The 144,179-nt window shown below is 46.0% G+C and overlaps 1 protein-coding gene across 2 annotated transcripts; it reads right to left on the bottom strand.

Moving 5' to 3' along the window:
* Positions 1–3,736: 3,736 nt before the first annotated feature.
* On the bottom strand, positions 3,737–86,818 carry NR2C1 (nuclear receptor subfamily 2 group C member 1). 2 transcript variants are annotated; one of them, XM_075344809.1, is made up of 15 exons: positions 86,648–86,818; positions 76,361–76,484; positions 60,097–60,207; positions 52,321–52,551; positions 50,574–50,658; positions 49,676–49,855; positions 46,770–46,917; positions 46,470–46,554; positions 46,124–46,305; positions 43,362–43,515; positions 33,294–33,415; positions 19,253–19,389; positions 13,638–13,775; positions 8,066–8,171; positions 3,737–6,635 (listed from the first exon to the last, which is right to left on the bottom strand). In XM_075344809.1, the coding sequence occupies exons 2-15, from the start codon at positions 76,415–76,417 to the stop codon at positions 6,461–6,463; spliced, it is 1,911 nt and encodes a 636-aa protein (XP_075200924.1). In that variant the 5' UTR covers positions 76,418–76,484; positions 86,648–86,818; the 3' UTR covers positions 3,737–6,460. The 2 variants fall into 2 exon arrangements, with proteins under 2 accessions (XP_075200924.1, XP_075200925.1); XM_075344810.1 differs by lacking the exons at positions 3,737–6,635; positions 8,066–8,171 and having other exon boundaries at positions 13,668–13,798.
* Positions 86,819–144,179: the final 57,361 nt, after the last annotated feature.

Raw genomic sequence — 144,179 nt, forward strand, 5'->3', positions numbered from 1 at the left:
ACTCGCATGTGATGGTTCCCGAGACTGTCCTGACTGGCCTGGATGGCTTCCCAGATGGCTCCCAATTCTCACAAATTCGAAGATCTGGCTTGCACGTCCAGTGGCCATCTTCCTTGGAAGTAATAGTCTTCTATACATGCGTCCCAGCCTCTGTGGCTCGCATCCGTGGTTAGGGTGATACAGGGGTAGGGAACCCAAGGGACTCCCACCTGAAGATTCCTGAGGACTGTCCACCAGTGTAGGGATCTCCTGACCAGGGGTGATAGGCTGAACTTCTTCTCCAGCGGTGCTTGACCATGTCAGGATCAGTGACTGCAAAGGTCGGGAATGCAGCTAGGTCCAGCTCATGCAGGGTATACAGGATGTCATTAGACCCAGGATACTCATTGCCTCTCTGATGGTACATTTCAGTCTTTTTGAGAAGGTAAATAAATTCTTCCTTACAGCCAACGTTGTCTCTTCTGGTAGGAAGGAGCTTGTTCTCCTGGAATCTAGCTGATTGCCTAGGAAGACTTTGCTCCTGGCTGGACAGAGGTCTGACTTCTCCTTGTTGACGATCCACCCCAAGGCATGTAGAGTTGACAGGGTGGTGTCTAGATTGTGCGACAGGTCCTCTTCCGAGTCCCTATAAGGAGGAAGTCGTCCAAATACGGTATCACAGTCACTCCCCCCTGCCATACGTATGCCACAATTTCTGCTATCAGCTTGGTGATTAGTCAGGGTGCTGATGCAAGTCCAAATGGGAGGCATCAGAACTGGAATATTTGCCCCCGCTTTCCAATGCAAATCTTACAAACCTGTGTTGGGATTGATGGATGACCAGGTGATAATATGATAATATGCATCTTCTAAAGGCCACTTTACACACAGAGATAAATCTGCGGCAGATCTGTGGTTGCAGTAAAATTGTGGACTATCAGTGCCAGGTTTGTGGCTGTGTACAAATGGAATAATATGTCCATGATTTCACTGCAACCACAGATCTGCCAAAGATTTATCTCTGTGTGTAAAGTTGCCTTAAGTCTATGTTGCACATGAACGCATTTCTGCGTATCAGAGGGGTAGTGGAGTATATGGATTCCATGCACAATTTTCTGTATTTTACGTATTGGTTCAGGGGTTTTAGGTATATGATTGTTCAAGTATTTTCCTGAGGTTTGGGGTTTTTTTGAAAAAAGTGTGGAGGAGTGACCCTGGAATTGTTCGGCCGTCAGGACTGGGATTATCTCACCTGACCCTAGCAGGTTCTCTACAGTGCAACACAACTGGGAAAGGGGACTGAAGTATTGAGACGTGAAACCGTTCTGGAGATGGATGGGAGAACTATGAGATAGCACTCTGCTACTGTTGCCAAAACCCATTTGTTCGCTAAGACCTTCCGCAAATTTTCGATGAAGTGGTGTAGCCTCCCGCCTATGTTCCCGATGTCAGGACCTGTGTGTGGACCCGTAAAAGGGCTTCTTGGTATTCTTTTTTGATTGGCCCAGTTCCCAGACCTCCCTTTACCTCCATAATCCTGCTTCCTATAAATGCGGAATTATTTACTGGGTTGGATTTTTGGAACCTATCCTCGGGAAACTCCTTTTTGTCAGCCGCCTTTTCTAGAATGTCAGCTAGAACTGGGCAGAATACCCGCAACCCCGAGAACGGTATAGAGCATAGCTCGTTTTTGGACAAGCTATCCCCGTCCCAGGTTTTCAGCCAGAGTGCTCTACAGGCCGAATTTGAGAGCATGTTACTCTTGGCTGCGAAACGGACTGATTCTGCAGATGCGTCAGCCATGAATGACGTTGCCATCTTTAGTAGTGGTATGAATTCAAAGACTGTTTCCCTGGATGTTTTGCACCTATTGTGCTTCTCCAGGTCCTCAATACAGAGACACATGAACCTGGCTACGAATCATTGCAGCTGAGGCTTCCCAGGCTCTTTTGAGAAGTCCATCTGTCTTCCTGTCTATGGGATCCTTCAATTCAGAGGAATCCTCGAGAGGAATCTGCGTCTTCCTAGCAACTTTGGCAATAGGCACGTCAATCTTTGGCACCTCTTCTTAGGCCTTAATTTCTTCCGGCTCGAACGGGAGACGCCTTCCTTCAGAATTGCCAGTCTCTTCTCTGCATTTTCCTATTCTTCCAGAATCATAGCCTTCACGTGATTATTGATGGGGAACACACTATTACGTGGGGCTCTCAGTCTGCAAACATTTCATCCTGAATTGTATGAGTCTTCACTGTCTCTTCCACCTTCATTGTGTTTCTAACTGCATGAAGTAGCTCGTCCGTATCTTCTGAGGAAAACAGGTATTTTTTGCTGTCCTCCGGAGGAATGTCTGGCTCTTCTTCCCTGAAGTCGGAATCCGGATCCAGGGGTGAATCCTCCTCGTCTGAAGACCGCTCAAACTCTCATCTTGGTGTCTTACAATGGGGCCCCGGCTTGGGAACCAGCTCGGGGTCATGGTTGCTATGTACGCCTGCACCTCCTCCCTTATCATATATCTCATGTCGGCCAGAAACGAAGGATGCTCCTCACTGACAATCAGAGATATGCAGGGCCGTAGAGCTTTTTCAGGTATGAATCTGGCAACTTGGCATCACAAACGGCACATCTCCTGAACTTGCTCGTCGCCTTCCTACCCGATTCTTTCCCAGCAACCGTACTGGACCCTGCTGAAGAACCCCTGGCCTGGAATATATAAGGTACCTCTAAGCTTATAACCCCGGGATAAGATATAGGGTGGAAAGCTGAGTGGCACCTACTTTAACCGGGGGCCGAACGGGGGGGGGTGTCCCTCTAAATGGGCAGGTACTTCCAACAGGTCCATACTTAGACACAATGTGGTAGCGGGATGATACATCCTCACTAACAGTCTCTATGCAATCTGCCTCCCCTGCCCCCAGGTTTTATATCTACCTGTCTTCAGGGAACACCCTCCGGTCTTCCTGCTATCTGCGTTCCAGCGTGAAATGTACGCCGCTGGGTCTGGCAAGTGGTTCATCTCCTGACCCGGAAGTGTGTTCCAGAGTGGAGCACATGAACTGCGCATGTCAAGAAGCGCATTAGCGGCTCGCAGCAGGACACCAAGAACCCCAAATGCACAGCCACTTCCCACTCAATTGGTGCAGGCTGAGGGACCTCCCTGGGAGGTGTCGGCCTCTGACCACTTGACAGGAGGAAGAGGAGAGGTGAATCCCTGCGATCCTCCTGAATCCGTTCATGGTGAGTTCTTCTGCACAGCGTGCTATACAGGAGCCACTTCCCGCTCAACTGTTCCTCCTGCGCCTGTTCTGTAAAGGGACAGGAAAAACACTGGAGGAGGGAGGGGTTTTTAACCTTATTTCTTTCCTGTCCCTATAGAGAGAGGATATGAGGAGCAACCTCCAGTGGTGCCATCATGGGGATGACCTGGAAACTACTGTTTGCATGAATGGCAGGGCTCAAAAGGGAAGGAGAGCCAAGTTGAAATGCAGATTTTGCTAGGAAGACCTTGTCACAATGGCAGAGCCCCTAATGTGCCAGAACATCAGAACCCTGTAAGTGACAACATTTGACACACTACACCCTCAGGAAATACATCTAGTGATGCAGTGAGGATATTGACACCACAAGTGTGTCAAAGATTTGTATATCATTCTGTGGTGAAGAGCTAATATTTGCATTTTTTAAAATCACTAAAATACTGTTTTAGCACCAGATTTTTTATTTTCAGAAGAGGAAATGGCTAAAAAAAAAAAAAGGCCGCATAAATTTGTTACACAATTTCTGCTGAACGTGGCAATACCCCACATGAGGCTACACAGTATTGTTTGGCAACATAGCAGGGTTCAAGAGGAAAAGACCTCTATTTGACTTTTGTGGAGCAGATGTTTCTAGAATACTTTGCAGACTCCATTTGCAGAGCCCCTGATGTGCCTAAACAGTGAAAATCCCCCTCAAGTGACCCTTTGTTGGAATTTACACCCCTCTGGAAATTCATCTTTGGGTGTAGTGACTATTTTTATGCTATGGGCATTTTCCAGAAACAAACACGCAGTGGAAGTTGCAGAGTAGTGCCCAATACATGGTGCCCAGCTTGAGCTTCTGGAACCCCACACCCGTAAAATAAGTGGGCTCTACTCACTACATTAATGTCAAACATGTACATGCTAACTGCAGTTTAGGCACATTGTGAAGCTTAGAAGAGAGGGGGCATTGGAATTTAGGATCTCAGATTTCGCTAGATTTTCTTGGGTGGGAGCCATGTCACTTTTCCAGACCCTTTGTGCTACCAATAACTGGGACACCCCCTATAATTCTGTTAACAGAAAACAGACTTGTTTTTCTGTGGGTCGAGTTGAAACTTTTATTGGTGGAATTGTGGTGTACAGATCATTTTGGATCAGTTCACATATCTGGTGCTCTCTTACATTGAGGTTTCCAACTAAAAATCTGAAACATTTGACTCAAATGAAACCCAACGGATCCATTCACTAATAAGGCAGGCGGAGTTACGCCGGATTCTGTAAGGTCTGTTATGTGGTCTCCGGCTTTTCAGAGGTGCACAAATCTGTGTCTGACAGCGCTGTTGTACATGCCTAAAGAGACTCCTAGAAAGAGGGACAGCACTGGATCATAGGTCAGGGCTTCCAGAGTGTTTCCATCTGCCTCATTATAGGGAATCTTCCGCTGGGGGTCCTGTCAATCACGTATTTCCGAGATTTACACGGAACCCCTGATATAAGCACTCAGCCTAGAGCGCAAGATAAATGTGAGCCGAGCCTTAGGGGTTCTTTGCACGCTGCGACATCGCAAGCCGATGCTGCGATGCCGAGCGCGATAGTCCCCGCCCCCGTCGCAGCTGCGATATCCTTGTGATAGCTGCCGTAGCGAACATTATCGCTACGGCAGCTTCACATGGACTCACCTGTCCTGGGACGTCTCTCTGGCTGGCGACCCGCCTCCTTATTAAGGGGGTGTGTCATACGACGTCACTGCGACATCACACGGCAGGCGGCCAATAGGAGCGGAGGGGCGGAGATGAGCTGGATGTAAACATCCCGCCCACCTTCTCCCTTCCGCATATCCTACGGGAGCCGCGGTGACGCCGGTAGGAGATGTTCCTCGCTCCTGCGGCTTCACACACAGCGATGTGTGCTGCTGCTGGAACGAGGAACAACATCGGACCATCGCGTCAGCATAATTATGGATTACGCCGACACTACACCGATGATACAATTACGACGCTTTTGCGCTCGTTAATCGTATCCTCTAGGCTTTACACACTATGATGTCGCCTGCGATGCCGGATGTGCGTCACTTTCAATTTGACCCCACCGACATCGCACCTGCGATGTCGTAGTGTGCAAAGTACCCCTTACGGCGGTCTTTGGGAATTCCAATAGAGGGATAATGGGATAAAACCGCACTGCCATAGATGAAAAGTCAAACCAAGATGCGGAAAAGGTGATTTTTATTCATCGACGCATTTCTGAGAACAATTTCTCCTCCTTTAGGACAAAAAAAAAAAAAAAAAATCACGATATGTGATTGTTTAGTCCTGAAGAAGGAGAAATTGTTGTCTGAATTGCGTGGAAGAATCACCATAAGGCTGGGAGAATCCAAGACTCCCAGTCTTTCTCTAAGTTCTTGGAAATATGGTATGAAAGCATAGCATCATACAAACAGATCCTTGAGCTCAGTATCTCCACCCCTACTTTAACATAGAAAAGGAGACATCTGCAGGACCTCAGTCTATGGAAAAAAAACCCCATTAAAATTGAATACAACACAGCTTTTTCAGACATCTGCTGCTTACATTCACAGAACAACTCATTTGCCAATACTCAAATGAATATAATCTTTAAAAACATTAGTGTGAAGCTTTACCTTGTGTACAACTAATGTCACAGACAATAAGGAAATGCATTTTTATTCCATGCAGGAACAAGGAGAAATTCTTTGAAATTAAAAATTTTCTTTTAAGTTAGTACTCTGATTCTTATTGAATATGTACAGGTTTTTCAATTAAGTTAAAAAGCTTCTAGTCGAAAATATCCAAAGAGTCTAAAGGTATAAAATAAGCTCATGTCTCTTGCAAACCTGCTGCGACAGCTCATTAAGCACCCAGTCAAGGCACGCCACGCTAAACCACAAAAAACATGATTTCATTTTAACAAATTACATTGCGGTGTACCAAGACATGATACTCTGGGGGAGGGTAAAAGCACTGCTTTCAGTATATCTGACTAAGTAGCCATAGGCCATTCACAACAATATAAACATGTCTATACATTTATATATATATACACATATATCTGTTAATATTTACACAATGCCAAAAAGGCACAATTAACCCTTTTGACATAAAAGATACTTGCAGATATTTAAAGCAAGGTTTTACATATGCTTCTATATCATGTGCATCTTCTTTCTCAAAGGTATTCAATAAACTGATCTGTTGAGTCCATGTTCATATCTCAAACATATGCTATACAGTGACTCCAATAATCTGGCTGTTGTAGTCAGTGTTTTCCATACGCAGAATGTATGGTATAATACTATCAATTTGCACATTTCCAATTAGGCCTGCAAAAAACAGCTCCTCCATAACTGCTGCACTCATTAGTCTCAGGGCTGGCAACCGCAGTAAGAGCCGAGAAAGCCTAGGGATAGAAAAAAAATTTAGTTGTGTGTCCAAAGACTTACAAAAAAATAAAAAACACAACAAAAGTTTATACACAAGATGATCAGCCATAACATTAAATGATCTGTTTGTATGAAAGGGGATACTCCCTTTATTATTAATGTTCTGCACTGGCTGCAGTTTGGTAAATAATTGCAAACCGCACTCTACTCACCTTCGCTTCACCCACCAGCGAGTCTCTGCCACTGCTCCCGGTGTTGGCTGCGGCCATAACGTTATGCTTATAATACGGCAGCCAACTAGTGCACTCAGCGCCTCAGAAGTTGGCGTTCCGGCTACATGGCAGAGCCAATGAGCTCTTAAAAATTGTCTGCCGTAACATCTGTGCCAAGGGCAATGCCAGATACTGGGAGCAGAGTCAGAGACTCACCAGTGGAACTGGGAAAGATAAGTACAGTACAGACTGGTATTTTTTTTTCACAAACTGTAGCTGAGGCAGAACATTGAAAGGAGCCAACTCCTATAGGTCTTCCTTGTACCGCCAAAACACCTCTAATCCACATGACCTCTGGCCTGTTATATCTGGCACCAAGACAGTCACAACAGTCTTGTAATTTTCAGGGCGAGACACTTATAGATTAGATTCGAATATCCCACAGATGGTCTAATAAATTGAGGCCTGTGAAATTTCGAGGCCAAGTATATGGCATGATTTTCCACAAGAATACCAGGACTAAAGGCTTCACAGCAGAGCATGTTGACTGTACCTTTGTGCATCCACTGGCGAGCCTGCTTATCACAGTGCATCCTGGCGCCCTCTATACCCCTCCCTAGGTAAGTGATGCAAACAAACTTTGCCATCCATATCATTTAAAGGAAAAAATGATTCATTAGCCCAAATCTATTTCTTCCATTGCTTCTTGTTGCAGTTTGGGGCTCAGCATGGGCACTATGACCAGTCTGCAGCTCGCCAGCAAGAAGAGCTCAGTGTATTCTGCTACCATTCTATCATAGTGCACAGCAATTTTTTTCAGCAATCTGTGCTACAGTAGCAATTCTGCGAGACTAGGCAAGGTGGCCTAGCTTTTTTCTCTAAACGCATCAATGAACCTGGGGCCCCACGACCCTGTCTTCAATTTGCAAGTGGTCTTTTCTCGGATAATATTTGGTAAGTACTAACCCCCACATAATATCCCACAATACTGTTTGGAGATGCTCCAACCCAGTTCTCTCTACTCAATACTTTTTGGGCCTGGTTAAAATCATTTAGATCCTTTCACTTGGTCATTCCTTCTTCCAAGATAACCTGAAAAACTGACTATTCACTTGCTGTCTAATATATATCTCACCCCTTAACAGCTACCATCTTAATTAAAGTGATCAATGTTAGCAATTGTCACTAGTTTTACTGTTATGGCTGGTCTATATAGATAGATAAAAAGATCTCACCGGTAAGTATCATCTGGGTAGGTTTTCGTCACATAGTCTTGGAATTCCATATAGGCTTTTTCTTGGAGTTTTACAATGTTAGAAGCATTTTCCAATCCAGGGTGATCTGTAAATAGATGTAATGTATAATTTAAGATAAATTGCAGTAAAATGTAGCAGACTGTTAAGTCTGTACAGGAAGCTGCGATATAAGAACTGGTTTAGATTTGCATACAGTAGACCTGGTGGTAACTAGTAAATAGACATGTCCTGCAGATCTATGAGGGCCATGGCTCTGAAATCCCTAATAATTAATCAAAAAAAGATTTTAAGATGTGTTGCTCAGCAGGCAAAAAATGTGTGGCTCCTGCCTGAGCAAATTCAGAGTGGTGTGTGGGTTTAAGGCTGGGGCCACACAGGGCACTAGTGCGATACTCGCATGACACTCTGTTCACGCTGGCAGCACAGCAGGAGCAGAGTGTCATGTGAGTGTCCCTGCGACTGAGGTCCGACTGTGCGATCGGACCTCAGCTGCGGAGGGGAGGGCTGGCACGGAGGAGGAGAGGGAGGGATTTATCAGAGGGAGGGATTTATCTCCCTCTCTCCTCCGTAGCCGGTTATTGTGATTCTCGCTCTGCACGTGCGGTACACCGGTGTACCGCGAGTGCAGTGCGATTTTACTCTCGCCCCATTTACTTGAATGGGTGTGAGAGAAAGAGTCTCGCATTACACCCGCAGCATGCTGCGATTGTTTTCTCGGTCCGATTGGGGCTGGGAAAATAATCGCTCATGTGCGCTGACACACAGGCCAATATTGGTTCAAATGGAATGCGATGTTTTATCGCACTCCACTCGCACCGATTTTCTCGCCCTGTGACTTAGGCCTATCAAAGTCTACAAGCCTGTACACTGAGCTCCTGCATGAGTGCACTTACAGAACAGTATACAGGCTCATAGACTTGCTATTGAGCCATTGTCCCCCTCTGAGCTCCTGTACGAGTGCACTTACAGATCAGAGTGATGCATAGGCTCAATAGAAAAATCAACCAATCTGTACACTGCTCTGGAAGTGCACTCATGCAGGAGCATAGGGCAATGCACAGGCTCAATAGAAAGTCTACAGGCCTGTATACTGCACTTAATTATGCTGAGCACTGTACTTTACAACTTTTTTTTAATTAGACAATTGGTGGGAGTTTTCAGTTCCAGGATCCCAACTGAGCTGCAGGACATCTAAGGCTATGTGCGCACTTACCGGATTTTTCGCGGATTTTGTCGCGGATTTGCTGCATGTTTCGCTGCAGAAAATGTTCATAACATCTCTGCAGTGAATCACCAGCAAATCCTATGAAGAAAAAAAATCCTGTGCGCACTGGGCGGAATTTGACAGCTGCGTGTTTTGCTGCGGAAATCCCGCAGCAAAAACAAGTGCATGTCACTTCTTTTCCGCACATCGCTGCGGGATTTCACTCCATTGACTCAATGTTAATCATGAAATCCCGCAGGGAATAACGCAGGCAGCAAATTCTGTGCGGTTCACTGCGTTTTGCTGCGTTATTCCCTGCGGTATTTCGCGGTTTACCTCCGGTAATGTACATCACTTGCTTGCGGTTTTGCAGGGAAGTGATGTCATTACAGGAACAGGAAGTCGTGCAGAGAGTAAACACACACACATCACAGACATAGAACACATCACAGACATAGAACACATAGACACAGACACATAGAACACACATAGAAAGAAAACGGAAATATAGAAAAAAAAGAACGTGGGCTCCGCTGCATATTTACTGTCCAGCCGAGGTAAGCACACAGCGGCGGCTGGTATCCTCAGGCTGGGGAGGGAGAGGGGCAGGGGTAATGTCCCCCGCCTCACTCCCCCTCCCGCAGCCGAGAATATCAGCCGCAGCTGCCCCGGCACTGTCGCATGCAATATGCGGCACTGCCGGCGTGTCCTCGGCTCTTCTTGCCACCGTGTAGCAGTGGTGGCAAGGTAATACAAGGGTTAATGATGATGGGGGACCACCGCCATTAACCCCAGGCTTGATCATGGCAGCGTCTATGTGACAGCTGACATGATCAACCCGTAAGTAAAGTGAAGAAAACACAGACACCAAAAATTCTTTATTTTAAATAAAACAAACAAGCCTCGTTCACCAGTTTATTAACCCCTCCCGCACCAAAGCTCCGGCGTAATCCACACAGCTCCGACTCCGGCGTCCTGCACTGCTGACATCCAGCCGCGATGTGTCACAGACACAGGCTGAATGCAGCAGACAGCAGAGGTAATTACCGGTCATTTCCCACGGCCGGTAATGTGAACTCACTGCCGACCGTGGGAAATGCAGCGATCTGTCTATCCCTCTATCTATCTATCCCTCTGTCTGTCAGTTTATCTATCCCTCTATCTATTCTTCTGTCTATCTATCTACTCAGAATTAAATGACTTTTTTTTTTTTTTTTTTTTTTTTTTTTTCTTCAATGTGCTTTATTGCAGTGAATGCAATAAAGCACATCCCAACCCGCACGCGGCAAAACCGCGGCAATACCGCGAACAATACCGCGGTAAAACCGCGGCAAACCGCGGCAAACCGCATGCGGTTTTCGGGTGCGGTTTCCCGCGGTTTTTTACCGCGAGTGCGGTAATCTTTGAGAGGATGCGGAATTTTCTCAAGAAAAGTCCATTTCCCAGTGCGCACAGAGCCTAAGAGGAGATATTAAAAATAAAATATTTATACACAGTTACATTTTCATGATTTCACCTGAGTTAAGGCAGAAACTGCAGGATTTCTACAGTAATGTATACAAATGCTTAATCCAAATATAAAAAGGTAATGGGTCTAAATGTGTCAGAGTTATTGTTTAAATCAGGCTTTATGCAAAGTTTTTTTTTTGGTTTTTTTTTTAATTGATCATTTATTTATTTTTATTTTTTTACTATATAAATAAATCTTGTAATTTTCACACTGGCCATTAAGCCAAATAGTAGACTACTTCTTGTATTCAATAGTCACAAGCATAGGCAGCAATGATCAGCTCTGACTCAGTGACTGTAAGGGCATGTGCGCACTAGGCGTTTTTTTCACGCTGCGTTTTTATGTGCGTTTTTGTCTCAAAAAACGCACCCGCGGCTAAAAAACGCGACAAAAACGCACGCGTTTTTGCCGCGATTTGGTGCGTTTTTTTGCTGCGTTTTTGCTCACTGCGTTTTTAATCAGTGCACAATGCCATTAAAGATTGTTGATGAAAAAAAAAAAAAAAGGTCTGATGTAATTTCCTTCTTCAAAATGTTCATTGTATGCAGTAGAGCAGACAGCTGCAGAACTAGTGTATGCAGGAGAGCAGACAGCAGCTGCAGAACTACAAGGCTCAGCATCCTCCATTCACTAGTGTATGCAGGAGAGCAGACAGCAGCTGCAGAACTACAAGGCTCAGCATCCTCCATCCAGGACTGTATGCAGTTTTTTGCCCAAAAAGAAAAAAAAAATGACGTGGGCTTCGCCATATTTTTGTATGCTAGCCGGGTACAGCAGGCAGGTACGGGCTGCCCCCAACCCCCAGCTGCCTATTTGTACCCGGCTGGGAACCAAAAATATAGAGAAGCCCTTTTTTTTTTTTAATTATTTCATGAATTTCATGAAATAATTAAAAAAAAAAAAATGACGTGAGCTTCGCCAAATTTTTGAGTCCAGCCGGGTACAACTAGGCAGCTGGGGATTGGAATCCACAGTGCAGGGTGCCCAAGCTTTCTGGGCACCCCCACTGCGAATTGCAGTCCGCAGCCACCCCAGAAAATGGCGCTTTCATAGAAGCGCCATCTTCTGGCGCTGTATCCAACTCTTCCAGCTGCCCTGATGCCGGGTGGCTAGCTGGGTAATAATGGAGTTAGGGCTAGCTGTATATTATCAGCTAGCCCTAAGCCCGAAATTTATGGTGTCACGCCAATATTAGACATGGCCACCATGAATTTCTAGTAATGATAAAAAAAAAAAACAACACACAGAAAAATATTTTTATTAGAAATAAAACACAACACAATTAGTGACTCCATCTTTATTGAAATAAAGAACCCCCCTCCGCAGTAATCCTGGGTCAAGGGTCCCGCGCCGTCCAATTCGGATCCAATATCATCTGATCGGTGTGCTGTGCTGATTACCGGCAGCTCCTGCAGCGGAGTCTGATCCCGTCCCATCGCTGCAGGAGCTGCCGGTAATAAGCTGATGAAGTCCCCTGACGGCAGGATCAGCTGATAGCCGGCCGGGCGCGAAAAAGCCGGCGAGACTACGATCAGCTGATGCGTCAGGTGACTGCATCAGGTGATCCACCGCCAGGTCCTGCAAGCAAGGTCCTGCCCCGGGGAGACTGCACACAGCCAGAGCGGCGGTACCGAGACAGGGGCTGGGAGCGGGCATGGCACCGGGACCCTGCAGACAGGTGAGTATATATGACATTTTTTTTTTTCTACTGTTCACTTTGGTTTTCGCCGCTGCCTCCACCTCCCGCCCAGACATGGCGCCGCACGGCAGCATACATGCCCAGGACGGGAGGTGGAAGCAGCGGTGACGGTACCGGGAGGATTCATGCTTCTGTATTTACCAACAGAAGGAATCCTTTTCCTGTACACGTCACTGTAGTACCCACCCCTTTTGTTTATAGCTGCGTTTTTAGTCATAGAAACACGGCTATATGCGTTTTTCATTGCGTTGTTGAACATCTCATTGAACTCAATGGGTGAAAAACGCAGAAATAATTGACATTCTGCATTTTTGTGGTCACCACAAAAACACAGCTACAAAAAAACGCTGTGTGCGAACAGCACTTCTGAAAACCCATAGACATTGCTGGGGAAGCAATGTCACTGCGTTTTCAGCACAAAAACGCGGTAAAAAACGCCGCTAAAAACGCGGCAAAAACGCCTAGTGCGCACAAGGCCTAAGGCTATGTGCGTACTCAACGTTTTTTGCCACGTCTCTGCTCGTTTTTGAGTGCAGTTTTGGTCTCAAAACTGCATGAATTTCCTTCCCCAGCAAAGTCTATGAGATTTTATTTTGGCTGTCCGCACAGTGCAGGTTTTTTTGGCTGCGTCTTTGTGGTGACCACAAAGATGCAGCAAGTCAATTCTATTTGCGTTTTTCACCCACTGAATGCATTGGACAAAAACGCATAAAAAAAATGCATAAAACGCATGCTTTTTTTTATGCGTTTTTCCAGTGGGTGTGTTTTTTGGGGCCAAAAACGCTGAATCTTTGTGGTCAGAAAAAAACGCAGCGTGCGCACATAGCCTTATAAAAGTATTTTCTGGCCATGCTCTGATTAGGCCTAAGATATGTATGTTATCTTCTGCATTTACCTTTCATAGTTCTACTGTCTGTGATAAATGAGACTGCTGAGCCATCATCTGAATAAAGCAGGAATTACGAGTCTAGTACAAGGCTTGGTGTGCAGAGTGAACATGTACAAGATCTGAGTTTTTTGTTGTTTGTATTGAAAAATCATTAAAACAAAAACATAAAATGAAACTTGATTTAAGCAGTAAGTCATTTTCTGATAATTCATTGCTTTAATTACAAAACTCAATTTCAAAGTCACATACCTGGACTAAATAGGACAATTGCTTTCAGGTAGGCATACTCGTAACCATCAAGTCCAAGTTTAACCATACTAGTGCAGAAGTCTTGAAGTTTAAAGATGTGGTCCATCACCAACTTTAATTTATCCCCAGAAAGCTTGTCTGTGAGAAGAGATCACACCATGCTGTTTATTGTAAACTCCTGTCACTAACAGAACAACTTGACAAGTGCTACCGTATGGAGTGAGAAAACAGCAGACGTGCCACTACAAAATGGTTCTGATGTACTGCATTGTCTCATCCAATATACTTGGTTTCACTTGGGACATCTTACGTCTATAGTGCCCAATATAAAACCTTGTGTATCTGTAGAATAGAAATGTTTAATTAAAGGAACCACTTTTCACTCACAAACCTATATATTATCACTGCTTTCTGGTAAATGGTTGATGGCATGGGCTTTTTCCATAGTTCTTTTTCATATTTATAAGAGTTATGGAAACACCAAAGCTCAGATGCTCTTGGCCAATTTCGTAATTTAACCATTTCTGGTCTTAGCCTGAATGGATGATTCCCTTCTCAGCCAAGACAGGTGGAGAGAGGAAAAACCCTTTTAGCTGGGCAGAATTTTCGAGGGCAAAAAGATTGAACATCTGCCTTGGGGTAAACTGGGACACCAGTACACACATTAGAATCTATAACGTGTATGGTCACCTGTGTATACTGCTTAGGTTCCAATAACGAAATAAAGCTAAAAGTTACACTCATTAAAAAGGTTTGAGCTTCCTGTATGCTCAAGTTGTCTCTTGAGCAGTATCCAGTCATGCAGTCTCTTTACAGTTCATTACTTCCTGGATATTGGAGGAGCAGGCTCTCCACCTTGAGTGACATTTCTGTTGAATTCTATAGGTAGACTGGAGTCACACTCGCTCATGACTCGCAGCACAGCCTGACGCTCTCCGGACAGAAGCGTCTCAGACGCATAGAAATACAAGCAGCTGACCTGCTCCTGTCAGGAGAGTTTGTGGCCATGCCGGTGATGCAATGCAAGTCACTCGCAACTGTGACTCCGGCTTTAGCAGAACTATAAAAGTTCAGCACAAGTTCTGCTATAACACATTTAGCTATCGGTGGTTTGTACTAAGGGGTGCTTCACACACAGCGAGCTCGCTGCCGAGATCGCTGCTGAGCCACGGTTTTTGTGACGCAGCAGTGACCTCATTAGCGATCTCGCTGTGTGTGACACTGAGCAGCGATCTGGCCCCTGCTGTGAGATTGCTGCTCGTTACACACAGCCCTGGTTCGTTTTTTTATTGTTGCTCTCCTGCTGTGACACACAGATAGCTGTGTGTGACAGCGAGAGAGCGATGAAATAAAGCGAGCAGAGAGCAGGAGCCGGCATCTGGCAGCTGCGGTAAGCTGTAACCAGGGTAAACATCGGGTAACCAAGGTGGTTACCCGATATTTACCTTCGTTACCAGCCTCCGCCGCTCTCACGCTGCCTGTGCTGCCGGCTCCTGCTCTCTGCACATGTAGCTGCAGTACACATCGGGTAATTAACCCGATGTGTACTGTAGCTAGGAGAGCAGGGAGCCAGCGCTAAGCAGTGTGCGCGGCTCCCTGCTCTCTGCACATGTAGCTGCAGTACACATCGGGTAATTAACCCGATGTGTACTGTAGCTAGGAGAGCAGGGAGCCAGCGCTAAGCAGTGTGCGCGGCTCCCTGCTCTCTGCACATGTAGCTGCAGTACACATCGGGTAATTAACCCGATGTGTACTGTAGCTAGGAGAGCAGGGAGCCAGCGCTAAGCAGTGTGCGCAGCTCCCTGCACATGTAGTGACGTTATGATCGCTGCTGCGTCGCTGTGTTTGACAGCTAAGCAGCGATCATAACAACGACATACAAGGTCGCTGTTGCGTCACAGAAAATGGTGACGTAACAGCGACGTCGCTGTCGCTATGCGTGAACCCAGCTTAAGTCTATACAGTTATCCCTGTACACAGAGATAACAGAGGACATTTGATCCATCACAAATGTCCAAACAGTGAGACCCTAAAGCCATGATTAGAAAATCTGCCTTGGCTGGTGATTTACAACTGCAGCTATTCAGAAGATTAAAGGGAGAGGAGGGAGATGAGAAGCTAACTATTGTATAGAAATCAATGGACTGGAGAAAGTTGACTGGGATTTTTAGATTTTAACCCTTCTCCTGGAATATAACTACTGCCCCAAGCTCCATGGAAACAAAATTATACACTATAAAAAGATTGAAGAATGACAGCAGATAGAAAAAAGTAAGTTAGTTACAGAATTGCTTACTTTCAGACTGTATCCAAATAAGCCACATTAAGAATTTGAGAAAACTTTAATGTTTGACTCCTTTAGAAGGGACAATTTCCTCAATCACAACAAATAATATATACACTATTAGATATTCTGCATGGGGGATATTATACCACCTACGAACTGGCTAGGTGGATGAGTACTCAATGTGCTAGAAAATCTCAGCACTTTCTTTCATCTAGTATGAACTTTCCCACAGATTCTAGGTCTATGGAAACAAGTGATAACCGTTTGAAATTGAAACAATATATTGGGACCTGTAGAGTATTTTTCAAGACTCAAAAAGAGCATACAGGTCAAAACGTTGCTGCTGTTATTATACGGAGGAATAAGGCTCTTCTATATGAAACTTCCTAAGAAGCGCAGTCTTCAATTGGATCTGTCTATAAATAAATATTGCTGGTTAATACAGTGATAACCTATAAAAGGTACTAGCATCGACACCACCAGGGAAATTTCCTAAAACCTGTAATAGATTGCTGAAAACCCTCAAAGTGGTTGCCTAGCCATACTTGCCACTCTGATGCTATTCATTCTAAAAGAAGCAAATTATATATTATGGTCCGCTGGAGCTTTGCATATATTATGTCAAATAACGCCATTAACATTTGAGTGGGTTTTATACATTTATACATAAATTACAGTTAACGTACTCTTGGTCTTTGCCATGCTAACCGGGTTAATAATATGAACTCAATTTATTCTGGGTGTTTTTTTCTTTCTACCATTATTCTTTATTATTAATTTTTGCTAGCCAACATGTTTAATTTTTTTGCAAAAATGCCTGACCCTTATTAGTGGTATTTCTTTATATCGATTGTGTGTGTGTAGTTTTAAATTATACATTGTCATATGCATTCTAAATAAAAGTTAGTTTGTTAAAAAAAATAAAATCGTAATAATAATAATAATAATAATAATAATACATTGTGGCTGGCAAGGGCATGTTAAAGACAATCAACATGAAAGCTCAATAGCAACAAGCTTAAAGTGGTTCTCCAGAATTAGAGAAACATGGTGATTGCCACCATCGCTTTACAGGTTGTATATGGTACTGCAGATATGCCCTATTCTGAAGAGCCTGAAAGTCATGCCTTCACACACAGCACTGCACATTTTGTAAGCTACTAATCAGAATGGGCAGATACTTGGCAAATGAGATTTAATGTTGATAAATGTAAAGTAATGCACCTAGATCGGAGTAATCCTATAACTGCGTATACATTAAATGTAAGTAAACTCGGGACTACAGAACAGGAGAAGGACTTGGGTATTCTCATTACAAATAAGCTGAGCAGCAGCACTCAATGTCAAGCAGCAGCTGCAAAAGCAAACAAGATTTTAGGGTGTATAAAAAGATTAGATCCCGTGATCCCAACGTATTGTTACCCCTCTATAAATCACTTGTAAGGCCACATCTGGAATATGGGATCCAGTTTTGGGCTCCACATTTTAAAGAGGACATTCAAAAGTTAGAGTCAGTTCAAAGGCGGCTAACTAGACTACTACAAGGCATGGAAGGCCTCCCATATGATGACAGGTTGAAAAAGTTAGATATGTTTAGCTTAGAAAAAAGACGTCTCCGAGGAGATCTCATTTATTTGTATAAATACATGTGTGGTCAATATAAAGGACTGGTACATGACTTTTTTCTTCCGAAGACAATACTAAGGACCAGAGGGCACTCACTGCGAGTGGAAGAAAAGCGATTCCGACAGCTAAATAGGAAAGGGTTCTTTACAGTTAGAGCAGTCAGACTGTGGAATGCCCTACCACAAGAGGTAGTAATGGCAGATACTATAACAGCTGTCAAAAAAGGGCTGGATGATTTCCTCAGTACACACAACATTGTTGGTTATAAATGACTTGGTGACCAGGTGTAGAACTGGTGGAGGAAGGTTGAACTAGATGGACCTAGGTCTTTTTTCAACCTTAGTAACTATGTAACTATGTAATCAGTGCACAATATATATTTAAAGAACTAAGGCAACATGAGCTAGAAATCATCAAATAAGAATGTAGCATGGCAAATACAATATCTAGTGCAGGAATACCTAAAATCTATGTCTATGCCGTCCTTCCATCTACAGTCATACAAGATCTAACATCAGGGACCAAACCATTATCCATTACATAAATACTAAATTTAATGTGCACCTCCTGTGGTCACAATGGAAATTCCTCACAAAACCTATGCTTCTATCGATGTGTCTAGAAAACATTTTATGACCTTACACATCAAGGTAGAAACAAGGACAGTCACAAATAGTAATATGCACAAAACTTAACTAGTTTTTAGCTTATTAATTATTATTATTATTATTATTATTATTATTATTATACGGGCTCCTACTGACAATCAGCTTTTCACAGATTGAACTCATGCCCATTATAGTCTATGGGGTTGATCACGTCCATGAATTTTGCGGATCCGGACAACAGTTCAAACACACCAAAGCAAGTCTATGGGTCTGTATAAAAACTAGGAAAGCACTCAGGTGTAATTCATGTGCTGTTCATTTTTCACGGACCGGCAGGAAAAACCTTTATCGATTTTTTTTTTTTTTTTTGGGTGTTGCATACACGATAAAACTGGTAAAAACTGACACTGCCTAAACTGATCGCGTTTCATCTATGTTCTTGATCACATTTTTATCTTTTTTACGCACAAGAAAAATTATTCATGTCTGAATTAGGACTAAAACCCAGCAATTATAGGTGTTTTCCCCTTTCCAAAAATGTTTTCACAAAAGTTACCTCTTAGATTTATTTTTTTGATTACTACTAATTGTTCTTTAATTACCCTGGCCAAGTTTGATGCCATGTCTTGGTGGCTACTACAGGTTTCTGTTGTTACATGGACACAACTAAGCGTATCCACTTTGCATGTGTAGATTCCACAAACCAGAGCTCACAAATTAGCTGCCTTGACGGGGCACCAAGTCAGCTCCGCGGTCCATGCCATTACAAGGCCAGAGCCGCTGAGCTCACTTATTGGTTGCAGCACTATTGATGTGGCATTGGCGCTGCAGACAGCCGATATAGGCACTCAGCCCTAGGGCCAGGGAGAGTAAGCAAAGCAAAAATTGTTGGGGTTTTTTTTTTTACATCTAAGGGAAATTATAGGAATTAAAAAGGAATGAGAGGAGAAATGTTTTATCTGACTGGCTAGTCAAAAATATGGGAGATTAGAGATGTGATGAGACATTCCATTCATGTCCTAGAGAAAATAATTTCAGGGGAAACAGCAAAAACTGGACTCTCACATTGTGAAGATGTAAGCAGAGGCTCTTACCATGCTGCAAGCCGTGCAGGTGATTAACAAACGCTGTTAGTATGGTCGACACATTCATCACTTGTGAGCACTGAGCAAGGCCAAGCGAAAACAGCTCATTCCAGCACGCTTTCACTAGAGAGATGCTGACCTCTTGCCTGATAAGAAACAAACATAAGTGAGCCGGATGTGCAGAATTCTCTTGTGTACAGCGTGCAGTATTTCAACAGTTACATTTAAAAAAAAAACAAAACATTTCTTTAATCCATTTCCCACAACAGAACATTTTTGCTTTCATTTCGTTTCTCCAGAACTTACAAAAGGAATAATTTAATTTGTTTTACTGTCAGTAAAGCCATTTCAAAGCAGGAATTTTAAAGTATAAAAACCAAAAAACTGAATTTGCTTACGTTTGGGTGTGATACAAAAGACATGTTAGTTACATTCTGCAAACTGCTACCGTTAGGCCTAAGCCACACGGCATGAAAATTGGAGCAAGTGGAATGCGATAAAACATCACATTCCACTCAGACCAATATTAGCCTGTGTGTCAGCGCACATGAGCGATTATTTTCTCAGCCCTAATCGGACCAAGGAAACAATCGCAACATGCTGCGACTGTAATGCGATTCTAATTTCTCTCGCACCCATTGAAGTCTATAGGCCGCTTTACAAGCAACGATATAGCTAATGACATGTCGTCGGGGTCACATCGTTAGTGACGCACATCCAGTCTCGTTAGAGATATCGTAGCGTGTAACACAAATGAGCGACTGTGAACGAGCAAAAATACGCACCTTATCGTTGCTCGTTGACACGTCGTTCATTTTCAAAAAAAAAAAAAAAAAAAAAATCGAACTTCCTTCTGTGCTCCGGTTGTTCATCATTCCCGAGGCAGCACACGTCGCTCCGTGTGACACCCTGGGAACGATGAACTGCAGCTTACTTGCGTCCCTCCGGCAATGCGGAAGGAAAGAGGTGGATGGGATGTTTACGTCCTTCTGATCTCCGCCCCTCCGCTTCTATTGGCCGGCCGCTGTGTGACGTCGCTGTGACGCCGAACGTCCCTCCCCCTTCAGGAAGAGGATGTTCGCCACCCACAGCGAGGTCGTTAGGGAGGCAAGTACGTGTGACGGGGGTAACAGAGTTTGTGCGACACGGGCAACAAATTGCCCTTATCGCACAAACGATGGGGGCGGGTGCGATCGTACATGCGAACGCACGATAAATTGATACGTGTAAAGCAGCCTTAAGGGGCAAGAGAAAAATCACACTACACTTGAAGTACACCGGTGTACCGCAAGTGAAGGGCAAGAATGGCAATAGCCGGCAACGGAAGAGCGAGGGAGATAAATCCCTCCCTCCCCTCCAACGTGCCGGTCCACCCCTTGCAGCTGTGGTCCGATCAGATTGGACCTCAGTCGCAGCAACACTCGGCTCCTGCTGTGCTTCCAGCGTGAGCCGAGTGTCATGCGAGGATTGCAGTAGTCCCCAGTGTGGCCCAGACGTACTGTAAGAAGGGAATTTTGTTTACTTACCGTAAATTCCTTTTCTTCTAGCTCCTATTGGGAGACCCAGACAATTGGGTGTATAGCTTCTGCCTCCGGAGGCCACACAAAGCACTACACTTTAAAAAGTGTAACCCAACCCCTCCCCTCTGCCTATACACCCTCCCGTGCATCACGGGCTCCTCAGTTTTGGTGCAAAAGCAGGAAGGAGGAAACTTATAAATTGGTCTAAGGTAAATTCAATCCGAAGGATGTTCGGAGAACTGAAACCATGAACCAAAAGAACAATTCAACATGAACAACATGTGTACACAAAAGAACAACAGCCCGAAGGGAACAGGGGCGGGTGCTGGGTCTCCCAATAGGAGCTAGAAGAAAAGGAATTTACGGTAAGTAAACAAAATTCCCTTCTTCTTTGTCGCTCCATTGGGAGACCCAGACAATTGGGACGTCCAAAAGCAGTCCCTGGGTGGGTAAAAGAATACCTCGATAAAAAGAGCCGAAAAACGGCCCCCTCTTACAGGTGGGCGACCGCCGCCTGAAGGACTCGCCTACCTAGGCTGGCATCTGCCGAAGCATAGGCATGCACCTGATAGTGTTTCGTGAAAGTGTGCAGACTCAACCAGGTAGCCGCCTGACACACCTGCTGAGCCGTAGCCTGGTGCCGCAATGCCCAGGATGCACCCACGGCTCTGGTAGAATGGGCCTTCAGCCCTGAAGGAATCGGAAGCCCAGAAGAACGGTAGGCTTCAAGAATCGGTTCCTTGATCCACCAAGCCAAGGTTGACTTGGAAGCCTGCGACCCCTTACGCTGGCCAGCGACAAGGACAAAGAGCGCATCCGAACGGCGCAGGGGCGCCGTGCGAGAAATGTAGAGCCGGAGTGCTCTCACGAGATCTAACAAGTGCAAATCCTTTTCACATTGGTGAACTGGATGAGGGCAAAAGGAAGGTAAGGAGATATCCTGATTGAGATGAAAAGGGGATACCACCTTAGGGAGAAATTCCGGGACCGGACGCAGAACCACCTTATCCTGGTGAAACACCAGGAAGGGGGCTTTGCATGACAGCGCTGCTAGCTCAGACACTCTCCGAAGTGATGTGACTGCCACTAGGAAGGCCACCTTCTGCGAAAGGCGTGATAGAGAGACATCCCGCATCGGCTCGAAAGGTGGTTTCTGAAGAGCCGTTAGCACCCTGTTAAGATCCCAGGGTTCCAGCGGACGCTTGTAAGGTGGGACTATGTGGCAAACTCCCTGCAGGAACGTGCGGACCTGCGGAAGCCTGGCTAGACGCTTTTGAAAAAACACGGAAAGCGCCGATACTTGTCCCTTGAGAGAGCCGAGAGACAAACCCTTGTCCATTCCGGATTGAAGGAAAGAAAGAAAAGTGGGTAAGGCAAACGGCCAGGGGGTAAAACCCCGATCAGAGCACCAGGATAAGAAAATCCTCCAAGCCCTGTGATAGATCTTGGCGGACGTTGGTTTCCTGGCTTGTCTCATAGTGGCAATGACATCTTGAGATAACCCTGAGGACGCTAGGAGCCAGGACTCAATGGCCACACAGTCAGGTTGAGGGCCGCAGAATTCAGATGGAAAAATGGCCCTTGAGACAGCAAGTCTGGTCGGTCTGGGAGTGCCCACGGTTGACCCACCGTGAGGTGCCACAGATCCGGGTACCACGACCTCCTCGGCCAGTCTGGAGCGACGAGGATGGCGCGGCGGCAGTCGGACCTGATCTTGCGCAACACTCTGGGCAGCAGTGCCAGAGGAGGAAATACATAAGGCAGTCGAAACTGCGACCAATCCTGAACTAATGCGTCCGCCGCCAGAGCTCTGTGATCTTGAGACCGTGCCATGAATGCCGGGACTTTGTTGTTGTGCCGAGACGCCATGAGGTCGACGTCCGGCGTTCCCCAGCGGCAACAGATCTCTTGAAACACGTCCGGGTGAAGAGACCATTCTCCTGCGTCCATGCCCTGGCGACTGAGAAAGTCTGCTTCCCAGTTTTCTACGCCCGGGATGTGAACTGCGGAGATGGTGGAGGCTGTGGCTTCCGCCCACAGCAGAATCCGCCGAACTTCTTGGAAGGCCTGACGACTGCGTGTGCCGCCCTGGTGGTTGATGTACGCGACCGCCGTGGCGTTGTCCGACTGTATGCGGATCTGTCTGCCCTCCAGCCACCGATGGAACGCCTTTAGGGCTAGGTACACTGCCCTTATCTCCAGAACATTGATCTGAAGGGAGGACTCTGTCGGAGTCCAGGTTCCCTGAGCCCTGTGGTGGAGGAAGACCGCTCCCCACCCTGACAGACTCGCGTCCGTCGCGACCAAAGCCCAGGATGGGGGCAGGAATGATTTTCCCTTCGACAAAGAAGTGGGAAGAAGCCACCACTGAAGAGAGGTTTTGGCTGCCAGTGAAAGAGAGACGTTCCTGTCTAGGGACGTCGACCTCCTGTCCCATTTGCGGAGAATGTCCCATTGAAGTGGACGCAGATGAAACTGCGCAAAGGGAACTGCCTCCATTGCTGCCACCATCTTCCCTAGGAAGTGCATGAGGCGCCTCAAGGGGTGTGACTGGGTCCGAAGGAGAGAGTGCACCCCTGTCTGCAGCGAACGCTGTTTGTCCAGCGGAAGCTTCACTATCGCTGAGAGAGTATGAAACTCCATCCCGAGGTAAGTCAGTGATTGGGTCGGTGTCAATTTTGACTTTGGGAAATTGATGATCCACCCGAACCTCTGGAGAGTCTCCAGAGCAATGGTCAGGCTGTGTTGACATGCCACCCGGGAGGGTGCCTTGACTAGGAGATCGTCTAAGTAAGGGATCACCGAGTGGCCCTGAGAGTGTAGGACCGCCACCACGGATGCCATGACCTTGGTGAAGACCCGTGGGGCTGTCGCCAGGCCGAAAGGCAGTGCCACAAACTGAAGGTGTTCGTCCCCGATGGCGAAACGCAGGAAGCGTTGATGCTCTGGTGCAATCGGCACATGGAGATAAGCATCCCTGATGTCGATTGAAGCTAGGAAGTCTCCTTGGGACATCGAGGCGATGACAGAACGGAGAGATTCCATCCGGAACCGTCTGGTTCTCACGTGTCTGTTGAGCAGTTTGAGGTCCAGAACGGGGCGGAATGATCCGTCCTTTTTTGGCACCACGAACAAGTTGGAGTAAAAACCGCGACCACGTTCTTGAATAGGAACGGGAATCACAACTCCTTCTGCCTTCAGAGTGTTCACCGCCTGAAAAAGTGCATCGGCTCGCTCGGGGGGCGGAGATGTTCTGAAGAAACGAGTCGGAGGACGAGTGCTGAGCTCTATCCTGTAACCGTGCGACAGAATGTCTCTCACCCATCGGTCTTGGACATGTGGCCACCAGGCGTCGCAAAAGCGGGAGAGCCTGCCACCGACCGAGGATGCGGTTTGGGGAGGCCGAAAGTCATGAGGAGGCCGCCTTGGAGGCGGTTCCTCCGGCGGTCTTTGGAGGACGTGACTTAGACCGCCATGCAGAAGAGTTCCTCTGGCCCTTCTCTGACCTGTTGGACGTGGAGGATTTGGACCTGGCTGAGGGCCGAAAGGACCGAAACCTCGATTGAATTTGTCGTTGCTGAGGTCTGTTTGGTTTGGACTGGGGTAAGGACGAGTCCTTTCCCTTGGATTGTTTAATAATTTCATCCAATTGCTCGCCAAACAAACGGTCGCCAGAAAATGGCAAACCGGTTAAGAACTTCTTGGAAGCAGAGTCTGCCTTCCATTCGCGTAGCCACATGGCCCTGCGGACTGCCACCGAATTGGCGGACGCTACCGCTGTACGGCTCGCTGAGTCCAGGACGGCGTTCATGGCGTAGGACGAAAAGGCCGATGCCTGAGAAGTCAAAGACACAACTTGCGGAGCAGAGGTACGTGTGACTGCATTAATCTCAGACAGACAAGCTGAGATAGCTTGGAGTGCCCACACGGCTGCAAAGGCCGGAGCAAAAGACGCGCCTATGGCTTCATAGATGGATTTCATCAGGAGCTCTATTTGCCTGTCAGTGGCATCCTTGAGCGATGAACACTGATGCCACTGATACTACGGATCTAGCCGCCAGTCTAGAGACTGGAGGATCCACCTTGGGACACTGAGCCCAACCCTTAACTACGTCAGGGGGGAAGGGGTAACGTGTGTCATTAAGGCGCTTAGTAAAGCGCTTGTCCGGAAATGCTCTGTGCTTCTGGACAGCATCTCTGAAGTTAGAGTGATCGAAAAACGCACTCCGTGTACGTTTGGGAAACCTAAACTGGTGTTTCTCCTGCTGTGAAGCCGACTCCTCTATAGGTGGAGTTGGGGGAGAAAGATCTAGCACCTGGTTGATGGACACTATAAGGTCATTTACTATGGCGTCCCCTTCAGGTGTATCAAGATTGAGAGCAACGTCAGGATCAGAGCCCTGAGCTGCGACCTCCGCCTCATTAGCTTGAGTGAATGTGTGCCTCCTTCAACACAAAGCATAAAACTGAGGAGCCCGTGATGCACGGGAGGGTGTATAGGCAGAGGGGAGGGGTTACACTTTTTAAAGTGTAGTGCTTTGTGTGGCCTCCGGAGGCAGAAGCTATACACCCAATTGTCTGGGTCTCCCAATGGAGCGACAAAGAAAGCTACATTTATAGATCATATTTTGGACTATAAAAAAAAAACACCTTTTTACCAAGAAAACCTCTTACTAAAAAAAAAGTGTGTGTGTCTTACAGTCCACAGGCAGCAACCTGTGATGGAGAACACAAACACTGCATCTTCCCCAATCACAGAGAGCTGCTCTCTCTCCTCCAGCCCCACACTGATCTATGTTATGGGTGCAGAGCAGATGAGGAAGCTGACAGGACCTGAACGGAGGTTGCACCAACTCAGCAGCTGAAGGGCTTTCCAGCTGATTAACTCAAAGACCTTTCAGGTCATGTGACTGCAGAGAGATACTAACAATAGATTTATCATCTCCCTAGTACATTAAAATGAGTAGTAATGACCAACCTACACAACACCAGGGAAGTTTTAATAGACAAGAAGAAAAAAAAAGTTCCTATTTTATGACTAAACCTGGAGTGTGCCTTATAGTCCAAAAACATGGGTGTATTTTTATTTTAATTTTTTAAAAAAAAAAAAAAAAAAAAGGCTTATACCTTTTTTAAAAAAAAAAAAAAAAAAAAAAAAAAGGTTAAAAAAAAAGATTTTGGTATGTTTCACGATTTTCTGAAACCCATAACTTTTTTTTTTTTTTTTAGTATAGTTATTATTTAAAGGGAATCTGTCACCAGGATTTTGCAATGAAAGCTGAGGACATCACACTTCAAGGGTTAACCCCCATTACCCACTGGCGATTTTACGTTTGTTTTGTTTTTTTTTCTTTTCTGCTCCCCTTCTTCCGAGAGCAGTAACTTTTTATTTTTCAGTCAATATTGCCATATGGGGCTTATTTTCAGCAGGACGAAATGTACTTTTGAATAAAACCATTACTTCAATATTGTGTAATGGAAAACAGGAAAAAGAATTCCACATGCGGTAAAATTACAAAAAAAAGTGCAATTGCACAATGGTTTTTGGGATATCTTATTCACAGTGTTCACTATATGGTAAAACTGATGTGTCAGTATCATGCCTCAGGTCAGTACGAGTTTGGTGGATACCAAATATGTATACCTTTAGTTTTATCTAAGGGGTTAAAAAAAATCTGAAGTATGTCCAAAAAGAGAATTGCGCTTTTGGCGCCATTTTCTGAGACTCGTAGCTTTCTCATTTTTCAGGATATGGGGCTCAGTGACAACTTATTTTTTGCATCTTGAGATGATGTTTTTAATTACAATTTTTATGTAGATGCTAAGTTTTGATCGCCTGTTACCGCATTTTTTAAAAAAAATTGTGGAGACCAAAAAACGTCATTTTGGCCTTTGGAAATTTTTTTACTCGACACACCGTGTACTGATCAGATTATTTGATCTTATATTTTGATAAATCGGGCATTTCTAAACGCAGCGATACCAAATGTGTGTATATTTTTAACGGTTTTATTTTCAATGGGGCGAATGGGGGGGGGGGGGGGAATGTGAACTTTTACGTTTTTTATAATTCTAAAAACTTTTTTTTTTATTTATTTATATATTTTACTAGTCCCCCTAGGTGACTTTATGGATCTGCAATCTGATCACCTGTGCATTTCTATTGATCAGAGATGCACAGCTATGATAAGCAAAGCAGAAATGCTGCGTTCCTGTGAGAGTCGGCGCTCTGTCGGCTCTAAGAGGAAAGAAGTCATGATAGCGTCAGGAGACATAATATGACCCGTCACTACCATGGCAACCATCGGCTCCATGTGATCACGTCACGGAGCCTCTGATGATGGCGGGGAACGATGCGTTCCCGCCACGGCAATTTAAATCGAATTAACAGGAGCAGATGTATTGCGGATCCAACAGCTCCCAGCTCTGCTACACTCAATTATGAGATAAAGTCAGAACAGCTACACACTGATCTAAGAGAAACATGGTTAGTTTCAGAATCTCTTTACCTACATTATGCTGCTCTCATATAAAGTAGCAAAAACTTGGTGACAGATTCACTTTAATTTCTTTGTTGCTCCATTGGGAGACCCAGACAATTGGGTGTATAGCTTCTGCCTCCGGAGGCCACACAAAGTATTACACTTTAAAAAGTGTAACCCCTCCCCTCTGCCTATACACCCTCCCGTGCATCACGGGCTCCTCAGTTTTATGCTTTGTGTGGAAGGAGGCACACATCCACTCATCATCCCCATTTTAGTCAGCAGCAGCTGCTGATTTTATCGGTTGGAAGAAAAGAGGGCCCCCACAGGGCCCCCGGCATGCTCCCTTCTCACCCCACTAAGTCGGCGGTGCTGTTAAGGTTGAGGTACCCATTGCGGGTACAGAGGCTGGAGCCACATGCCGTTTTCCTTCACCATCCCTTAGAGGCTCTGGGAGAAGTGGGATCCTAACCGGTCATCCATTCACTGGGACCGGGCTCCCTCCGCAGCCCCTGTGGGAATCTGCCGGACAGGAGTCTATGTATCCTCAGGGACAGGGCCCTGCATCTAAAGGTACTCTGGGTCCCCATGGGGACGGTGCATGGAGCGCTTGTTTCACAGACGCTGCAGCAGCGGCTGGTTTGTGAAGACCGGGACTTCCGCGCCGACCGCGCCTGTTTGTCGGCCGCGGTATTAAATTTAGTCCCCGGCTTCATTGCGGCCTAGTACCATAACTCCCGCCCCCGGCCTGCCAATCAGGGGTAAGGGCGGGACGGTCGACCTGACGTCGGCAGTGAGGGCTCGAGCTTACTTTAGGTTTCCTCCCCCCCCCCTCACTGATCACTGTGGGGCCCCAGATTCCCGCACTTTACTAGTCGCTGCCCACGGCTCCCTCCTCCCCTGAGAGCTCCGGCAGCCATTTTTACACACATTCTGCCGGTGGAGGATTTCAGGAACGAGCCCTGCAGCTCTGGGAGACCTAAGGCAGGGAATCTGGTGGACACACACACCGCTTTGGGCGGTCGGTAAGCCACACCGGTCACCCGGTGCTGGTCCCCCTAGGGTGCCGGAGTATATATATTATATATATATATATATATATATATATACACATACACATATTATATATATATATATATATATATATATATATATATATATATATATATATATATATATATATATATATATATATATATATATATATATATATATATATATATATATATATATATATATATATATATATATATATATATATATATATATATATATATATATATATATATATATATATATATATATTTTCTCTGTTCGGCCGGGTCGTTTTGCTTTTGGCTATATACCCTCAGTGATCACTCTCCTAGGAGACAACAGCATGTCGTCCACAAGGAGCAAGGGCGCTAAGGCAAAGGGTTTTTTTGCAACCTGTACCTCTTGTGGGGCTATGTTACCTGCGGGTTCCACCTACCCTCACTGTGAGCAATGCTCGACCCCTGTTGCACTTGCTCAGCCGGAGCCTAGGTCACTAGTGGGCGCCTCGGCTCAGGCAGACCCTCCAGGCGGCAGGGACAGAGTTTGCAGTTTTTGCTGAGAAACTCTGAGTCGCTCTCACAATCCATGGCTCAGTCTATGGACAAATGGTCTGCCAAGCTACTAGAAGCTTTGCAGTCCAGACCGGTCCTTACACAGGCCCCGGGCACTGTTGGATCATCGCCTCCAGGCCCCTCTCGGTCTGCGCCGCAGCGTGCTCCCGGGGTGGCCCCTAGGTCTCACGTGGAGGACTCCGGCACGGACCACAGTCCCAGACCGGCTAAGCGGGCTCGCTGGGAATCTTCCCCGACTTCCTCACGCTGCTCAGGGTCTCAGCTTGAGGACTCTATGGAGGATGAGGCGGACGTCGCAGCTCAGGGCTCTGACCCTGACGTTGCTCTCAATCTTGATACACCTGAAGGGGACGCCATAGTAAATGACCTTATAGCGTCCATCAACCAGGTGCTAGATCTTTCTCCCCCAACTCCACCTATAGAGGAGTCGGCTTCGCAGCAGGAGAAACACCAGTTTAGGTTTCCCAAACGTACACGGAGTGCGTTTTTCGATCACTCTAACTTCAGAGATGCTGTCCAGAAGCACAGAGCATTTCCGGACAAGCGCTTTACTAAGCGTCTTAATGACACACGTTACCCCTTCCCCTCTGACGTAGTTAAGGGTTGGGCTCAATGTCCCAAGGTGGATCCTCCAGTCTCTAGACTGGCGGCTAGATCTGTAGTATCAGTTGCAGATGGCTCATCGCTCAAGGATGCCACTGACAGGCAGATAGAGCTCCTGGTGAAATCCATCTATGAAGCCACAGGCGCGTCTTTTGCCCCGGCCTTTGCAGCCGTGTGGGCACTCCAAGCTATCTCAGCTTGTCTGTCTGAGATTAATGCGGTCACACGTACCTCTGCTCCGCAAGTTGCGTCTTTGACTTCTCAGGCGTCGGCTTTTTCGTCCTACGCCATGAACGCCGTCCTGGACTCTGCTAGCCGTACAGCGGTAGCATCCGCTAATTCGGTGGCAGTCCGCAGGGCCATATGGCTACGCGAATGGAAGGCAGACTCTGCTTCCAAGAAGTTCTTAACCGGTTTGCCGTTTTCTGGCGACCGATTGTTTGGCGAACGATTGGATGAAATTATTAAGGAATCCAAGGGAAAGGACTCGTCCTTACCCCAGTCCAAACCGAAGAGACCTCAGCAACGGAAAATACAACCGAGGTTTCGGTCCTTTCGGCCCTCAGCCAAGTCCCAACCTTCCTCGTCCAACAGGCCAGAGAAGGGCCAGAGGAACGCTTATGCGTGGCGGTCTAAGTCACGCCCCCAAAAGACCGCCGGAGGCACTGCCTCCAAGGCGGCCTCCTCATGACTTTCGGCCTCCCCGAACCGCATCCTCGGTCGGTGGCAGGCTCTCCCGCTTTTGCGACGCCTGGTGGCCACATGTCCAAGACCGATGGGTGAGAGACATTCTGTCTCACGGTTACAGGATAGAGTTCAGCTCTCGTCCTCCGACTCGTTTCTTCAGAACATCTCCGCCCCCATCTCGGGCCGGCGCACTTTTTCAGGCTGTGGGCGTTCTGAAGTCAGAAGGAGTGGTGATTCCCGTTCCCCCTCAGGAACATGGTCACGGCTTCTTCTCCAACTTGTTCGTGGTGCCAAAGAAGGACGGATCATTCCGTCCCGTTCTGGACCTCAAACTGCTCAACAGGCATGTGAGCACCAGAAGATTTCGGATGGAATCTCTCCGCTCGGTCATCGCTTCGATGTCACAAGGAGACTTCCTAGCATCAATCGACATCAAGGATGCTTATCTCCATGTGCCGATCGCACCCGAGCATCAACGCTTCCTGCGTATCGCCATCGGGGACAAACACCTTCAGTTCGTGGCACTGCCTTTCGGCCTGGCGACAGCCCCACGGGTCTTCACCAAGGTCATGGCATCCGTTGTGGCGGTCCTACACTCTCAGGGCCACTCGGTGATCCCTTACTTAGACGATCTCCTAGTCAGGGCACCCTCCCGGGTGGCGTGTCAACACAGCCTGACCGTCGCTCTGGAGACTCTCCAGCAGTTCGGGTGGATCATCAACTTCCCAAAGTCCAAGTTGACACCGACCCAATCACTGACTTACCTCGGGATGGAGTTTCATACTCACTCAGCGGTAGTCAAGCTACCGCTGGACAAACAGCTTTCGCTGCAGACAGGGGTGCAATCTCTTCTTCGGGGTCAGTCACACCCCTTGAGGCGCCTCATGCACTTCCTGGGGAAGATGGTGGCAGCAATGGAGGCAGTGCCCTTCGCGCAGTTCCATCTGCGCCCACTCCAATGGGACATTCTCCGCAAATGGGACAGGAGGTCGACGTCCCTCGACAGGAACGTCTCTCTTTCCCTTGCAGCCAAAACCTCTCTTCAGTGGTGGCTTCTTCCCACTTCTCTATCGCAGGGAAAATCCTTCCTGCCCCCATCCTGGGCTGTGGTCACGACGGACGCGAGCCTGTCAGGGTGGGGAGCGGTTTTTCTCCACCACAGGGCTCAGGGAACCTGGACTCCGATAGAGTCTTCCCTTCAGATCAATGTTCTGGAGATAAGGGCAGTGTATCTAGCCCTAAAGGCGTTCCATCGGTGGCTGGAGGGCAGGCAGATCCGCATACAGTCGGACAACGCCACGGCGGTCGCGTACATCAACCACCAGGGCGGCACGCGCAGCCGTCAAGCCTTCCAGGAAGTCCGGCGGATTCTGCTGTGGGCGGAGGCCACAGCCTCCACCATCTCCGCAGTTCACATCCCGGGCGTAGAAAACTGGGAAGCAGACTTTCTCAGTCGTCAGGGCATGGATGCGGGGGAATGGTCTCTTCACCCAGACGTGTTTCGAGAGATCTGTCGCCGCTGGGGAACGCCGGACGTCGATCTCATGGAGTCACGGCACAACAACAAGGTCCCGGCCTTCATGGCACGGTCTCAAGATCACAGACCGCTGGAACCCTGGGACCTTAACAGGGTGTTAATGGCTCTTCAAAAACCACCTTTCGAGCCGCTGAGGGATGTCTCTTTATCACGTCTTTCGCAGAAGGTGGCATTTCTGGTGGCAATTACCTCACTCCGAAGAGTGTCGGAGCTTGCAGCGCTGTCATGCAAATCCCCTTTCCTGGTTTTTCACCAGGATAAGGTGGTTCTGCGTCCTATCCCGGAGTTTCTCCCTAAGGTGGTATCTCCTTTTCATCTTAATCAGGATATCTCCTTACCGTCATTGTGCCCTCATCCAGTTCACCAGTGTGAAAAGGATTTGCATTCATTAGATCTGGTGAGAGCACTCCGGCTCTACGTGTCTCGCACGGCGCCCCTGCGCCGTTCAGATGCGCTCTTTGTCCTGGTCGCTGGCCAGCGTAAGGGTTCGCAGGCTTCCAAGTCAACTTTGGCTCGGTGGATCAAGGAACCGATTCTTGAAGCCTACCGTTCTTCGGGGCTTCCTCTTCCTTCGGGGCTGAAAGCCCATTCTACCAGAGCCGTGGGTGCGTCCTGGGCATTGCGACACCGGGCTACGGCTCAGCAGGTGTGTCAAGCAGCTACCTGGTCTAGTCTGCACACCTTCACAAAACACTATCAAGTGCATACCTATGCTTCGGCAGATGCCAGTCTAGGTAGGCGAGTCCTTCAGGCGGCGGTTGCCCACCTGTAGGAAGGGGTCGTTTTTCGGCTCTCTGTTATTGAGGTATTCTTTTACCCACCCAGGGACTGCTTTTGGACGTCCCAATTGTCTGGGTCTCCCAATGGAGCGACAAAGAAGAAGGGAATTTTGTTTACTTACCGTAAATTCCTTTTCTTCTAGCTCCTATTGGGAGACCCAGCACCCGCCCCTGTTTCCTTCGGGCTGTTTGTTCTTTTGTGTACACATGTTGTTCATGTTGAATTGTTCTTTTGGTTCATGGTTTTCAGTTCTCCGAACATCCTTCGGATTGAATTTACCTTAGACCAATTTATAAGTTTCCTCCTTCCTGCTTTTGCACCAAAACTGAGGAGCCCGTGATGCACGGGAGGGTGTATAGGCAGAGGGGAGGGGTTACACTTTTTAAAGTGTAATACTTTGTGTGGCCTCCGGAGGCAGAAGCTATACACCCAATTGTCTGGGTCTCCCAATAGGAGCTAGAAGAAAAGGAATTTACGGTAAGTAAACAAAATTCCCTTCTTTGTTGATACAGATGTATGAATGTATGTTTTAGTAGACACTGTACACTGTATTAGCAGCTTTTATCATTTTGGGAGAGATATCACTTTCCCATTTACTCCATTTTTGTGGTGACCGTGAGATGACCAAAAATTAGCTATATCATCTTTAGATTTAATTAAATTGGGTTTAACACGCAATATTTTTTAGTTTCGAAAATTGGAAAAAGAGGATTCAAAGGTTTTTTTTTCTTTTGTTAAAGGATGCCTATATAAAGAATTCTCATTATGGAAAATATAAAATTCATCTTTCTAGAGATAAACTACATTATGTTTCAAATGAAATGTCATACTTACCCAAGAGCATGAAAGGACGGAATGGAGCGGGCCCAGTGTATGGAGAGAAATAACAGTCGCGATGCTGATTCACAAATATAGTGCACATTCAAGTATTCAGGCATTGGAGAAGGCATTGTAAGCTGTGAAGAATGGAAAGAGATTCTAAGCATTAAGAAGCAATGCATTTATATAGAACAATATATAGAGAAGGGAAATGAATGGCAAATATGAATAAATATGAATAAATGGAATAAAAAAAGGTCTCCATTTTTTGTGCTTTCTTCCATAAATATATTTAACTACTTCTGGGGAGGAAATAGTTAGTTTTTGCAGTTTCATTTTTTCCCCCACAGTAGGTACAATGTTCTTTTCTTTATATTCTTCATTTTTGCATCTTTAAACATAAAGCTGATGTGACTCGCCAAAAAGCTCAGATTTTGTCTCATCTGTCCAAGGAACATTCTCCTAAAAACATTTTTGCTTGTCAATATGAATTTTGGAAAATTCCAGCCTTGCTTTTTTATTATTTGCTTTCTACAGTGGTTTCTTCCTTGGTCATCTTCCATAAAGTGAACTTTGGCGCAGACAGCGACAGATCTATCTTACACTAAAGTACCTTGACCTTGGAGTTCACCTTTAATCAAACTTGTTCTGGGCTCTTTGGTGATCATTCATATTATTCATTGCTTCAATTTGTGGTCAGTGGTTCTCTTGCAGACATGCACCGGAGGCTGACTACAATCCATAAATCTTAAAGTCCTGAATAAAATGTACAAATGTAGTAACAGAAACATCAAGCTGTTTGGAGATGATCTTATAGCCTTTAAAATGTTTGTCTAAAATTTTCTTTCCAAGTTCCTGAGACAACTGTCTCTTTAGCTTTCTTTAGTCACTTTTCAGTGTGGTATACACCATGATACCAAACAGCACAGAGACTACTTTTCAACCTCTAAATAAGCAGACAGACCGATTACAAGTTTATAGACCCATTTGATGCCAATTACAGGACACTCCTTAGTTTAACACTTACCTATAGTCCAGTATTTCCCAAGTCCAGTCGTCAAGAGCCAAAAATATATGCATATTTTCAATACTATGGAAAACCTAAAAATGTGCACGGTTGATGGCTCTTGAGGACTGGCGATGGGGAACACTGCTATAGTGAAATTATTTTCAAACTTTCTAGGGGTACCATGATTTTTTTTTTCCAGGCTATTTTCATTAGACATTTATTTTTCATGTTTCCGTTTAACCACAACTCAAAATCAATGTCTGCTTTTCCTTAGTTAATTTCAGTAAATTTAAAATTGAAAATTGCTTTTGTTAGATTCAGGATATTTCTTTTTTTTTCAACTTTTTATTTTTGAAAAATGTTTAAACATGTTTTACAACAAAAAAGAAAACCGTTACACAAGTAAAGGGAACATTTCCCAAGTATGCATACAAATACAGTGTGTAATAATCATACTAGAAATTAAATGAAGGGTGGGCAGGTTCACATCACACATCTGGCCCGGAGAAGAGAGAGATCAATGCCGCACTGAAGGGATCCAATGGTACAAATCACACAATCCCCTCCACCCTGTATACAACAAAAGTACTAAATGCAAAAAATACATTCCTGGCCTTCAGATCTGGTAGGTGTCTCCAAGAACATCCCAGAGAGACCATGTCGTTATAAACCCATCCATTGTGTTATGGAGCTGAGCTGTCAACCTTTCCATATTTCTAGCATCCTTTATCCGAGCATACAGATCTGAGACAGACGGTGGGGCCACCCTCTTCCAGAACAGTGATATTAGATATTTGGCAGCTGTGAGGATGTGTAGTAGAAACTTTATTTCCGATTTGCTTAAGGACGACAGGAGGGCATTTAGTAAGTACGCCACAGAGTCCCTACTCACTCTTCTACCTACTAATCTACCCATCAGGGACTCCACCTCCTCCCTGAAACCACTGATAGCCGCGCATGTCCAGAATATGTGGTATAAGGATGTCCCACCATGCCCACATCTCCAACAGACATCGGGGTAGGTACGGTTGAACTTATGTAGGAGCTCTGGGGTGTGGTACCATGTCATAAGAACCTTGACTTGGTTCTCCTTATAAAGAGTGCTAATTGAGGACCGAAATGTCCTAGCCCACACCACTGACCAGAGTGCATCCGATGAAGGTTAACCGATCCAACCCTCCCATCTCTTCATATATGTGTGCTTCACTGTGTCTAAAGGGTTCCCAATTGCCAGTATGTTATAGATGGCTGAGATTAGGCCCCTGGTCGAGGTCCAATCAGAGCAGAGGGTCTCAAATGTCGAGGGGCGACGTACCCCCGCCTGTCCCATAATGTCTGAAAAAAAATGTGTTATCTGCTGGTAGGAAAAGTATAGATGGAAAGGTAATTTGTATTGGTATCGTAGATCAGAAAATGGTTTTAAATGTTAGCGTGACTGGGTTAACTATATCACGGAAACAATAAAGGCCCGTCTTTGCCCACTGCCCAATACCCCCGAGCTCATGCCCTCCGTCAAGTGTGGAGTATACAGGAAAGGGGTCAACAGAGATTACTGCGTCGCCAACTGGAACTTTATCCTACATTGCCGCCACAGTTCTCTTGTAAATGCCATTGGGCCCAGGAGGTCTCTAGAAGGAGTTTCGCTAGGGTGACCCCAGATTAGGGAGATTGGATGTAAAGGTGCCATCCAGAGCTTCTCAATCTCCGTCCATTTGTTGTAGGCCGGCAAGGTCGTCCATGAGGCCAAGCTACGTAAATGTGAAGCATAATAATAGAGTAAGATTCGGGCATGACAAACCCCCCCTTGAGTGTGATGCACATAGGACTGAATCTGGTATGCGGTGCCTTTCCGAGTGCCAGATGAATTGCATAAGTGCTGACTGGACTTTTTTTTAGCACCACCATGGGAACCCGCAGCGGGAGTGTTTCAAACAAATACAGAAATTTAGGGATAACTGAGATTCTGATTGTGGCAATTTTACCTAGAAACGGGATCTGCAGGGATGACCATTTTTTTACGCTATTTTCAACGTCTCGTATCAGGGGTGGGAAGTTTGACTGATATATGGTTTTATAGTTGGGGGTTATTTTAACTCCTAAATATCGCAGGGAATCCGAACGCCAAGAATACTTAAAGTGTTGTTTAAGAGACTGTAATTTAGCTTCTGGGATGTTGAGAAGTAATGCCTCTGTTTTGTCTGAATTAAGTTTATATCCCGAAAACTTAGCATAGTGGGCTAGGACCGCATGCAGGTTAGGTAGGGAGATGACAGGATTAGTCAGGGACAGCAAGACATCGTCCGCAAATAAGGCCACCTAAAAGGATTTCTCCCGGACCTTGACCCCCATTATATCCGGATTGAGTTGGATATGTGCTGCCAGTGGCTCAATGCTAAGGACATATTGCAGAGGGGACAGTGGGAATCCCTGTCTGGTTCCATTTCGGATAGGGAGGGATTCTGAGTGTGCGTGAGGGAGACGAATTGTCGCTGCAGGGAAAGAATACAAACCCCTTAGTGCAGAGACAAATGGCCCCGACAGGCCAAAATGGCCCAACAGAGAAAACATGAAGGACCAGTCCAGCCTGTCAAAGGCCTCCGCGTCTAATCCCAGAAGTGCCTCTACTCCCTCCCTGTTCACCACTTCCACCAGATCCAAGATCCTGCGGGTGTTTTCTCCCGCCTGACGGTAGCGAACAAATCCTACCTGGTCTTTATGGACAAGATGCGGGAGCCAATTATTTAGGCGTTCAGCCAACAATTTAGTGAATATTTTAAGATCGGAGTTCAAGAGGCTAATAGGGCGGTAACTTGCGCATTCCATGGGGTCCCTACCTGCTTTGGGAATAATAGTTATATAAGAGTGTAGGAATGTATTTGGGATGTCTTCGCCTTCCATAAAAAGATTGAAGAGACATGTCAAATGAGAAGACAGCTCTTCCACAAAGGTCTTATAATATAGGTAAGTAAACCCAGCAGGGCCCGGGGCTTTATGGCTTGGCAGGTCTTTAATGACTTGGTGGATCTCATTCGGCAATATTTTCCGATTAAGATCCTCCAATGCCTCCCGGGACAATTTTGGGAGATGACAGGTAGTCAAGTATTCATTCAATATTTTTGTTCTATCTGGCTGGGATATTGGTAATGGCGGAGGGATAGAGTACAAAGATGTGTAATATGCATGAAAAGTTGGGCTATTTTTGTGGGGTCGTAACGAGGAGTACCTGAAGTATCCTTTATAGCACAAGAGGCAGAAGTTATCGTTTGGTCTCTAAGCTTTCTACCTAGCATCGTATACGGTTTATTGCCATATTCATAGTATTTCTGGCGGGAATAGCGAAGGAGTTTCTCCATTTTTCCATGCGAAATCTCTTTTAGCTTAGTTCTCAGATCTACAACCTCTTTCAGGCGAGTCTTCGTGGGATGGGTACGGAGACGCTCCTCTGCTGAACGGAGATCAGTTTCATATTGGCGATAAAGCTGCTGTGAGTCCTTTTTAAGCTTAGAAGAAAGGGCTATGCACTCCCCCCTGACGACTGACTTATGGACCTCCCATATCATCGGAAAAGATGGAAGGGACTGAGAATTTTCCATGAAGTAATTCTGTATGGCCTTACGAAGAGATTCTCGAGAAGAGGTGTTAGTAAGGATTCATTAATTCTCCAGTGGGTTCGCTTTAAAGGGGCAGTTGTCAGATCAAGAGATACTAGTAAGGGGGCATGGTCCGACCAGGTGATACTGCCAACTTGTGCTTGTTGAAGTGTAAGGACATTGCCAAAGAAGTAGTCGATTCAACTATGTGAATTGTGGGGATGTGAAAAGAAGGTGTATTGTCTTGCTGTCGGATTGTCAATTCTCCAAAGGTCATACAGTTGGTGTTTGCGGATCAGTCTGCGGAAACCGGTAGATAAATGTGATCTATGTGGGCCTGCAGGGTGTGAGGGTGCAAGCAGGGTATGAGGGTGCAAGCAGTCTATCAGCCCTGTCCGAAAACACCTTATTAAAAGTCCCCCCCTATAATATGTGTAGCCCCGCGATCTGATGGGAGGCGTGACAAAACAGAGGAGACAAATCTAATATGATTAGAGTTTGGGGCATATAGGTTACACAATATTAGTTGTCTCCCATTCAGAGTACCCTGGACAATCAGGAAGCGACCTAAGGGATCCGCTTCCCACTTACCCACTTGGAATGGGCAAGTGTGAGAAATCAATATGGCCACCCCTGCTTTCTTTTTTGTGTTTGTGGCTGAGAAGGATTGGGGAAACCAATGGCGGGCAAAGTTAAAAGAACTTTTTTCTGTGAAGTGTGTCTCTTGTAGAAACACCACTTCAGCCCTTGATTTTCGCATTTCTCCTGGAGGACCAGCCTCCTCTTCACATCAGAATTCAGCCCCTTAACATTAAGGCTCATCAACTTAGCCATCCCAGGACCTCAACATATGCTAATGTAGAGGCCAGGGTATGACACCTCCTCTTGGTGTGCATGATAAATGTACTCCATGAGCTCCTCAGTGATAAAGCATGTATACCTTGATAAATTGCATACCTGTGGATATAACCAAGACATAAAAGAACAGACAAAAACATAACTAGGTTCAACTGTGAAAAAATAAATTTTCAATTGATAAGTGTATGGTAATTAACACCAAATTCCCACTATCCCAGTACCAGAGTCGACTTTTATTTACTCAAAGTAGAAAATATCACACTAAATATAACCTGCACCATAAACCAGAGTGCGAATAGATTAGTACGACTCCGCCAGTGGGTAAGTGGCGAAACTCCACAAATCAGACACACGGGCCTCAGCCCCCCTCCCCCCCCCCCCCCCCTCTGGGATTCTATAAGTAGGAGAAAAATCACAGAAATATGGAAAGCTATATAGATAGAACTCATTTGTTGATAATTGGCCTAAGGATAACCTAAGTTCACGGGAGGACACGCTAAGGTATGACCCTCTTCCCTCGAACTCCTAGATCGCAGTTTACGTGATGTAGTGGCCGACTGCCACGTCTGAGGAAGTGGCGGCATCAGCTGGGGCACAGTCCAGTCTGGCAGTTCTGGAACAGAACGGTCAAAGGCCCGACAGAAAGGCTCAAGATCTGCAGGAACCCGGAGGCTGGCAGACGTTTTATCCTCGCTGTGCAGAGAGACTAAACGGGAACCCCCACCTGTAAGGAATATTATTGTCTCTCAGGGACGACAGTAGTGGACGGAAAGCCTTCCGCTGCTGCAGTGTTATCCATGAAAGATCTTGGAATAGCTGGATCCTGGTGCCCCGATACATCACTTGTTTTGGCGGTCGTGCTTTGAACATTATTCGTTCTTTAAGTTGAAAGTCAATGATGTGACAGATAATGTCTCTTGGGTTCCCTTTCAGATTTTTAGGGAGTAGGGCCCTATGCGCTCTATCCATGGGAATTGGGTTGTCAGGAGGCCGCTGCAGAAGTGAGTTGAATATGGTCTGCAGAATTGTTGTGACATCCTCCTTCGCCAAAGCCTCAGGTACGCCCCTGACCCTTATATTATGGCGCCTGCCTCGGTTATCAAAATCTTCAATATGACGCTGTAACGCTCTTATGACGTCTACTTGAGAAAAGGTTTGGGACTGGAGATGACGGATGGTTGCTCTAGCATCATTATGATCATTCTCCAGCTGATTTATTAGTTTAGAGATGGAAATAATGTCCTGCCGGACGGCCGCTATCTCTTTTTTTTAAATCAGATACATTTTTATTAAAGAATTATATATAAAACAGTGTCACAAGCCAGTAATCATACAGATTTGTCATATCAATTACCCCTTCTCTCGCCCCGTCCCCCTTCCCTTCCCTCCCAGGCAGCATTTCTACTCCCAAGATACTGCATCACATTTGGTATACATATAAATAACCCTCCATCCTTAAGAAATGAAATACCGGAACATTCCAAGTTCTAAAATAGTGACTTGTAATACAAAGAACGCAAAACATTTAGAGATCCACCATAGATTCACAGTCACAAGATAGCACATTAGTCCATCACTCCGCCTAACCATATTGCATCCAGGGAGTCCATAGCTTCTCATACATTTTAGAATTCCCCCTTCTTTCATAGACTCCCTGTTCCAGCTGTATGATACATTTCACCTTTTTAATGTATTCTCCCCTAGATGGGGGATCTTCCTTAGTCCAAGACATAGCAATTATCTTCCTTGCCGCATATAGCAGTCTGGCAATTGCAATTTTCATAGTATTTTCCACCCCAATCTCCTCAACATATCCCAATAGGCATATCAGTGGTTCCCCTGGAAGGACACATCCATATGCTCTTCCTATCCTATTGCTAACCATAGTCCAAAAGGAGAACAGTCTTGGGCAAGACCACATCATGTGAAAAATTCCAGCATCACCTCCCTTACATCTTGGACAGTTAGAGTTACTTTTCAGCCCCATTTTAAACATCAGTAAAGGAGATCTATATACCCGGTGAATCACATATAGGTGAGATAACCTGGCCGGTTCACTCATAGAAAGTTTAGGTACGTACTGGAAAATACTCACACCTCCTCCGTTATCGTCCCAACTTCCTCTTCCCATTTAAAACTAAATCTAAGTGGGTAGTCCAGAAGAAAGGTATGTAATATATCTTTATATGTACCAGAAATTATCCCTTTAGTGCTTACTCCCCCATTACACACATAGTCCAGTACCAAGTCAGTCTGTATGGCTACACTCTTTTTAACCTTTTGAGCTGCAATCGAATATTTCATTTGACTGTAGTGGAGCCACTCCGATGCCGGCAACTGAAACTCACTCTGCAGCCGTGGGAAGGACTTCAGGGCCCCTCCATCTATTATCTGATGCATATATATTATGCCCTTGCGTCTCCACTCCTCGATATTACCCATTTTCTGAATTTCCGTGAGGTTATTGTCCCAAATAGGTGTGAACTTGGTTAACCGAGTCACCCCTCTCACCCTATTCAGCCTGTGTCAGGTCTTGTTTATAAGTGCCATTGTAGGAGATGTCCCGCCCAGGAGCCCCACCGTGCCGTTCTCTATTCCCATTATCAATGGACTTCTGTCCACGATGTATTCCAACACCTCTTTAATGCCACCATCTTTCTACCGATCAGACAACTGCCGCTATTTCAGATCTGCAAGAGTCCTTAACTTCAGAAATGAGTGCTTGAAAATCTTTCTTGGTAGGGAGCTGCTGAACGTGTTCCCACCACTCTGCAGGAGGGCACATAGGCTGTGTGGGTGAAGGTCTGGCCGCCACATTCTCTGGGGCCTTTTTCCATGTCAGGTGTGCAAAAGGGTGACCCGGGGGCCTTTCTTTGCTGGACTACCGGACCTGGTCCCTGCAACCTCAAATCCCTGGCTGATTTGTGGGCTCTTTGGGGCCTGGGAGTAAAGGGGGCTTTACACGGTAGCGATATCGCTAGCAATTTGTAGCGATAGCGAGCGTGTAAGTACCCGCCCCCGACGCGCATGCGATTGTTTGTGATCGCTGCCGTAGGGAACATTATCGCAACGGCAGCGTCACACATACTTACCTGGTCGGCGGCGTCGCTGTGACTGCCGAACAATCCCTCCTTCAATGGGGAGGGACGTTCGGCATCACAGCGACGTCACCGCAATGTCACTAAGCGGCTGGCCAATCAAAGTGGAGGGGCGGAGATTAGCAGGACGTAACATCCCGCCCACCTCCTTCCTTCCGCATTGTGGCCGGCGGCAGGTAAGGAGACGTTCCTCGCTCCTGCGGTGTCACACATAGCGATGTGTGCTGCCGCATGAGCGATGAACCACCTGGATAAACAACCCTTACCGATTTTTGAGTTTGGGACGACCTCTCCATGGTGAACGATTTTCACCATTTTTGAGGTCGCTTAAGGTCGCTGGTCAGTGTCACACGCTGCGATATCGTTAATGACGCCGAATGTGCGTCACTAACAACTTGACCCCGACGACAAAACATTAACGATATCGTAGCGTGTAAAGCCCCCTTAAGAGTCTCATTTTGTAGAATTTGTGGTTCCAGAGGAAAAGACAGGAGATCACCTCCATTTGTTGTTGCATTGTCCCATGGGGGCTGGGGGGACTCCAGCAGACTGTAAGGCTGCATATCTGGCCACTAAAGCTTCATGTAAGGCTTCCCTCCCGCTCCCATCTGCTCGTCTGCTCCCCCAGGACTGCAGCCCCCCGGTCCCGGGCTCCGGTCAGGCCACTCCGCAATGCCTGCTCCTCTCTGCAGGGTGTCCACAGGAGCAGCCAGGCTCCAGCCACCGCCACGCTCCAGCATCTCTCTAGGGGGGGGGAGGGGCGGCATCATCACCACTGTCTCCGCTTGGCTGCCGGGACTTGTGTTGAGGGAGAATGTTAACCGCCCTCCTGGCCTGGTGGTCAGGGGACGTGCAGGCTCACCCGGCTCGCCGTGTTCCTGCTCCAGCAGGAACTCGGATGGGTCACTGCGCGCTTCCTCAACCGCCGCCATCTTGCCCACGAGGGAGGCCCCCGGCCCGCCGACATCCACGGGTGCCTGCTCCTTACTTCTCTCTCGTCTGCGTCGCGTTCGGGCGATCCCCGCCCTGTCTCCTCCACAAACGCCACCGCTGCAGTAGTCTGAGGAGGAAGATGGTGAATCACTTCTGCGGCCCATGCGTCTTCCAGCTCCTGCTCCTCCGGCAGCTCCCTTGTCAGGTAGGAGTCCAGGGTGAGTGATGCTGGGGTCCCAGGATCTTTGGCATTCTTTGGGGGTTTCTTCTTCCCCATTCTGGTTCCTCCAAGCTTATTTAAACAGGCTAAATAAATCCTGGGTGGAGGAGCTCAGCACTCAGGAGTCCTGCTCCATGGAGTTCTGGACACGCCCCCCAGATTAAGGTTATTTCAATGACCATTGTGGGTTTTTCTTATATTAAACAGAAGGGTACCAACTATTTTGTCTACTTGTGTAAACAGCAAAATCACCATAAACTAACCCACCAAAAATACTACATAAACTATTAATTTTTTATTTTTTTTTGGTAAAAATGAATGACACGTTTAACATGGTACAAGAAATGTTCCAGGAAAATAAGAGCAAGGAACTACCTTGAAGGTTATGTGGGAATCACTGAGTAAAGGTCCTTCCATCTCAACAACTCCAATTTCTTGAAATAGGCTAGAGCTAGTTTCAATGTTTTCTGTTGAGTCCTGGGAAGAGCTTTCAGATGGGTTAAAAGCTTTAGCCAGTGTGTCAAATGCTCTGAAATAGAAAATAGTGACACTAAGAAAAATATAGTTTCTCCTGTAACAACCCTTTCTCCCTGATTTATCCATACAAGAACCCAGGAAAAAATAATTAACTTTGTGCTAAGTTTCCATGATCTGCAGCTTTAACTGTGCCTCAATGAGTAGGATACAGGGAGCAGGAGGGTAGTCACTGGAACCTGTAATTTCCTTCTAAGAAAAGTTCAAACGTTTTTTCAATTACCGGGGAACTCATAAAATTTATACAAAGATAGCAGGAGTAGCGAACACTAGAGAGGAAAGAGCGCGTATTCAGAAGGATCTAGACACACTCAAACAATGAGCTGAAGCAAACAGAATGGTGTTTAACAGGGACAAATGCAAAGTCCTACATCTGGGTAAAAGAAATGTAAAAAGCATATATAGTATAGGAGGAATAGAACAGGCGATAGCACAGGGGAAAAGGATTTGAGCATAATAGTGGATCCTAGATTCAACATGAGCCAGCAGTGCAGTGCTGCAGCTAAAAAGGCCAACTAAATGCTGGGATGTATCAAGACAAGCATTGAATCTAGATCAAGAGAGGTTATTATTCCCCTATACTCTGCCCCGGCCAGATCCCACATGGAATACTGTGTACAAATCTGGGTGCCCCAATTCATGAAAAACATCAATATACTGGAGCAAGTCCAGAGAAGACCAACCGAGATGGTAGAAGGTCTGCAAACCATGTCATATGAAAACCGGCTAAAGGAACTGAGGAGTAGGCTGAGAGACTTCATAGCGGCCTATAAATACCTGAAAGGTAGTCACAGTTCAAAGGGAACTACCCTATTCTCAATAGCACAAGGAAGTAGAAAAAGCAATGGGATGAAACTAAAACGGAAGGAGATTCAGATTAGACATTAGGAAAAGCTTTCTGGCAGTGAGGGCAGTCATTGAGTGGGACAGGATACCACGGGAGGTGGTGAGATCTCCATCAATGGAAATCTTCAAGCGGAAGCTGGATAAACATATAGCTTGTTTTGATTTAGGGCTCGTGCGCACGTTGCGTAATTGCATGCATTTACGCTGCGTATTGCACTGCAGCGTAAAACGCATACGTCCTGCATGCGTCTATGTAAATTGTGCATGAGACGTGTGCACGTTGCTTTTATGAACGCAGTGATTTGGGTGTTAAAATTTTGTCCCAAATCTGTGCGTTCATAAAATGATCATGTCAGTTATTCCTGCGTACTGGATGCAGCTCCGACTGTCTATGGTGGGGGCAGCAGCCAGAGCGCATGAAAATCGCCTTTTTTTAACAAAAATACTGCATTCATTATGCAGTCTTTCTGCAGTGATTTGACATGTGCTGTCAGATCGCTGCAGAATATTCTGCAGTTACGTGCGCATGAGCCCTTAGGAAAACCTGCACTCGCAGGGGGTTAGACTCAATGGCCCTTGAGGTCCCTTCCAACTCTACCATTCCATGATTAATTACACAACATTTAGTTTATATTGCACTACCATGATTGTTGGTCAAGAAACTCACTTCTATACAAGTTCAGTCAGAGACAGCGAAAATTCTCAATTTGAGGTCTCTGTCTGTCTCTAGCAAAAATTTCTGTACTCTGCTATGATTTAAATTGTACCCCATACATACTCTCCGATTCAATCAGACATTGCTTGCTGAGCGGGAAGTTGCCTAATTAACCACATGACACCAATATCAAACCCCTGCACCATACAGCTGCCATGGGCACCTGGTCTACGCAGCATGCTATTGCATCGCTCCACATTCGATGTCAGATTAGATGAGATCGTATTTCTCGAGAGATACTCTAAACTAGCAGTAGTTATGAGGGGGTGGTTTTTGTGCAGTTGATCAATGAATTTCAGCAGGATTGGAAAGATTGGAGTTTTTTGCCTTTTTTAAGCCTGAACTTTTTTCCAACATAACAAAAGACAACAGGCATTTTATTTATTTCTTGTTCTCACTTATATAGCGCTATTACTTCCACAACATTGTCATCGCACATCATCATCAATGTCTCCAATGGGACTCACAATCTAAGGCTACATGCGCATGCTGCTTTTTTTCCTGCAGTTTTGTTGTCAGAACTTTCTGACATTTGACTTCCCAGCAAAGTCTATGAGAAGTCAGATTTGTCATGCGCACGTTGCAGTTTGTCAGCGTTTTATTTGTCAAAGGTTTGTGACAAAAAAATGCAGCATGTTCATTCTTCCTGCGTTTTTGTCAACATTTGTCACAAAAACGCAGCAAAAACGCATGGTGTGAAAAACGCACCAAAAACGCACCGAAAATTACATGCGTTTTTTGTGACATTTCCAGGCTCTCTCTAACAAGGTGCAGTTTTGGCTGCAGTTTGTGAACACAAAAAGATGCAGCGTGCGCATGTAGCCTAACTCCCCTATCAGTATGTCATTGGCGTGTGGGAAGAAAGCTACACAAACATGGGGAGAACACACAAACTCCTTGCAGACCCCAGTAGTGCAAGGCTACAGTGCTAACCACTGAGCCACAGCACAGGCACGTCTGGAAGCTCCCCATTTCATGTCCATTCAACCATAGCGGTTTTATATATACTAATAATAAAGTGCTAATAAAAAATAGTTTGTACCTGGTGACTTCATTGTTGGATTGATTATCTTGTGGAAGTTCAGAGAGCGATGTATCACCATTACTTAAACTTTCAACAATAGACAATTCTGTGCTGGACTGAGACAATTCATTTGACTTGCTAAAATTTGCAAGTGATGTTACAACATTGGCCAAAGTGCTTAAATCTCCTCCTTCAACCTGCTAAAAAGACAAAAGGACAGGGTTATCAGACAAAAACATGCCATGACACTACTCCATGCACTTCCTATGCACATTTGACGTATATGAAGGACATTTTTCACACAGTTCTAATTTTTGGAGGATTTTTTTGGAATCCATTTATCTTTTAGTCCTTAACCTTTTACCTTGTCATGTGTTACTAGCATGGGTTCAGCTTTAATTCCAGACTGTATATTCACCAACATTCCAGAATCCAACAAACTGCTTGACCTGGAATAATAATGGAAAAAAGGTGGTAGAAGAGATGTAGGAACGACAGGAACATGGGCTTTGGAATCTATAAGGCATTGTAAGGCTGAGTTCCAAAGGTCCAATTGAAAAAAAAAGTTGAAATTTCAAGACAATACAAAAACTAGCCCACAAAGAAAAAGGTTAGCCAAAACCATGCAGTTCATGTGATAAACTGCGCCACTAACCAAACATACCTGACGGGTTTGTTATCAGTTACAAAAGTTGTTGTTGCAGCAAGAGGGCTCCGCAAATCTTTCCTAATGTAGATTTTTTCTGTGGATGCTGCACAGTTTGACGATTTTTCTCTAGCTGCTTCTATAGGTTTTCTTTCACACTGTACAGCTGTAAAATCAGTAGACGTTAATTGAGGGGTTAAAATAATTAAATCTTGGGAGGAATAACAAACAAGCCAATGAATTCTATTTTAAAAAATCGGATTAAATAAAAGACGCTAGGCAATGGGCATTGAATAGCATGTTAGTACGCCCCTGTGGGTGTGCTAACATGCTATGAGGGCGGACTAGTCGGAGGAACTAACGCCCGTGCGACTAGTCCCTTCACTCTGCATTAGCATACCGTATCATAAAGGATCTTTACAAATACTTTTTCTAAAGATCTCTTTATTTATGCTAGTGTATACAGGGACAGTAAGGCAGGGATTAGCAGTATGCACCCAGAACTGCTCGTGGTCCTGAGTGCATATTGCACCTGACAGGTTCCCTTTAAATACTGATGAAGTTGCTGGCCATGCCCAACCCAGAAAGGTATCACATACTTTTCAAAAGTTGCAAAATTTTTGCTCAACTACTGGTTGCACACATTTTTTTCTTGCATTTCAAGCAGTTTATGGCTATGTGCGCACGTTGCGTATTAGCCCTGCAGAAATTTCTGCAGCGATCTGAAGAGCACATGTGCGCTTTAAATCGCTGCAGAAATGTCCGTAGTGAAGCCGATTCCATGCGCTCTGCCTGCAGCTCCGGCCATAGACAGAGCAGGAGCTGCCGGCAAAGCGCACGGAAGAAGTGACATGTCACTTCTAGAACGCAGCGCTTCAGCAGTAGCCGAAGCGCTGCGCTCTAAAACGCCACGTGCGCACGGCTCCTGCACAATCTCCATAGACTGTGCAGGGGACGCAGGGCGCATGCAGTTACGCTGCGCTACAAAGCGCAGCGTAACTGCATGTATTTACGCAACGTGCGCACATACCCTAAATGTGCTTGATGATATCAGGGTCTTAGAATGTAATGAATGTATAATGAGGCAGCTAAACTGTTGGGAGAGAAAAAAAAAAACTAAAAAGAAAAACACAGACTGCTAGCATTCAAATAAATAAAAGTAGCAAATCTAAGGCCATGTGCGCACGTTGCGTTCTGGCTTGACAAATAAACTGCAGCGTTTTATCACTGCGTGTGCGTTTCAAAATGCATTCAAAATGCTGCGTTTTGGATGCATTTTGAATGCGTTCTGGGTGCAGTTTGGATGCTTGCTCTCCCACAGAGGGAAGAGCATCCAAAACGCACAAAAGTAGTGACATGCTGCTTTTTTAAACGCATCGATTTTGTCAAATATTTGGCATCCAAAACGCTGCGTTTAAAAACGCAACGTGCACATGGAATTTGCTGACTTCTCATAGACTTTGCTGGGGACGCAGAACGCATGCATTTGCGCTGCAGTTTAAAACTCTGTGTAAACGCATGAAAAAAGCAACGTGCGTACACAGCCTAACTAGCGTTAAAAGCATGAAAAGGCACTGTCAGTACAGAATGACTGCTCAAACCAATACAAATGCTCAGAGCAATCTTGGGGTGTCAAAACAGTTCAGTGCATCTCCCCAACTACTTGTTTTACCTCTATGTCCTTCCCCTCTTCATTACTTGACAGCTATGGCTTTTTAGAGCCAGATGTACATAGATAAATAGAAATTAAGAAGGTAGAAAGGTGCACTTAAAAGAGATAGTCCAATACCTATAAATCCCTTTACAAATACCTATCTGTATCCCCTAACCACTTTTGAAATAAGCTTCATTATTAAATTCCTTATAGTTCTCCATCTCCTGTTATTTCCCATGTGTGTTTTATTACTTTACTTTGTGACATTTGGTTTCAGAGGAGTCTTAAATAGGATGTCACAGGAGGCAGGGGCTGCACTTACTGTCCCCCCAGTGTCTATCACCCATCCTCAGACAGGACGTCATCAGGTGACGGCACTGCAGTCACTTACCACAGCTTCTGTCACTGCTGTCCATTGATGACATCCTGGTTCAGTAGAGGTGATTGAGACATAACCACATCTTCAGTCAACACCACCACCGGCCCGTCACAATCATTGCTTCGAACACTGCAGTTTCTCTTCTCAAATGAATCATCAGGGGACAGTACTTGTGTCAGGCACACCGCTTCCATCACCACCCCCTGATGATTTGTTTCAGGGAAAGAGCATGTAGTTAGAAGCAGTTGCGGACTTATATTCAGCTGCCAACATTACAGTCACTGCTTCTTTGTCATTTTTCGATCACCTCTACTAAACTAAGATATCACCACAGTACGGAGAGGGCAGTAGCACTGGTAAGTAACAGCAGCACCCCATGACGAGGTCCTGTTTCAGGAGGCATGATACGACTATGCAGAGAAGTGAGTGCAGTCCCAGCCTGCTGTTACATCCTGTTTGAGATCCTTCTCCTCTCAATGGAATCCTTAAAGGAGGTAAAATGAAAGAAAAAAAAAAACAGATATAGGAAATAGCAGGACAGGGAGCAGCATAGGGAATCTTACAATAAAGCTAATTACAAAACTGGTTAGGGCTCACAGACCGGTATTCGGCCACCCTTTTATATGTTTGGCCACACTAAGGGTGCACCGAGCGCCTGTATTTGGTTTGAACAGTCATTGCGCTAACAGAATCCCTATGAGAGCCGATCACTAGAGAAAGCTATACGTGTCCCACACTTGCCTAGCAGCACTGAAATCTATTTTAACAGAGTGCTCCTTCAACTGAATTGAGGACCAGTAGAGCTAGAGAGTCAGCATGACATAATATAACACCTAAGTGGTCTAATATACATTTATCAGACAAGGTATATTAGCGTAAACAGATACTTACAATCTTGCTTCATCCCGAGTGCGATACACCTTTGTAGCCGGCAGTACTGACATCTGTTGCGGTAGTGTTTGTTAATCACGCAATCTTTTGCTCCTCTGCATGTATAAACCAAATTTTTCCTAATACTTCTTTTAAAGAATCCTTTGCAGCCCTCACATGTTACTGCCCCGTAATGACGACCTGGGAGGGATTAGGAAGGAGGTATGAATTATAGTATTCACTAAAGTAACAACTACATAGACTTTGTGCAGCACTTTCAACACAAATTAGGCCAGGTATGGGGACATTGCGCTCCTATTTACCGGAAGGGGAGACAAAATTTAGCTAGAAACTTAAAGCATTGGCTTATCTGCAGGATTTTCCATAAACTTTATCATAGACTTTTTACACACTGTATTGGACAACTCTGCACCCTTCAATCGTGGAAAAATGTACATTTACGACACCATAGTTTTACCTATTATGATGAATTTGCCAGGCAGACTTTGCATACCCAATCAGTTGACCAGCTAGCCGGGACTAGTATATAAACCCCAAAAGTCGCAACATTTTACTAAATTTCAAAGTGTTGTCTGCCAGAATTCTAGAAAACACCTAGAGGAATCGGGGTTGAAGTTTTTGTGGAAGAGTGTTTTATGCTTTTTTTTTGTCATAGCCAGAAGTAAATTCAAAAGAAAGGGGAAACTGAAATGAAGCACATATATGCATTCCTGCTGAATCCATTTCTATCTTGAGCTAAAAAACAATACAGAAAACTGCCATGGTGGTGTTTTCATGTGACACATGCAGCTCAGGCAAGATGGCTGACTACCTGAGAAAGAAAAAAAAATCTAAAACAATCTGTAAAATAAAAAAAAAACATGTTAAAAATTAATTTGTATCCCATGCTCATACATACCTGAAGCTTTATCCCCACAGACCACACAGAGATCCACTATTGGTTTGTTTAAATTCTGGTCTATGCACTGAGCATCTGACAAAATCTAGAACAACAGATATAGAAAACAAGAAAATTATAGAGGATAAAGAAAAGGCCGAGATATTAAACAGGCACTTTTCATCTGTGTTCAGCAAAGAACTGACCGTTCCAGGTATCATTCAACAAGGCAAAAAAATCAAAGTTTGCCACTTAACTAATTTAGCACAAGAAGAAGCACGCCTACAACTCTGCAAGTTAAACATTGACAAATCCACAGGACCAGATGGCATTCATCCACAAAGTTTTAGTATCCAAATATCCATATAGGATCAGAGGCCTGGTGCCCTCACAGTCTCTGGAGCAGACCCCTTAGATTTTGAAGTGTGTCATAAATCCTCCTGACAGGTTGAGTCAGCACACTGAGTTCTAGATTAGTGGGTTTGTGGGAAGACAAATTAATAACACAGCTGACTGTCTGTAGGATTTATGACAAACTACAAAATCTGAGGGGTCTGCTAGAGGGACTGAGGGCACCAGGCCTCTGATCCTATATGGATATTGGGACACAAACTTTTACACCACTAATCAAAGCTAATTAAGGATTCACTCTCTAAGCTTAGTGTTTCTTTATTTAAATGTCCTTTTACTATGCATCCCTGTGCTCTGTTTGTGTATATATTTGTGTCTCTTCAGATATTTTGTCATACCATGCCTGATGAAGAGACTGGAGATGCCTCGAAAGCTTGCTTTATAACATCTTTTTATTTTATTTTAGTTAGCCATTAAAAGGTATCACAACTACAAAATTATAATTTTGTTTCTCTCACAGAAAGCAATTATGTAAAACGTACAACATGTATTTAAACTAGTAAAACCCCAGAATGACATAAGGGTATGTGCACATGATCCAGAGTGCCAGCGTTCAGGACACAGCGTACTTTTCCTTCTAGAGATCCTAGCATCATCGGTGGGAGAATGTATTTGTGCACACATTCAGGGCCACCGACAGCATCATTTCGCTGTGTTTTCCTGCTCAGTGCACAAGCATCGTTGCAAAAATAAATTAACGTGCTGCGGCTCAGAAAGCTAGACGGCATGTCAGTTTATAGAACATCTAGAAGAAGCACAGTGGGCATGGGATTTCTATAAATGCATTCAACTGTGCTTGTACTATACAATGCTGCGTTTTGGACGTAGAGAAAACAAGCCAAGTCCAAAACACTGCTAACACTTATCGTGTGCACTCACCCTAATTAGTTTTTGCTTATCATAGCTACAAAAAGATGTTTCCATCACGTTCGACCAAAGGATCACAACGACAAGAAAAAGGGCCACATGCACAACCAATATTTATATTTATATCTCTCTATCTCTATATCTCTCTATATCTCTATATCCACACATACATGCATATACTTTTTATATATATATATATATATATATATATATATATATATATATAAAATCAGTCAGCTCCAAGATGAGCTCATCTGTCCCTCCTGATCCCGACTGTCAATCCACAAGAAGTTTGGCAATTGAACAAAATATCTTCATATCTCACAGGCAAATGAAAATGTGATTGGATTTTTTTGTTCCCACAAAATATGTTTAATACAAAAAAAAATTACTGTGAGTAGTACACTAAAAAAAAAAAAAAAAAAAAAAAAAAAAAGGACAAGTAAACTGCTATAATTTTTCTGGGTGGACTGAAGTTTGCAGTTTTTACCTGAATGTGCTGTGTAGAAACATCAGGGCTTGAGATGAATAGTTGGTTGACACCAGCAGCATCAGGCGTTGTTAGGTAAACCTTGCCTTGACTGCTGTCTTGCCTTGCAAGGATCACTTTACTTTGAGATGAGCCATCGTTATTAGTCAAGATGAACCTTTTGCTTCCTCCACTTTGATCAACTGCTGTAAGAATTTGGATTTTCTGACCAGTCTGCTGATCTGTTACGAACTAAAGATATACATTAAAAAAATATTAAATTGGCTTTACCCAATCTTGAGAGCAGTAGAAACGTTAAAAGCTTTCTGCTGATGTTACACCTCAATACAACAAAATGTCTGGGCATCAAGCCATGCAAGGAAAAGATACAACAGCCCTGAATAATTAAACTGTTCATTAAAGGAAAGGGAAAATATGACAGCAACAGGCATAGCTATAGCAAAAAAAAAACGTATTAGAAAAAAAAAAAAAACGCCTCTTCCTTTTAGCTGTTTTCACTATATTTAGACTATAAAAAATGCTGAAAATGAGCAGACAGCACATTATTAACATCAATATGTGTAGGGTCTATAGGGGGAGACAGGGCACATAGTGTATAAAGCACTGTATTACACACACACACACACACACACACACACACACACAAGTTTAAAGTCCAAAACAATAGAAAATTAAAAAAATAATATAGAAGAAAAAAAAGAGAATTTTGTTTACTTACCGTAAATTCTTTTTCTTATAGTTCCAACATGGGAGACCCAAACCATGGGTGTATAGCTTCTGCCTCCGGAGGACACACAAAGCACTACACTCAAACGTGTAGCTCCTCCCTCCGGGCTATATACACCCCCTGGATGACAATCTAACCAGTTCAGTGCAAAAGCTGAAGGAGGACATCCACCCATAAGTAGAGATAGAGTAAAACTCGGAATAACCGGAACTCTGTCTACTAACAACAGCCGGTGAAACACACGGAACAAAAAACTGCCAACAGGCAACAGGGAGGGTGCTGGGTCTCCCATGTCAGAACTATAAGAAAAAGAATTTACGGTAAGTAAACAAAATTCTCTTTTTCTTTATCGTTCCTTATGGGAGACCCAAACCATGGGACGTTCCAAAGCTGTCCATGGGTGGGAAATAAACCAAACTGAGAAGTAGGCAAAACCTAACTTCACAAATGGGCGACAGCCGCCTGAAGAATGCGTCTGCCCAAGCTCGCATCTGCCGAAGCATGAGCATGCACTTGGTAGTGCTTCGAAAAAGTGTGCAGACTGGACCACGTGGCAGCCTGACAAACCTGCTGAGCCGTAGCCTGGTGCCTGAAAGCCCAGGAGGAACCGACAGCTCTGGTCGAGTGCGCCTTAATCCCTGGCGGGGGAGGCACCTGAGAACACTGGTAGGCATCGGTGATAGCCGACCTGATCCAACGAGCTAGGGTCAGTTTAGAAGCAGCGAGACCCTTGCGCTGACCAGTGGTTAGCACAAAAAGTGAGGTGCACCGCCTAAAAACGGCGGTGCGTGACACATAGATTCGGAGCGCCCGCACCAAATCTAAGGAGTGTAACGCCTTCTCAAAGCGATGCACAGGGGCCGGACAAAGAGAAGGCAATGAAATGTCCTGGTTAAGGTGGAAAGGAGACACCACCTTAGGGAGAAAGTCCGGAGTCGGACGAAGAACCACCTTGTCTTGGTGAAACACCAAAAAGGGGGATTCCGAAGAGAGCGCAGCCAAATCAGAAACTCTCCTGAGAGAAGTTATGGCTACTAGAAAAACAACTTTCTGTGAAAGTCTAAACAAGGGAACCTCCCTGAGAGGCTCAAAGGGGGGTTTCTGTAAGGCCGTGAGGACCAGATTAAGGTCCCAGGGATCCAAGGGCCGCCGGTAAGGAGGAATGATGTGAGATGCGCCCTGCATGAAGGTGCGCACCTGGGCCAGTCGGGCGATACGCCGCTGGAACAATACCGACAGAGCCGACACCTGTCCCTTGAGGGAATTGAGGGACAGTCCTAGCTGTAGACCGGCCTGTAGAAAAGACAGGATGGTCGGCAAGGAGAACGGCCAAGGAGCATGGTCGGAAGAGCGACACCAGGACAGGAAAATCCTCCAAGTCCTGTGGTAAATCTTGGCCGAGGAAGACTTCCGAGCCTGAGTCATGGTGGAGATGACCTCAGAGGGAATGCCTGAAGCCGTCAGGATCCAGGACTCAAGAGCCACGCCGTCAATCTGAGAGCCGCAGAATTCTGGCGGAAGAACGGACCTTGAGAGAGAAGGTCTGGGCGGTCCGGGAGATGCCACGGCACCTCTACGGACAGACGGAGCAGGTCTGGGTACCAAGCTCGCCTGGGCCAGTCCGGAGCAATGAGTATGACTCGACGGCCCTCCATTCTGATCTTGCGCAGAACCCTGGGCAAGAGTGCTAGAGGGGGAAACACATAGGCCAGACGGAACTGAGACCAATCTTGAACCAGTGCGTCTGCTGCGAAGGCTTGAGGATCGTGGGAGCGAGCCACGTAAACCGGAACCTTGTTGCTGTGCCGGGATGCCATTAGATCCACTTCGGGAGTGCCCCACTTGCGGCAGATTGATCTGAACACTGACGGATGCAGGGCCCACTCGCCGCTGTCCACGGTTTGACGGCTGAGGTAATCGGCCTCCCAGTTTTCCACGCCTGGGATGTGGACTGCGGATATGGTGGACTTGGAGTCCTCCGTCCACTGGAGGATTCGTTGAACCTCCAACATCGCCAGACGGCTGTGAGTCCCGCCCTGGTGATTGATGTAGGCAACCGCTGTCGCGTTGTCCGACTGAACTCGAATGTGTCTGCCCGCCAACAGGTGGTGAAAGGCTAGGAGAGCTAGAAACACAGCTCTGATCTCCAGCACATTGATCGAGAGGGCTGATTCGGACGGAGTCCAAGTGCCCTGTGCTCGGTGATGGAGAAATACTGCTCCCCAACCGGAGAGGCTGGCATCCGTGGTGAGGATCACCCAGGACGGAGTCAGGAAGGAGCGTCCCTGAGACAGAGAGAGGGGCCGAAGCCACCACTGAAGGGAGCTCCTGGTCTGTGACGACAGAGCCACCAGCCTGTGCAAGGAAGAGATCCGCTTGTCCCAACAGCGGAGAATGTCCAGCTGCAGGGGACGCAGATGGAACTGGGCAAAGGGAACCGCTTCCATTGACGCCACCATCTGACCCAGCACCTGCATGAGGTGTCTGATGGAATGACGGCGGTGCCTCAGCAGAGAGCGCACCGCCAGACGAAGGGACTGCTGTTTGACTAAGGGCAACTTGACAAGTGCCGGCAGAGTCTCGAATTGCATCCCTAGGTACAAAACCACCTGGGTCGGGGTCAGAGTGGACTTGGGCAGGTTGACAAGCCACCCGAACTGAACTAGCGTGGCGAGAGTGAGAGAGACACTCCGCTGGCAGTCTGCACTGGATGAGGCCTTGACTAGAAGGTCGTCCAGGTAAGGAATCACTGCCAACCCCTGGAGGTGCAGGACCGCAACCACTGCTGCCATGACCTTGGTGAATACTCGAGGGGCCGTGGCTAAGCCGAAGGGGAGAGCCACGAATTGGAAATGTTCCTCTCCGATTGCAAAGCGTAGCCAACGCTGGTGTGAAACCGCAATAGGCACATGCAGATAGGCATCTCTGATGTCGATGGATGCCAGAAAATCTCCTTGGGTCATTGAGGCAATGACCGATCTCAGAGATTCCATGCGAAAGTGCCGCACCTGAACATGCTTGTTGAGAAGCTTGAGATCCAGGATGGGCTGGAAGGAACCGTCCTTTTTGGGGACTAGAAAGAGGTTTGAGTAGAAACCGCTGAACCGTTCCCGGGCGGGAACCGGAACAATTACACCGTTGGCCTGCAGGGATGCCACGGCCTGAGAGAAGGCGGCGGCTTTGGAGCAGGGGGGGGTGGACAGAAAAAATCTGTTTGGCGGGCTGGAAGAAAATTCTATCCTGTAGCCGTGGGAGATGATATCCCGCACCCACTGATCGGAGACGTGTTGAAACCACACGTCGCCAAAGTGGGAGAGCCTGCCACCGACCAAGGACGTTGCTGGCGCAGCCAGATAGTCAAGAGGAGGCTGCCTTAGTGGCAGCGGCTCCTCCGGTCTTTTGAGGACGCGGCTTTGCGCGCCAGTTGGATTTACGATCCTTGGCTGCGGTAGTGGACGAGGTCGAGGGCTTAGAGGATGACCAGTTAGAGGAACGAAAGGAACGAAACCTCGATTGGTTCCTGCCCTGGACAGGTTTCTTGGCTTTAGTTTGTGGCAAGGAAGTACTCTTCCCGCCAGTAGCTTCCTTAATTATGTCATCCAGCTGTTCCCCAAACAGCCGGGACCCAGCAAAAGGGAGACTCGCAAGGTACTTCTTAGAGGAAGCGTCTGCTTTCCACTCTCGAAGCCACAAGATCCTGCGGATCGCGAGGGAGTTAGCGGAGGCCACCGCCGTGCGGTGAGAAGCCTCCAGGATGGCAGACATGGCGTAGGATGCAAAAGCCGAAGCTTGAGAAGTTAAGGCATCCGTCTCAGGAATAGAGTCCCTGGTGAGGGAATGTATCTCCGCCAGAGAGGCAGAGACTGCCTTAAGAGCCCACACTGCCGCAAAAGACGGGGAGAACGAGGCTCCTGCCGCCTCATATACAGACTTGGCCAGAAGGTCAACCTGGCGGTCAGTGGGATCCTTAAGAGAAGTGCCATCAGCCACAGCTACGACTGTGCGGGCTGAGATTCTGGACACCGGAGGGTCTACCTTTGGGGACTGGGCCCATTCCTTAACCATCTCTGGTGGAAAAGGAAAACGGTCATCTGAACTACGCTTCGGAAAACGTTTGTCAGGACAGGCCCTGGGCTTGGTAACAGTGGTGTGAAAGCTGGAGTGGTTAAAAAACATACTCCTAGCTCTCTTAGGTGAGGTAAACTGGTGAATCTCTACCAGAGAGGGTTGTTCCTCTGACTCTTGTGGGTTGAGGTTCAGTACGGAGTTAATGGACGCAATCAAGTCACTAACATCCGCATCACCCTCAGACAAGTCAATGGGGTACATAGAGGTAGCGTCTGAGCCCACAGTAAACGAATCCTCCTCGCCCTGCACCTCGGCACGTGAATCAGAGCCGTGGGAAGAGGAAGGAGAAGGGTCCCTGCGTCTCCGTTTAGGGGGACGGGGTCCTAGGACATGCTCTGAGAGCTCTGCAGAGCTCGGAGCAGCAGAGGCACCCTGAGAAGGGGGCTGATGCATGGTCAGCAGTGTCCGGGACAGCTGCCCCATGGAGACGGCAAAAGACTGGGAAATAGCTTGTGAAAAGGAAGCTACCCAAGCCGGGGGTTCAGCCACCGAAGCCGGAGCAGCCGGAGGGATCCCTGAGGAGGCTCCAGGCTGAGACACAACCATATTAGCACAGGCATCACAATGTGGGTATGTGCTTGGCTCTGGCAGAATGAGCTTACAAGCAGTGCATATAGCGTACATGTTTGCAGCCTTGCTTCGGGTGACAGACATGCTGCTGAGGTGGAAGCTCTGCAGTAGTAATACACTCCTATAGAATGCCCTGAGAGTGTAATAAAAGCCCACAACCGGAGGTTGTGGCTTACCAGCCCGCTCTCTGTGTGCCCTCCGGATTCCACAGCTCAAAGCCCCAGTGAAGCGTCAGCCTTCCTAAACAGCAGCAGCTGCAGCATCCAGCGCCGTCCAGTGTAAGAACGCTGAGAAAATGGCGCTGGAAGGAGGAGGGGGGGCGGGTATTAGCCCAAGAGCGGGAAAACGGAGGGCCAGGGAGAGATACAGAGGAGGAAACATCTCCCCAGAGAGGAGTGTCCTCCCCTCTGCTGGCCGAGCGGTGGGCGGCGCCACGCTATGCATCCTGTATGCATGACATGCAGAGGAGCCGAAACCGAAACTAGGCCCAAACTGAAGCCGGGGCCTAGATTTTAAAATGCGGCCGACGAGCAGGCACCTTCGGCGCGGTTCTCAGGGGAAACCCCCAGAACCGGCCGGAATTTACAGTAACGATAAAACACATACTGTCCCCCTAATAAAAGTACCCGGGACCCCTGAAAAACGTCTCAATACTTAGCTTTGAGACGCAGGGCCAGTCCCTGAGGGGGGGTGAACGCTCCTTCCAGCAGAAACCAGACAGGGCTGTGGATGGAGACCGGTCTCCTGCAAGCAGAGAGGACCGAGACGGCTCCCACTTCAAACCAGAGCCTCTCAGAGGATGTGAAGGAGCGCGGCATGTGAAGGCTCCAGCCTTATAAAGTCAACCTTAACAGCACCGCCGACAGAGTGGGGTGTGAAGGGACATGCCGGGAGTCCAGACTGGACCCGCTTTTCTTCCAAATCTTTAAAATTAAAATAAAAATGAAAAAAAATATCAGAGAATGCAAGTGTGTGTGACCTCCTGAAACACAAAGCATTGAACTGGTTAGATTGTCATCCAGGGGGTGTATATAGCCCGGAGGGAGGAGCTACACGTTTGAGTGTAGTACTTTGTGTGTCCTCCGGAGGCAGAAGCTATACACCCATGGTTTGGGTCTCCCATAAGGAACGATAAAGAAATTAAAACAATATTTTCAAAACAACTCGACCTATTCAGTATCGAATATGAATGACGTGCAGAAATACTCTTACTTACATGCTTTGGGATATTATTATCGGTTGCCAATTGCAAAAGGAGCTGCCAGCAGTGGATCTTGATAATTTGGATCCCCATATGCATTCAGTGTGGCAGAACAATCCTCAGCAACCATTAATAACCTCATTGATAAGCATGCCAAGGTGTGCAAGTGCAGATATTTCTGCACAAGGCACTCATAGTCGACACTAAATAAATGAAGATGTTTAGTAAATTTTGTATTCAATTTTTTATCATCTGCATATCATTACCATGTCTATCCATCTCGTGATTCAGAATTCCATGGCTTTTCCTTCTTGGCGTTGTACATTTAAAGTTGAGGAGTGTAACTGGCTGGATAATCATGTAATCCAGCACTGCCAATGTCTGTGGCACTGTATGACATACATGGTTACAATTTACCATGGCCCAGGTATAACAATTGACTGTTGAAGATATTCTAACCTAAGGCCATTGTAATTGAATAGTTCACTGTCTTCTGCTGTCTCCATATTCTGTAAGGCCTCTTTCACACGCCCGTGAAAATCACGCACATGTTTCACGGACGTGTCAAAGATGCGTATTGCACTCTGTGTGCCGTGTGTATGGCACACGTGTGTTATCCGTGATAACACACGGAGAACGGGAACTTTCTACTCACCTGTCCCTGGTACTGATCTTCGGTCTCCAGTCCTGCCGACTACCCGCTGCTGCTGCTTCCGGCCGCAGTGAAGTGAATATTCAATGAGCATAATGAGTGGCGGTCGGCAGCAAGTGACAGCGACAGCAGGGAAGGAGAAGGTGAGTAAAGGTTTGGTTTTTTTTTAATAGACTCATGTCTTTTCTCCGGTGTGTGTCACACGGAACACATCCGTGTGGTCCGTGTGTGTTACGTGTGACACGTTTGCGTTCCGCGTGACACCCGTGATGCCGGAGAAAAACAGACATGTCGGCGTGTGGAGCACACGGGCACACGTAAGTACGGAACGGACAGACTTTCAGTGCAAAAATACTTACGTGTGCCCGAAACTATAGGAAAACATATGTCAACGTGTGCTTGTGTCTCCGGTACGTGAGAAAACTGTCCATACACGTACCGGAGGCACGGGCGTGTGAAAGAGGCCTTAAGAAACAAAACTGATGCTACTATACAAACCTGTATACGGTGAGGTATGGAGACACTTGACTCTGATGGAATAAGCTGTATCCTCTGAGTATTTCCATCCACCACTCCTGTGTGTGTAACTTCTGTCTGTGCACGGGAAAGCTAACAAAAACAAGAAATAGCAAATTTTGGTATTGGGGCACGATTTAACAGAAAGCTGGAAAAACTGTATAAAATGATCAAGTACATACAGTTAAGCCCTGTGCGCACTAGACGTTTTTGCTGCGTTTTTTTGCAGCTTTTTTACCGCGTTTTTGTGCTGAAAACGCTGTGACATTGCTTCCCCAGCAAGGTCTATGGGTTTTCAGAAGTGCTGTCAGCACACAGCATTTTTTTGGTGCTGCGTTTTTGTGGTGACCACAAAAACGCAGCATGTCAATTCTTTCTGCGTTTTTCACAGCGTTTTTCACTCAATGAATGCAGTGCACAAAAATGCAGCCAAAAACGCAGCTAAAAACGCGGTAAAAACGCACAAAAACCGCGTGAGAAAAAACGCCTAGTGAGCACATAGCCTAAAAGTCACAAATACATTATTAGTGCACCATTTATTCCATGTCTGTAATAAAAGTTGGAAGACAGAAGCGCAAGTAGGGTCTTACCCAGGTGATGAATGAGGATGAAAGCACTGATAGAGGTTCATCTTGGTGGGTTGTGACACTCACAACCACTTACTGGCATATAACACAGCTGCTGCAGCCCCATGTGTAGGCAGATTTAGAATGGTACAGAAAACGTTAACGCCGTGCTGTCATGAATGGAAGGAAACTCCACGAAAAGTTATTTAACAAAACGTTTCAGAGAGTTTTCTCCTTCATCAGGTCAAAATCATATTAAAGCTGAATATAATTCTGACCTGATAAAGGAGGAAGAACTCTCTGAAACGCATTGATAAATAAAATCCCCATTAAAGGGGTGGTTCACCCATTTTTTTTATTTTCTATAGGAGTTCTACTTACCTTTCTAGGCGTAGTCTCCATTGACTTCTGTTTCCAGTTCTGGCACTGAGCGGCGCTATCCTGCACGCTCAGTGCCTGTCACATGACCCCCTGGAGCTGTGGCCGCCAGCATCCTCTGACGTCCCGGCATTTCCGGGCTCTCAAACTAGACGGGTACGTCAGAGGAGGCTGGCACCACTCAGATTGAGTGACAGGGCTGTGGGCGGTGACTACCGCACATCACAGCCCAGCATCGAGGTGAGGAGCCGGAGGACGTCAGTGTGGAGCCGGCCGAGCGTCCTGCAGATGGTGAGGCACGGGGCACTAGTGTGCAGTACAGGGGGGGTTCTTCAGCTGAATCCCCCCCTGCACGTAAGTATCTGATCACACTCTCCACCCGCCCGCTCTGCTGAGATGTCAGGAGAGCGGCCGGTGTCGGGCAGTGTGATCATGGGCTCCTCCCAGCAGCACTGCAGGACGCAGCAAGACACTGACAGGCATGTCACCGCTGTGCTCTGCCACCTGCCCTGCTGCATGGGACCAACTGTCTGCACTCTGTCACCTGCACCACAAGTCACAGAGTGGAGACAGTTGGTGACAGAGCACCTCTGCCCCCCCCCTTCTTTCTCCACTCTCTTCTCTCCCCCCACTCTTCTCCCCCTCCCCTCTTCCCCCTCTTCTCTGCCCCCCTCTTATCCCTCTCTCCTCTCCCCTCTCTTTTCCCTCGCGCTCTCCCCCCACGCTCTCTTCACCCCCCCGCGCTCTCTTTACCCCCCCGCGCTCTTTCCCTCCCCCCTCGCTCTTTCCCCCCTTGCTCTTTCCCCCCCGCGCTCTCTTTCCCCCCCGCGCTCTCTTTCCCCCCCGCGCTCTCTTTCCCCCCCCGCGCTCTCTTTTCCTCCCCCGCGCTCTCTTTTCCTCCCCCCCTCGCTTTCTTTTCCTCCCCCCCTCGCTCTCTCCTGGCATGGTCAGTACAGAAATCTCTCCATCGTGGAGGGGTGAGAGGGAGTAATAAACATGGAGTCCCTACTGTGTCTGTGTATTTATTTCTAATAAAGTATTTTTCTCTGTGTGGTCTTTTTTTTTTTTTTTAAACCCTTTATTGGAGATTCTTAATGGCCAGGTCAAACTTGGCCTGACATTAAGAATCTCGGGTTTTATACCAGCTGGTAAAACATAGCTGGTATTAACCCCTTATTACCCAGCGTGCCACCTGGGCCACTGGAAGAGTTGGATACAGCGCCAGAAGATGGCGCTTCTATGAAAGCGCCATTTTCTGGGGCAGCTGTGGACTGCAATTCGCAGCGGGGGGCCCAGAAAGTTTGGGCACCATTCACTGCGGATTCCAATCCCCAGCTGCCTAGTTGTACCTGGCTGGACTCGAAAATTCGGCGAAGCCCATGTCATTTTTTTTTTTAATTAGTTCATGAAATTCATGAAATTAAAAAAAAAAAAAAAAGGGCTTCTCTATATTTTTGGTTCCCAGCCGGGTACAAATAGGCAGCTGGGGGTTGGGGGCAGCCCGTAGCTGCCTGCTGTACCTGGCTAGCATACAAAAATATGGCGAAGCCCACTTCATTTTTTTAAAAAAGTTTTCAGGCAAAAACCTTTATAATAAAAAAATGCTTCCCTGGATTTCTATTGCCAGTGAAAGTAACACCAAGCAGCGGTGGTTAGCAGCCAGTAGCTGCTTGGGTTACCCTTAACAATAGAAAATGCAGCGAGAGCCCACAAACAATGTGATTTTACTGCTCAATTCATCCCAAGTAATCAGATGACTGCAGTGTCTGCCAATTACTTGTTCTGTGTCCCCCTGCATCCATTGCAGCGTGTACGGGCTTGAGGTCAGCGGAGTTCACTCCAGCACTGGAGTCAGCTGATCTGAACTCAGCTGAACTCCAGCCTGCACACGCTGCGATGGATGCAGGGGGACATAGAACAAGTAAGGTCTAAGCCACACGGCGAGAAAAACAGTGCGAGTGGAGTGCGATCAAACATCGCATTCCACTCGGACCAATATTAGCCTGTGTGTCAGTGCACGAGTGATTATTTTCTCAGCCCTAATCAGACCGAGAAAACAATCGCAGCATGCTACAACTGTAATGCAAGACTCTCTCTTTTACCCATTCAAGTGTATGTGGTGAGAGAAAAATCGCACTGCACTTGCGGTACATCGGTGGACTACGGAGGAAAGAGGGAGAGAAATCCCTCCCACCCCTCCTCAGTGCTGGCCCACCCCTCAAGTGCCGGACCGCCCCCCGCAGCTGAGGTCTGCTCACAGAGTCGGACCTCAGTCGCAGGGGCACACGCATGACACTCAGCTCTGCTGTACTGAGCGTGAGCCGAGTGTAATGCGAGGGGATCGCAGTAATCCCCGTGTGGCCCCAGCCTGATCGGCCGACACTTTAGTCAGCTGATCTGAACTCAGCTGAACTCCTGTACACACAGCCCGCACACACAGCCCGCACACGGTCACATGTGACCGGCAGCAGGCAGCAACTGCTGTTAAGGCTACATTCACATGACCGTTCCGTTTTTGCGGGCCACAAAAAACGGTCCTTTTTTTCATGGATGCATCCTAGTGGCATCCGTGTGACATCTGCGTGCCTTCCGTTTTTTTTGCGGACCGCAAAAAACGGAAGCAGCAAGAAAGATGAGTAGATATAGAGATGAATAGATAGATATAGAGACAGAGGGATAGAGGGATGAATGAATGAATGAATGAATGAATGAATGAATAGAGGGCTGGATCGATAGATAGATAGATAGATAGATAGATAGATAGATAGGAAAGACATATAAAATGTCTTACCCCCTGCATATTCCAAGCTGGCACCCTTTTGTGACTTTCATGTGGCACTAAGGGGTGCTTAGCCTTGTATTTAGCCAAAAAATAAAAAAATAATAAAAAAAATGACATGCGGTCCCCCTATCTTTTGTAGCCAGCTAGGATAAAGCAAACGGCTGCATCCTGCAAACCACAGCTGGCAGCTTCACCTTGGCTGGTAATCCAAAACAGAGGGCACCCCACGCTGTCATTTTAAATTAAATAAATAATTTAAAACAAAAAACAAGGGGTCCCCCAAAATTGGATCACCAGCCAAGGTAAAGCGGACAGCTGTGGTCTGGTATTCTCAGACTAGGGAGGTTCACAGTTATTGGACACTCCCCAGCCTAAAAATAGCAGGCTGCAGCCGCCCCAGAAGTAGCGCATCCATTAAATGTGCCAGTCCTGGTGCTTCGCGACATCTCATCCCGTTGCCCTGGTGCGGTGGCAAACGGGGTAATATATGGGGTTAATACCAGATGTGTAATGTCACCTGGCATCAAGCCCTGGAGTTAGTGATGTCAGGCGTGTATCAGATATCCGACATCACCAACCCAGGCAGTAATGAAAAAAAAAAAACAAAAAAAAAAACATTTGAAAAAACACTCCCCAACACATTCCCTCTTTCACCAATTTATTAGAAAGAAAAACAAATCCAGGTCTGGTGTAATACAAGGGGGTCCCACGATGATCCATACCATAGTCAATGTCCCAGTCAATGAAGAACAGAATGTTCCCTATTTGCTGGGAGAGCCGTGCAGTGACCTGAGCTAACATCAATAGGTCAGCCCAGGTCACTGCAGGGCATGACGAGTGCTGCTATCAGGAGGTTAGCGAGGTATATTACCTGCGATGATCGCTGAACTCCTGACAGCAGCGCTGTCACCGAGTTCAATGACCGCCGCCTTCACAAACCAAGTATCGCGAGCGGCCCGTGACGTCACCACTAGTCACAGTCTCGGGTCGACAGCGAGAGGTGATGTGACAAGCGGCGGGCATAGAAGGCAGTGACGACCGCTGACGTCAGGAGGGCAGGACTTCATCACCGTATGTAATGAACTTACTAACCTCCTGACGGTAGCGCTGGTCATCCCCGCGGCTGCTGACACTGCAGTGCGGGCCGCTGCTGACACTGCTGAGCGGGCAGCTGCGGGGCTGGGGCTGGAGTGGGACACTGACTGCACGGGCAGCCAACGGAAGTCACACGGAAGTGCTTCCGTGTTGCTTCCGGGAATTTTGCGGACCCACTGACTTGTATTGAGTCACGGTTCGTTATTACGGAACAGAATAGGACATGTTCCATAATAACGGAGCGGACATACGGCATCCGATGTGTTTTTTTTGTAGGATCGGATGCACATGGAAGTGCTACCGTGTAACATCCGATCCTACACAAAAGACATTGAAAAGATGGTCCTGTCTGTGGGGCCGCAAAAAAACAGAAACTGACCAGGACAAACGGAACGGTCATGTGAAGGAACCCACCTGCAGCCATTGCAGCGTGTGCGGGCTGTGAGATCAGGAGTCAGCTGACTCCAGCGCCGGCCGATAAATTCTGTGTCCCGCTGCAGAAGGATCCGGTAAAATAACGGGTGCATGCGCTGCACATTTAATCCACAGGATCCGGTCATATGCGGTTTGCAGATGATACGGACGACACACAGACTAGGCAAGAGGGAAAAAAGCAATCTCATCACCCCCTCACTTTTTTTCCCCCAATTATTTTTTTCACATGTTGCGCCGGCTAATAATCATAATTTCTGTACACACACACACACACACTGTATACACACACACACACACACACACACTGTATACACACACACACACACACACACACTGTATATATACACACACACACACTGTATATATACACACACACACACTGTATATACACACACTGTATATACACACACTGTATATACACACACTGTATATACACACACACTGTGTATACGCGCGCACACACTGTATATACACACACTGTATATACACACACACACTGTATATACACACACACACACTGTATATACACACACACACTGTATATACACACACACACTGTATATATACACACACACACAGTATATATACACACACTGTATACACACACACACTGTATACACACACAAACTGTATATACACACACACAAACTGTATATACACACACACAAACTCACACACACTGTATATACACACACACTGTATATACACACACACACACACTGTATATACACACACACTGTATATACGCACACACACACACACACTGTATATACGCGCACACACACACACTGTATATACACACACATACACACACTGTATATATACACACACACACTGTATATACACACTGTATATACGCACACACTGTATATACACACACACTGTATACACACACACACACACTGTATACACACACACACACACTGTATACACACACACACTGTGTATACACACACACTGTGTATACACACACACTGTGTATACACACACACAGTGTATACACACACACTGTATATACACATACACACTGTACACACACACTGTATATACACACACACACTGTATATACACACACACACTGTACACACACACTGTATATACACACACACACTGTATATACACACACACACACTGTATATACACACACACACACTGTATATACGCGCACACACACACTGTATATACGCACACACACTGTATATACGCACACACACTGTATATACACACACACTGTATATATACACACACACACACAGTCTATACACACACACTATATACACACACTGTATATACACACACACTGTATATACACACACACACTGTATATACGCAAATTGTATATATACAAACACACACACACTGTATACACACACTGTATACACACACACACACACTGTATATACAAACACACTGTATATACACACACACACTGTATATACACACACACACTGTATATACACACACACACTGTATATACGCGCACACACACACACTGTATATACGCGCACACACACACACTTTCTTCCCCTGGCTGTGTAGAGCTGCTGCTGTTCTGTGTGATTGCTCTCAGTGCATCCACTGAGAAGAGGCAGGGAGGAGGGTTTGGGTGGAGAGCAGAGTGGGTGTATTAGACACAATGGGTGTGTTAGATAAGCTAGACACCGCCCTAGAGCCACAAAGAATTCTGGGACTTGTAGGAACTGAACACAGGAAGTCAGAGGAGAGATTAACCCCATCAGAGCTGGAGCCAGCAATGAGCATGTACTGCTGGTGCACAATAAAAGGTAATTTTGCTGAAAAGAAGGGAATTTTGTTTACTTACCGTAAATTCCTTTTCTTCTAGCTCTAATTGGGAGACCCAGACAATTGGGTGTATAGCTACTGCCTCCGGAGGCCACACAAAGTATTACACTTAAAAGTGTAAGGCCCCTCCCCTACTGCCTATACACCCCTCGTGGGATCACGGGTTCCTCAGTTTTAGTGCAAAAGCAAGAAGGAGGAAAGCCAATAAACTGGTTTAAGTAAATTCAATCCGAAGGAATATCGGAGAACTGAAACCATTCAACTTGAACAACATGTGTATACAAAAAAACAGGGGCGGGTGCTGGGTCTCCCAATTAGAGCTAGAAGAAAAGGAATTTACGGTAAGTAAACAAAATTCCCTTCTTCTTTGTCGCTCTATTGGGAGACCCAGACAATTGGGATGTCCAAAAGCAATCCCTGGGTGGGTAAAATAATACCTCATGATAGGGCCGTAAAAACGACCCTTTTCTACAGGTGGGCAATCGCCGCCTGAAGGACTTGTCTACCTAGGCTGGCGTCCGCCGAAGCATAGGTATGCACCTGATAATGCTTGGTAAAAGTGTGCAGACTCGACCAGGTAGCCGCCTGGCACACCTGCTGAGCCGTGGCCTGGTGCCGTAATGCCCAGGACGCACCCACGGCTCTGGTAGAATGGGCTCTCAGCCCTGAGGGAACCGGAAGCCCCGCAAATCGGTAGGCTTCCAGAATTGGTTCCTTGATCCACCGAGCCAGGGTGGATTTTGAAGCTTGCAACCCTTTACGCTGGCCAGCGACAAGGACGAAGAGTGCATCCGAGCGGCGCAGAGGAGCCGTGCGGGAAATGTAGATTCTGAGTGCTCTCACCAGATCCAACATATGCAAATCCTTTTCACATTGATGAACTGGACGAGGACACAAAGAAGGTAAGGAGATATCCTGATTGAGATGAAAGGGGGATACCACCTTAGGGAGAAACTCCCGAATCGGGCGCAGAACCACCTTGTCCTGGTGAAACACCAGGAAGGGAGATTTGCATGACAGCGCTGCTAGCTGGGACACTCTCCGAAGAGACGTGACCACTACTAGAAAGGCCACTTTCTGTGAAAGGCGAGAAAGGGAAACATCCCTCATAGGCTCGAAAGGCGGCTTCTGGAGAGCAATTAGAACCTTGTTCAGATCCCAGGGCTCTAACGGCCGCTTGTAAGGAGGGACGATATGACAAACCCCTTGCAGGAACGTGCGTACCTGAGGGAGCCGTGCTAGGCGCTTCTGAAAAAATACAGATAGCGCTGAGACTTGTCCTTTAAGGGAGCCGAGCGACAAACCTTTTTCCAAACCGGATTGCAGGAAGGAAAGAAAAGTAGGCAATGCAAATGGCCAGGGAGAAACTCCCTGAGCAGAGCACCAAGATAAGAATATCTTCCACGTCCTGTGGTAGATCTTGGCAGAGGTTAGTTTCCTAGCCTGTCTCATGGTGGCAATGACCTCTTGAGATAATCCTGAAGACGCTAGGACCCAGGACTCAATGGCCACACAGTCAGGTTCAGGGCCGCAGAATTCAGATGGAAAAACGGCCCTTGAGACAGCAAGTCTGGTCGGTCTGGTAGTGCCCACGGTTGGCCTACCGTGAGATGCCACAGATCCGGGTACCACGACCTCCTCGGCCAGTCTGGAGCGACGAGGATGGCGCGGCGGCAGTCGGACCTGATCTTGCGTAGCACTCTGGGCAACAGTGGGAGAGGTGGAAACACATACGGTAGTCGGAACTGCGACCAATCTTGAACTAAGGCGTCCGCCGCCAGAGCTCGGTGATCGTGAGACCGTGCCATGAAAGCCGGGACCTTGTTGTTGTGCCGGGACGCCATTAGGTCGACGTCCGGCATCCCCCAGCGGCGACAGATCTCCTGAAACACGTCCGGGTGAAGAGACCATTCCCCTGCGTCCATACCCTGGCGACTGAGGAAGTCTGCTTCCCAGTTTTCTACGCCCGGGATGTGAACTGCGGATATGGTGGATGCCCTGTCTTCCACCCACGTCAGAATCCGCCGGACTTCCTGGAAGGCTTGCCGACTGCGTGTCCCTCCTTGGTGGTTGATGTATGCCACCGCTGTGGAGTTGTCCGACTGAATTCGGATCTGCTTGCCTTCCAGCCACTGCTGGAAGGCTTGTAAGGCAAGATACACTGCTCTGATTTCCAGAACATTGATCTGAAGGGTAGACTCTTGCTGAGTCCACGTACCTTGAGCCCTGTGGTGGAGAAAAACTGCTCCCCACCCTGATAGACTCGCGTCCGTTGTGACCACCGCCCAGGATGGGGGTAGGAAAGATTTTCCTATTGACAATGAGGTGGGAAGAAGCCACCACTGAAGAGAATCCTTGGCCGTCTGAGAAAGGGAGACGTTCCTGTCTAGGGACGTCGGTTTCCCGTCCCATTGGCGGAGAATATCCCATTGTAGTGGACGCAGATGAAACTGCGCGAAAGGGACTGCCTCCATTGCTGCTACCATCTTCCCTAGGAAGTGCATGAGGCGTCTCAAGGGGTGTGACTGGCCTTGAAGGAGAGATTGCACCCCTGTCTGTAGTGAACGCTGTTTGACCAGCGGAAGCTTCACTATCGCTGAGAGAGTATGAAACTCCATGCCAAGATATGTTATCGATTGGGTCGGGGTGAGATTTGACTTTGAAAAGTTGATGATCCACCCGAAACTCTGGAGTGTCTCCAGCGCAACGTTCAGGCTGTGTTGGCATGCCTCTTGAGAGGGTGCCTTGACAAGTAGATCGTCCAAGTAAGGGATCACGGAGTGACCCTGAGAGTGCAGGACTGCTACTACTGCTGCCATGACCTTGGTGAAGACCCTTGGGGCTGTCGCCAGACCGAAAGGCAGGGCTACGAACTGAAGGTGTTCGTCTCCTATAACGAAGCGTAGAAAACGCTGGTGCTCTGGAGCAATCGGCACGTGGAGATAAGCATCTTTGATGTCTATTGATGCTAGGAAATCTCCTTGAGACATTGAGGCGATGACAGAACGGAGGGATTCCATCCGGAACCGCCTGGTTTTCACATGCTTGTTGAGCAGTTTTAGGTCCAGAACAGGACGGAATGACCCGTCCTTTTTTGGCACCACAAACAAATTGGAGTAAAAACCGTGACCTTGCTCCTGAAGAGAGACAGGGATCACCACTCCTTCTGCCTTTAAAGAGCACACCGCCTGCAGAAGAGCATCGGCTCGGCCGGGAGGCGGAGAAGTTCTGAAGAATCGAGTTGGAGGACGAGAACTGAACTCTATCCTGTACCCGTGAGACAGAATGTCTCTCACCCAACGGTCTTTGACCTGTGGCAGCCAAATGTCGCCAAAGCGGGAGAGCCTGCCACCGACCGAGGATGCGGAGAGGGGAGGCCGAAAGTCATGAGGAAGCCGCCTTGGTAGCGGTTCCTCCGGCTGCTTTCTTCGGGCGTGACTGAGCCCGCCAAGAATCTGAGCTCCTCTGATCCTTCTGAGTCCTTTTGGACGAGGAGAATTGGGACCTGCCCGAGCCTCGAAAGGACCGGAACCTCGACTGTCCTCTCCTCTGTTGGGGTTTATTTGGTCTGGGCTGAGGTAAGGATGAATCCTTGCCCTTGGACTGTTTAATGATTTCATCCAATCTCTCACCAAACAGTCTGTCAACAGAAAATGGCAAACTGGTTAAGCACTTCTTGGAAGCAGAATCTGCCTTCCATTCCCTTAACCACAAGGATCTGCGTAAAACCACGGAGTTGGCGGATGCCACTGCCGTACGGCTCGTAGAGTCCAGGACAGCATTAATAGCGTAAGACGCAAATGCAGACATTTGAGAGGTTAAGGACGCTACTTGCGGGGCAGAAGTACGTGTGACAGTGTCAACCTGCGCAAGACCAGCTGAAATAGCTTGGAGTGCCCATACAGCTGCGAATGCTGGAGCAAACGACGCGCCGATAGCTTCATAGATGGATTTCAACCAGAGTTCCATCTGTCTGTCAGTGGCATCTTTAAGTGAAGCCCCATCTTCCACTGCAACTATAGATCTAGCCGCAAGCCTGGAGATTGGGGGGTCCACCTTTGGACACTGTGTCCAGCTCTTGACCACATCAGGGGGAAAGGGATAACGTGTATCCTTAAGACGTTTGGAGAAACGCTTATCCGGATAAGCGTGGTGTTTCTGGACGGACTCTCTAAAGTCAGAGTGGTACAGAAAAGTACTCAATTTACGCTTGGGATACCTGAAATGGAATTTCTCCTGCTGTGAAGCTGACTCCTCCACTGGAGGAGCAAGGGGAGAGATATCCAACATTTTATTGATGGACGCTATGAGATCATTCACTATTGCGTCCCCCTCAGGTGTATCAAGATTAAGAGCGGTCTCAGGATCAGAATCCTGATCAGCTACCTCTGCCTCATCATATAGAGAGTCCTCTTGCTGAGACCCTGACCAGTGTGATGAAGTCGAGGGTCGCTCATAGCGAGCTCGCTTAGGCTGTCTGGGACTGTCGTCCGTGTCAGAGCCATCACCCCGGGATGCATGGGACCCCCCCGGAGCACGGATTTGTTCCAAATGAGGGGGGCCAGGGAGCATTGAATCAACAGTGCCCATGGTCTGAGGTACCGGTCTGGACTGCAAAGTCTCAAGGATTTTAGTCATAGTCACAGACAATCTGTCAGCAAAAACTGCAAACTCCGTCCCTGTCACCTGGACAGTGTTCACAGGTAGTTCTCCTTGGGTCACCTCTAGCAGAGGCCCCGGCTGAGCAAGTGCCACAGGGGCCGAACATTGCACACAATGGGGGTCAGTGGCACCAGCCGGTAGAACAGCCGCACATGCGGTACAGGTAGCATAGAAAGCCTGTGCCTTGGCCCCCTTGCTTTTTGCGGACGACATGTTGTCTAGCAATCTAGGAGGGTATATAGCCAAGAAGCGACCGTACAGTGCAATGTATAGAATACAAGCATAAAGTACAAATTAACACTTCGGCACTAGTGGGGTCAGCACCTAGAGGTGCCGCTTACCGCCCGCTCCAAGCGGGTGCGTGGTCGCCAGAATCCCGTGCCTGGGTCTCCCAGAGCTTGTCTCCCTTCTCCACTGAGACTGCAAACAGGAATGGCTGCCAGCGTCCTGTGAAGAGGGGCGGGCCGTGGGCGTGCCCCAGACAAAGAGCGGGAAACTGGCGTCCCACTGTGCCCAGTGAGGGGGGTTGGAGTATGCTAAGCAGACTCCAGCCCTCGGCGCTGACGTTCTGGCCAGCGTCCCGCCCTTCCCCTGACTGGCAGGCCTGGGGGCGGGAACGAAACGGAACTAGGCCGCAAAAGCCGGGGACTCGATTTATAAGCGCGGCCGCCGTATAAGCGCGGCCAGCGCGGAAGTCCCCGGCGCACCACAAGTCCCAGCCGCGCCGCAGCGCTGCAGCCGTAAAAAACCGCCATCAGCGGCCGGCGCGGTAGTTCCTAACACATAAACTCACTCAGCAGGCTGTAGTGAGTATAGCACAAGCGCGCCGCGCTGCTGCCCCCGGCGCACTAACACACCCAGCAATGCTGGTGTGTGTGTGCGCGATTTGCACGGGGACACAGAGTACCTTAATGTAGCAGGGTCCTGTCCCTGACGATACTCAGCTCCATGTCCAGCAGATTCCCAGGGCTGTGGACGGAGCACGGTCTCCTGTGCCTGGAGACCGATAGGATCCCACTTCACCCAGAGCCCTAAGGGGATGGGGAAGGAAAGCAGCATGTGGGCTCCAGCCTCCGTACCCGCAATGGGTACCTCAACCTTAACAAACACCTCCGACAAAAGTGGGGTGAGAAGGGAGCATGCTGGGGGCCCTAGTATGGGCCCTCTTTTCTTCCATCCGACAAAGTCAGCAGCTGCTGCTGACTAAACAGTGGAGCTATGCGTGGATGTTAGCCTCCTTCGCACAAAGCATGAAAACTGAGGAACCCGTGATCCCACGGGGGGTGTATAGGCAGTAGGGGAGGGGCCTTACACTTTTAAGTGTAATACTTTGTGTGGCCTCCGGAGGCAGTAGCTATACACCCAATTGTCTGGGTCTCCCAATAGAGCGACAAAGAAAACATAATAGATGTGTTGAGGGGCACATATTAGCAAGATTTATCAGAAAAAAAAAAAATCAGTTTTGGTAACTGGACAACTTCTAACTTTTCCTGGAGTTTCCTTCCATTCATGGCAGCGCGGTATTAACCCTTCCTGCCTCATTCCAGATCTGCCATTTATTCCGTGGCGCTTTCCAAGAGAAAAAGGGTATAATATAAAAGTTTGTGTTGATTTCCCATCAAAATTATTTTTAAATCAATTCTAGTCCCTGACAAAGGCATTCCTTTTGCCGAAACGTGCGCTGGGCGCAGGACTCCGGGACCCACTCCTCCACACTATACTACATTGATGTTCACTCTTCATTGCAGGTGATTACAATATACTGTGACCTGCAGTTAATCTGTACATACCCAAAGATAACAGTGTGGGTATGTTCTATTCAAATACGTATTGCGCTATGCAGCTCATTGATGGTTAGAATTAGGATGCCCTTGACATCTGGTGGTGATTTACACTATTACATCACATATAATTTAGCTCTAAGGCCCTGTGCACACTTACCGTTTTTTTCCCGCGGATTTCCTGCGGTTTTGCTGCATGTTTCGCTGCAGAAAATGTTCATAACATCTCTGCAGTGAATCACCAGCAAAACCTATGGAAAAAAAAAAATGCTGTGCGCACTATGCGGAATTTGACAGCTGCATGTTTTGCTGTGGGATTCCGGCAGCAAAAACAATTGCATGTCACTTTTCCGCATGTCGCTGCGGGATTTCACTCCATTGACTGCCATGTAATCAGGAAATCCCGCAGGGAATAACGCAGGCAGCAAATTCTGTGCGGTTCATTGCGTTTTCCTGCGTTATTCCCTCCAGTACTTCGCGGTTTACCTGCAGTAATGTACATCGCTGCCTGCGGTTTGCATGGAAGTGATGTCATTATTACAGGAATAGGAGCGGAGCAGAGAGTAAACACACACATATCACACACACAGACATCACAGACACAGACATATAGAATACACATAGAAAGCAAACGGAAATATAAAAAAAAAAAAAAAAACAACCCACGTGGGCTCCGCCGTATTTTTACCGTCCAGCCAAGGTAAGCACACAGCGGCAGCCCGGTATTCTCAGGCTGGGGAGGGCGAGGGGCAGGGTTAATGTCTCCCGCCTCCCTCCCACCTTCCGCAGCCGAGAATATCAGCCGCAGCTGCCCCGGGACTGTCGCATGCATTATGCGACAGTACCGGAGCGTCCCAGACTCTTCTTGTTGCCGTGATGCGGTGGCAATTAAGGTAATGTAAGGAGTTAATGGCGGCGGATCGCCGCCACTAAGTCCAGGCTTGATCATGGCAGCGTCTATGAGACAGCTGACATGATCAACCCGTAAGTAAAGTGAAAAAAACACACCGAAAAATCCTTTATTTTAAATAAAACACAAAAAAGCTCCTGGTTCACCATTTTATTAACCCCCCCGAAACACACAGCTCCGGCGTAATCCACGTCCTGCGATGCTTGCATCCAGCCGCGACTGACACTGACACACAGCGCTGAATGCAGCCTCGCAGCGAGACAGCAGAGGCTAGTAACCACAGGGCATTTCCCACGGCCGGTAATGTGAACTCACTACCGACCGTGAGAAATGCAGCGTGTGCTCACAGGGACTCTATCTATTCTTCTGTCTATTTCTCCATCTATCTCAGAATGAAATTACTTTTTTTTTTTTTTCAATGTGCTTTATTGCATTGAATGCAATAAAGCACATGTACGAACCCGCACGCGGCAAAACCGCGGCAATACCGCGAACAATACTGCGGTTAAACCGCAGCAAACCGCATGCGGTTTTCGGGTGCAGTGTGCCGCTTTTTGTTTTCCGCGGGTGCGGTAATCTTTCAATGCCTGTGGAATTTTCTTGAGAAAATTCCATTTTCCAGTGCGCACGAAGCCTAACAGTTGTTTTGCGGATATGGGTCCTAGACTTTTAATCCTGCATTGTTTTTGCACATCCACCAGTTAATATGTATATACATGCATGAATTTTTGTAACTGAATAAAGGTTTATATTTGTGAGATATGGGGATTTGATCTTTTCCCTTTGTTAATTTATACGTGCAATGAGACAGGTCACCTTTAAATACTTCAATAATAATATACAACAGGTTTGACATTTTCAGTAGAGACCATGATGTCCGAACTGGCCATGGGTCAACCGATTAGAATTCCGCAGCCTCATAAATACCTATAAGGCTGTTGGGCTCGAGACTGCCAGTCCAGACATCTTAGTCCACGCTTGGACTGTGAATGTCAAATATGTAAAAGTGACAAAAAGCTGCACCAAAACCCACAATGAAATATATACAGAATTTATTACGCATATAGCCATGGATTTTAATAACAGCACTGCACTAAATAAAATCCACAGTAATTTCCGCAACAGATTACAAATTCCACTATGTCACTAAAGCGGGCTTTATACGCTACGATATATCTAACGAGATGTCGGCGGGGTCACGTCGTAAGTGACGCACATCCGGCCTCGTTAGTGATATCGTAGCGTGTGACAGCTATGAACGAGCAGAAATACTCACCTTCTCGTTCATCGCTGACACGTCGCTCATTTTCTAAAAACCGCACGTCCTGTTGTTAATCGTTCCCGGTGCAGCACACATCGCTCCGTGTGACACCCCGGGAACGATGAACTGCAGATTACCTGCGTCCCATCGGCAATGCGGAAGGAAAGAGGTGGGCGGGATGTTTACGTCCCGCTCATCTCCGCCCCTCCGCTTCCATTGGCCGGCCGCTGTGTGACGTCGCTGTGACGCCGAACGTCCCTCCCCCTTCAGGAACTGAATGTTCGCCGCTCACAGTGAGGTCATTTGGAAGGGGAGTGCGTGTGACAGGGGGGGTTACAACATTGTGCGAAACGGGCAACAAATTGCCCGTGCCGCACAAACGATGGTGGCGGGTGCAATCGCAAATGCGATAGCACGATTAATTGTAACGTGTGAAGCAGGCTTAATAGTGTACTGCATTTTGTTTGTCTGTAGATACCTTAACCGAAAATTTTGGAACATATACTGAATTCGTGAACACACCCTTCAGAGTTTAGTTATAAACGTTTAGTGATAAAATTCTGAAACTGTTACCTCTCCCATTTGCTGCTCAATAATTTGGTGAGCCAACTCTTCTATAGTCGCCATCATTTGTCTTCACTGAAAAGTCCTGGGAAACAAAGGTCTGTAGGACATCCAGTTTTGTGCAAAGTATAGCCTAAAATAAAACAAACAAAAAAAAAAGGATCATTTATATAGGGCGCGGGATTATCATTTCAGGGCTATAAATCTAACATTTGTATTAACCCTTTAATACTTCATGACATACATATCCATCATGACCATTGGTAAATTAAAAAGGTTTTCCCAAAAACAAAAGTTTATTTTAATCAAATCTTATAAAATAAGCAACAAAAGAGAGGAATAAATTTCATTACTTATAGCAAAGATGGGCTGCAGCTGTACATTACAAAGGCCAAAAAACTAGTACTCCAGCAGGATACAGCTAAGCCCCCACTAGCGGAGGCATCACAGGTGCAGGAGGAGCAAATCACACACACACTTCCAAAAAATGAAGGGGCGATTGCTGGATGATAAAACTGCACACTGATGGCTTGCATAGAGCGCTGTTCACACATGCAGATAACAGTCACAAACACGCAGCCTATTAGGTGACGCCCATACTATTAGATCAGGCGGGCTGCCAAGCCGTACCCCACTGTGTATCATGCAGGGACAGGAACTCTAATATGCAAGGCCTGACAGAAAGGGGCCTGGCTGTATCCTGTACAAAAATATGAGGTTTTTAGTTGGTGTTATGGCCATAAGACGGAAGCCTACAACTCTCGTCACGGGAACCTCATGCTTGTAGATCCCTACAATATATAGAATATAAAAAAGCAACAAAAAAAAAAAAAAAAGAAGAGGAATAAATATTACATACAGCAAAGATGGAACGGCAGCTGTATATTGCCCAGGCCAAAAGACTACTGCTACTCCAGCAGGATACAGCTAAGCCCCCACTCTATGTAAGCCATCAGTGTGCAGTTTTAATCATCCAGCAATCGCCCCCTCCATATTTGGAAGTGTGTGTGTGATTTGCTCCTCCTGCACCTGTGATGCCTCCACCAGTGGGGGTTTAGCTGTATCCTGCTGGAGTAGTAGTTTTGGGCCTAGGTAATGTACAGCTACAGTTCCATCTTTGCTGTAAGTAATCAATAAATCTTTAAATAATAATAAGTTCCACAATTAGATGTGATTAAAAAACTGTTCCTGTGCTGAGCTAATCTTCTATATGTGCCCCTGCTATGTACTGTGTAATGGAGATGTCTGACCGTACAGGGACATGGGTCTGATCATACCACACATCTCCTGGGAAGGGGATGAAGTAAAAAAAAAAAAAAAAAAAAAAAAAAAAGGAAAAGCATACTGACACTACAGCATGGCAAATAAGCGAGGTTCCACTGTACCTTGAACAAATTAACGAGTAACCCACTTAACGAGAATTTCGCTTCACAAGCAAAGCTTTCTATAAATTTGTAACTCGGTTTACGAGAAAACTTTGCTGTGCGAGCAAAATACTCACCGCACACACTTCCGGTTCCGTACATCCACCGCGCTCTGACCCACTCTTGCAGTCCGCACAAACACACACAAGCACTCACAAACACACACGCACGCACACACATACAGTATTATGCTCACCTTACCTTCCGTTCCATCGCTGGCCTCATGGTTCTTGTAGTTCGCCGGTGCATCGCGATGAGGGAGGAATCCTCGCGGCAAACTACAAGACCCAGGAGGCCGGCGATGGAACGGAAGGTAAGGTGAGCATAATATGTGTACCTTCAGTTCCATCGCTGGCCTTCTGGGTTCTGTAGTTCGCCGCTCCACGCTGTAACCATCGGCGACGAGGCAGGAACTTCCCCTGTCAGATGCTACTCAAAGGCAGCGTGCTGACCAATCAGAAGCTCCTGCCTTTGACTTCAGTGCTCTGGGTGCGGAAGTTCCTCCCTCGTCGTCATGGTTACCCGATACACAGCCCGTGCTAGAGAACAGCAAGTCCCAGCAGGCCGGCGATGGAACAGAAGGTAAGGTGAGCATAATATGTGTACCTTCAGTTCCATCGCGGGCCTCCTGGGTCCTGTAGTTCGCCGGTATAGGCTGTGCATCAGCAACCATAGCAACGAAGCAGGAACTTCCTGTCACCGCTACTCAAAAGCAGCGCGCTGGCCAGAGGCAAGCGTCTCCTGCCTTTGACGTCAGCACTCTGGCAGTGGAAGTTCCTCCCTCGTCATTATGGTAACCCGATACACAGCCCGTACTGCTGAACAGCAAGTCCCAGGACACCGGCGATGGAACGGAAGGTAAGGTGAGCATAATATGTGCGTGTGCATGCTTGTGTGTGCTTGTGTGTGCTTGTGAGAGTTTGTGAGAGAGTGTGTGTAATGACACAATAGGGGACCAGGATGGGACATTTAACAAGTTGTGGAAGGAATTGTCTGCATTGCAATGATTTCCTATGGGAAATCTTGCTTTGCTGAACAAGTAACTTGGTTAACAAGCACAGTCCCAGAGCGGATTGTTCTCGTTAACCAAGGTTCCACTGTATAACATTTTTTTTTTTTTTTAAAACACGGCAGGGAAATGTTTTACCTCACAGAAATAAATCAGCTGCAATCCCGTGCTGTAATATCTCTATACTCTTGTGTGTCCTCCACCCACCCAGGAGATGTGGTACGATCAGACCATGTCCCTGTACGGTCAGACACACACGTCCATTACACAGTACATAGCAGGTACTCCTATATAAGATTATCTCATCACAGGAACATTTATTTATTTTTATTTTTTATTTTTTTTAAACACATCCAATTGTGGAAATTATTATTATTATTCAAAGATCTATTGATTAAAATTAACATAGTCTATGGAAAACCCTTTCAAAGCAGCATATACCAGAACACTTGTCATTGTTATGTTGCCAGACCAATCACTTAAAAGAAATCTTACAGGTCGGATAACAGTATGAACTGGCAGATATAGGGTTAAGCTGTGGGTTAGAATTATGAAGGTGTCTGGCTGCAATAAGCAAGTTGGGCAACCGTGAAAAAAAGTCATTTTCTCCCGAGTGCTGCACTTTCAGTACAGCAGCCTGGTAGCTCCATAATACTATCAACCTGCAGATTAACCCTATATCTGCAGATTAATAACAACATTACCAGACCTGACAGATTCCCTTTAAGGAGCATTCACCAGTTTGAGAAAGGTAAATTGGCCTCATCATGAAATAGTGGCTGCGGAGCCAAGTGAAATATAGTTCTGAATTTTTCTTAATTTCTCCTCTCTGTTGTAGAGATATTATTGTGAAGTTTAAAATATAAATTTAGGTTATAGTACATCTGGGCGTTAAATTTGTCTCTGGGGGCATGTACTTCTTCCCCACCATGACTCTGACCAATTATAAGCAGTTAGTGCCTGCAGGGGAGAAAAGAACACGCCCCCTCTCCTCACTGATCTCTGCAGCTTAGGCTGCTTTCACACTACGTTTTTTTAACATGCGTCATGAACGTTTTAACGCAAAAACGGATCCAGTGCAAATGCGTTTTCATTTTAATGCATTTGCAATGGACTCAACATGCGTTCACCTGCGTTTGCGTGCGTTATAGTGAGGATGCAGCGACTTGCAGTTTAACTTTTTTCAAAAACGCTACTTGTAGCCTTTTTTAGCTGCGTCCAAATACTGTCTTTCACTGGATCCTCACTATACTGCATGCAAATGTATGTGAACGCTGACATGCTGATAGACAGGATCCTGCTTGCTCTACTGAGCATGCCCAGAAACCAGCCTGGCGTGATCAGTCTCTCTCCCCCCTCCCTCTCTCCCCCTCCTGAGAGCAGCGGATGCTCGTAACCAAGGTAAATATCAGGTAACCAAGCAAAGCGCTTCGCTTAGTTACCCGATGTTTAGCTTGGTTACGTGTGCAGGGAGCAGGCAGCCCGGCTCCTAGCAGCTGCGGACGCTCGTAACCAAGGTAAATATCGGGTATCCAAGCAAAGCACTTCGCTTAGTTACCCAATGTTTACCTTGGTTACCAGCGTCCGCAGCTTTCAGATGCCGGCTCCCAGTCTATCACGTTCAGTTCCCCTCACTGCCGATCACATGACTTCAATGCCCGCCCATAAACTTCAAGTGATAGGATCCTGCAAAATAGCATGCGTTTTTCTTTGTAAAAACAGGATCCACTTTTACAGCAAAAAAACGTTCATGACGCATGTTAAAAAAAACGTAGTGTGAAAGCAGCCTAATGTGTGGAGATACAGCAGAGCTGAGATATGCATCATTACAAACACTACCAGATCTCATCTCACTGCGATCAGTGTGGGGGAAGGGTCAGACCGGACAAATATGAGGCGACATTTGGAAGAGTCTCTCTCTACAGTAGCAGCATAGCTTATATAGCTCTGGCAAAAATTAAGAGACCACTTAAACATTTTCACTTTTTCTCTTTATAGGTATATTTTTGAGTAAAATATAAATTGATCTTTTATTCTATAAACTACTAACAACATGTCTCCGAATTTCCAAGCAATACATTTTGTATTTACTTTATGAAAATGAGAAATGGTCAAAATAAAAAAATGCATTGCTTTCAGACCTCAAATAAGGCAAATAAAACAACTTCATAATCATTTAGAAACAACAATACTAATGTTTTAACTCAGGAAGATTCAGAAATCAATATTTTGTGGAATAACCATGATTTCTAATCCCAGCTTTCATGCGTCTTGGCTGCTTTCCACCAGTCTTTCACACTGCTTTTGGGTGACCTTATGCCACTCCTGGTGCAACAATTTAAGCAGCTCTTTGTTTGATGGCTTGTGACTATCCATCTTCCTCTTGATTACATTCCAGAGGTTTTCTATGGGGTTCAGGTCTGGAGATTGGACTGGCCATGACAGGGTTTTGATGTGGTGGTCCTTCATCCACACATTGATTGACCTAGCTGTGTGGCATGGCACATTGTCCTGCTGCCTGCTGGAAAAAACAGTCATCAGAGTTGGGGGGGAACGCTGCCTGAGCAGAAGGAAGAAACTATTTTTCCAGGATAACCTTGTATGCGGCTTGATCCATACGTCCTTCGCAAAGAATAACCTGCCCATTTCCAGTCTTGCTGAAGCATCCACAGATCATCACTGATCCTCCACTAAATTTCACTGTGGCTTGTACACCTATCAAGATCTCCATCTTAGACGACCAGGTGTTGGGCAAAGCTACAAATGAGACTCATCAGAGAAGATTACTTTACTCCAGTCCTCTATGGTCCAATCCTTATGGTCTTTGGCAAACTTCAGCCTGGCTCTCCTTTGCTTCTCATTGATGAAAGGCTTTTTTGTCGCTTTACATTACTAGAGCCCTGCCTCTAGGAGCCTGTTACGAACTGTTCTTGTTGTGCACTTCACCCCAGCTGCCATTCCTTTTGTAGGTCATCCCAGTCAGTGGAGACTTGCTTTAGCCCTCTGCCGATCTGTACTCTGGTTGGAATTCAACTGAAACTGGAACACAATGGCTGTCAGACATGTAGAGAAGCTGATTTCTATAAAAACGTGCAGTGGTCTCTTAATTTTTGCCAGAGCTGTATGTCAGACCATTTAAAGGGTATCTGTCTTCAGGATTTCACACTATGTGCGTATATAGGTCTTTCATAGACACGTCCAGCAACACCTTTATATGGCCAGTCTGTTCCTCCATTTCTGAGAAATTAGTGTTTGAATTTATATGCAAATGAGGCTATAGCTATAGATTTAAAGCCTCTGCCATCCAGCTCTATTCTCCACCTCCTCCCGCTTTACTGTTCGCTCCTTTGCCTGAAATCACAGCACAGGGGCGGTTAATCAAGCAGGAGCAGTAGAGTTGGGTGGTGAATAGAGCTGGAGTGAAAAAGGTTTCAAATCTGAACTCTTGATTGAATTTTGTCTGGCTTGTCAAATTAATTTGTTGGTGCACTAGACTATAAGAGAGCTTGATTTCAATATGTTTGCAAAATATATAACCTTCCCTTTCCCTCAAATGAAAGCCTAAGCCTCTGCATTCAGCACTGAGCAGTGCTATTTACTCCACAGAGAATTCCAAATGAAGATCAGATACACTTTACAATTATCTTCATTTACACACAAAAATATGCCAAGCAAAGCATATCCAGTGCATATGGCACTAAGAAAACTGAAGAATATAGCAGAGTGTGGTAGGAGTGCCATCTGTGCAGTGAATGGTATGACACATGCAGGTATGTTCATGGCACAATCCTCTGTGCAGTACAGGATATATTGGGAGGTGCAGTCCCCTGCAAGGGGAGACACGTGCAGTAAGTGCAGTCCCCTATATAGTGTGACCCATGCTGTAGGTGCAGTCCCCTGTACAGTGTGCCCCGCGCAGTCCCCGGTACAGTGTGACCCGTGCAGAAGGTGCAGTCCCCGGTACAGGGTGACCCATGCAGAAGGTGCAGTCCCCGATACAGGGTGACCCGTGCAGTAGGTGCAGTCCCCGGTACAGGGTGACCCGTGCAGTAGGTGCAGTCCCCGGTACAGGGTGACCCGTGCAGAAGGTGCAGTCCCCTGTATAGTGTAACCCGTGCAGTAGGTGCAGTCCCCGGTACAGGTATGTTTGTGGCACAATCCTCTGTGCAGTACAGGATATATTGGTAGGTGCAGTCCCCTGCAGGGGAGACACGTGCAGTAAGTACAGTCCCCTGTATAGTGTGACCCATGCTGTAGGTGCAGTCCCCTGTATAGTGTGACCCATGCTGTAGGTGCAGTCCCCTGTATGGTGTGACCCATGCTGTAGGTGCAGTCCCCTGTATAGTGTGACTTATGCTGTAGGTGCAGTCCCCTGTATGGTGTGACCCATGCTGTAGGTGCAGTCCCCTGTATGGTGTGACCCATGCTGTAGGTGCAGTCCCCTGTACGGTGTGACCCATGCTGTAGGTGCAGTCCCCTGTACGGTGTGACATATGCTGTAGGTGCAGTCCCCTGTACGGTGTGACATATGCTGTAGGTGCAGTCCCCTGTACGATGTGACATATGCTGTAGGTGCAGTCCCCTGTATGGGGTGACATATGCTGTTGGTGCAGTCCCCTGTATGGTGTGACATATGCTGTAGGTGCAGTCCCCTGTACGGTGTGACCCATCCAGTACGTGCAGTCCCCTGTATGGTGTGACCCATGCTGTAGGTGCAGTCCCCTGTACAGTGTGACCCATGCAGTAGGTGCAGTCCCCTGTATGGTGTGACATATGCTGTAGGTGCAGTCCCCTGTACAGTGTGACATATGCTGTGGGTGCAGTCCCCTGTACAGTGTGACCCATGCAGTAGGTGCAGTCCCCTGTATGGTGTGACATATGCTGTAGGTGCGGTCCCCTGTACGGTGTGACATATGCTGTAGGTGCAGTCCCCTGTACAGTGTGACCCATGCAGTAGGTGCAGTCCCCTGTATGGTGTGACATATGCTGTAGGTGCAGTCCCCTGTATGGGGTGACCTATGCTGTAGGTGCAGTCCCCTGTATGGGGTGACATATGCTGTAGGTGCAGTCCCCTGTATGGGGTGACATATGCTGTAGGTGCAGTCCCCTGTATGGGGTGACATATGCTGTAGGTGCAGTCCCCTGTATGGGGTGACATATGCTGTAGGTGCAGTCCCCTGTATGGGGTGACATATGCTGTAAGTGCAGTCCCCTGTATGGTGTGACATATGCTGTAGGCGCAGTCCCCTGTACAGGGTGACATATACTGTAGGTGCAGTCCCCTGTATGGTGTGACATATGCTGTAGGTGCAGTCCCCTGTATGGTGTGACATATGCTGTAGGTGCAGTCCCCTGTATGGTGTGACATATGCTGTAGGTGCAGTCCCCTGTATGGTGTGACATATGCTGTAGGTGCAGTCCCCTGTACAGGGTGACATATGCTGTAGGTGCAGTCCCCTGTATGGTGTGACATATGCTGTAGGCGCAGTCCCCTGTATGGGATGACATATGCTGTAGGTGCAGTCCCCTGTATGGTGTGACATATGCTGTAGGTGCAGTCCCCTGTACGGTGTGACATATGCTGTAGGTGCAGTCCCCTGTACGGTGTGACATATGCTGTAGGTGCAGTCCCTGTACGGTGTGACATATGCTGTAGGTGCAGTCCCCTGTATGGTGTGACATATGCTGTAGGTGCAGTCCCCTGTATGGTGTGACATATGCTGTAGGTACAGTCCCCTGTATGGTGTGACATATGCTGTAGGTACAGTCCCCTGTATGGGGTGACATATGCTGTAGGTGCAGTCCCCTGTACGGTGTGACCCATCCAGTACGTGCAGTCCCCTGTATGGTGTGACATATGCTGTAGGTGCAGTCCCCTGTATGGGGTGACCTATGCTGTAGGTGCAGTCCCCTGTATGGGGTGACATATGCTGTAGGTGCAGTCCCCTGTATGGGGTGACATATGCTGTAGGTGCAGTCCCCTGTATGGGGTGACATATGCTGTAGGTGCAGTCCCCTGTATGGGGTGACATATGCTGTAGGTGCAGTCCCCTGTATGGGGTGACATATGCTGTAGGTGCAGTCCCCTGTATGGGGTGACATATGCTGTAAGTGCAGTCCCCTGTATGGTGTGACATATGCTGTAGGCGCAGTCCCCTGTACAGGGTGACATATACTGTAGGTGCAGTCCCCTGTATGGTGTGACATATGCTGTAGGTGCAGTCCCCTGTATGGTGTGACATATGCTGTAGGTGCAGTCCCCTGTATGGTGTGACATATGCTGTAGGTGCAGTCCCCTGTATGGTGTGACATATGCTGTAGGTGCAGTCCCCTGTACAGGGTGACATATGCTGTAGGTGCAGTCCCCTGTATGGTGTGACATATGCTGTAGGCGCAGTCCCCTGTATGGGATGACATATGCTGTAGGTGCAGTCCCCTGTATGGTGTGACATATGCTGTAGGTGCAGTCCCCTGTACGGTGTGACATATGCTGTAGGTGCAGTCCCCTGTACGGTGTGACATATGCTGTAGGTGCAGTCCCTGTACGGTGTGACATATGCTGTAGGTGCAGTCCCCTGTATGGTGTGACATATGCTGTAGGTGCAGTCCCCTGTATGGTGTGACATATGCTGTAGGTACAGTCCCCTGTATGGTGTGACATATGCTGTAGGTACAGTCCCCTGTATGGGGTGACATATGCTGTAGGTGCAGTCCCCTGTACGGTGTGACCCATCCAGTACGTGCAGTCCCCTGTATGGTGTGACATATGCTGTAGGCGCAGTCCCCTGTACGATGTGACATATGCTGTAGGTGCAGTTCCCTGTATGGTGTGACATATGCTGTAGGTGCAGTCCCCTGTACAGTGTGACCCATGCTGTAGGTGCAGTTCCCTGTATAGGGTGACATATGCTGTAGGTGCAGTCCCCTGTATAGGGTGACATATGCTGTAGGTGCAGTCCCCTGTATAGGGTGACATATGCTGTAGGTGCAGTCCCCTGTATAGGGTGACATATGCTGTAGGTGCAGTCCCCTGTACAGGGTGACATATGCTGTAGGTGCAGTCCCCTGTACAGGGTGACATATGCTGTAGGTGCAGTCCCCTGTACAGGGTGACATATGCTGTAGGTGCAGTCCCCTGTACGGGGTGACATATGCTGTAGGTGCAGTCCCCTGTATGGTGTGACATATGCTGTAGGTGCAGTCCCCTGTACAGGGTGACCTATGCTGTAGGTGCAGTCCCCTGTATGGTGTGACATATGCTGTAGGTGCAGTCCCCTGTATGGGGTGACATATGCTGTAGGTGCAGTCCCCTGTATGGGGTGACATATGCTGTAGGTGCAGTCCCCTGTATGGGGTGACATATGCTGTAGGTGCAGTCCCCTGTATGGTGTGACATATGCTGTAGGTGCAGTCCCCTGTACAGTGTGACCCATGCTGTAGGTGCAGTCCCCTGTATAGGGTGACATATGCTGTAGGTGCAGTCCCCTGTATAGGGTGACATATGCTGTAGGTGCAATCCCCTGTATAGGGTGACATATAGGTGCAGTCCCCTGTACAGGGTGACATATGCAGCCGCAGTGACAGGTCGCACAATGCCGGGCTCCTGCTCTCCCGCCTCGCCAGTAATGTGCGCGCTGAGGGAGGGCAGTACCCAGTGCATGCCGCAGGGGGGAGGAAGCAGCGTCTCCGGGAAGCTGTTCCTGTCGGGTGGAGGTCAGAGGTCACAGTGTTGGGGTGAAGCGTCATCCTGGTACGACACTCCGGACGCCGCCATGTAATGAGCGGAACGGGCTGAATCCTCCGACGCTCCGGTCAGCTCGTGCCGCACAGCTCAACTCACTTCCTTTGTGTCCCGCGTCTTACCGGCTTCCGCGAAAACAGAACAGATCACTCGTGGTCACGTGCAGTAAACTCCGATCTGCGCTACACCCGGTTCCCGGCGGGTCAGAGTTCGTGACCCTCTCTCAGCTCCACCGAGTGCACAGCTCCTCCCCGTGACCGACCCGTAGCTGGGAGCGTGATGACGTCATTAGCGCTGTGTACGGGATGACGCAGTGAACAGCTGAGGAGAGGGGGCGCGAAGTGCTGGACGTGTAGGGCTGGCGCTGTGTGGACTCGTCCAGTCACGTGACGGGTCTGGGGTCGCTCGGTGTGGTCGCTGTTCTCCGGTTTTATAGCGATGACATCGGCTTCTCAGAGGATATTTGTCACTAGTCATTTCTAGAGATGAGCGCCCCGTGGATATTCGGGTTCAGCCTGGCTTTAAAAGGAGAGGATGGGTTCAGGGATTGGACTTGACCCTGATCCCCATACACGTCAATAGGGACACAAACCTCTGTGCAAAAAATGGCTGGAAAATGGGCGTAGTAAGGGGTAGGGGGCGGGGAAAGGAGGCAAAATGGGGACAATTGCCCTGGAAGCAAATGTGGATAGGGAAATGCCATAGAGGGCTTCTGTCACCACAGCAGAACCTAAAATTGTGACAGTGACCCCCACAGAGGCGGATTTCACAGATTCTCCACGGACCAACACTTTTATAAAAGCCCCTTAACCCTAGAACGCAGGCCTGCTAGGTCATTTGTTTTCTATGGTAGATTGAATTGCTTGTGCGTTCTAGGGTTAACCCTAGAAATCTACCATCGAAATCAAGTAACCTAGCAGGCCTGCAAGGCCCAGGTATGCGTTATAATAATAATAATAATAAAGTTTTATTTCTATAGCGCCAACATATTCCGCAGCGCTTTACAATTCAGAGGGGACATGTACAGATAAGAGACAATGCAAATTAACAAAATTCAGATACCAGGAGGAGTGAGGGCCCTGCTCGTAAGCTACAGTCTCTGAGGAAATAGGGGAGGCACAAAAGGTGAATGGGGGGAGAAAAGCTTGTCATATATGGTCCAGCTATTGATTTAACAGGGGATTCACACCCAGCTGCATGAACCCGTCATTGGCCAGAATGTATACCGGTACAGGGGACAAGAATTGGAAGTACATTTTTTGGTATGAGGGCAGAAAGGGACTAGATTAGATCAGGGCAGTGAGGTGATAGGCTAGTCTAAAGGTTAAGGAGCCTCTTTCCACAGTTTGGCCACAGAGCCAAAAAAACATTAACAAATACTGTTCAGAGCAGGCAGGCATGACTGAAAACTACCGCTAGGAATAATGAACAGGACTCTCGCCATGTTTTGGTTGGATGGTACTGGGGCCATGATTAGCCCCTTATGACCGCAGGACGTAGTAGTCTGTCCTATTTTTTACGTGACTTAACAACCAGGGACATACCGGTACGTTCTATCGTGGGGGAAGAGGGGGCGGTGCACTCACAATCGCGGCCATTGACTCTGCTTACCTGACAGCCAAGCATCTGCCCACACAGCCAGGGATGGTACCTGCGCCGTCCCTGGCTGTTCAATCCTCTAATTGCCTCATTCAATTCCGATCACAACACTTAGGGGATTGGAAGAGATATCGCGCTCCCTATCCCCTCTGATCGGGACCCCCGGAATGTAATCGTGAGGGTCCGATCATTGTCATGGTCACCCGAGATCATCATGATGACTTCTTGGTCACCTGACTATGGAGAGCCTGTGTGATCATGCCTGCTGTGTGATTACACACACTCAGTGCTGCGCTGACAGCCGCGATGTCCTGCAGTGATTGAGCACTGCAGAAAATTGCAGCTGTGACCAGAGCATTGTGGGGTGCTATCCCATAAAGGGACTAAAAATTATATAAAAATGTAAAAATATTTTTTGAAAAAATATTCCAATAAATATGTATATTTATTTTAAAAAAAAGTACACATACAGTTAGGTCCAGAAATATTTGGACAGTGACACAATTTTCGCGAGTTGGGCTCTGCATGCCACCACATTTGATTTGGAATGAAACCTCTACAACAGAATTCAAGTGCAGATTGTAACGTTTAATTTGAAGGTTTGAACAAAAATATCTGATAGAAATTGTAGGAATTGGACACATTTCTTTACAAACACTCCACATTTTAGGAGGTCAAAAGTAATTGGACAAATAAACCAAACCCAAACAAAATATTTTTATTTTCAATATTTTGTTGCAAATCCTTTGGAGGCAATCACTGCCTTAAGTCTGGAACCCATGGACATCACCAAACGCTGGGTTTCCTCCTTCTTAATGCTTTGCCAGGCCTTTACAGCCGCAGCCTTCAGGTCTTGCTTGTTTGTGGGTCTTTCCGTCTTAAGTCTGGATTTGAGCAAGTGAAATGCATGCTCAATTGGGTTAAGATCTGGTGATTGACTTGGCCATTGCAGAATGTTCCACTTTTTTGCACTCATGAACTCCTGATGTGAACCCTATGTATTTACTTTCATGGAGTCTTCTCTTTACTGTTGACTTAGAGACAGATACACCTACTTCACTGAGAGTGTTCTGGACTTCAGTTGATGTTGTGAACGGGTTCTTCTTCACCAAAGAAAGTATGCGGCGATCATCCACCACTGTTGTCATCCGTGGACGCCCAGGCCTTTTTGAGTTCCCAAGCTCACCAGTCAATTCCTTTTTTCTCAGAATGTACCTGACTGTTGATTTTGCTACTCCAAGCATGTCTGCTATCTCTCTGATGGATTTTTTCTTTTTTTTCAGCCTCAGGATGTTCTGCTTCACCTCAATTGAGAGTTCCTTAGACCGCATGTTGTCTGGTCACAGCAACAGCTTCCAAATGCAAAACCACACACCTGTAATCAACCCCAGACCTTTTAACTACTTCATTGATTACAGGTTAACGAGGGAGACGCCTTCAGAGTTAATTGCAGCCCTTAGAGTCCCTTGTCCAATTACTTTTGGTCCCTTTAAAAAGAGGAGGCTATGCATTACAGAGCTATGATTCCTAAACCCTTTCTCCGATTTGGATGTGAAAACTCTCATATTGCAGCTGGGAGTGTGCACTTTCAGCCCATATTATATATATAATTGTATTTCTGAACATGTTTTTGTAAACAGCTAAAATAACAAAACTTGTGTCACTGTCCAAATATTTCTGGACCTAACTGTATTTGGTATTTCCGCATCCGTAACAACCCGAGCTATAAAACTCACGCTAGTTAACCCCTTTAGTGAACACAGAAAAAAAAAAAAAAACGTAGCAAAAACTGGGTGTTTTCAACATACAGCTGACAAAGTGGAATAAAACGCAATCAAAAGTCATATATAGATAAAAATAATACCCCTGAAAATGTCATCTTGTCCTGCAAAAAACAGGCTGCCATAGAACGCAGTCAGCCAAAAAATATTAGTTATAGTTCTCAGATTACAGAAATGCAAAAACAGGGTGTTTTTTTTTCCTATAAAATAGTTTTATGGTGTAAAAGCGGCAAAACAACAAAAAAAATTATATATAAAAAAGATATAATTATGGTATCGCTGTAATCGTACCGACCTGAAGAATAAAGCTATCTTATCACTTTTACAGCACAGTGAACGGCGTAAAAACTATTCCTGAGTTGCTGTTTCTTCTTGATTCTGCCTCAAAAAAAGTGGAATAGAAAGTGATGAAAAACTTGTGGCCAAAACTGTTACCAATAAAGACAAACTCATCCCGCAAAAAAACAAGCCCCCACATGATACTGTCAGAAGAAAATTGGGGGCTTAGGCACATTGTGGGGCTTAGAAGGGAGGGGTTTATTTGGATTTGGGAGCTCAGATTTTGCTGGATTTCTTTGCTGAAGAGGGATAACTTTTTTTTGTGCTAGCAGTAATATGGAAGTCCCCTATATTTCTATTAACAAGTGACGGACCTGAGTGGGAACATGTGTTTTTGTAGGTTGAGTCGAATGCTATTTGGTAGGAATTCGGGGTTCAGAACACGTTGGATCAGTTCACATTTATCCCGTGCTGTAAGCTGAGCACTTATATCATGGTTTCCATTTACATGTCACGAGTGTGTCATAACCTGATGGGATCTCAGGGGAATCTGGGATCAGAAGGTCAGAGCGTGTTGTTGACCACAGATCCGCCTTAGTGCCCGCTCTTCATTTACCCTGAGATGGAGCATATTTAATTCCTTCTGGTTCTGAAGGGGTTAATTTTCCTTTTTTTATCCCAGAGTGATCTAACAGGTAGTTATAATCTCAGCTGCAGCCGCTCCCTTCTGCTATAAGTATCTAGTCCTCACTCTTTCCTATGCCGGTGAAAGCTCATACCTATGCCGTCCACTTGCAGGGAGTCAGTCTTGAGAAAGTGGAGGCGTCCTGTTTTCATATTGTAGTAGCAAGACTAGCCTATTGCTGGCCTTCACTAGTCAGGGTGAGGTCAGGGCCAGCATGAGCCTAGGCAAGTGATCTGGGTACTGGGGGTAGGACCCGTCTAGAGACATTAGGGAGTGCAGTGATCAGCCTCAGGTGAGTGGTAGGAGGTGTTCCCACTCCTTTCTCCCAAGCAACAAGGCCTTATATTGTATTGTTACCCTGGTATCACCCCTATGTTACGCCGCTCGCCAGGTGTATTAACAGACCTAGCGCAACAAGTGCAGTCACACCGTGACACTACGTTTCCAAAGTATGTGATTCAGGTGAAAGCCCCGACAGATCATTCATTATAATGAAGCACTACAAGCCAATAAAGAAAATAGCCAAACCAAACTAAATTAAATTTTATTAATATAAAATAGCAAGGTGAAGGTAGTGAAAAAAGTGTGTATAGCACCACAAAAACAGCACAGCAGTGAAATAATAAGTAATCAATATATTACAGGTTTTTTTTGTTGTTTTTTTTTAAATGGAGAACAATAAAGATATTCAAAAAAGATATATATATACCCATGTCCGTATTCCCCATACCCTCCTGACGAAGACTACATGCCGAAACACGTGTAGGGTCCTGGTGTTGGCACAGTAGTGGCGGATAATGGCTTCAGGTATGCACCTTTAAACCTGGAAAGTCTTCCTTTATATATATATTATCGTGCTTTGCCTTTTCCTTAGCCATGTACATTATATGAGCAGCTTGCACATGCTTTTCACATAATACAGTTGTTGTCCACGGACACATCTGGCATTTGCCTCCATATATTTTTTTTGGTGTGTTCAGTGTGATACATGTATTTTTGATATACCTCTGAGATATATGTATATATGGCTGTGATATTTTCATGCCTTTCATGAGGATTTTGTATACCCATTCAGGGACATTTTCCATAGCCTTATATGGACATGGGTATATATATATATATATATATATATATATATATATATATATATATATATATATATATATATATATATATATATATATATATATATACATATACATATATATATATAAAATATATATATATATATATATCTTTATTGTATAACTTTATTGTACTCCATTGGGTTGTAGTTGGTCTTTCAATAGCCTTCTTTCTGTTATATATTCTTTTGAGATATTGATGGTGCATTGTCATCATTGGGTATGTTCTATATATCTCCTATAGCAACATATTTTTGGTGTTAATTTACTATGATGCAGCAGAGTTACTTCAGACTCTATTCAGCCCCTTTTCCGCTGTGTCCATCTTATCAAAGGTGAACAAAAGTATTGATGAGCACACTATTGTGCATGCTTAAAAAGATGCGTAAAAAAATGGACACTGCCAAACCACAGTCAAGACAGGTTTTCAAAGTGACTCCCTCTGCTTCATTAATGTAAATTTCTATTGGGATTATTATAATCACAATATTCAGAGATATACTTGCACTCCCCGATGTAAGCACTAAGCATAGAGCGCAGGGTAAATGTGAGCCACATCGTATTGCGATGTTTGGGAGGCAGAATAATCAAATCAGCAGCAGTTGAAAAATTTGCTTTATTTATCTATTTTTTTACGCCATTCACCTTGCAGTATAAGTGATTAGGCACATTTATTCCTCAGGTCAGATTGTTTACACTAATTCAGTTGTTTTTTTTTATGTTTGGATACGATCACATTTGAGGACTTATTTTTTTGCAGGATGAGTTGGTTTATTCAAACCATTTTGGGCCACAGGATATTCTTTTATCGCTTTCTATTCTGCTTTTGATGAGGCAGAATCAAAAAGCAGGAATTCATTAGGGTTTCTTAAAGGGAACCTGTCATTAGAAATTTAGCTATAAACCTAAAAGTTCCCCCCTCTGCAGCTCCTGGGCTGCATTCTAGGAAGCTTCCTATAGTTTTTGTGGCCCCTTTTATTCCAAAATAAATACTTTACAAACTTGTACCTTTTCGTATGCAAATTTCTTAAATCTTCCATGGGGGCGGGCTGTCTGATGTACGTTGCTGTCCTCCTGCCGATTTACGCCGCCCCCGAACGCTGAATTTCAAACCTCAGGACGCCGCCCCTGGGCGCCCGTGGTCCCGCGCATGCGCTGTGCTACTGTAGCGGTGCCGTGCACTGTGTGCACGTGTGACCGCTAGTGACGCTTTGCACGGGCACGAGGTTATGGGCGGCGCTGTGAGTGTCATCAGCAAGTGCCGCCCATAACCTCGTGACCGCACTTTCGCCTATTCCTCCAGCGTTCTGCGCAAACGCTCGCTGGCCAGATGACAGGACGTCACCTCCTTCCCATCCTGCTCAGCAGCAGGAAATAGATGGGAGGAGCGGACGGAGCAGTCGGTGCCCGCGCAAAAGCGTCACCAGCGGTCACACGTGCACGCAGTGCACGGCACCGCTACAGTAGCACAGCGCATGCGCGGGACCAGGGGCGGCGTCCTGAGGTTTGAAATTCAGCGTTCGGGGGCGGCGTAAATCGGCAGGAGGACAGCAACGTACATCAGGCAGCCCGCCCCCATGGAAGATTTAAGAAATTTGCATACGAAAAGGTACAAGTTTGTAAAGTATTTATTTTGGAATAAAAGGGGCCACAAAAACTATAGGAAGCTTCCTAGAATGCAGCCCAGGAGCTGCAGAGGGGTAACTTTTAGCTTTATAGCTAAATTTCTGATGACAGGTTCCCTTTAATGCCATTCACCGTGTCATAAAAGTGATAAGACAGCTTTATTCTTTATTAACTAGTCTGACAGTTTTATATATTTGGTTGTTACAGACATGGCAATAACAAATGTGTATTATTTTTTGCATAAATATACATATTTATTGTAATATTTTGTTAGTTACTTCTTTTGTTTTTTATTCTCTGGTGTTTTTTCTTTTTTTAATACTTAAAAAAAAAAAGTGTGACTTTTTTTTACTGACAGAAATATCTGGCATGATCCCAGAGGCTTTTTGTAACTTGGTGACCCAGACATATGCTTGATAAAGTACAGTGTAGCTGTCAGAGCTCCAGGCATGATCCCTGAGGCTTCCCAAACGAAGGCGACAAGGAAGGCATCATGACTACCTCGGGTCACGGTTGACAATTGGGCCATCACGATTACCTCACGGGTGCATTGATCAGATGGGAGACGGAGAGTGATCCATTTCCCAGTTCCCTAAGTGCAGTGATAGATATCGCTTGCGGCAGTTAGGGGGTTTAACCGCATTAGAGGGTGTGGGGACTGTCCCTGGGTGTGAGAGGTAGGGTTCAGCTATCGGGAAAGCAGAATCCCCGGTGGCGATCGCGGGGACACAGCTCCTGAGAGGCAGACTGAGATTTACATTGATGTGTGAACTTCGTCGCTCCATGAAACACTGGACCAGCCGGCAGGTCACAAATCGACGAGACCGACCGGAGCAGTGGCTATACAAGATGAAGCCTCTACGGAAGAGGAGTACGGTATATAGACAGGGTTCTGGAGATTTAGATTTAAAACACAACTCCAGGGATGCAATAATAAAAAAAAAACACTGGAATTGTGCTTTAAAGCATGACACGCCAAACAGACAAATGACAACCTGCAGCATCAAAAGCACAGTAAAAGCACTAGATGAAAGAAGAAAAAAAAAGCTAAAAAAAGGCAATGAAAAAACTCAAGTAACCTAATTTACATGTTAGGTGCAGTAATTTTGCAACATCAAAAACTTACGAAAAGCTCATCGTGGGAACGTAGTCTTATCCGGTTTTGACCAGCCAATTGCAGCAAGAGTGTTGTGACCAGCCCATGATTCCTGCTTGGGTGATATGGTGGGCTGTCAGGAGCAGCACCAGCTTTACTGGGTGAAAAAGTTCACAGATACAAATGGTACTGTATATATTCTGCACTCAACTCTAGAGGGTTTAAACGGAACTTGTCAGGTCCTCCAAACCACCAGCATTGATACCAGTATGCCCAAATTACCTGCCTAACCAGCCCTGTATAAGCTGCTCACTAATATTTTTTATATATTTTTTTTAAACATCTTAGAAACTGCGCTTTCCCTAATTAGGTATTTTTCTAGTCAAAGTGGTGTTATTTCCCCAGACTAGTCAATCCTCTTTCAGTGTTATCACGCCCCTGTTGGCGTGATAACATGATTTCCATCAACCGGCATCACCACCGGCTCTTCAAAACCTCTCACGTGCGCGCCGCTCATTTCAACCACGTCATTGTGCCTATGAAGCCGGGTGTATGCTTCCTGGCTTTATTAGTAAAGTATAGAAGCACGGTCTGATAGAGCGCTAAGGAGGCAACAGTATTAGATTAATTTTTTTAGAATTTATTGTTTTCTATCTGCCACAACGCGTTTCGATATACACAATATCTTCATCAGGTGGATATAAAAAACGGAATGTGGAGAGTACTATTTAAAGGGACAGGTGCGATTCCATTGGTCAGCACCAAATTAATTGAAATGTTAACCCTTAATGTATCACAACCAACCCTTCAACAATAATATAAAAGCTAATAAAAGATATTTCAAAAAGACTCTTTGCCATAAAAACATTATTTAAAAACACATGTGATAATATAATCATATAAATCATATATTAACTCCTAAAAATTAATACATAAAATCATGAGAACTTTTCAAAAAAATGATCTGAGTATGCCTGCACTACTAACATGTAATAATATTGTTATAATGTATGTCAGTGTGGGTAGATCAAGAAATGGATATTCTTATTTTTAAAATTGCGTTAAATGTCTATTTAATCTCAACCACTGGGTGCATATGCCAGCACAATAGGTGCTGTGAATCACTTTACCAGCACAATAGGTGCTGTGAACTGCTTTTCCAGCACAATAGGTGCTGTGAACTGCTTTTCCAGAACTGACAGAAATAGCTATTGAAACTCAAACTGGGTGCATATCCAGCACAATAGGTGCTGTGAATCATTTTTCCAGAATCCGAGCAGTGGAATCATACATGTGCCAGCACAATGAAGGTTCCGATTGCATTATTAAATGTCTATTGAATCTCAACCACTGGGTGCATATGCCAGCACAATAGGTGCTGTGAATCACTTTTCCAGCACAATAGGTGCTGTGAACCGCTTTTCCAGATCTGACAGAAATGTCTATTAAATCTCAACCACTGGGTGCATATGCCAGCACAATAGGTGCTGTGAATAATTTTTCAGCACAATAGGTGCTGTGAATCACTTTTACAGAATCCGAGCACTAGAATCATGCATATGCCAGCACAATAAAGGTTCCGATTCAATTGTTAAATGCTTATTGAGTCTCAACCCCTGGGTGCATATGCCAGCACAATGGGTGCTGTGAATCACTTTTCCAGCACAGTGGGTGCTGTGAACCACTTTTCCAGAACTGACAGAAATATCTATTGATCCTCAACCACTGGGTGCATATGTCAGCACAATGGGTGCTGTGAATCATTTTTCCAGCACAATAGGTGCTGTGAATCCCTTTTTTTTTTGTGTTTTTTCCAAACCCGAGCAACAGAATTCATTAAATCAATTCACTGTTTGGCTACATTCTCAATAGTCATATTAAGACCCTCAGGGTGTAAGGTACCCAATCTGAATATCCAGTAACTCTCTCTTTTAATAAGTCTCTCGAACCGATCGGATCCGGAGTTATCTATGTGATCAATAATTAATAATCTCAATTGTTTGGGATCCTTCTGATGTGCAATTTGAAAATGTCGAGATAGACTGTGTTGTTGGAAGCCGTTTTTGATATTGGACCTATGTTTATTCAACCTGGCGTGCATCGTTTGTACTGTACGGCCCACATACTGTAGACCGCACGTGCACTCAAGCAGGTAAATAACATAGGTGCTCTGACAGTCTAGGTGAAATTGAATGGGGAAAAGAGCATTTGTGGTCCGGGATGTAAAGCAAGTGATCTTATCACCAATAACCTCACAGCATTTACACCTGGAGGTGTTACAGCGATAGTTTCCGTTGTTACTGGAAACAATGGTGGTTTTAGAAGAATCTTTAAGATTAGGATTACTTGGCGCTACTAGATTCTTCAAGTTTATATTCCTCCAGTAGATGATGGAGGGCTTAGGAGGAATCTGATCTCGAAGTAGCGGGTCACCCTGTAATATAAACCAGTATTTCTCTAGAAGTTTGTGAATTTGGATCCTGGATTTGCAAAAAGTGGTTACTAAACTCCATTTTCGTGGATTCAATTTATCTTCACTCTTTGTAATACTATGCTGTTTCTCTTGGATCTTTCGGATACAAAGGTCCTGAGTGAGTTGCTTAGTCTTACTAAAGGCATCCTCCAGAAGTTTAGATGGATAGATTCTTCACAGCACCTATTGTGCTGGCATATGCACCCAGTGGTTGAGATTTAATAGACATTTCTGTCAGATCTGGAAAAGCGGTTCACAGCACCTATTGTGCTGGAAAAGTGATTCACAGCACCTATTGTGCTGGCATATGCACCCAGTGGTTGAGATTCAATAGACATTTAATAATGCAATCGGAACCTTCATTGTGCTGGCACATGTATGATTCCACTGCTCGGATTCTGGAAAAATGATTCACAGCACCTATTGTGCTGGATATGCACCCAGTTTGAGTTTCAATAGCTATTTCTGTCAGTTCTGGAAAAGCAGTTCACAGCACCTATTGTGCTGGAAAAGCAGTTCACAGCACCTATTGTGCTGGAAAAGTGATTCACAGCACCTATTGTGCTGGCATATGCACCCAGTGGTTGAGATTAAATAGACATTTAACGCAATTTTAAAAATAAGAATATCCATTTCTTGATCTACCCACACTGACATACATTATAACAATATTATTACATGTTAATAGTGCAGGCATACTCAGATCATTTTTTTGAAAAGTTCTCATGATTTTATGTATTAAGTTTTAGGAGTTAATATATGATTTATATGATTATATTATCACATGTGTTTTTAAATAATGTTTTTATGGCAAAGAGTCTTTTTGAAATATCTTTTATTAGCTTTTATATTATTGTTGAAGGGTTGGTTGTGATACATTAAGGGTTAACATTTCAATTAATTTGGTGCTGACCAATGGAATCGCACCTGTCCCTTTAAATAGTACTCTCCACATTCCGTTTTTTATATCCACCTGATGAAGATATTGTGTATATCGAAACGCGTTGTGGCTGATAGAAAACAATAAATTCTAAAAAAATTAATCTAATACTGTGGCCTCCTTAGCGCTCTATCAGACCGTGCTTCTATACTTTACTGCTGATCTTCCCCCCTGTGGGTTCACGGCAAGAGCTGCTTGATACGGAGGTCAGATTACCAGAGACGCCCAGTGATCTGTCATGTGACCAGATCTTCAGGAATTTGCTTCCCTGGATGGACATCGTGGGCTAACAGGTTAGAAGAGCTCTGACACCACACTCCCGCCTTATACCGTGGTTGTACGAGGGCTGTACAACCACATCAGGTGAGCAGATTCCTTTTCTCCTCCTCACCGCTATCTCCCAGACCCTTCACATGCGCTCCCTTGTTTAATTTTTTATCCTGGCTTTATTAGGTACACTGCACATGACTGGAAGTTCAGAAGACAAATACATGAGCAGTCTTCTGAACTTCCAGTCATGTGCAGATTGCCTAATGAAGCCAGGACGCGTACCCACGGCTTCTGAGGCACACTAACGTGGCCGAAATGAGCCGGACAAAAGCGTGAAATTTCCATGAGCTAGCGGTGACGCTGGTTCATGGAAATCATGTTATCACGGAAAGACGGTGGACTAGTCTGGGGAGCTGACACTCCCTCTACTAGTCAAACGTCTAATTAGCGTGGGAACAGCTCAGTTTACAAGTCATTTTTTTAAACATTGATATTAGTGAACAGCATTATACAAGGCAGGGAATTTGGGCATACAGGTATGAATGCTGCTGGATTAACAGCACATTTTTACCATTGAAATCATGTAAAAGGCTGTGTATATATATATCCCCCCCCCCCCAAAAAAAAATAAAGAAAAAAAATCTTGTTATGTAGACCATCCAATATAACAATGATGAGCTAGCTAATCATTTACAAAGTCAGGCTGCAAGTACACAAGGACGTCTAAATTCATTGACATTCTCCCAATACATTCTCTGTCATGTCTTACATATGACCTCTACACAACATTTCTCAAATCGCATCAAATCTCTAAAAACAAACATATAAAGGGACAAGGGCCTATAAAGCCATACCAATACTTCCATATATAAAAATAAGCAGATTGGTTCCCTTTAAAATTGAAGCGCCACTAAAGCCGCTTTAGAGTAAAAAGCCGCATTGTGCTGTCACAAGCTGTATGTACAGAGCTATTTTTGCCCTTTACATCGTGAGAATACTTCTGTACAATATGTTACCTTTTTTATTTATATGCTGGAGTCCAAAAGGAGGAAAGTGTATGTACTGGAAGCATTTGTGCAGACATTACATCTTTATAGAACTCGAAGGTTACCGTATATGGAGCTGTAATACAGTTGTGTGCTTGAGACAATGTTATTAGTAGTAGTAACATCTACCCTTGAATGATTTCATTAGTGGTGCAAGATTACATAGTTATGCTGGTTTCAGACGTCCGTGTTTCAAGTACGTCTGACATCCGTTTTAACACGGATGCCACACATACCCATGTTATTTTATGCTGTTACAGTGTTTTCACACGGATCGCGTGACCCTGCGTGGCCCGCACGCACACTAAGTAGGCATGTCCGTTTTTTCTCCGGCAGCATGGGTGTCCGTGGATCGCACACTGATGTGATCCGTGTGACATCAGTGTGACACATACCGGAGAAAACACGGGTCTTTTTAATAAAAATATTTTCTATATTTACCTCTTTCCAGCGATGCTCTCTTCGGCTCTGCTGCCTCCCACTCCTGACCCCCGCTCATTATACTCACTGAATATTCAGTGCCCTGTGGATCTGGAAGCCAGAGCATCGCGAGGGACTTCAGTGCTGGGACCGCATCGCTGGGTGAGTATACAGCAGAGTGTGCGCATGTGTGTGTGTGTTCAGTGTATACATGCATGTGCGCTACATGTGTGTATGTGCTCGGTGTAACCATGTGTGACTGCTATGTGTGTATATGTGCTCAGTGTGTGTGTGTGTGTGTGGTGAGAACCTGGAAGCCAGGGTATCGCGAGTACAGCATCGGGAACTCTGATGAACCTGTGAAGCTGTAGCGCGGGTGTCGCGGGGGTTATCAGGATGTCATCAGAGTTCATTGGGAACTCCAATGACCTCCTGGATGTCACTGTGCTTGCAGAATACTCACCTGTGCCTGCAATGCTGTCCTCGGCGGTGCTGTACCCAGCGGTTTCCCCGCGATGCTCAAGCTTCCAGGTCCTGAATGCGGTGAATAATCAATGAATATAATGAGCGGCGGGTCAGGAGCAGGAGGCAGCAGAGCCGAAGAAAGCAGGTAAATATGGAAAATCTTTTTATTTCGCAGACCCGTGTTTTCTCCAGTACCTGTGACACATATGCAAACACGGATGTCACATGCGTGACACGCGTGTGACCATAACCATGCGTGTGACTTGTACCTGATTAAACACGGACGTCTGAAACCGGCCTGACATAGGTTGAAAAAAGACCTAGGTCCATCTAGTTCAACCTTCCTCCACCAATTATATATTTTGTCATTAAGTCATTTATAATCAACAATGTTGTGTGTACTGAGGAAATCATCCAGCCCTATTTTAAAAGCCGTTATAGTATCTTCCATTACTACCTCTTGTGGTAGGGCATTCTACATGCTATGAAGAAAAAGACATGGATCGCACATCCCACAAAAATACAATGATCTACAGCCGCTAGGCAAAAAATTAAATAGAACATGAGGTTCTTTTGTTACCATTCTGATCAGATTGTATTAAGCCCACTGCCACTTCACGGCAAACCTCTTGAGTGGGTCCCTATCCTAATCTCCTTCTTCTTTTTCTTCATAGCATGTTATACAACATTCTATCCCCCTCTTTTTTTTGCTTGGATCTGCACTCCCCCCATTTGGCATTTGGCACAGGTGATTTTAATCAGCAGGAGACTGCAAGAGGGGTCAGCCTTTTTTTTGCTCCCAGTCCACATTTGGGAGCCAGTAGGAGGTGAGTGCGCAGCTCCTCTCACTGAGTGCTGGTACTGTGTAGTGGCCGCTGTTGTGGTGGTGTCGTGTCAGTGGGGCACTGCGACCTGGAGCCTTGGGGGCTTTGCCTTGCAGCATGGGTGCTGTGAGGCACCAGGTCGCCTGCCCTGCTGGTGCTTTGTCGCTGCAGCAGTGGTTGGTGCACGGTGCCGCACTAAAAGGTTTAGGATAGGGACCCACTCAAGAGGTTTGCCGTGAAGTGGCAGTGGGCTTAATACAATCTGATCAGAATGGTAACAAAAGAACCTCATGTTCTATTTAATTAATTTTTTGCATAGCGGCTGTAGATCATTGTATTTTTGTGGGATGTGCGATCCATGTCTTTTTCTTCATAGTGTGTAACTGTAAATAACCCTTTCCTATTTAGCTGCCAAAATCTCTTTTCATCCACTCACAGTGAGTGCCCCCTGGTCCTTAGTATTGTCTTTGGAAGAAAGTCATGTGCCAGTCCTTTATACTGATACTTATCAATCTCATCCACAAGGTCAATAATAAAGAGATTACAAAGCATTGGTCCTAGCACAGATCCCTGCGGCACCCCACTGCTGACTATAGCCCATTTCGAGACTATACCATTTATGACTACTCGGTTTCCTATCTTTTAGCCAATTCCTTACCCAGTTGCATATAGTTTCCCCTAGTCCTTGCTTCTGGAGCTTTAGTATAAGGCTATTATGTAGTACAGTATCAAATGCCTTTGCAAAGTCCAAATAAATCACATCAGCTGCATTACCAATATCCAGATTTGCACTTACCCCCTCATAAAACCCCAACAGGTTGGTTAGACACGACTTATCTTTCATGAATCCATGCTGTCTGTCAATTATATATTATTTTCTGCAATATATTTTTGCATGTCATCCCTTAAAATGCCCTCAAAATCTTTGCATACTACTGATGTCAGGCTTACTGGACGGTAGTTGCGTGGATCCACCCTCTTACCTTTCTTAAAAGGGAACCTGTCACCAGTTTTTTGCCCTATAAGCTGCGGCCACCACCACTGGGCTCTTATATACAGCATGTTAGACTGCTCTATATAAGAGTCCAGGCTGCTGGGTATAACATAAAAACACTTTATAATACTCACCTAGAAGGTCGCTTCAGTGCACAACGGTTGGATGGGCGTCTGTTCTCCGGTACCGGCGCCTCCCCTTTCGGCCATCTTGGTCTTCCTTATTCTGAAGCCGCGGTGCATGACGCGTGTTAGTCATACACACGAGCAGGCAATGAGGTACTGCGCAGGCGCACTTTAATAACAATAACTTATTGTATTTTAAGGGGCCGATACTATCCTATGTTTTCCTTTTAGCATTAATGTATTTATAAAATATATTGGGATTTATATTAATGTCCTTGGCGATTTTTGCTTCAGTAGCTAATTTTGCTTGCTTGATTTCTTTTTTGCATTTTCTATTGATATCTTTATACTTCTGAAATGCTATTTCTGTATTCTCAGCCTTTAAGATTTTAAACGCCCTTTGTTTTTGTTTCATTATACTTTCTACAGCCTTATTTATCCATAGTGGTTTCTTTTTATTCCTGGACATTTTATTACCAGAGAGTATGAGTTTTTTACAGGACTCTAGGAGTTAATCCTTAAACTTACCCCATTTATGTTCAGTATCTCCAGTTACCAGGACATTGTACCAATCTACAAAATGAAGCTTTTCCGAGAGGGGCGGAGCTAGCCGATGGCACACAGATGCTGTAAGAAGGAGCTCCCACACACCAGCGGTGAATTCTCACACTTCAAAGGCACTCTACGGGTCCAGGATCAGTAATGGCACGCAGGAGAGGACGGGCGACGAGTGTACAGACTCCAGAGGGGGAAGGTACAGATAACACCCGCTTTTTCGGGACCTCAGCCTCCCAGCCTGATACCTCTGCTCTCTCCAACATGGCGCTGGCAGACACTGAGGCAGGAGATAACGCTCAGCAAACATGCAGTGGAGCGACCTCACTGTCTCCTCACATAAAGCTGGGTTTACACACTGCAACATCTCAAACGACATCGCTGTAACGTCACCGGTTTTGTGACGCAATAGCGATGTTGCAGTGTGTGAAACCTATCAGCGACCTGGCCCCTGCTGTGAAGTTGCTGGAAGTTGCTGATCACTACAAGTCGTTCAGGACCATTCCTAGGTCCTTTGTTTCCCGCTGTGCAGCATGAAGTTTCAGTGTGTGAATCCTTTTCAGCGACTTTGTTAGCAACTTCCCTTTCAAAAGGCTGCTTATCAACGTCCCCAACAACCAGCTAGGTCGCTCTGCAGGTCCGGATCGCTGGTAAGTTGTTGGCCAGGTTTGCCGGGTTGAACGCTCACCAGAGACTTAGCAGAGACTTATGGAGATCGCTATTGCGTCACCAAACCGGTGACGTTACAGCGATGTCCTTTGCGATGTTGCAGCGTGTAAACCCAGCTTAACAGCAGCCAGCTCAGCTATAAACATAGATAAGGCACAGCAGGACACTACAGAAGGGAGTGTTGAAAACCCCCTGTCCCAGCCACAAAAGCGACTGCCAGATAAACTGCAGGCAGAGCAGGGCCCCAGCTCTGTGATACAGCAGACCCCAGCAGCAATGGGAAGCAGATCTGTGACACCCGGAGAGGAGCCTGTAATACCACAACAACAGCACACATCACCTAAAGAACAAAGATCCCCCACCTCCAACACCTCCACCCGCAGAAACAAGGGAGAGAAGAATAAATCAGACCAGACACAGGAGCAAGAAGAAGATTGGGATTGGAAAGCACATATCAGATCAATTCCAACCAGGCAGGAAATGGACTCTTTGCTGGGGAAATTGAGGGAATCCCATAAGCAAGACATGGCTGCTATACAGTCAGAGATCAAACAAATTGGCCAGCGTGTAGCAGCTACAGAAGAGGTGCAGGAACAGGTATTTTCCCATATAGAATCACATCAACAAGTCCTATCAGAGCACACGGCCCAGATACAGGACATTCTGACCCACTTAGACGATATTGAAAACAGACATCGCCGTAATAACTTAAGGATTAGAGGCCTCACAGAAGCAGTGGCACCACCACAGCTGGATGAATGGGCACAAAAATTCTTTACCCGTCTCCTCCTACGTGACCCAGAACAACGCATAGAACTGGACCGCATCCACAGATCCCTAGGCCCCAAATCTCCTGATCCGGCCAGACCAAGAGATGTGATATGTCGGGTCCACTTCTATAAAGAAAAGGAGGCCATACTACAAAGATGCAGAGAGAAAGGAGCGGGTACATATAAAGGGACACCTCTGATTGTCCTACCAGACCTAGCACGGAGGACACTGCAACTACGCAAGGCCTTAAGACCACTACTCCAATTCCTCAAAGATAAGGATGTTCCATATCGCTGGGGATATCCGTTCCAACTCACAGCAAAGAAAAATGGGAAGTCGGCGGTCTTCCAGTCCTTGGGAGACCTCCCCAACTTTCTAGGGACTTTTGAACTGCCTATGATCAGCATGCCAGATTGGCCAACCCCGGGAGGCCCTGCACCCTTACCACCAAGAGAGCACTGGCGACAAGTCCAGAAGAGAAGGGGTGGAGGATCCCCCCGTGATATACACCGCTGAATATCGCTGACCATCCAAAGAAAAGGACAAAAACTTCTTGGAAAACCAGGAGGCGAGATATAAATTGATTGTATTGGACTGCTTACCTGTTCATAGAGCGTCATGTATCAGTATCTTCTCTCCTCACGCTTACTTTCCTAGTCCCCCCCTTTTTTTGTTTTTTCTTCTTTTCTTCTCTTTCCTTCTCTCTCTCCCTACTCCCCTCCACTCGCCCCCTCTCCCCTCCCCTTATACCTCTTCCTTCGTATCATTCCCACCTTGCGTCTTCCTCTTCACACACCTTCTATGAGCGCACTACTTCCTACAAACTAACTCTACTCAACCCATCTTCCCTCCCCAGCACACATACCTACAAAGGACACATGCCCTACTCTAATTTCTACCCCCTTCCTCTCCTCCTCTCTTAGACATGCTCTCTACATACACCCCTCCATACGCCTCCTACACTCCGTCCTCCCACTTCTCCCTACGTCCTCCCCCCTGGTCCTTTGCCCTACACCACTTCATATTTTTTTTTTTTTATTGTCTCACTCAATCTGTTGCTCCCCCTTTCATTCTTTACATCTGGATCTGATACTGAGCTCTGGTTTAATGGCATTTTATATTGAGTTGATAGCCTCGTGTTCTCCTGCCGATGTGCGATCCATACCCAAAACACACCAAGTAATTGGGGGTGTGGGGGAGGGGAATGGAAAAGTGATTATTCACTACTAGACTGTATACGTTGATTGTTATTCATATTACTTGTGGGCGTTCGCCGCAGAGGGGAGTTCCTGAAAGACCGTAGGCTTTCCCGCACCTCTATTAGGGACGTGGCAGAGTGCCACATTAGACAATAGTCTACCAGTAGATACCTAAGATCAGTAGGCACCCTAGTCCTACTTAGCTTATCTAATTTTACCTTTCACCACTATCTTATCTCTGCTCTTTCTCTTCTCCCCTTGGTTTTCCCTATACCCTGCCTACCCTTTTCTGTGATGTCGCACCTCACCTTTTGCACTTACAATACTAAAGGCTTAAATAAACCTGAAAAGAGAAGTCAGATCCTATATCGCCTGCACAGGAAGGGAGTTAAAATAGCCCTATTTCAAGAGACACACTTCATAGCCTCCAACACTCCCAACTGTAAAACCAAGAATTACCCGACATGGTTCCATGGCCCACACCCCAACAAGAAGGCATGTGGGGTTTCCATTGCTTTTCACAAGACATTCCAGCCAACAGTTCTCGACACGCTCACTAGCCCGGAGGGACGCTGGCTATTTCTTAAAATATCTTTCCTGAATAATACTTATACAATCGCTAACATCTATCTCCCAAATCAGGACCAGGTATCCTTTGGAGTGGAGACTCTGGAGAAGCTGGCAGAGTTTGCGGGTGGCACCTGTATCATTTTGGGAGGAGACTTCAACCTTGTGCTGGATCCAGCCATGGATTCGTCCTCTGGTAGGTCTGCAATCCCTTCCTCGGCACTACGCAGATTAAAACGAGAACTAACATCCCTTAAACTAGTCGATCTTTGGAGGGTCTTACATCCCGGAGTCAGAGACTACAGTTTTCATTCCACAGTTCATAATAGCTACACCAGACTAGACCACATTTTCATATCCCACGACCTGCTAGACAAATCCCCGGGTTGTTCAATGGATGTTTTTCTCTGGTCGGACCACGCACCAGTATATGGGGAAATTGGAGTGAGAGATATGGGGGGGTGGGACGCACATGGAGACTGAACGACAACCTGCTCAAGAATGAGCAATGCCTGGAGGATATTCATAAAACCATTGCAAACTTCAAAATAGATCATATGGCAGATCCCACACCTGCCCCGGTCAAATGGGAAGCGTTGAAATGTATGATCAGGTGGGTCTGCATATCCCATGGATCCAGAATTAAAAAAGAAAGTGCAAGGGAACTAAAAGAACTGTTAGCACAACTAGGCCATAAAGAAACGATAAACAAAACCAAATCCAGTGACACCATTAAAACGGAAATTTCTACTATCCGCCACCAAATATTATCTATCCTTGACCGAAAATCACTGTGTATCAGAGATAAATTTCGTAGGAATATCTTTTGAGTTTGGAGATAAAAGTGGACGATTGTTAGCCAGGACCCTTCACCCCAGACAGGCACAAACCCCAATATTAGCGTTAAACTCACAGACAGGTACCCAGATACATTCCACCCCTGACATATTAGAAGAATTCAGAAACTACTATACAAAACTTTATAACATCCCATCCCCACATACCCCATCACCTGATGCGAGACATCGCGACATTTGGGAATACTTAAACAAATATGCCCCAGACCCCCTTGAAGATGCGGTAGCTGAAGACATAGACGAGGATTTCTCAGACACAGAGCTAAGCGATGCCATTAAAACCCTTAAAGTGGGTAAAAGCCCTGGTCCTGATGGGTTCACCCCCCGGTTTTACAAAATATGTGGAGGGGCCTGCAGCCCTATAATGCTGAAAGCCTTCAATTCCATAACCAACACATGCCAGTTCCCTAAACAGACACTCCAAGCCCGAATAACTGTAATCCCCAAGCCTGGCAGGGACCCACTGACCTGGTCTAATTACAGACCTATCTCACTAATAAATGTGGATATTAAATTGTACTCTAAAATGATAGCCCTGAGACTAGGCCCCCTCATACCCAAACTAATCCACAAAGACCAGGTGGGATTTGTCCCAGGGAGGGAGGCACGGGACAGCACTATTAGAACCCTGTCCCTAGTGGCCCAGGCACGTCAGCGTCAAATCCCAATGTGCCTCTTGACAGTAGATGCTGAAAAGGCATTTGACAGAGTCCATTGTTTTTTTTTTAGAAGCCACGATGCAGGCAATCGGCGTCCGTTCGCGCTTACTACAATGGATAAAAGCATATCACGAACCAACGGCACAAGTGGGCGTGAACGGACGCCTGTCAGCTCCATTTAATATTAGAAACGGTACCAGACAGGGATGCCCCCTATCGCCATACCTATACATCCTGGTAATGGAATCCCTAGCAAATGCACTCAGGGAAAACCCTTCGATAAAAGGGATACAGATAGGACAAACATCTCATAAATTAGCACTATTTGCGGACGATCTCTTGATATATGTGACACAGCCGAAGACTAGTTTGCCCAACATACTGCAGGAGTTTGAGATCTTTGGCAGACTCTCCAATTTTAAAGTAAACCTACAAAAAACAGATCTTAAATGTATCGCTACCATCCGTAGAAGAGAATACTCTCAAACCCGCCTTCCCCTTTAAGTGGGCCAGCAATTACATTAAATATCTGGGGATCAGGGTTTCTCCCAACCACCAAGATCTATATAATTACAATTTCCCAGACCTTTTAAAAAATATCCACAAAGACCTCATAGCATGGCATAACCTTCCCATTTCCTGGTTCGGCAGGGTCAATACAATTAAAATGGATATCCTACCTCAAATACTATACCTGTTTCAAACTATCCCACTGAACCTAGGAGAAAATGTCTTCCTCAAGTTAAAGAAGATGATCAGCAATTTTATATGGCGTGGCACCAAACCCCGACTGAAATACTCAATGCTGATTAAATCTCGCTGGGACGGAGGGGCGGGGCTCCCGGATCTTAAAGCTTATCACGCAGCAGCGGTGGGTGGTTGCATATTGGATCTCCTGCACAGTAAAGACAGAAAATTGTGGGTGGAGATTGAATGTGACCTATGCCCGAATATGGCACACGGAATCTTCTGGTTGTCATCTAGAACTAACCTTGGGACCCTGGGAGTTTCCCCGATCCTCTTGTCCCTGGCTACAGCGTGGAGGACAGCCAATAGACGATATAGATTGACAGGAGAACCGGGTCCTATGACGCCTCTGGTGGGCAACCCCGCGTTTCAATGCTGGTTTCACGAACCTCATCCCAGACTGATTTCAACGCCAATGGGAAGGATTCCACGAGTTAAAGACGTAATTACCCAACAGGGATGCAAACCACTGATATCCCTGCTTGGAGACCGGCCACGGGAACCAGGCTACTGGTTCCAATATCTACAACTACGTAGTTTCATAGATTCTCTGGCTCCGGGATCTGAGATACATAAGGATCTGACTCCATTTGAAAAACTATGCTTCCTTAGAGAAACACCCCCTCACATAGTCTCAATAATCTACAACATAGCAGTGCCCGAGGGGGATGGAGGAGACGACTTGCCTGACTACGTTAGACATTGGCAAACAGAATTGTGCCAGACTTTTCCCAAGGCACAATGGTGTAAGTCATTTAACCTAACACATAAATCCACCATTTCTTGTAGAATGCAGGAACTCAATTATAAAATCCTCTCACGGTGGTATAGGACACCCGCCAGACTACATAAAATGCTCCCAGAGGTATCTGACGCCTGTTGGAGGTGCAAGACCTCAGTGGGCACAATGCTACATATCTGGTGGACCTGCCCAGGGATACAGGGTCTTTGGAAAGATGTCTTTGCTCTCTATAACCATTTACATCACACGGAAGTGACACCCTCACCGGAAGTGGCCCTCTTATCAATGTATACAGGGGCAGTCTCCAAGGCGAAGAAAGGCTTGCTCTCGTACTTTATGATTTCAATGAGGCAAATCATACCGAGGCATTGGAGATCCACCTGTACATTGAGGAGAGCAGACTGGGTAGAGGCTATGGATGGCCTGCGGCGTCTGGAGGAGTTGAGAGCGTTTGACGAAGGGAAAGACTCCTTGTGTTTCTCGGTTTGGTACCCGTGGCTTCAGTATAGAGAAACACAGCAATTCCAAACCTGGTTACTCACAGGCGCTCTATCACAATAAATATTCAAGAAGCCGGGATGGGCTCCCGGACACAGAAGTTGGGCGGCATCACAATACAGACCTTCTCCTCCTCCCCCCCATTTCCTCATGTCTTCCCCTCCTTCCCTTTTTCTCTACCTATCTTTCTCTCCCTCTCTCTATATCTCTTTCTCACCTAATTGATATACATAGGGTCATGTTTTCATACCTATTGAATCAGACTATACAGAAGGAAGTTGCCTTTAACACTTTACACGGAATAAATATAAAGATAGAAGATTATTACATGTTAAAATTAAGATGTTCTATAGGATGTTATACAGATTTTACCTTCCACATGATTTGCGATACATTTCATAGTACCATACGTTTTACGAGACTTAAAGACATAGGTTATTTTATAATCTTCATATGCTGTAACATTGGGTAACATGAAAGACCCTTATACATTTCTTATCTTCTGTTATATGAAAACTTTTGAAATAATAAAGAAATATTAAACGAAAATGAAGCTTTTCCCTTAATGTTTTTAAATCAGCTTTCCTAAAATTCCAGGTTTTAGCATTTCCCCTTTCAAATGTTCTATTGAATATTACTTTGAAGCTTACTATATTATGATCGCTGGTGCCCAAGTGCTCCCGGACCTGTAGATCTGAAAATATATCTACTCTATTTGACAGGACCAGATCTAGCAAATTATCTCCTCTGGTCGGTTCATCTACCATCTGAGAGAGGAAATGGTCTTGAATAGTAGATAAGAACTTACAGCTTTTAGCACAACCAGAAGATTCTATGTACCACGGAATGTCTGGATAGTTGAATCCCCCATAATAAGAACCAGATGATTATTATTATTATTATTATTGTTGTTATTATTATTAGCTGCTTTTTTAATTTGTTCCAGCATTTCACCCTCTACTTGTTCAGGTATGTTAGGAGGCTTATAGCAAACTCCAATTAGCAGCTTTCTGTTATTCCTCTCCTCATTTACATTTACCTATATTGACTCTACATTGTTGCAGGTCCCCCCAATCTCATCATTGAGCAAAGGTCTTAGGTTAGATTTGATAAATATACACACCCCTCCACCTTTTTTGTCTCTCCTGACCTTCCTGAATGTAGTATAACCCTCTACCTTTGTCACCCAGTCATGGCTCTCATCCAGCCAGGTAATTGATTCCTAGTGCTTCTAACTGATATATTGTGTGTCCACCGCCATTAACTTGAGAACGGCAGCAGCTATAGGCATAGAAGTGGTGTCTAGGTATAGTAAAGTATCCATGCACTACGCAACGAAACCACCTATAGTGCCACCTGGTGGAAAACAACGGAGTTAGCATTTTTATCTCGAAAACGGAAAAGTGAATTAAAAAATTGTAGAGCATCATCAATTAAATATTGAATAATAATATAATGAATCGACACCTTGCATATAGAAATGCTTTTATATAAAACCCATGACCCCCCCAAAACATTTTATGCTGGTCACGCATATGGCGCTCATTTAACTTTGATGCTCAAAGTGGCCACAGTCAGCTGCAATGCACATCTGGACTCTGGACAGCATACTGTATCTTGCTGCATGTTGTGCAAAACGGTAGGTGACACATTTGCACAAGCATCTGTGATATGTCGTCGTAGGTCCTGCACTGTTGGTGGAGGGGTCGCATACACCTGCTGTTTGATGTGACCTCACAGAAAGAAGTCCAATGGGGTCAGGTCAGGTGAGCGTGGAGGCCACTCCACGCAGCCACCATACCCAATAACTTGGAAGGTCTCCATGAGGTATCACTTCACGTCTGCAGCCTTGAGTTTTACATGTTCTAATCATAGCATTTCTGTATGCAAGGTGTCAATTCGTATTGAATTGGTGATGCCCTACAACTTAGAGAAAAAAAGTGAATTACAATCTCGTTCTATTTTCGAGATAAAAATGCTAACTCCGTTGTTCCACCAGGTGGCGCTATAGGTGGTTTCGTTACGTAGCGCATGGATTCTTTACTATACCTAGACACCACTTCTATGCCTATAGCTGCCGCCGTTCTCAAGGTAATGGCAGTGGACAGGATATGGGTGGACACACTGTATAAAGAACATCGGCATTTGTCTTTTAGGGAAATATGTACTATAAAGTACAATTCAGCTTTTGGCCACTTGTAAGAAGGTGAACTGTTCTTAATTAGGCCAGGCATATGGGTCCTATTGTTTGTTAAATCAAGAGAAGTTAACCATTGTCTTTGCCCAGATTGATCAGAGCCTTATTGTTTAAAAATGTATATTGCCTCAGCCCCTCTGACTTCAAGTTCAATACGACTGCATCATTTTCCTCTGAACTATGTGACCAATAAGAGAGCAGCCATGGGGGGCGTGGCTTGAGCTTGATGGCAGGCAGACGTGCTCTGTAGGAGCTCTTGCAAGCTGAGGTGGCAAATAACATAGCAAAACCCACCTGGCACTCTCTAACATGCCGGGGAAGAGAGGCACAGCACCACAGACTGGACCACCAGCCCTGAGAAGCAGCAGCGCAGCAGTGGATCGTCTGTTCAAAGGGGGGAAGCTCTCTCCGGTCTCCAGGCCTGCTTCAGTAATGGCACCTGCATCCATGAGGCAGGGGCCTGCAGCAACAGCAGCCGTCAGTGGTGGCAGCGGGACAGAAGTGGCGGTGGCGATGCATAGCGTGCAGGTACAGGGCGGTACCGTCAGAGATCAGCTGGGACCGAGATCTCTGCTTTCGTCACAGAGACCAGTGGTGCAGGGGTATACAGGCGGTGAGGCTGCTGCACAGAATACTCAGAAGGAGGGGGGCGGTGGAGTTCAGGCCCCACAGCAGAGCTTGATGAGCCAGGCTGGTGAAGAGAGCAGGAGTCTGGGCACTGATGGAGATATGCATGGGGGTAATGAATGCAGGGCCTCCCAGGCATGTCAGGAGTTGTCAGGCTCCCAAAGCAGTCAATCCCCACACAGTCAGGGGAACCAAAATGGAGGTCAGCTCACACAAGGAGTTAACTCAGGAAGCTCCACTGTGGATACAGAGCACATCCTGCAGCTGCTGGCTGCTCTCCCCACCAAACATGACCTGGACAATCTAGTTACTAAAATGGAGGCGGCACATGAGGGCTCTGTCCATTGTGAAAGGGGACATTGATGCTCTGGATACACGCACCACTGCAGTGGAGAATGATGTGTTTACACTATTTGAAAGAGTTAACACACTGGAGCAAACTCTATCCAAAGCCAGTACACACCTGCAAAATGTCGCCATCCTGTTAGATGATCAAGAAAACAGGGGGAGGCGAAATAATATTCGTTTAAAAGGCATCCCAGAAGAGATAGCAGCAGCTGACCTCCCTAAGTCTGTAACTTTAATTTTCAACAAAGTGATGGGAGCTGCAGAGGACTCCACTTATGTGATCGACAGAGTCCACAAAGTGTTCCGCCAGGGGCCGGGTGACACAGCACAGCCGAGAGATGTTCTGTGCAGACTGCATTACTACACGGATAAAGAAGCCATACTGAGGAAGGCATGGGTCCATGGAACCGTCTCTTACAAAGGGTCTGAAATCAAGCTTTTTCCTGACATATCAGCCAGAACCCTGTATATGAGGCGTCAGCTCCTCCCTATTCTACAAAAAATTAAAGAGAAAGGAGCATCTTACAGATGGGGACATCCATTTCACCTAATAGTACGCCACAATGGAGACCAATATCTGCTGAAGCGGCCGGAGGAGGTGGAGGGTCTCTTCGAATTTCTTGATACACCGGCAGTAGAGATCCCTAACTGGCTACATATGGACAGACCCGCCGGGTTACCCCAAAGAAGAAGAGAAGGTGGACGCCGCCGTGCAAGACCTCAGAAGAGTTCCAGGGATCCCAAGCCGGCCGGAGAATCTTCCCAGGAGGAGCCAGATTGAAGACTTGGGTCTGATTGCGGTTTTTTATCTTGTGGTGGGGGGAGCGGGAGATGTGGGAGGATGGCCCCTTATAGGCCGGACGCGAACTTAAATATTGGGTTAATTGCTACTTGAAATGTATTTGTCTCTCTTTTCTTGGGTGGCAGGGAGAGAGGTGGAGAGATTATTATTCCCCCTCTATGCTCTCTTTTATCAGTTTGTGTTCCTCCCTCTTCTCTCTCTCTCTTCCCTCTCTTTCTCCTCTCTCTTCTTGCTCCTCCTTTTCTCTCTCGTCCCTTTCTCTCTTTCTTCTCTCTCTCTCTGCTCCGTCGTTTCTCTTTCGCCCCTTTTTCTCTCTTCCTCCACTCTCTCTCTTCTTTATCTTTTTCTCCCCTTTCTTCCCCTTTTCTATCTCTTTCGCTCTCCCTTTCACACCACCTCTCTTTGTCTCTCTCTCCCCCTAAGGGGGTCTCACATGGACCCTTCAATTGATAATGTTGATGGATAGTCTGATAAACGTGTTGTTCTTCTAAGAAATGTGCCTCTCACTGCCCTGTCGTGTAACGGGGGGGGGGGGGGGGGTGAGACGTGGGTTTTCAGTTCACTATAATATTGTCATTTCTGCCTCGAGCTTGTTTAGCTTTTGCCCTTGGTCTTCCACGCACCCCAAGGGTGGTTCTCCCATCTGGAGAGCACCAGGTCTCTAAGTTCTTCAGAGACTGCATAGTTTTATTGTGTGAAACTTACTGGCCATTCCTTTAGGCCAGCTGTTACTGTTCATATTTTCTGTCTGCTAATACTTCTCGCTTTTTTTTTTTTTCTCTCTCTCTGCTCTTTATTCTCTGCTGCTAGTTCTTTTTTCTACCTGATTCTTGATCCCCCCCCCCCACCCGATCCTTACCCCACTTTCCCGTATCCGGTCAGTGTTTTGTAGGGGGTTCAACACTGTTCCTGACCCAACATGCATAAACCAGGGAACTCGGAGGTGAAATGTGGGACATTGAATGTGAAAGGTTTACATAGCCCGGGTAAGAGGTCTATCCTGGCAAATACGTTAAAAAAAATGGGGGTCCAAATTGCATTCTTGCAAGAAACGCATCTGTGCAAACATAAACCGTTTAAATTGACATCACGCTGGTTCCCTGAGGCGTATCATAGCTTCTCGCCGGACCCGAAGTCCCGAGGTACTAGTATTCTTGTCTCGCGCTCCATCCCTTGGGAATTCATGGACTCTCGCAGTGATGACAGGGGACGGCTATTGTTGGTGAAGGGCAGGATCGCTACGCATATTTACACATTAGCTTCTATATATCTCCCCAATGTGGGGCAAATTGATACCCTGGCCGGATTTGTTGAAACTATGGAGGATTTCGTGGAGGGGACACTCATTATGGGGGGGGATTTCAATATCGCTCTAAACCCAGCTCAGGACACCTCCTCGGGGGCCTCTGCACATCCTACATCAGCCCTCCGCAGGCTGCGGTACTTATTACATGAGCAGCAGCTCGTGGACACATGGAGATTGTTACACCCGTCTGACAGGGACTACTCTTTCTATTCAAATGCACATGGAGTATACTCCAGATTGGACTACTTTTTTGTAAAACATAAAGACCTCGAAAGGATCTCCAAAGCCCAGATAGATAGCATAACATTCTCTGACCATGCACTTTGCACTGTGTCTATGGTGCTACAGTCTCCGTTTCCACAGCAGTGGCAATGGAGACTGAACACTTCCCTACTGGAGGACCCTGAAAGCCTTCAGTCAGTACAGAACTCCCTGACTGAATACTTTACGTTGAACGCGGGTGGGGATACATCACCAACGACGGTCTGGGAGGCCCACAAATGTGTTATTCGAGGGGTTCTCATACAGCAAGGGGCAAGAAGAAAGAGGGAAAGGGAACTAGAGGTCAACAGACTGCTAACACAGCTGAGAGATCTGGAGACACAACATAAGCAGATGCCCTCGGCAGAGGTGGGAGGAGCCTTATTCAAAGTCCGGGACGAGCTACGAAAACTACTCAACAGCAAGGCAAAAGGGGTCCTCAATAGATGCCGTAGACATTTTTATGAATACGGGAACAAGTGTAGCAAGACATTAGCGAGAGCACTCAGACAACAACAGGCGACAACCTTTATATCAAAAATTTCCCCTACACACCCTCAGGGATCAATATTACATTCTTCGGCAGAAATTGCGGAGACGTTCCAAAAATTCTATGCATCCTTATATAATTTAGAGACACATGACCCCACTTTGTCAAAATCATCTATTAAAAGTAAAATTTCAGAGTACATCAGAGAAGCAAAAATGCCGCGGTTGACAGACTCCGAGATAGCCGCATTGGAAACTCCAATTTCAAATCAAGAGCTGGTGGACGCAATAGGGTCATCCAAATCGGGAAAGGCACCTGGGCCTGATGGACTCCCCCTCGTATACTACAAAAAACTTAAGGAGATTATATCCCCACACCTCCTGTCAGCCTTTAATTCTAGGGCTTCAGAGGGCTCAACTCCCAATGCAGATTCATTGAGAGCACACATCACGGTAATACCTAAGATGGGGAAAGACCCAACACAATGTGCTAGCTATCGCCCGATATCCCTGTTGAATGTGGATACAAAATTATTTGCTAAAATCCTTGCAAGCAGGCTGGCACCTCTGATCTCTGAAATAATCCACCCAGATCAGGCAGGGTTTATGGCGGGTCGTGAGGCACGTGATAATACAGTTAAGGCCATTAATTTGATATATAAAGCTAAAAGTGGGGGTCTACCCTCTATCCTGCTGTCAACTGATGCCGAAAAGGCTTTTGATAGAGTGGATTGGACCTTTATGGAAGCCACGCTCGGGTGTCTGGGGTTGGGAAGTGGAATGATGGGTTGGATCATGTCTTTATACTCGGTACCCTCGGCGAGAGTCCGAGTGAATGGGATTCTGTCGGACCCATTTAAAATATCTAATGGCACCCGTCAGGGATGTCCGCTGTCTCCCTTAATCTTCATCTTGACGCTAGAACCCTTCCTCAGACACGTACGAGCCAACTCAGATATTGCGGGTATTGGGGTGGGCCATGTTACGCACAAAGTAGCTGCATATGCGGACGATCTCCTGTTTTTCGTTTCAGCCCCCAAGATCTCCCTGCCCAACTTAATGAGGGAATTCCGGAGATACTCCAGTTTATCAAATTTCAAGATAAATTTCACGAAATCTGAGGCCCTTAACATAAATCTCTCATCCAAAGAGGTGGAAGAGTTGAAGGGATCGTTTAAGTTCCGATGGGCATCCCAATCTCTAAATTACCTGGGGATACGGCTGACTGGGGATCTCGGTCTGCTCTACTCTCAGAATTTCCCGTCTCTGCTGTCTTCCATTAGGCGAGACTGTGACAGATGGGGGAAATCATTATTCTCTTGGTTTGGCAGAAGCCAGATTTACAAAATGAATATCTTACCTAGAATTCTATATCTACTGCAGGCGCTCCCAATCAAAATACCCTCAGGATTTTTCAAATCTCTGGAGTCCATTCAGTCCTCCTTCATTTGGGCAGGTAAATCGGTACGAATAAAAAGAGCTATTTTGCACAGGACCAAGTGTAGCGGGGGGATTGGGCTGCCAGACATGAGAAGGTATCATTTAGCAGGTCATCTAACTAGAATGATTGATTGGTGCAGGAACGGGTCACAAAAGGCTTGGATACAAATTGAACAGTCCTTTTCCCCAATTCCCCTCAACAAATTGCCATGGGTGCTCTCGGAGGTCCCTGCAAGCTTGAAAACACATCCAACTATCGGGTCAACTGTGAAATACTGTAATACGGGGAAGGTGCAATCAGAAATGTTACCCAGGCAATCGAGCTTGACGCCAATCCTGAGCCATCCTGCCTTTGAGCCAGGCAGAGCGGATCCAGTTTTTCAGTCTTGGGTTCGGGGCGGGGTGGATCGGGTAGAGGACTTTGGAAACCGGGACACCTGGCCGTCGGTAGAGGGATTGGCAGCTAAACAGGATCCCAGCTCACTTGGTCATTGGAGATGCTTGCAACTGGCACACTTTTTCAGTAGCCTTCCAGCCAGATCCCTCTTTCAGCGACCCAAGACACAGTTTGAACAAATATGTATGGGACCAGGCACGATACGGCATTCTCTTTCGGCAGTATATTCGCTCTTATCTTCGCCCCCGGACCAACAAATCCCCCCTTTTGCTTCACAGTGGGAACGGGATCTGGGAATCCAGCTGACACCAACACAGTGGGAAAGGGTCTTCAGATTGGCGCACACATCCTCCATCAGCTCCAGGTTTCAAGAGGCTAGCTACAAGCTGCTAACCAGATGGTACAGAGTACCTTCGAGGTTACATGCGATGTTCCCAACGGTTGATCCCATGTGCTGGCGGTGTGGCACAGCAGAGGGCAACATTCTACACGTGTTCTGGGAATGTGAGGCGATCCGGCCCTTCTGGAGGGGAGTGTCTGATATCATTTCACGGGTGACGGGTGGAGAGGAGGAATTGGGACCTGCTGCCGCCCTGTTACATCACTGCGGGACTTCTGAAAAAATATACAAAAAATCTCTGAGGAAATTCCTCATCATGGCGGCGAGAGTGTGCATCCCAGAGAGATGGAGGAGCACAGCACCCCCCTCGCTGGTTCAATGGATCAATAAGGTCAATGACCTCATGTATATGGAGGATCTAACTTCATCATTACACAACTCATATGAGAAATTTTGGGCCACGTGGAGGGAGTGGATGGACTTCCAGCATTCGGAGGACTATGGTGCTCTGGTGGGCAGTGTTGAGGCGGCTGAGGGAACCACAGAAGGTAGTACATAAGCGGATCCCCAGACCCCCCCCCCCACCCCTTGTTACCCTCACCTGGCCCCTCCACCTCCCAGCCCCCCCACCACCCCTTCTTACCCTCACCTGGCCCCTTCACCTCCCAGCCCCCCCCCCCACCCCTTCTTACCCTCACCTGGCCCCTCCACCTCCCAGCCCTCCCCCCCACCACCCTCCTCCTTTTCCCCAGTTTCTCACTCTTTTCTATTCTTTGTTTTATTTCTCTTGCTTTCTTTCTGGTCTTTTCCTCTTTCGCTTCTTACTATTCTTGGTGAGTTACGTATGTTACCTGTTAAATGTGAATTTATTCTTTGAAAAAGCTAGATGGAACCTTGAATGTCTATACACCTGAAAGGGGGCATTTGCGGGAACATTTTCTGTCACAATGTAAAAATGCAAAGTGTGCCTTATGTCCTATTTTTTTGGTGTGTTGAATGTATCTTACAAAGGTCCATTTGATCTTAAGAACTGTTACGTGTACTGTTAAAGGATTACATTTATAAATAAAAGAATTTAAAAAAAAAAAAAAGAGAGCAGCCATCTCCACCTATCCTGTAAGAGAACTGAGTGGTATAAGAGGGCCTTGCTTCTGCCACCAGGGTTAGACTCTACATGGCCCCAGCTGAGGAACGTCTGCTTCAGCTGGGGGATCACAGAACTGCACCAAGAGAAGGATTCTACAGCCTCTCAGTTGAAGAGCTTTGGTTCCAACTGAAGAATCACAGAATTTCTTCCTAAGCTTGCCCCTATTTCTTCTCAGTGGGTGGCTTTCAAAAGCAGGATGCTGCTAGACTGGCATAGTTGGCCCTGGAAGCCCGGAAGTCACGAAGACTGTAGATTGTAAGACAGAGTGTAAGCTTGCGAGCAGGGCCCTCAATCCGCTTGGTAGGTGTTGAATTTTGTTATTCTGTAATGTCTCAAAGTCTTACCAATGTATGGTTCGCTCTCCCTGTGTTGTCTGAGTAGTTTTGCCCACAAGGAAGGAGTGCAGTTGTTCAGTGGGATGAGCCCTGGTCAGTGCAGTCTTTATAAAGACAACTTGGCCAGCGGAAGAGAGCACCCACTGACCCTCGTGTCCCCACACTGTATTCTAGTTACAGTTCAAAATCACTTAAAGAACATATTGAAATGCCTTAAGACCATGTTAATATTATAGATACTGTCTAGTGAGGGTCCAACTTTTGCAATAAGCCAATTGCACCTCTTGAAATATTAATGCTTATATTGCCATTTTTAAAACGAGTATTCTGGCCACATGGCTTTGCAATAGTGTTTTTTAGCTTTTTTTTCTTCAACATGCACGTTATACATAGCCTGATAGCCTTATTATATATGCAGGCTGATCTGTGAACATCATGGTGGAGAGGAGAAATGGAGCTGATTAACAGGTATTTCAACAAGATTGTCTATCGCTGAATCGGACCACTCACTGAACTCACACATACAAACATCAAGGATTTCATTGAATAAAATGCAAGCTTTACTGAGAATAAAAAGGCCCATATATCCAAAACCGTACTGCAGAGTTAAATAAAAACAAAAATCAGCAATCTAAATTAAAAAAAACACAGTGAGAAAAAGTTCGAGCTGAAACGGAGCACTTTTGAACTGGTGACAGGTTCCCACAAACTACCATACATGTATGGCGTAACGATCGTGTCGGTGTCACAGGTGACAGAAAGCCCTGTGATGTCCAGCTATAGTAGATTGCAGTGTTTGTCTGCCAAACTACCTGACCTATAATTCCTGCTTGGTGTATATGGTATCTTATGTACAGTTGAAACAAAAAGGTTACATACACTAAGTACTGTGGCTTTAAACAATTGCTTGGGTGCAAATTCCAGATACCTGAAGGTGCCTTGTTCATCTGTACAAACAATTATATGCAAGTGCAAACAAGATGGAAATGTCCAGCCATCATAATGCTCAGGAAGGAGACGGGTTCTTTTGTACCAGAGAAGAACATGCTTTAGTAAGACGTGCATATTCACCCAAGAACAAAAGTCAAAGACCTTGTAGAGATGTTGGCGGAAGCTGGTAAGATTGTGTCATTATCCACAGTGAAACAAGTACTGTATGGGCTGAAAGGACACTGCCAGAAAGAAGCCATTACTCCAAAAGAAAGGCCAGATTAATGTTTGCAAATGCTCACAGGAACAAATATCTTAATTTTTGGAGACAGGTCATGGGGTCTGACGAAACTAAAATTGTACTGTTTGGCCATAATGACCATCGTTACATTTGGAGGAAAAAGGGAGACACTTTGAAGCCTAAGAACACCATCCCAACTGTCAAACACGGGCGTGGCAGCATCTTGTGGGGTTGTTTTGCTGCAGGAGGGACTGGGGCACTTCACAAAATATATGGCATCATAAGGAAAGAAGATTACCGTATGTAGTAATACTGAAGCAACATTTCAAGACATCAGCCACTAACTTAAAGCTTGGGCGGAAATGGGTCTTCCAAATGGACAATGACCTGAAGCATACTGCCAAACTGGTTACCAAGTGGCTTAATGATAAAAGGCAATATTTTGGATTGTCCATCACAAAGCCCTGATCTCAGTCCTATTGAAAATTTATAGACAAAGCTGAAAAGGAAGATGCGAGCAAGGCAACCTACAAACATGGCTCAATTACACCAATTCTGTCAAGAGGAATGGGCCCAAATTTTTACCAACTATTGTGAGAAGCTTGTGGAAGAATATCCAAAATGTTTGACCCAAGACATACAGTTTAAGGGCAATTATACCAAATACTAATGAAATGTATGTAAATGTTTGACTTTGCAGAAAGTAATAAAAATACCTTAAAACATTCTCATTATTCTGGCATTTGGCAAATATAAATAATTTTGGTTCCTAATTGATTTAAACGGGAAAGGTTTATTCTGATTTCATGTCAGATAATGAGAAAAACATGCATGTGTGTGTGTGTCTTTTTAGATAGTGTATGTAAACTTCTGCTTTCAACTAGGTCTCCTCTGCTTTGGGTTCATCCCTTTCACTTTAGGACCCTGCAGAGTTACTCACACTTTCAGCTGTTTTCATCAGCACTTCCCTTTGTGTACTTAAATAGCCTCATTCCCTTCTGGTCTGTGCTGGTGATAAGATCTATAGAGACTTAAGGTGGTGTCACACACAGCGACAACGACAACAATGTCGCTGCTACGTCACTATTTTCTGTGACGTTGCAGCGACGTCCCGTCGCTGTCATTGTGTGACATCCAGCAACGAGCTGGCCCCTGCTGTGAGGTCGCCGCTCGTTGCTGAATGTCCAGCTTCATTTTTTGGTCGTCGCTCTCCCGCTGTGAAGCACACATCGCTGTGTGTGACAGCAAGAGAGCGACGAAATGAAGCGAACAGAGAGCCGGCATCTGGCAGCTGCGGTAAGCTGTAACCAAGGTTAACATCGGGTAACCAAGGTGGTTACCCGATATTTACCTTCGTTACCAGCCTCCGCCGCTCTCACGCTGCCAGCGCCGGCTCCTGCTCTCTGCACATGTAGCTGCAGTACACATCGTGTAATTAACCCGATGTGTACTGTAGCTAGGAGAGCAAGGACCCAGCGCTAAGCAGTGTGCGCGGCTCCCTGCTCTCTGCACATGTAGCTGCAGGACACATCGTGTAATTAACCTGATGTGTACTGTAGCTAGGAGAGCAGGGAGCCAGCGCTCAGTGTGCACGGCTCCCTGCACATGTTGCAGCACAGCGACGCGTGTCGTTATGATCGCTGCTTTGGCTGCTGTGTTTGACAGCTAAGCAGCGATCATAACAGCGACTTACAAGATCGCTGCTACGTCACAGAAAATGGTGATGTAACAGAGACGTCGTTGTCGTTTAGTGTGACCCCAGCTTTAGAGCCAAGTGCAAGCAGTCGGCTTGCAATCTTTTGGAGCAACGTTGTTGCGTGTTGTAAGGAGGTGGTAAGAGGACCAAATATGTGAAGAAATCCTCCCCCTGAAGACCCCAACCAAAGTGTTCTTATTAGTTGTAATTTAAGACTTAGAAGATTTTATGCTGTTATCTCACATGCATATGTAGTGAATGCACCGAGGCCATCTAGTGGCCGGAATAGAGTACGGCATTGTATTATATTGGATGTAATGTACGGTCATATGTTTTAGGTGTAAAGTGCAATGTTAGATACAGGGTTGGCAGAGTGGTTCACAGATGTCGCAGAGCTAGAGAGGTTACTAGATAGGGGTGGTGAAGTGCAACAGAGCTGGATAACTCAGCCACATTGTCACAGCAGGTGCACCAGGGATTAAATAGAGGTTTCACCCCTAGCAGGAGTTGGGGCACTAGATCCCTGGGAGGAGGGAAGTGTTCTGAGAGAGAAGAGATGGCTGTCTAAGGGGCAGGTTGTGTGGTGTCGTCGGTGGACCGATTCCCCCTACGAGCAGGTCTGTTGTCGGCGGTGTGCTGGGCGACGTAGAGGGTTCTGCGGGTTCCATCGGGCACCAGAACAAAAGAGCGAGACGGATAGTAACACAGGGCAGCCATAAAAAGTACAGCGTAGTGCTAGAGGGCACTGGAAGAGAGATAAAGAGACAGGAAACTGAAAGTAACCATATAAGAGAAAGAATTCTATATGGGAATGTAACTTGTATGTAAACTTTGCCATCTTCGAAAGTTCCAGTAAAAGTTCTGTTGAGAAAAAGAGAGTCTGTGTCGTCTCCTGATTATTACCAAAAGTACAGAAGAAAAAAAGGGACAAGGTTACCCTGAAAGGGCAAGTAAGTGGACGAAGCCCATACTTTCTTGGGCCCGAACATCTGCCTGTGGCAGTGGCCAGGGGTTCATCCAACACCCTGACGACAACTACAGCGCTCCCTGTGTCACCCTGTTTACTGTGCAGTCCCTCTCCCTGAATCTTCTTGTAGATAAGTTTGTTATTGTCCCTCATTTGTTATACCTATGTGTTCTTTAGCTCTTAGTGGTGTTCACTAAGAGCTCATCCCATCCGTTCCCTACCTAGGGCCCAGATCAGGGTCAGCCGAGGGCCAGGTATCCTGCTTAGTGCATACAGTGCTGGCCAAAAGTATTGGCACCCCTGCAATTCTGTCAGATAATACTCTGTTTCTTCTTGAAAATGATTGCAATCACATTCTTTGGTATTATTAACTTCATTTATTTTGCTTGCAATGAAAACACACAAAAGAGAATGAAACAAAAATCAAATCATTGATCATTTCACAGAAAACTCCAAAAATGGGCCAGACAAAAGTATTGGCACCCTTAGCCCAATACTAGGTTGCACAACCTTTAGCCAAAATAACTGCGAACAACCGCTTCCGTTAACCATCATTGAGTTTCTTAAAATGCTCTCCTGGAATTTTAGACCATTCCTCTTTGGCAAACTGCTCCAGGTTCCTGAGATTTGAAGGGTGCCTTCTCCAAACTGCCATTTTGAGATCTCTCCACAGGTGTTCTATGGGATTCAGGTTTGGAACCATTGCTGGCCACTTTAGTAGTCTCCAGTGCTTTCTCTCAAACCATTTTTAGTGCATTTTGGGTCATTGTTCTGCTGGAAGACCCGTGACCTCTGTGGGAAACCCAGCTTTCTCACACTGGGCCCTACATTATGCTGCAAAATGTGTTGGTAGTCTTCAGACTTCATAATGCCATGCACTAGGTCAACCAGTCCAGTGCCAGAGGCAGCAAAGCAATCCCAAAACATCAGGGAACCTCCGCCATGTTTGACTGTAGGGACCAAGTTCTTTTCTTTGAATGCCTCTTTTTTTCCTGTAAACTCTATGTTGATGGCTTTTCCCAAAAAGCTCTACTTTTGTCTCATCTGACCAGAGAACATTCTTCCAAAAAGGTTTAGGCTTTCTCAGGTAAGTTTTGGCAAACTCCAGCCTGGCTTTTTTACGTCTCGGGGTAAGAAGTAGGGTCTTCCTGGGTATCCTACCATACAGTCCCTTTTCATTCAGACGCCGACGGATAGTACGGGTTGACACTGTTGTACCCTAGGACTGCAGGGCAGCTTGAACTTGTTAGGATGTTAGTCGAGGTTCTTTATCCACCATCCGCACAATCTTGCGTTGAAATCTCTCATCAATTTTTCTTTTCCTTCCACATCTAGGGAGGTTAGCCACAGTGCCATTGGCTTTAAACTTCTTGATGACACTGCGCACGGTAGACACAAGAACTTTCAGGTCTTTGGAGATGGACTTGTAGCCTTGAGATTGCTCCTGCTTCCTCACAATTTGGATTCTCAAGTCCTCACACAGTTCTTTGGTCTTCTTTTTTTCTCCATGCTCAATGTGGTACATACAAGGACACAGGTTGAGTCAACTTTAATCCATGTCAACTAGCTGCAAGTGTGATTTAGTTATTGCCAATACCTGTTAGGTGCCACAGGTAAGTTACAGGTGCTGTTAATTACACAAATTAAAGAAGCATCACATGATTTTTCAAACAGTCCACGCCCTTTTTTATGTTTGGTGTGGAATTATATCCAATTTGGCTTTATGACAATTATTTTTATTTTTTTTCATTGAAGACAAATTAAATTAAGAGAATACCAAAGAATTTGTGATTGCAATCATTTTCAGGAAGAAACTGAGTATTATCTGACAGAATTGCAGGGGTGCCAATACTTTTGGCCAGCACTGTAGGTGCAGAACCCATCTAGGGCGGTGAGGGAAGCCAGGGCCCACCGGTAGGCTTGGTCAGGGATCACCATCTCACTAGTGTTGAGGGAGTAGCTGACCATTTGCACCCGCTATGCTATTAGTGAGTACTGTCCGCTACTCGCATATTCGTTACGAGTAGCGAGCACAATGTAAATCAATGGGGAAATACTCGTTAAGTAGCGAGTAACCCGAAAGCCGTACTTTTCATGCAAGTAGCGAATAGTAAGGCTTTCGTGTTACTCACTACTTAGCGAGTATTTCCTATTGACTTACATTGCGCCCGCTACTCGTAACGAATATGCGAGTAGCGGACAGTACTCGCTAACAGCATAGTGAGTGCGAATAGTCAACTACTCGCTCAACACTACATCTCACCATTCACTAGACACAGGATCTCCCTTCCCTTTTACTGGGTACTTCCCTGCACCTAGCGTGACAGCCGAATCATTAACAGTGCTGGCAAAATCTCATAACCGCTATATCTCATAACTGACACCCTGTAGTAACGCCTATGATCAGTGCTAGTTCCATATCTTGGGCATTTAACCCCTCTGATGCCACTGTCAATAGCGGCAAAGGAATAGACCTGCTTACTGGATGGAGGACCAACCACTTTTCTCCGATAGGCACAACGTGATTGCGATTGCAGATTGCCAATGGGCTCAATGATGATCCCAGATGAAAAAAATAGGCAGGTTTGGTGGTGACCTGTTAGGTCCTGCCTTGAGCAGGGCCTGACACACCTTGCTGTTTGACTGATTAATTCCTCCAGTGAAAAAAGCATTACAAAGTTATAGACCAGAACTTAGATGGGAAAGTTGATATTCCATATTAGAACGAAGTAAAAAAAAAAAAAAAAGGCAAAAAAAGTTTGTACAAACGTGAAAAATAAAGTGCAAAAAAAGGTATTTGTTTTTGGGGGGGGTTAGTAAAAATGCAGTGTACCTGTAAAAACAAAGGTAAAAAAAACAAAACAGGTATACATTTGGCATCACCATAAAAAAGCAAATCTATATAATGGTCATATTTATTATAACCCCATTTTGTGAATGCTGTAAAAATATATACATATTATATAATATATAGTACAGACCAAAAGTTTGGACACACCTCATTAAAAGAATTTTCTTTATTTTCAGGACTCTGAAAATTGTAGATTCACATTGAAGGCATCAAAACTATGAATTAACACATGTGGAATGTAATACTTAAAAAAAAAAAAGTGTGAAACAACTGAAAATATGTCTTCTATTCTAGGTTCTTCAAAGTAGCCACCTTTTGCTTTGATTACTGCTTTGCACACTCTTGGCATTCTCTTGATTAGCTTCAAGAGTTAGTTACCGGAAATGATCTTCCAACAGTCTTGAAGGAGTTGCCAGAGATGCTTAGCACTTGTTGGCCCTTTTGCTTTCACTCTGCGATCCAGCTCACCCCAAACCATCTCGATTGGGTTCAGGTCTGGTGACTGTGGAGGCCAGGTCATCTGGCGTAGCACCCCATCACTCTCCTTCTTAGTCAAATAGCCCTTACAAAGCCTGGAGGTGTGTTTGGGGTCATTGTCCTGTTGAAAAATAAATGATGGTCCAACTAAACGCAAATCGGATGGAATAGCTCGCCACTGCAAGATGCTGTGGTAGCCATACTGGTTCTGTATGCCTTCAATTTTGAATAAATTCCCAACAGTGTCACCAGCAAAGCACCCCAACACCATCACACCTCCATGCTTCACGGTGGGAACCAGCCATGTAGAATCCATCCGTTCACCTTTTCTGCGTCGCACAAAGACATGGTTGTTGGATTCAAAGATCTCAAATTTGGACTCATCAGACCAAAGCACAGATTTCCACTGGTCTCCTCTTAACAGTTGTTCTAGAGATGTGTCTGCTGCTAGAACTCTGTGTGGCATTGACCTTGTCTCTAATCTGAGCTGCTGTTAACCTGCGATTTCTGAGGCTGGTGACTTGGATAAACTTTTCCTCCTCAGCAGAGGTGACTCTAAAGGGTGCTTTACGTGCTGCGACATCGCTAGCGATCTCGTTAGCGATGTGACACGCCAGATCGCAGATGCGATCTGCCGAGATCGCACATGTGACCGGCGCTATAAAACGACCTATGTGCGATCTCGGCAGATCGCATCTGCGATCTGGCATGTCACATCCCTAACGAGATCGCTAGCGATGTCGCAGCGTGTAAAGCACCCTTTAGTCTTCCTTTCCTGGGGCAGTCCTCATGTGAGCCAGTTTCTTTGATGGTTTTTGCCACTGCACTTGTGGACACTGTCAAAGTTTTCCCAATTTTTGGAACTGACTGACCTTCATTTCTTCAAGTAATGATGGCCACTTGTTTTTCTTTACTTAGGATTTGTATTATGGCAAGAAAAAAGCAGCTAACAGTCTATTCAGTAGGACTATCAGCTGTGTATCCACCAGACTTCTGCACAACACAACTGATGGTCCCAACCCAATTTATAAGGTAAGAAATCCCACTTATTAAACCTGACAGGGCACACCTGTGAAGTGAAAACCATTTCCGGTGACTACCTCTTGAAGCTCATCAAGAGAATGCCAAGAGTGTGAAAAGCAGTAATCAAAGCAAAAAGGTGGCTACTTTGAAGAACTTAGAATATAAGACATATTATCAGCTGTTTCACACTAAGTATTTCATTCCACATGTTTTAATTCATAGTTTTGATGCCTTCAATGTGAATCTACAATTTTCAGAGTCAAGGAGGTTTGCTGTGTCTGTCAGCGTAGTGTCCAAAGGATGGAGGCGCTACCAGGAGACAGGCCAGTACACCAGGAGACGTGGAGGGGGCCGTAGGAAGGCAACAACCCAGCAGCAGGACCGCTACCTCCGCCTTTGTGCAAGGAAGAACAGGGGGAGCACTGCCAGAGCCCTGAAAAATGACCTCTAGCAGGCCACAAATGTGCATGTGCCTGCACAAATGGTTAGAAACAAACTCCATGAGGATGCCATGAGGGCCCGACTTCCACAGATGCCCAACACCGTGCAGGACGCTTGACATTTGCCACAGAACACCAGGATTGGCAAATTCACCACTGGTGCCTTGTGCTCTTCACATATGAAAGCAGGTTCACACTGAGCACATGTGACAGACATGACAGAATCTGGAGAAGATCTGCTGCCTGCAACATCCTTTAGCATGACCGATTTGGCAGTGGGTCAGTAATGGTGTGGGGTAGAATTTCTTTGGAGAGCCACACAGCCCTCCATGTGCTCACCAAAGGTAGCCTGACTGCCATTAGCTACTGAGATGAGATCCTCAGACCCCTTGTGAGACTATATACTGGTGCGGTTGGCCCTGAGTTCCTCCTAATGCAGGACAATACCAGACCTCACGTGGCTGTAGTGTGTCAGCAGTTCCTGCAAGATGAAGGCATTGAAACTATGGACTGGCCCGCCCCTTCCTCAGACCTGAATGCGATTGAGCACATCTGGGACATCATGTCTCTCTCCATCCACCAACATCACGTTGCACCACAGACTGTCCAGGAGTTGGCGGATGCTTTAGTCCAGGTCTGGGAGGAGATCCCTCAGAAGACCATCCGCAACCTCATCAGGAGCATGCCCAGGCATTGTAGCGAGGTTATACAGGCATTTGGAGGCCACACACAATACCGAGCCTTATTTTGACTTGTTTCCACATTAATTCTGTCTTGTTTTGATTTTTAATTTGACTTATTTCCACTTTCATTTTGTGTCTCCAAATCCAGTCCTCTATTGGTTAAAACATTTGATTTCCATTGATGATTTTTGTGTGATTTTGTCAGCACAATCAACTTTGTACAGAACAAAGTATTCAATGAGAATATATTTGTTCCACAAGTTGTTTGTGCACACACACACTCACCTTCCGTTCCATCGCCAGGCTCATGGTACTTGTAGTTCGCCGGTACAGGATGTGTATCGGGTAACCATCGCGAGAAAGGACGATGGAGGAACTTCCGCTGCCAGAGCGCTGACATCAAAGGCAGGAGCTGCTTGCCTCTGATTGGTCAGCACGCTGCCTTTGAGTAGCGGCTGACAGCGGAAGTTCCTCCATTGTCGCAATGGTTACCCGATACACATCCGGTACCAACGAACTACAAGAACCAGGAGGCCGGCCATGGAACGGAAGGTAAGGTGAGCATAATATGTGTGCACGTGCGTGGTTGTGTGTGTTTGTGCGGACTGCAAGAGCGGGTCAGAACGTGGTGAAAGTACAGAAACGTTAGTGTGTGCGGTAAGTATTTGCTCGTACAGCAAAGCTTGCCCGTAAACTGAGTTACAAATTTACAGCAAGCATTGCTCGTATAGTGAAATGCTTGCAAATCCGGTTACTCGGAAATAGAGGTTCCACTGTATATAATATACACATATACATATATACACATACATATATAACGCCAACAATAAAGCTATTTCTCATACTGACATGCAAAATATACACTAAAAAGTGAAAGCATAAAAAGAAAATTCACACCAAAAAATGATATCAGTAAAAAACCACCTTATCCTGAAAAAAAACATAAAAGACTATTTAGCTCGGTCTACAAAAAAATAACAAAAATTACCACTATCAAAATATGACAATGGAAAAACAATATTGTAAAAAATTGTTTTTAGTGTGCAAAAGTAGCAAAACAAAAAAACCCACAATTTCTCTGTTTGCTTTTTTTATGATTTTTGGGTGGCAAAGTAATCAAAATGTTATGTAGGCCAAAATGGTACGAATAAAAACTGCAATTCATCCCACAGAAAACCCACACAGCTCGTTCTGCAGAAAAAAAAATAACGTTCTAGCTCAGATTCTGGCGACTGAATATTTTTTTTTTGTAAATCAGTGTTTTTTTGCACAAAGTTATGAAAACAAATACTTTATAATCCGGCATCACTGTAATTGTACTGACCTGGAGAATAAAGTCGCTATTCTCACCTTCACAGTAGAAAATAGCTTAAAATGGTGTAAAAAATATTAAACAATTCCTTAATTGCTTTTAATTTGTTCATTCGATTTCTCAAAAATTAGAATAAAAAGCAAATAAAAAAAATGTTATGTACCCCCAATGGCAATAATTAAAAAAAAAAAAAGTAATCTCATCCAGCAAAAAAACAAACCCATATTCAGCCAGACTTAAGTGATGTATGGGTGGAACACAGCAGCTCCACACATTTCTTAGTAGATGAGTATGGAGCTTGATCTCTCATTGAAGTGAATGTACTGCAGTATTCAAGCAGGGGCCACCAAGAAATGTATGGACTTGCTGTATATAGCCCATACATCATTTAGGCTAGGTTCACATTGCGTCCATGCATCTAGCCTACAGTATATAGGTCTGTAAACTTTTCCTATGCTTTGGGATCCATCTCGATGGTGCACATTGATGGATACATACAGTGCTGGCCAAAAGTATTGGCACCCCTGCAATTCTGTCAGATAATACTCAGTTTCTTCTTGAAAATGATTGCAATCACAAATTCTTTGGTATTATTATCTTCATTTGTCTTCAATGAAAAAAAAATAAAAAAATTGTCAAAGCAAAATTGGATATAATTCCACACCAAACATAAAAAAGGGGGTGGACAAAAGTATTGGCACTGTTTGAAAAATCATGTGATGCTTCTCTACTTTGTATAATTAACAGCACCTGTAACTTACCTGTGGCACCTAACAGGTGTTGGCAATAACTAAATCACACTTGCAGCCAGTTGACATGGATTAAAGTTGACTCAACCTCTGTCCTGTGTCCTTGTGTGTACCACATTAAGCATGGAGAAAAGAAAGAAGCCCAAAGAATTGTCTGAGGACTTGAGAATCCAAAATGTGCGGAAGCATGAGCAATCTCAAGGCTACAAGTCCATCTCCAAAGACCTGAAAGTTCCTGTGTCTATGGTGCGCAGTGTCATCAAGAAGTTTAAAGCTCATGGCGCTGTGGCTAACCTCCCTAGATGTGGAAGGAAAAGAAAAATTGACGAAAGATTTCAACGCAAGATTGTGCGGATGGTGGATAAAGAACCTTGACTAACATCCTAACAAGTTCAAGCTGCCCTGCAGTCCGAGGGTACAATAGTGTCAACCCGTACTATCCGTCGGCGTCTGAATGAAAAGGGACTGTATGGTAGGATACCCAGGAAGACCCCAATTCTTACCCCGAGACATAAAGCCAGGCTGGAGTTTGCCAAAACGTACCTGAGAAAGCCTAAAACGTTTTGGAAGCAAGTTCTCTGGTCAGATGAGACAAAAAGTAGAGCTTTTTGGGAAAAAGCCATCAACATAAGCCGGGGTTTACACGCTGCGACATTGCTAGCATCGGCTAGCGATGTCGAGCGCGATAGCACCCACCCCCGTTGTACGTGCAATATTGTGTGATCGCTGCCGTAGCGAACATTATCGCTACAGCAGCGTCACACGCACATACCTTCTCTGCGATGCCAGAACACTTTCAGCTGATCGTGAGAGTCGCGGACCCCTACCAATCTTATATTGAGTCGAGTCGTCAATTATTAGACCCTGGACAACCCTTTTAACAATCTATGTGGCATGTTTCCAGAAACACAAGCCGGGCTCCATTCAGTGGGCACTAAAATGGCATATTTGCAATTTTCACATCTATTGTGCACCAATTTCAGGAAAATGCCAGTGGGCTTAAAATAGTCACTGCACCCCTCAATGATTTCCCAGAATGAAATTTGCAAACCGGGGCCACTTTTTGGGGATTTCTGCTGTTGTGAAAGTTTAGGTGCTATACAATTGGTGCCCTTAAATTTCCCCAGGAAACTCTGCTCCCTTAAAGCCAAATGGCATTCTGTGTCTTCTAAACTCTGCTGGATACCCATAAAGAAGTATATGACCAAATATATGGTATTGCCGTATTTGTGAGAAATAGTGTAATCATTTACAGGGTATGTTTTTCCTTTATAGCAATGATAAAGAGGAAACATTTTGGTCTAAATCTGCTTAACATTGTAACTAATTTAATTTTTCATTTTCTCAAATCCCAAAAGGTAATGAATTCCTCAAGTGGTGTAGTTTCTAAAATGGGGGTCATTTGTGGGTAGGTTACAGATCTTCTGGCCTGGAAACTATGCAAACATTCTGCTTTCCAAAATGCTATTCTTTTCTTGTGAAGCCGTATGTAGCCTTGAACAGTAATTTTACCCCACATATGTGGCATCGGCATTGTTGTGCAATTTCTCCTGTTACCCCTGCAAAAATGAAAAATTTGGTACTCTAGCAACATTTTCTATTTGGGGGGTGGGGGGTAGTAATTTTGTCACCTTGTCAGTTCTTCAAATGCAACATTATGTCTACAATCTATTCCGGCCAAATTTGCTCTCGAAAAGTCAATTAGGCTACTTTCACATTGCGTTTCAGTGGCTCCGTCGGGGCATCCGTCTGAAATCCCGTCCCTCCCCCAACAAAATGTGTTTTGGACGTATGCGCCGACAGGGCCATTGAGTATAATGGAGCAGACAGAGCAAGCGTGTGCTTGGGTACACAAAACACCCTTGTTTTCTGTGCTACTGGGACAGTAAAGCTACAGCAGAGCATTGGGTGAAAACTGAATGGCCTCAGAGACAGAGTTTGGCATCTGGCGATAAGAATGTCATCCATGATCCTCTAGTGGATAGGAAGAACATTGTCTTTCCTCCCTTGCACATAAAACTTGGATTGATGAAGCAGTTTGTCAAAGCTCTCAATCACAGTGGAGAATGCTTTAACTATATATGTTCAACTTTTCCTGGTCTTAGTGAAGAGAAGAAAAAGGCTGGAATATTTGATTGACCTCAAATAAGAACACTTATGAGTAGAGATGGGCGAACCAGTCGCGGTTCGCGTCGAGTTCGGTTCGCCGAACGGAGTTCTCGTTCGAGTTCGGTTCCGCGAACCGGTTCGGCGAACCACTCGAACCGCATAGGAAACAATGGCAGGCAATCACAAACACATAAAAACACCTAGAAAACACCCTCAAAAGGTGTCCAAAAGGTGACAAACAACTCACAACACAACACAAACACATGGGAAAGTGACAAGGACATATACTCATGCGAAAACAAAAGAGCTGGACAAGGAAAAAGAGGAGGAGACACAGATATAGGCATGGCACGCCCTTCTAAAATCATGTAAAACACCGCAAGGTGACTCCAAGCGGAGTCTCCCTTTTTTCCAAAAATTGGGCCACACACACACCCACCCCTTCAGTGGTAGCACTTGTGCCCCAGTTGTACACTTCACAGCTAGATTTGCATCAAGCACATTCAAAAATACGCCATACTTAACCATCCCCAGGATGACACCGGGGTAGGTAGCAAAGTCTTTCCTGATCCCAGCGCTGTGCATCTTGGATCATTTTTAAAAACACAGCAAGGGTTTCTCCAAGAAGAGTCTCCCTTTTTTCCAAAAATTGGGCCACACACCCCCACCCCTTCAGTGGCAGCACTTGTGCCCTAGTTGTACACTTCACAGCTAGATTTGCATCAAGTACATTCAAAATACACAAGCATTTACTCTCCCCAGGATGACACAGGGGTAGTAAATTCCTTGTGGATCCATGACTTGTTCATTTTGATGAACGTTAGTCTGTCCACATTGTCACTGGACAGACGTGTGCGCTTATCTGTCAGCACACACCCAGCAGCACTGAAGACACGTTCAGAGACAACACTGGCAGCTGGACACGACAAAATCTCCAAGGCGTAAGTGGAGAGCTCTGGCCATTTTTCAAGATTTGAAGCCCAAAATGAGCAAGGCTCCATTTGCAAAGTAATGGCATCGATGTTCATTTGGAGATACTCCTGTATCATCCTCTCCAGCCGTTGACTATGTGTCAGACTTGTTGTCTCTGGTGGCCTTGCAAAGGAGGGTCTAAAAAAATTATGAAAAGGTTCCATAAAATTGCTGTTACCAGCACCAGATACGGTCCTACTGGTACAGGTAGACTGTTGAAGATGACGAGACCGTCCCATGTTTGTCAAGTTACAACTGGGAGATTCACTCCCTGCACCTGCACGGTTGTTTGGTGGAAAAGCCGAGCTAAGATCGAGTAACAGCTTCTGCTGATACTCCTGCATACGTGCGTCCCTTTCTATGGCTGGAATGTCACAAAATTTGGACTTTGACCGGGGATCTAATAGTGTGGCAAGCCAGTAGTCATCATCACTTTTAATTTTGACAATACGAGGGTCATGTTGGGGGTAGTGCAGCAAGAAGGCACTCATGTGTCTTGCGCAGCCATGCGGACCAAGTCCACGCTGTGTTTGTGGCATAGAGGTGCTAACCGTTCTTTCTTCCTCTGACATCTCCCCCAACCTCTTTCAACTGAAATTTGACCAAGGTCTCCCTCATCCGCTGAGTCTTCCATGTCCATGGACAGTTCGTCCTCCATTTCTTCATGTTCTCCTGCACCTCCCTCAACATTTCGCCTGCTACCATGCGCCCTTGTTGATCCCAGTCCCCCATGGTCCCATGCCTACCGCGTTGGGGATTATGAACGTCTGGACCTTGGTGATGTTGTTGTGTCTTGCGCATATGAATCCTCCTGTATTTCCTCCCCTTCCTGTTGTCCCACCCCCTGACTCCGAATAGTGTTTAGCGTGTGCTCCAGCATGTAAATGACTGGAATTGTCATGCTGATAATGGCATTGTCAGCGCTAAACATATTCGTCGCCATGTCGAAACTGTGCAGAAGGGTGCATAGGTCCTTGATCTGAGACCACTCCATCAGGGTGACCTGCCCCACCTCTGCATCTCGTTGGCCCAGGCTATACGTCATGACGTATTGCACCAGGGCTCGGCGGTGCTGCCACAGTCGCTGTAACATGTGGAGAGTCGAATTCCAGCGTATCGCCACATCGCATTTCAGGCGATGACCCGGCAGGCCGAAAGACTTCTGGAGCGATGCAAGTCGCTCAGCTGCGGCGGTTGAACGGCGGAAGTGAGCAGACAGTTTTCGTGCCCTCTTCAGAAGGCCATCTAGGCCGGGATAGTGTGTTAAAAATTGCTGGACAACAAGGTTCAACACGTGAGCCATACAAGGCACGTGTGTCACCTTGCCCAGGAGAAGGGCCGCACCCAATTTTGCAGCATTGTCGCACACGGCCTTACCAGGCTGCAGGTTGAGTGGAGACAACCATTTATTAAACTCAGTCTCCAGAGCTGCCCACAACTCAGCCGCTGTGTGACTCCTATTTCCAAGACATGTCAAGCTAAAGACCGCCTGATGCCGTTGCGCTCTGCTGCCAGCATAGTAATGAGGGGTGCGTGATTCCTTCTGCGCAGTGAGAACGCTGGTGGCCTGACCAGGCAGGCTTGGGGCGGAGGTGGAGGACCCAGATGAGGTGGAGGAGGCAGAAGCAGTGGCGGAACTTGGACAGACAGAGGATTGACACACAAGTCGTGGGGACGGCAAGACTTGTTGAAGTAGCTGGACCAATCACTAAGTCAAAAAAGGGATTCAGACCTAAAACGTAACTTTTACTAATCCATATAAAATGAACAATAGTTCATAAAAGAGTTAAAACCACGGTTCGCAGTCGTCTCAAAAATTGGACGATCAACCGGACCAAAGTATGGAACTACTGAGATCCTAAGCAGCACACAAAGCCTCAGCTGGTTTGCACATCAGTGTACAGATCTACCAGCACAGCCAGTTTACACACAGATATATAGTTGTGCTAGCATACGTACTATAACCACCTGAGGTGTATACACAGATTAGTTGTCATATTGGAACCCCCATCAGGGGAACTCTCACTGTGTATATTAATCGGCAGATTTTTATAGAGGAATTTAAAGATAGATATATATATTCCTCTCTAATTAGGAATGGTCTTACCAAGTTCCAGATTTTATGGCAGGCATTAATTGTCGGTTACCAACTCAAAAACGGGGGGCTGTTTCTCAGCACATCAGGTCCCATATAGTTGGATAACCGCAGTCAGGCAATTTAAAGGTTCCCACTCCCAACGTTTCAATATGGATCATCAGGGGAGTCCAGGTGGGATATCAGCAGTGGACGTCACTAAGCATCGCTTTTTTCATGACCCTCCACAGATGCCCGATTCACTATAATATCAATAAACATATGTCAGAAAAAACGCCCAGGGAACTGCCTATCAGGCCGCATTCGTCATGCCCCATGGTTACATTAACTCACCGCATTCAGGCGCGTGTTAAACCTGATTCAAGCTTGCCGCGCTTAGCGTCTGGAGTGACGCTCCAGATATAGCACGGCGCATGCGCGGATTAGTTGGAGTGGTGACGCGCACTCCCAGAATACCTCCGGACCGGAAGTTACGCGTCACCACAGGCAGCGTCGCTGAGGAGACGTCACCGTCCTCAACCGATGTCATCACATCCGGGTGAGTGGAACGCAAACAGCTCCACCTTGAATACTTATGTTTATGCTGCCTAGCAACATCCGTGTTTTACTATCACGGCTGCATTTACAGAAATACGGCATTAGGCCCAAGTCCATATACAGATGCCGGTATATATACACTGTCAACGGCCAGGTTAATTATATGGAAAGATTAATAAAGACACATTAGGCTGGTTTTGATTGGATTTGAATCAAGTCTGGCATAACATGCCTCATCATTGAGAATCTCCAAACAGATGTTTTTGTATTCATTGGAGTCCAGTATCACCACGTTACCACCCTTGTCAGAGGGCTTGATGGTGATACTGGAGTCTACCCTCTCTCTGGGAGCCCCATTGGGACACTGATTTCCTATTGACTGGTTTTTCGAATGACCTGTGTTCTGATGGTGGTTGTGGAATGGTGCCTATTCTACAATAAAAATTTTATTCTCCTACTGTATACTTCTGTTTCTCTTTTTCTGTTTTCTCTGTATACATCAATTTGGCTGCACCAGCCTAATGTGTCTTTATTAATCTTTCCATATAATTAACCTGGCCGTTGACAGTGTATATATACCGGCATGCCGTATTTCTGTAAATGCAGCCGTGATAGTAAAACACGGATGTTGCTAGGCAGCATAAACATAAGTATTCATGGTGGAGCTGTTTGCGTTCCACTCACCCGGATGTGATGACATCGGTTGAGGACGGTGACGTCTCCTCAGCGACGCTGCCTGTGGTGACGCGTAACTTCCGGTCCGGAGGTATTCTGGGAGTGCGCGTCACCACTCCAACTAATCCGCGCATGCGCCGTGCTATATCTGGAGCGTCACTCCAGACGCTAAGCGCGGCAAGCTTGAATCAGGTTTAACACGCGCCTGGATGCGGTGAGTTAATGTAACCATGGGGCATGACGAATGCGGCCTGATAGGCAGTTCCCTGGGCGTTTTTTCTGACATATGTTTATTGATATTATAGTGAATCGGGCATCTGTGGAGGGTCATGAAAAAAGCGATGCTTAGTGACGTCCACTGCTGATATCCCACCTGGACTCCCCTGATGATCCATATTGAAACGTTGGGAGTGGGAACCTTTAAATTGCCTGACTGCGGTTATCCAACTATATGGGACCTGATGTGCTGAGAAACAGCCCCCCGTTTTTGAGTTGGTAACCGACAATTAATGCCTGCCATAAAATCTGGAACTTGGTAAGACCATTCCTAATTAGAGAGGAATATATATATCTATCTTTAAATTCCTCTATAAAAATCTGCCGATTAATATACACAGTGAGAGTTCCCCTGATGGGGGTTCCAATATGACAACTAATCTGTGTATACACCTCAGGTGGTTATAGTACGTATGCTAGCACAACTATATATCTGTGTGTAAACTGGCTGTGCTGGTAGATCTGTACACTGATGTGCAAACCAGCTGAGGCTTTGTGTGCTGCTTAGGATCTCAGTAGTTCCATACTTTGGTCCGGTTGATCGTCCAATTTTTGAGACGACTGCGAACCGTGGTTTTAACTCTTTTATGAACTATTGTTCATTTTATATGGATTAGTAAAAGTTACGTTTTAGGTCTGAATCCCTTTTTTGACTTAGTGATTGGTCCAGCTACTTCAACAATCGTATATTTTGGATCTCTGTTGTATATTGCTATTTTCCCCGACGGCAAGACTTGTGCAGCAGACCCTTCACCATCTATCACCATAGTTACCCAGTGCCCAGTCAGCGACATGTAACGTCACTGTCCATGCTTACTGGTCCAAGTATCGGTGGTGAAATGCACCCGTTCACACACAGAGTTTCTCAAGAAAGCGGTGATGTTGTGTGCGACATGCTGGTGTAGCGCGGGCACACCTTTCTTAGAGAAGTAGTGGCGACTCGGCATCTGGTACTGGGGCACAGCGACAGACATAAGGTCTCTAAAATCCTGTGTGTCCACCAGGCGGAAAGGCAGCATTTCGGTAGCCAAGAGCTTACAGAGGGATAAAGTCAACCTCTTAGCTTTGTCATGGGTCGCAGGAAATGGCCTTTTATTTGTCCACATCTGAGGGACAGAGATCTGGCTGCTGTGTGTAGACGGTGTTGAGTAGGGTGTCCCTGGAAAAATGCAGGTTTGTGAGGAAAGTGCAGGCGTAGACATGATGTTGCCTTCATCCAACGTTGGTGCTATCGATGTCTGAGAGAGCTGTACACACGCATTTGTTTCCCCTTCCAAACCAACTGACGACCTACCAAGCAAACTGCCTGTTGCGGTTACAGTGGTGGAAGTTGTGCGTGGAAAACCAGGTGTGACAGCTGTCCCCACAGTCCTAGAAGATGAAGAGCGCGCGGATGCACTGGAAGGGGCAGGCGGTGGATGGTTCGCTCCGCTAGGCCGCCTTGCAGCACGGTGAACTTCCCACTGGGACATATATTTATTCATGTGACGATTCATGGAAGAAGTTGTCAAACTGCTGAGGTTTTGCCCTCTACTAACAGAATCACGACAAATTTTACAGATCACATAATTTGGGCGATCTTTTGCTATGTCAAAAAAGGACCAGGCTAGGCAAGGCTTAGAGGGCATGCAACCTGCTGATCCACCCCGACTAGTGCTCAGAGGCACAGTGGTGGCTGAGGATGCAGTTGTAGACGTGCTACCAGTACTCCGACTCTGTCCAGGAAGGCGCAAGGTAACTTCGTCGTCAGTTGCATCCTCCTCCACCGTCTGTTGACCTCCTCGAGGGCCTGACTGTGGGTTGACAGTAGGTGGGATCTAGAACTTCCTCATCAATTGTTGTGTTTGCACTCCCCTCACCCTCAGACCGAGCCTCTTCTTGCCCTGACCGAATATTTAAGTTGTCATCCCAATCGGGTATCTGCGTCTCATCGTCATCAGTATGTTCCTCATTGTCTATTACAACAGGTGTTTCAGTTTGTGAATAAGGGTCAACATTATGCTCAGAAACTTTGTCATCACGGCCTGAATCTGAGTCACAAAGGTTCTGGGCATCACTGCAGACCATTTCCTGGTCTGTACTCACTGTAGCTTGGGAGCAGACCTCTGATTCCCAGGCTATAGTGTGACTGAACAGCTCTGCAGACTCAGCCATCTCAGTTCCATCATACTGTGCAGGGCGGATGGAGACTTCAGAGCTGGGAGAAAGCAAGTGTGATTGGGATGACAGCTCAGAGGACTGGTGTTTTTTGGATGCGGTAGTTGAGGTGGAGGAGAGGGCACTTGTTGGACCACTTGAGATCCATTCAAGCATTTTCTTTTTTTGGCCATCTACCTTTGTTCCAGTTGTTCGTGTCCGTAAAAAAGGGAGCACATTGGATTGTCCACGGTAAGTAGTAGACATCTTACTTTTGCTGGAAGATGGTCTATCTTCAGCAGATGTTAATGGAGCTTTGCCACCTTCCCCACGGACAAACCCTTTTTTTCCTTTTCCAACACGTCTCTTCCCCTTTCCACCAGCATCTGTCATTTTGCCACTCATGTTGATTGCGACAAGATTGTGCACTTAAAATGTGGTAGTAAAAATTGAGAGGTGGTGTAGATTGCAGCGGTGGTCTATCTTTATTAACAGCAGAATAAACAATAACGATCCCTGACAATGCAACTACGGCCCTTAAACTGGCAGTATAGTTTGCTAGTATAATGGCTTAGTAACAATGAGTTTGAGTGTGCAATGCAGAGGTGCTGCAAATATCTTTGCACTAGTGGGACACTAATGAAGTCCAACAGCCACTTTTAGGATGCCACTAAGTTTCCTCAGTGTTTGGTATTATAATGGCTTTGTAACAATGAGTTTGAGTGTGCAAAGGGCAGGAGGGTACAGTGGCAGGGTTGTGGGTCTGGGTAGAGGAAAGGAAGCCTCCATTTCTATCCCTCCTAATGGGGAAATGCAGCGAGGAAATCCCTGACCTTAGCTACACAGACGCTGTCATCTTGTGTAGCTGTTAAAATCTGTTTTCACGGACCTGACTGTCACCTATGGCTCTGACCCTGCCGGTATTAGCCCTTAAAAGGACTAATAGAAACTTCTATCCCTATTCTGTATAGCGCTGTGTATAGAGTGTACACAGCAGTATCGGAGACAGGAGCTACGCCAGCGGTGACTGACACCCAGACGCAGAAGGCAGATAATGGCGTGCTGGAGGAAAATGTCCGTTTTTATAATGCATGGACATGTGACATGGACATCCTATCACACATGCCGTGGCTTCTCTGGCTAAAAGTCCACTTAGCTGTGTGTGTGTCTGGGATTGGCTGACATGCTGGCCCGCCCCACTACACGCGCGCGCTTAGGGAAGGAAGACAAGGGGAAAAAAAAAATGCTGATCGCCATTATCCAAACAGCAGTGATCTGAATGCGCTGTTGCCGCACACTATACGCTGAAATTTCATAATAGTGTGAGTCACAGAGTGACTTACACTATTATAGCGGAAAGCCAGCTAGTAATTAGCTGATCTTTTTGCTGCTAGAACCGTTCTCGAACGTATCTAGAACTATCGAGTTTTAGCAAAAAGCTCGAGTTCTAGTTCGATCTAGAACAGCCCCCAAAATCACTCGAGCCGCGAACTGGAGAACCTCGAACCGCGCTCAGCTCTACTTGAGACACACAAATTTTATCACATCAATGAATGAGACAGAAGAAAGAGCTTGGAATACATTTTGTAATATAGTGCAGAATTTTCTAGAAAATAAGAAAGCAGACAAACTATGAAGAGATTGTGGAAGAGCTACTAATGAGTCTGCGAAATCTTGGATGTAGAAAGAGTATCAAGATTCACTATTTACTTCAGAGAACTTTGGGGATGTGAGCGAGGAACAAGGGGAGCGTTTTCATTAGGACATTAAAACAATGGAAGAACGGTAGCAAGGCCGGTGGGACTCACATATGATGGCTGACTATTGCTGGAGCTTGATGAGAGACAACCCAGAATCTGTACATCACAGATCAGCCAAGAAAAGAAAGTTCAAATAACTGCCATTTGCCATTCATCTGTGTGCCATATATACCGTATTTTTCGCTTTATAAGACGCACCTGATTATAAGATGCACCCCCCAAATTGGTGAAGGAAGAGAGATTTTTTTTTTTTTTAATGTGAAATGGGGTCCATCTTATAACGCCAGTGTCCGTCTAACAAATCATATAGGGTATGTGTCCCTCATAGCCCCCCATCCTAAAATTAGCCCCCTTAATCTGGCTATAGCCCCCTTGTGCTGGCACACGTTCCCCTGTGCTGCCTATGGCCCCCTATGGATTGCACACGTTCCCTTGTGCTGCCTATAGCCCCCTATGGATTACACACGTTCCCCTGTGCTGCCTATGGCCAACTATGGATTTCACACATTCCCCTGTGCTGCCTATGGACCCCTATGGATTGCACACGTTCCCCTGTGCTGCCTATGGCCCCCTATGGATTGCACACAGTCCCCTGTGCTGCCTATGGCCCCCTATGGATTGCACACGTTCCCCTGTGCTGCCTATGGCCCCCTATGGATTGCACACATTCCCCTGTGTTAGATATCGCCCCCATGCTGCTGCCCATAGTAAAATAAAACACTCTTTCCTTACCTCCTCCAGCGCTGATCTTCCTCCTGTCTCCCTCCGTGCTTCTGTTCCTCCACTTCCTGGTTCTTGGTGCCGGTCATGTGATTGGCACAGCAGAGTGATCTCATCTCTGCGTTCCTGATCACAGTGGAAGCAGGGACACCGGGGAGAAACGCTGGAGGGGGTAAGTAAAGCTTTTTTATTTTAGGATGAGCAGCATGGAGGCCATATATAACACAGGGGGGGCATGTGCCATCACAGGGGGGGGCAGGCTCATACAATATGCACCGCTCCCCCAGCCCATCACTGCGGTGTGGTTTCAGCACCATGGTGATGGACAGCAGCAGTGCATATTATATGAGCGGGAGATCTAGCACTGCCGCCCGCAGCGTTCACCTGCCCCCAGCAGCGCTCCAGAGCTGCCCCCACCTCCCCTGGACCCTGCAGTGTGTATGTAAAATATATATATATATCTATATCTATCTATCTATCTATCTATCTATCTATATATATCTCTATCTATCTATCTACATACCCCGCATATTCGGCTTATAAGACGCACCCCCTACTTTCCCCCAAACTTTGGGGGAACAGAAGTGAGTCTTATAAAGCAAAAAATACGGTATGTGTTTTTATATTTTGTAGTTTAATTCTGTAAATATATTTGATTTGCTGTACATAGACTTTGTAATCTTTGTTATTCCTTGATTAAAAATATACAAAATGTAGTACCTAAAATAATGTATTTTTATCATAAAACATTCGATATGAGTAATTTTCGTCAAAAATTGAAAATCTCGAAATCCTGATGTGATAGTCAAAAACGGAGTTCATATTCATAATCAGCAGGCAAAATTGACTTAAGATAAGTTTTAAAACCTTTTGCCAGAAAAATTGCGTTGACCAGTGTTATTAATATACATTATGTGCCCCTCCCCCTCAAAGAATAATCTGTCAATGGTACTTTTTAATTTGAAACCACTTTAACTTCAATTTCTGCAACATGACTGCAAATTGTCAAATCTATAGTGTGTGTAACACTATCCGGATATCTATCTATTGCCTATTTGAGTGGTTGTATGCGATTTATATACTGGCAGTCACGTGCCCACTAGCAACTTTTCCTGTTTCTCACAATGTTCTATGGAGAAAAGCAAAAAGTATGAAAAAATTCATAAGGCTTTTTATAGTGATGAGCAAGCACTACGATGCTCGGTACTAGTAATGAGCAATTTGACACTCGGATGATCTTGATTCCTGTATTGGAGTATGATGGAAGACCATAGGGAGCTCTAGCATTTTTCGTTACAAGAGTCAAGCCTGTTTGAGTGTCAAATTGCTCGTCACGAGGACTGACCACCCGGACATGGTAGTGCTCGCTCATCACTACTTTTCTATCCATTAAATTTCTTGTTGAAAAGAAGAAAAAAAATAAATAAAATAATGGCACAATACACTTTTTTTCTTTCAATACAATTGACAGAACTGTCCTAAACTGAAGACAAAAAAGGAAAATATTAGATCAATGGGCGCTTTAAAGAAAGCGTTATTGCCATGAACAAAGCCTCATCATGATTACTATTAACTAAGGTTTGCCCTTTATTTGAAATACCTCTATAACTAATAGAGCTTCACTTTAGCTTTCTTTAAGCAAATACACCCCATCTGCTAGGAAAGTGTACCTAGACCAGAGGTGTATCTATGCTTTCCAGCACCCGGGGCAAGAATTCAGTTTGCCCCCCCTTCACCAAGCAATTTGGGTGGTCGTCATGTGACCAGTCACTCATATGTGAATTGCTTATAGTCATGTGGTAGCGAGCTTCTCTTAATAATTCTCTCAATGTTCAATGAGAAACGTATGAAGAAAAGTTAATTGTCACATGCAAGTATGAAAATGACTGGGAGAAGGTGCTGTGGTCACATGACAAATATTGAGATCTTTGGCCGTAACTCAATTCGCCATGTTTGGAAGAAGAGAAATGCTGCCTATGACTCAAAGAACACCATCCCCATTGTTAAGTATGGAGGTGGAAACATGTTTTGGGGGCGGTTCTCTGCTAAGGGCACAGGACTACTTCAGCGCATCAATGGGACAATGGATGGAGCCATGTACCATAAAATCCTGAATGACAACCTCCGTCCCTCTGCCAGGACATTAAAAATGGGTCGTGGCTGGTTCTTTCAGCACGACAATGATCCAAAACATACAGCTAAGGCAACAAAAGGAGTGACTCAAAAAGAAGCACATTAAGGTCATGGAGTGTCCTAGCCAGATTCCAGACCCTAATCCCATAGAAAACGTATGGAGGGAGCTGAA

Source organism: Anomaloglossus baeobatrachus, chromosome 4, assembly GCF_048569485.1.
Source record: "Anomaloglossus baeobatrachus isolate aAnoBae1 chromosome 4, aAnoBae1.hap1, whole genome shotgun sequence".
Classification (NCBI taxonomy): Eukaryota; Metazoa; Chordata; class Amphibia; order Anura; family Aromobatidae; genus Anomaloglossus; species Anomaloglossus baeobatrachus.

Coding starts and splice junctions, on each gene's coding strand:
- NR2C1 (XM_075344809.1), bottom strand. CDS start 76,417: ATGATGGCGACTATAGAAGAGTTGGCTCACCAAATTATTGAGCAGCAA. Junction 60,208..76,360: donor TTGAGCAGCAAATGGGAGAG/GTAACAGTTTCA, acceptor TGTTTTTGTTAG/CTTTCCCGTGCACAGACAGA. Junction 6,636..8,065: donor TACCCAGATGATACTTACCG/GTGAGATCTTTT, acceptor TTCTATCCCTAG/GCTTTCTCGGCTCTTACTGC.